Consider the following 125863-nt stretch of genomic DNA (forward strand, 5'->3'; position numbering starts at 1 on the left):
TCCACATGCTTCACATAACTAAGATAACACTGTAACAACTTTGAAACTAAAGAAGAGGGACAGAGTTAAGCTTTCAAATCTTGAAACTGAGAAGCCTTTAAAGAGTGTGGGAGGGTTCCAGAAGACAAAGCTCTGTAATCATTGAAAAAGTGGGGCCAAAAAGAACTAGGATAAATGAAGACAGACTCAGCTGATCATCTTGAACTCCAGGAATTAATGGCCTGTGCTCTGGGCATCTGGCTGGAGCCGTGCTACACACCAGTTGTACAAATTATTTCACTTTAACTTTTGTAAAACCCTCCAGCTGTCACAACTGCTTTAAGAAAAATGTTCTGAAACAGTCTGAAGCAAGAGCTAGCACTAAAGTCGCAAAACAGGAACTGAAAGAAAGTCTGGTTGTGTCAAATGAGGGGAAGTGTTGATTATTTTGACTCCCTCAGTGACTCATGTTACTGGTTACCATTTGACCCAAGTTTTTAAGGTGTTAAACTAAGGAATATTGCCACAGAAATAGCTTCACATCACAACAGAGCAATGGGAGCAATAGTATTTGCACAGCAGGACTTGACCCTGACCACTATTTGGGCTCTCATGTCCTGTGCTACATTCTCCCTCCACACCTGTTTGGGAGTTCATTTGTACAAAACAGCTTTCTTTGTAATGAGAAAAAACTGCCATCTTCTGGTAGTTAGGCTGCAGAAAAAGAGGGGCTGCCAAACAGAAATGCACAAAACCTGAAGGGGGAAAAGCGCAGAATCCTGTTTGCATGATTAGCATTTGGTCCTCAGGGCTTAAAACCAATATGCAAACCTCATATTTGCACATTTCCATGGTGATTCTGCTCCCTTTCAAGGTAGCTGAAAATAAAGACAGGATAGGGCTTCTGAAATTGACTTGCTTATTCTCACCTCCTTTTTGGGAGGAAAGGGGAAAGGTACTGAAAGGTTAGTACCAACAACCTTATGGAAACTTAACTTTGGGTGTTAATTCTTCTAGCTCCTTTACTCACAAGGTTGAGTGAGATAGGGAGATACAATAACTGTTGTAGTGAACCCTCTTACCCCCAAGTTATACCAACATTTGGTGACTAAAAGAAATCGGGATGGGGATTATGATTTTTGTATTTAAATATACTGTTGCACTTTTGAACTACTCCAAAGTACAACAGTAATACATGTAATTAAAAGCCCGGGACTTCCCTGCTGGTCCAGTGGTGAAGACTCTGTGCTTCCAATGCAGGGGGTGCGGGTTTGATCCCTGCAGGGAACTAAGATCCCACATGCCATGCGGTGTGGCCAAAAAAATATTAAAAAAAAAAGCCCAACAGCTCTAATTTGAATGAAAGAAGAGGTTATTCTGAATGGAACTGACCTTTGCTCTAAGGCAAATCAGCTTTATGGGGCTTTTGCTGGTTAATTCACCTATACTTGTTTGCTCAGCTGACTTCCCTCAGATGCTTGCCTAAGACGGGGAAGGAAAACAGGCATTGATTAGAAAACACCCGTACCACACCTTGCATTTGAATAAAAGATTTATTATTTTCGTCTCAGGAAAAACAGGAAGTTAGGGAAACACACTACATTTTACAGCCCACATTAGTTTGTAGTTGGTCCTAACCCTTCCTGGCACAGATGTCAACAGCATTAGCTGTTTTAACCAGAACCAAGGTGTTCACCCCCAACAGAATGTACACAGACGACACTAGAGGACTGCAGGGTTTTCCCTGAGAGAAGCATCAGACAGACAGAAGTTGCTGAGAGAGCCATCTTTCCAAGCAGCCCCTCCCTTTCCACTTTGGAGGATTTGCCTGAACTATGCAGCTCGTCAGCACTTAAAACATGTGCCTCTTCTCCCTACAGAATCACCCACCCTGCCCCAAAGCACTTGGGCTCCCTAAGCCCTCACAGCCTCTGACCCAAAATAGCAACTGAAGATTCTCATCTACATTTCAGCAGTCACACCTAGTAAATTGGGAAGTGGGGCCCCTAAACTCCATCAATCTACAGCTCTGTGCTTATTTCCACAACTGGCTATGGGGAGACAGGCCTTTTTAGTCACCTTAACTAGATCTTAAGATTAATTAACTATATAAAGTGCTTTTAGGTCCTTAGAGATAGACATGATATAAATAAGTGGTTTATGATCAAGAATGATAAATACACAGATAAAAATAGCTCTAGCTAGATGACCTTAAGGCTTGGAGATGGGCGGGCAGGGCAATTGTTCCCTTATTACATTCTTAGTCATTTTATTCATGCCTATTTTTGTCTGGAGTCTACATACTAAAGGTCACGTTCAGAAGCTGAAGGTTTCAAAATGACCCTGGTTCCACTATAGAAGTTTTCTTCAGTTTACTAGTAGCTTTTATATAACTCTGAGGTTTAACAGCCCATCAATTTCTATAATTTTCAGTGAGCATATTCAAATGCAAAAGAACCTAGAGAAAGTCACCTATCATCCCCTCCTCTGAAAACCCCTAAGGGGATTTTGAAAATTTCTCCCCAAAGACAGGATTAAGCAACAACCAATAAGATACTAGTCCAAGGAAAAGGGACTCTTCTCACCTCATCACTGTTACTGTCGGCACCCATTGTACTGCCACCTCCTAAGGATAAAATTCAAGAAGGATGAAGGTCTGTGGACTCCTTGGGTGGTCACTTAGGTTCCTAGTGCCAAAAACTAAAAGGGCTAGTAGGAGTTCAGGGATGGCAAGGTAAATCTGTAGGAACTATAAATACCTGTAGAGGGAGCCGAACAAGCAGCAAATATTTCAAGGAAGGATGGGAAATAAACGGTAAGTTTGATAAAACATCAAGTCTGAAGTCCATAGAGATGCCAATGCAAAAATTTGAAACAAAGTTTGAGAATCATTAATAGAAAAGAAATAAGTATTCGTTTTATTAACTCACTAGGCTTAGACCTGCGTTTAACAAGCAAGCCTAGTAATAGCACCATGGTTAGACTATAGCCTGCTTTTCCAAGCCATCATTGTACAATTTATTAAGCAAACAAGGGATCAAATGTCTCTCATCCACCCAATGTGATCTTTTTATACATACTCCTAATAAGTCCCATTTGGAACAGCTGAAAATCTTTTAGCAAAAGCTTTGAAGATGAGCTCATGAACTCAGTTAAAATTTCACCAGTTAAATTAAGTCAAATGGAAGGAACTCAAATGAGTAGTTGCCCAATCAGAGCCCATTATTTGTAAGTCATCAGCCCGTGTGCCCTGCCCCCCCAATAAATCCTTAAAACCTTGACTCAATTATTGAAAACCCACATGTAACAAAGTGAAAGGATTAATTTCCATTCCTCAATTTCTCAGCCCCGGGTTAAAAAAAAAAAAACAAAACAAAACCCAAACAGCTATTTAAGAAATACTTACCAAAATCAGATAGGAAAATTAAAGCCTGCATAGTTATGAATCAGAATTGTTGTACTACAACCAGGTTGCATACAATTACATCAGTTGGTTCTGTATACAATCTAGAACTGACTAGCACAAAATTTAGAATAGAAAAAGCTATAAGAAACAGGTTCCTAACTACAGAAGTTGTAAATTTCAAAAGGGTATGAAAAAACTAATGTAATTTCAGACTTTTCTCCCTTTACATTTCAAACAGATGTTCTGTAAAAATATATACAATTTTTACAGACGATTACAAGTTTTTGTCTTAAAAACAACATATTCCAGATTTGTAATTGAGCCTTAAGTCAAGTATTCTTGGCAATGACACTAGGCTAATAAACTAGGAATCACTCAAACCAAACCAGAGTAGAACAGGTATAAACATCCTGAGCATTGGACTTTCTATTCAAGAAGCACATCTAGGAAAGCTAATTATAGAGGATAAAGCTTCCCTTCACACTCTGTTGTACAGTGTTGAGGCTTCTAGTCATAGGTTCTATTACTTATAGCTTAAATCCATTTTACACATGCCGCTGGCGTTGTTAGTGCTTCTATTTTAACACTAGAAGTTAATGGATTCAGTGGGCATATTTAATGAACTCTATGACTAGCCTGGCTACTGGCCACTTTCCTGTTCTAGGCAAAGTAATTAAAGTCTCTCCACCCTACCGTCTTCACTAAATCTAAAAGTCCTCCTCCGTGGCCTCCCAAAGTTTGCCTGTTGCTGAAACTGAACTCCGCTTCTTTCACTTCTTTCAGACAGTGACTCTTCAAGAGGGACTACTTTTCCCATGTATTTATTCCTGTTAGCCATAAGCCTCCTGCCGCTCGCTTTTCTCCGTTGCTAGACTAGAACTCCTGGAGGTTATGGCCTGCACAGCTTTAAGTCCAACTTCATAAATACATCTGATTTCACAGCAGGCGTATGTGGTTTTGGTGGCTGGAGTTGGTTAAGAGTCAATTATTGCACTTAAAAGGCTATCTTATTAGATACGCCAAACCAGCTCCTACTCCGGCAACACCTGCAAAAGCCAGCAGCACATTTCTGATGCCGCCTTCTAGGTCCTCTACATGGAAGAAGTCCACAAACCCATCCTAGAAAACAAACAAAAAGCAGTTTCAAGTATGGGCTTCCAGTGGCTTAAAAACACTATTTACAAAGAAAACATGAATTAAAATACCTAAGGTTTCCCCCCCAAACGCAATGACGAACCAATTATTATTTACCTCCAGACTGCAAAGGAGACACATTATGCAATTAAAAGGGAGGTGGGGCACGCTCAAAAATGTATTTGCTATCACGCCCAGGTGATTCTTATTTCTTAACCAGTAAAACAGCCTACAGAAAACCAGGATTTTTGATACAACAATTCAAGACAGTCATACCACCATCTCTAAGGACCAACTACTTAAATCAACATCAAGCAACCAGAGGTCCATAAGTTAGGGCGTTGAAAACCGAGTTGTGCATCTTAAAAACCTTTAGCTATTCCCTCTTTCTCTATAAAATCTTCCATTTCATTTTCACTCCAAGACCCCTCCTCAACCTTAAAACAAACTTACCCAGCCTCTTTGTTTGACTAGCCAGTCTCGTTTTGTCCTTACGAGAACATCTGTGATGCTTTCTGCTAATGGTTCGATGCAGCTTTCTTGGTTTATACTCTTCAAGTGTTTGGCCACAAAGGCACCAAAAGAAATGAGAGTCACAATCCTGCCCCAGTTTGTTACTCCGTCACTGAAAACATGGACCATCACTCGAGACAAAGATTTGACATCGTCTTCGTTTTTGATGTCCAGTTTCCGAAGCATGCCTGAGAGAAAGAAAAGCATGCAGGTTCTCACAGCCTCTTTTGTCTCAACCAGGGCACGATTCGCCTGCCCACCCACGGCGGGGGAAATCGCTATTCGGGCTCTATAGAACTCAGGCTGATCCCACTTGAAAATTGACATCCCACCCTTTCCGGGCTTTGAGCAGAGCTGCCATTTCCAAAAGAATCAAGTGGGTGGAAACAATGACTCACGGCCAGAATATTCTGGTTTCTGAAATAGGATGAGAGTCATTTCAACACTGACTCGTTTCGGTTTCCACCCACCAAAGGTGGGTGAGTCCAGAGAGCTGAAAAAAGGCAGCGCGGCCTTCGCGAATAACCCCCTTACCTTGGAAGGCCGTCTCGTGGTTCCGTTGCACACCGTCCCCGACCCGTCGCAGGGTCTCTAACGCCTTCCGGCTGGCGGCCCCAGACCTGCCCAGTGGCTTCGCGTCCTTGGTGCCGGTTGCCTGCTCCCGGAGGTATCGAGAGATAATCTCCAGGGACTGCCGGTACAACTCGTCCTCCTCCTCCTCTGCTGGGGGCGGCGTCGAGGGGAGTGAGCCGTCCTTGCCGGGGCTGTTACTGGCCTCGCCGACCAACTCCAGCAAAGGCAGGACGGCCGGCCGCTTCCCTAGAGGCTCCGGCTCGCACCCGTCCAGCTCCTCCTCGGGCGACATGATGGCGTCGGAGGCCGAGGATTCCATCTCTTCGGGCGGCGAGGCGCGGCGGGTGGGCGCGAAGAACAGCAGCCTAGCGGGGGTCGCGGTGACGTCGGGGCCCTCGGCGCCAATGGGCGAGGGCCGCGCGACCCTCCGGGCGTCGGGCGCGAGAGTGGCCGGGGGGCTCGGGCCGGCGCTTCCGCCAATCACCTCGCCGGTTTCCCCTCCCCCTACCTCTCGCCCGGCCGTGGCCTCCTTTCCCGCAGCCAAAAGCCGCCTTCCTGGAGCGGAGGCGCCGCTGCCGCTATCCGGTCCCAATCCGGCCCCCCCACAGTAGAGGTTGAGTCCGATTACTGCGTTTCTCTTGAGGCCGAACATCTCAAACCGCCGCCGCTGCCTACTGAGAAAAATGGGCCAGCCCCCGACCCCTCTCTTGAAGAGCGGAAGTAACAACTGAGAGAGGCGCTCCTAGATCACGGTTTTAGGGCCAGTCCTACGCAATGGCGTCAGCAACTCTTAAAAAAAAATTGTATCCTAAAATGGTGAAAAGGGCGGAATCTTCCGGAGGGTTGCGCACGACACCTAAGCGGCGGGTTAGGGCAGGGGCGGGGCCTGGGGCCGGGCGGGGCTTCCGGCTCTCCGGAACCTCTCGCGGCCGGTTACGTAACGGCGGCTCAGGCGCTTGGGCTGGTGGGCTCGCTCTCTTGCCCCGCGCTCACCTGGGCCTGCTAATGATGGCTCTCTCTGGGCTTCCCTGAACCCTGATTTGCGAGCCCCTGCTGTTGTTTTTGTGCCAGAGGTTTTTTTCCCACACCAAAGCCTTAACCAACGAGTCGCTCAGACTTTGAGAAAAGGGAATGAGTAAATTCTAACACGGATGGGGAAACAACAGTCTTAGATAACATGGATAAATAAGAGGGCACTGTTGGGGACCTGTCGTTATTTTGTACATCTTCAGCTCTTTGGAAATGGGGACGCTCCATGGACTGCCCTATAGAATCATTTTATGTAAGTTGACAAAACGAAATTGTTCTGCTCCACCTAAATTTTATTCCTGTCTCCCTGTTTGCTTTCTCCCATTCCCCATCTCTACCCTCTGGTGCTATTTACATACAAGCCTTGCTCTGTCAGCACCTCTTCTGAGACATTTGACGCTAGCGGTCAACCCCTTGAGGACAAGGATCCTGGTATATACCGTATGTATGAATTAACATTAATTGAAGCAACCTCTTTTTGTTAAAAGCCCTGTAAAAATAATAATAGCTAAAATTCAAGAGCAAAATATTTGAGGGACATAAGCAGGAAAGGTGAGCAAGGTTCCTATTCCCGAAAATATCAGTTTAGTAAGGAAATAGGGCATCCATACCACACAATTATATATTTGGGCAAGACCTAGAACCATGGAGATTTATATGTGGCAGAGAGGATGGAGAGAAACATCTTGTGGCTGTAGTGAATAAGAAACGGTTTCTCTATTTAAGGAACTTTCAGTCTTGCACAGCAACTAACCATAATGTGAGATAGAATTTATGCTCTATAGGAGGCATCAACAACTTAATATTGGAGTTGAGAGGTTGGAAAATTCACTTTGGGCTAGGAGAGCTAGAGGAAGAAGACTTTATGGAAGAGGTAGCTTTTTCTGCTTTGCTTTCTAGAATGCGATTTTATAAAGGGGAGAGAGGTTGAGCAAATTGGCGTGCAAAAGCATTTTCTTCTTCAGAGGCTGAAAAAGGAAATGCATTGCAGGTTTCACCTTAATTACAGCCAGAAATCTCAAGTGCTCAGTAATCCTATTGCATTTCCTTAATCAACTCACTCTCCTGTGATCCAAGGTGACTGTTGCACATCATCTCTTCTATCCTTAAGCCTCCATAATTCCCTCCTCCATTCCTCACTCTCAGCTGTTGACTTACTTCACTGAGAAAATGGAAGCAATCAGAAGAGAAAAACTTCATTTCTCACCACCAAATCTACTAATTTACTCCTTCTGTTTCCATTCTTTCCGCCATTCCTGCGGTTAAAATGATTGAACCTTCTCTGCTATCTCAGATCAACCTCTTGTGCACTGGATCCCATCTTCTTTGCCTACTCAAGTACTTGCAGTTATCCCTTGCATCATCACTTTCTCTCTCCCTATGGAATCATTTCATCAATCAGCATACAAACTTGATATTCTCTCTCACATGTTTAGAAAGCCTTCCCTAGAACCTAAATTATTTTTTTTCTTTTTGGCCGCACTGCACGGCATGCGGGACCTTAGTTCCCTAACCAGGGATCGAACCTGTGCCCCCTGCAGTGGAAGCGCAGATTCTTAACCACTGGACCTCCAGGAAAGTCCCTAGAACCTAAATTCTTTTTTTTGAACCTAAATTCTTGATGTTCCCCTTTGTAGCAAAAATCTTCAGCCTCCTTACTTTCTTTTCTCTCTTGAACCCACTCCAATCAAGCTTTCATTCCCCCCCACTCCACTGAAACCATTCTTGTCAGTGTCAGCAATGACCTCCACATGACCAAACTCCAGTGGTTAATTTGCAGTCCTCATTTTACTTGACCTCTCAGCAGTATTTAGCATGTATTTAATCATTCCCTTCTTGAAACACTTTCTTCATGTGCTTTTTAGGGAACAATACTCTCCTGGTTTTCCTTCTTCCACGCGGGCTACTCTTCAGTTTTATTCTTTTCCACTGGCTGTCCACTTGATGAGGACACTTACCGTGTTTCCCTTTGTAACTCTAGCTATGCCTGACCCATGGCAAACACTCCATTGTTGAATGGCTAAATCTGAATGTTTACTAATATGGGATATACAAAAGCTAGAAAAGCGGGATGGGGTCATATTATTGAGGGCTTTGAAAGCCAGTTGAAGAGCGTAGAACTTTTCTAGACAGTTGGGAACCTCTGAGAACTAGAGTGCCATGATATATGCTCTAATTTAGGTTCATTACTCTAGTTGTTGGTTTTAGAATGGATCGAGAGAGAAAGGATTGGAAGTAAAATTAGGAGGCTACTGCAATATGATAGGCAAGAATTAGGGACTTCCCTGGTGGCACAGTGGATAAGACTCCACTCCCAATGCAGGGGACCTCGGTTCATCCCTGGTCAGAGAACTAGATCCCACATGCATGCTGCAACTAAGAGTTAGCATGCCACAACTAAGGAGCCCGCCTGCTGCAACTAAGATCCGGCGCAACCAAATAAATAAATAAATATTAAAAAAAAAAAGGGGCTTCCCTGGTGGCGCAGTGGTTGAGAATCTGCCTGCTAATGCAGGGGACACGAGTTCGAGCCCTGGTCTGGGAAGATCCCACATGCCGCGGAGCAGCTGGGCCCGTGAGCCACAACTACTGAGCCTGCGCGTCTGGAGCCTGTGCTCTGCAACAAGAGAGGCCGCGATAGTGAGAGGCCCGCGCACAGCGATGAAGAGTGGCTCCCACTTGCCACAACTAGAGAAAGCCCTCGCACAGAAACGAAGACCCAACATAGCCATAAATTAAAAATAAATAAATAAATAAATAAATAAATAATTTAAATTAAAAAAAAAAAGAATTAGTGGTGACCTGAACTCAGGTGGTGGTAGTGGAAATGGAAAAAATAACATGACACTGTGGAGGCAGAGTCTACAGGGCTTGATGACTAAGAGGATGAAAGAACGGAGTGTGACATCATAAAACAGGCATCCATATTATACACGATCAACAGGTAGACCACCTTTCAGACTACTATGGGCTACCCTAGAAAGCCACTACTCTCACCAGTGGGGGAAAGGATCTATGCAGCTTAGAGGCAAGGAGTCAGCATGTTTCCAGGATGTCTGGGAGGTCCTGTCCTCAGGGAATTTTACTTCACTTAGAGGGTCTTCTGATCCCTAGCATTATTCAGAGTCACAGGAGCCTCTGGATTTGTACACACTCCATATCAAGAATGGCTCTTGTTCTTAGGATAACTATATTGGCCACAGTCCTGAACCGGAAAAGAAAGCATTGTTGACATCTTGATTATGTCATTCTTTCTTGTAGGCATGAATGCTTTGAAATGTCCCCAAATTGTGAGCACATTTCCTCCTTAAAATGTGCCTTTGTTTCAGAGAATTCATTTGCATAATTTCTTTCAAAATAGACAAAGAAAAGGTCTTAATATAGGATCTAAGAGGTACTCCAGTAGTCTTTTTTTTTTTTTTTTTTGCCACACCATGAGGTATGTGGGATCGATTATTTATTTATTTATTTATTTATGTATGTATTTTTGGCTGCGTTGGGTATTAGTTGCTGCATGTGGGCTCTCTCTAATTGTGGCAAGTGGGGGGCTACTCTTTGTTGCGGTGCACGGGCTTCTCATTGCAGTGGCTTCTCTTGTTACGGAGCACGGGCTTAGTTGCTCCGCGGCATGTGGGATCTTCCCGGACCAGGAATCCAACCCATGTCCCCTGCATTGGCAGGTGGATTCTTAACCACTGTGCCACCAGGGAAGTCCTGGCATATGGGATCTTAGTTCTCCAACCAAGGATCAAACCTGCCCCCTGCAGTGGAAGCATGGAGTCTTAACCACTGGACAGCCAGGGAAGTCCACTCTAATAGTCTTGTTCTCCACTCTTTGGGGCCTGAAATTGGGCATACTTAATATCTCATGTTGCCTTCCCTCCTAATTAAAAATCTCTTGCTCTTGGGCTTCCCTGGTGGTGCAGTGGTTAAGAATCTGCCTGCCAATGCAGGGCACACGGGTTCGAGCCCTGGTCCCAGAAGATCCCACATGCCACGGAGCAACTAAGCCCGCGAGCCACAACTACTGAGCCCATGTGCCACAACTAGTGAAGCCCACGCGCTTAGAGCCTGTGCTTTGCAATAAGAGAAGCCGCTGCAATGAGAAGCCTGTGCACCTCAACGAAGAGTAGCTCCCGCTCACTGCAGCTAGAGAAAGCCCATGCCTGGGCACAAAGACCCAATGCAGCCAAAAATAAATAATAATAAATAAAATAAATATAAAAAAATCTTTAAAAAAAATCTCTTGCTCTATCCTTACCGTCTCTCTTAATTACTCAACCCTTTTATTCCTCAGCCTAATAAAGCAGCGTTTTTCTTTTTGTCTTGTTTTGTTTTGAGGCCCTATATGTAACTCAAGTTTGGGGAGACTCTCTACTCGACTGATAGAAATTTCCAGAACTACTGGAGCACCTTGTTCTCTTTCTCTAAATTGAGGCTAATCTTTTGCTTATAAACTATTTCTAAGGCTTCTTCATACCATACTCAATCACATTATCCTCTAATTTTTTTTTTTTTTTAAAGGGACTGGTGGGGTGGGGCGGGAAGGCTCCAACTTTTTACTTATTTATTTATTTATTTATGGCTGTGTTGGGTCTTTGTTTCTGTGCGAGGGCTTTCTCTAGTTGTGGCGAGCGGGAGCCACTCTTCATCGCGGTGCGTGGGCCTCTCACTATCGCGGCCTCTCTTGCTGCGGAGCACAGGCTCTAGAGCGCAGGCTCAGTAGTTGTGGCTCACGGGCCTAGTTGCTCCGCGGCATGTGGGATCTTCCCAGACCAGGGCTCGAACCCGTGTCCCCTGCATTAGCAGGCAGATTCTCAACCACTGTGCCACCAGGGAAGCCCCCTCTAATTTTTGAGGGTTGTAAAACTCCTGGGTGCTAATCAAATAAAATAACATTCACCAAGGTAATCTAGTGACCCTCAGGTGGACTTATTTGAAAATGCTCTAACATGATATTAAAAGATCATGTAGTCATCTTTTTGCCTTATTTCTAAAATGTAGGTAATTTTTCCCAAACATTCCCCCCTGTGACCATAAATAATTTCTAAAGATTATTCTTGATCACACACTAAAAAGTTGATCTCGTGTTTTTATGTCAAAATCATTAATTGAACTTCTTGCTTAGTTGGACATTTCTTACACTTCTTACTGAATACCATACTCTTTCATACTGTGCCTTCAGTATCAGTATCTTCCTACCTTGCCATCACAACACTGTAATCTATCATCTTTGCCTATAAGATTATAATTTCGGGCCCTAGTCTCCACAGGTAACACTAGCATAGAACTAGGGTTCAGTAGCCTTTCATAAGGTGTGACAGACATTGCTAGTTGCTTTATCCAATATTCATTCTTATTCCTTTCTGACAAACCCAGAGTTGGCATAGTAGTTCCATAATGATCGGGAACTCATATTCCTTCTATTGTGTTCTTCTGCTATGCTCATACATACTTTTCTACCTCATGGTCCAAGACAGCTAGCCTTACCCATCTTATCTGCATTCCAACCAGCGGGAAATACAATAGAAAAGGGAAAGCAAAGGGTATCTAGCTTTCTTTATTGACACTTCCCTGAAGTTGCATACCTTTTTTTGTTAATATCCTGTTAGCTAGAAATTAGTTACATCATCTCCTACCTGCAAGGGAGTCTTTATTCTAAGAATACAGTCATTATTGTGAGTGTCTGTGTGCCCAGCTAAAAATTGAGGATTCTGTACTATAGAAGGAAGGAAGCATAACCAGCAGTCTCTACCACTATGTGTAAAACTATATGGAGAATGTTATAAAATTCTATTGAAATACATTAAGCAAAACCCAATAGAGACACAAACCATATTCACATATAGGAAGACTCATAATTGTAAAAATGTCAGTTCTCCTTCAAACTGATGTATAGACTAAATGCAGTTCCAGATAAGGAAATTGATAAGTTGATCCTAAAACTTACATGTAAGACCAAAGGGCCAAGACTAGCCAAGAGGCTCTTGAAAGAAAATAAAAAAAAAAAAAAGGAACAACAATGAGGGGACTAACCATGAAAGGGGTAGTAAACTTGGTTTACTACTCAATTTTAATTTTTCTCCTCTTGGCCTGGGATATGTAACTCAGACTTCTCCTCTGTGAAGTCTGACAGTGGAGCCTGCAATTGTTCAATTGGATTTTCTGTGAAACATTGTAATAGCAAAACACTGGAAACAATCTATATGTCCAACAACAGAATGGTTAGATAAACTGTGATACATTCATACTATGGGATCCTTACTATAGCAGCTACAAAGAGTGAGATAGCTTTATATGTGCGGATATGAAAAGGTCTCTGAATCATGTTAAGTGAAAAAAGAAGACGTAGAATAACACAAACCATCTGATACCATTTATGTTTTAAAAATCCTGTACAACTACATATTTTTACATGTAACTGTATATCCATGTAAATACATAGAAAAAAGTCTGGAAGGATACATAACTAGAGGACCAGGATTTGGGTTAATGATCAAGGAAGACTTTGCCTTTGTCTGTAGTTTTTTTGAATGAAGATTTTAATCTCTATTATTTACAAGTTTTATAAAGTAATTGTATTCATATATTATTTATAAAATCAAAACAACCCTATCTCATCCCTAAAATTACATCTCTAGGTTTTAGTTAGTTTTAATGAGTCAGTAGTGTGATAGGGTTAGTACTGAAGAAAATCTAAGGGGACCTAAGGCTCTCTCACAGTCCAAGTCTACAACCAGGAGGTGATGATTTATTTCTGCTTGATTCAGGTCACATCTGGACCAGACTTAGAGAGGTACATTGACACAATTTGAGCTCATCTAGAAAATAGTCAGGGAGATGCCAGGAGTCCATACCATGTCAAGGAGCAATAACTGAAGGAAGGGAGAATGTTTAGACTAGTGAAATGAGATGTAGAGAGAAGTGGTCCTCAAATGAAGAGTGTTTTTTTTTTTTTGGGCGGGGGGGCTTTCTCTAGTTGCTGCTGCTCTCTAATGGGGGCTACTCTTCGTTGCAGTGCGTGGGCTTCTCATTGCGGTGGCTTCTCGTTGCAGAGCATGGGCTCTAGTCGCACAGGCCTCAGTAGTTGCAGCACATGGGCCCTAGAGCGTGCGGGCTTCAGTAGTTGTGGCGTGCAGGCTCAGTAGTTGTGGCTCACGGGCTCTAGAGCGCAGGCTCAGTAGTTGTGGCACACGGGCTTAGATGCTCCGCAGCATGTGGGATCTTCCTGGACCAGGGCTCGAACCCGTGTGCCCTGCATTGGCAGGCGGATTCTTAACCACTGCGCCACCAGGGAAGTCCCTGTTTTGTTTTTTATAATGAGGGTCGATTGATGTATTATTTTATTTTATTTTTAAAAATTATTTATTTGGCTGTGCTGGGTCTTAGTTGCGGCATGTGGGATCTTCGTTGTGGCATGTGGGGTCTAGTTCGCTGACCAAGGATGGAACCTCGGCCCCCTGCATTGGGAGCGCAGAGCCTTAGCCACTGGACCACCAGGGAAGTCCCTCGAAGCGTTTTAATGAGGGTGAGGATAGTAGTAAATTCTAAGACACTGGAGTTATTCAAGAAAAAACTAAATGATCACTTGTCAGGGATGCTCTGGAAAATATTAATTCAGGAGGAATTAGAACTAGATGATCTTCAAGGTTCCAACTAACTCTAAGAGTCTACTTTAAATTCCCTTGGTCTCAGCCAGATTTACCAAACCCCAAATCCCTAAACATCCCTTCTTTTGAGTTGTTTTATGGTGGAGAGGATCTTAGCCTTTCAAAGGCTCTTTGGACTACAAACTGGAAGGAATAATCTCATTCCATGCGTGCCAGTTAAATGCCTCAGAGAATATAAAGATGATAGTTGGAATGTTTAACAAGTACCAACTGAAGGGATGTAGTAAAAATTAAAGTTTAATTTTGTCTCCTGCCACTGAAAAATTTATTTCAGTAGGAGATGTTTCCCTCTGATCTGGATGAAAATTCCAGCATCCCCCCCCCAACATTTCTTCACCTTTGGGTGACAGTCTTGCGATCACTTTAAGTAGCAGAACAGAGTCTTCACCCCACAGCTAGGATCGGTGTAGCCTGCAAGCTTGCCTTTGTGGAAGAGTGGTCGTTGGCTTCTCCTTCACTTCCTAGATGCTGACACTGACACCTCCGAGAACGGGGCAGAAGGAAGAGGGAGGAATATTCTTGGTGGCTTCATGCTCTCCTCATGCTGGTGTTGAAAGCTGACTGTCTCATGGGCATTTGTGTGGATCCATCAGAGGCTTCCCTGCTGGGCCTTTCAATGGCAATATCAGCTTCCCTTAAGTGAGATGATGCATTGTATTTCTATGGCCACCACTACCCCCTCATCTTTCTGTTTTCCAGAGGTCCATTCTACACGGAACCTTTTGTAAAGAGTCCCACTATGTGTCCAGGAAGTTCTCTTGAGCAGGATTTACACTGGCTTCATACTTGGTTCCCAGGATTCATGTATATTTGACCCTTTGTCAGAAGGAAGTGCAGTTGCTTCCAAGATGCAGCTGTCCCGTAAGGCCCCTCCTTCTAGGCTTGAGAAGAGGGGAGTACTCCCCACACCCTCTCCTCCAGATTGGATGTGGATCACAACACAGTAGTAGCTCTCTCCAAAGAAATCTCATTTGTAAACCCTATCCCCACTTTTTATACTCTTGAAATGAGGATTCAAGACTTGTGGAACTGGTCCTTGTTAATTTCCTTTAAACCTTTGCATTTCTGTCTGGTGTCTCCCTTTGGAATTTCATATCTATTATATCTTGGTACCCCAGCTGAAACATCCAGTTAAAATCTTAAGTGTAACACATAATCTCCTTTATCAACCTGCTTTACATCCTTACCCATTCCCTACCTTCGAATCTATGTGATTTAGTCATACTTCACAGGCCAAGTCACAGGGTAGTCATCAAGTTGGTCAGACATGGTTTGGTTATGCCTCCCTTTAGTGATAAAAAAGCCAAGCTAATGTCTAGGGCCCAGTACAATGACCCCACCGCCCATGAGAGGGAACGCTCAGGACTCCCTCTTGGCTCCAAACCTGGTTCTCCATGAGGGTGTACCTAGGACATTGTTGTCTGGGGGGAGAGCCATGGACCCTGGAGTCTGTCAATTACCAAATGACCTTAGATAAATTACCTTTTCTGAGCTTCATTAAACATCTGTAAAATAGTCTTACCTTCTAATTCAAAATTTAATTTTAATCACATAATTAATGCATAAATACTCTCATAAAAAAAGCAAAACATTAAGATGAGACTAACTTTCCTTTGGTTATCACCTTCAATCCCATTCCCCTAACTCCCTTCCAGGTGTAACCACAATTCTTAGTTTAGAAATTATCTTTCCTTTTTCAATCAAATCTGTTTTAACCTGTAAAAATAGGATAGTAATATCTATTCTGTGAAATAGGACAGAGGTGAAAATGCAAGGTGCATAATGTTTTCTTCTATTTTCTCAGTGTGTTGGGAGGAACTGAGACCTCCTGCAGGAACATAGCTGTACACTAAATTCAAGCTGAAGAAGAGAAATCTTACCTATTTTCAGGGTTGGAAATACCTGCCCTTTATCTGATATTAGAAAGTTCCAGGTTTTTTTGTTTATTTTTTTTTCGAAAAAAATTCAGTAGACATCATGCACAGAATCTACAGTAGGAATAAGCCCCAGCCTGTTACACCAGCACAGGCAGCCTGCTCTTGGATAGGGGTCTGCTGGAGAAGGGTAGCCAGAGCCAAAGGCCCAGAGAGCACTATGCCTCCATTATACTCTTCCATTTCAGCCAGGCAGTGATTTTATGTATTGTGTCTTTTCTTTCCTGTGGCTTTCATTTCAAACTACAGAAAGGAAGAGATCATATACCCAGATTTTCCTTCCCAAAACAGCTTTCCAGCTGAGTACAACAAAGGCAAAAAACAAAGCAATCTTCCCACACAATTCTGTTCTTCCATCATTCTACAGGACAAGGGACACTCCCACAATAGCTTTTTTCTACTATCAGAGAGGACACACAAGCCAAGATTTCCAAAGGCACCTGTGGTTGGTTCCCAGGTGCCCCCGAGCAGGCTTTTATTTTAGCATAAGAACAAATTCCATTTATTGAGCATGTACTTTGCCAGCCATGATACAAGTTTCTTTACATATATCCAATTTAATTCTAGCAAAAGCCATATAAGGTTTTTATTATAATTATCCTCATATTACAGATTAAGGGACTGAAGTTCAAAAAGGTTAAGTAATTCTGTTCTTAAACTGTGACTTCCTGAGGCAAGAGAGATGTTTAAGAACAGTACTGGTTGGTGGGAAGTGTCATCTGGGAGCAGGAATGAGAAGCATGAAAATGTGGGGAGAATAGAAGAGGTAGGACAATAGCAAATTAAGAGAAAGAAAAAATGCATGTCCCAGTGAGAACTGCCATTCATCCCCACTGCTCAGCCTGGGCCGTACCCTAGGGTGTGTTTGTGTGTGTGTGTATAAACCTTCATAGCAACCAGCTGGTTTATGTCTCTCTATGACAACATAGGCTTGCAGTGTCTAAATATGGGCACTGGTGAGGATGAGTGTGGGCTGGGGAGGGGAAGTAGGACCGCTGAGTCAAGGGGAAATTGTGCAGAAAGGGCAGATTCCTTTGGTATGCCCTCATCTCTCCCTCCCAGCCCACCCTCAAGATAGGAAAGGGGCTTAAAGCCCTTCTCTCTCCTTGATTCACAGCAGTTACAGGTAAGAGCTAAGCCTTGCATACACGTTGTCTTATTTTAACCAATTATGTAAATTCCTATCCAGCCAGGGGGATCCCCTTGGTGCAAGAGGGGAAGGGTAGAAACTTTTGCTTCCCATTTTCACCCCAGGTGCCACTTTCAGGGCCACTGAGGGTAGAGAGAGGTCGGAGGATCCCATCTGATGAAGGCATGGTGGCCCCAGAGGGAAAGGTGAGGGCGAGAAACCAGGCACCAGGGTGTAGGAATAAGAATAGGCACTGCTGAGAGGATTAAATAGCCCCAGGCTTGAGTTACAAGAACCTCTTCCTTTAGTCAGCACAGTGGTTCCCAACCACGGGATCCCAGGGAACATGTGGCAAGGTCTGGGGACTTTTTTGATTGTCCTGACTGAGCATCTAGTGGGTAGAGCACAGAGATGCTGTTAACATCCTAAAATACACAGGACAGCTCCCATAACAAAATATCTAGTCCAAAATGTCAATAGTCCCAAGGTTGAAAGTTAGAATATTCTGGTCCTACATGAGTCCTCTCCCCGGTCCATTGCAGGAGCACCAGTGATAGGTCAAATTACTTGAAGGGAATACCATGGGATGCCAGCTTGTTACCCTGGGCCCTGAGTTCCTCTCAAACTTCCAACTCAAGTATTTTGTTTGTTTACTCCTAACAAAAACAAGTTTAAGCTGGAGTCCCAAATTTGCTGTAAAGTCAGCTTCTAGAGAAGAGGGCCTTGGGTATCGGAAAAGCTGCCTGACGGAGGCTGTGCAACTGGACAAAAGGCATGATCTCTTGGCCAGTGTTTCACTGAACTCAATGATCTCAAATGTTCCTTTAGTTCTAAACTCTGTACTTTTGGATAATTCTTGCATGTAGCTGTACACAATTTGGGTCACTGGACAAGGAAATGACTCAGAAATGCAATGGAGGGAAGTCTGAGGGTGATTCAGACTTTCCTAATCATAAAAGGTGCTTCAGACATGGACTTTACCAGTTTTGTTGTTTTTTTAAAATTTATTTTCGGCTGCGTTGGGTCTTCGTTGCTGCACACGGGCTTTCTCTAGTTGCTGGGAGCGGGGGCTACTCTTTGTTGCAGTGCACAGGCCTCTCATTGCAGTGGCTTCTCTTGTTGCAGAGCACAGGCTCTAGGCACGCAGCCTTCAGTAGTTGCAGCATGTGGGCTCAGTAGTTGTGGCTTGCGGGCTCTAGAGCGCATGCTTAGTAGTTGCGGTGCACGGGCTTAGTTGCTCTGCGGCATGTGGGATCTTCCCGGACCAGGGCTCGAACCCGTGTTCCCTGCATTGGCAGGCGGATTCTTAACCACTGCGCCACCGGGGAAGTCCCAGACATGGACTTTAATGTCAAACCAGGACTCATGATCGCTGAATGATTCCAGGTCTTTCCTTTGTATATTTGAGTAGGTGGTATCTACGTGGGGTGATTAAAGGTGCTGGTGAAAGACAGTTCAAGGAATCCACCTGATTCAGACTGGGTAAGAAGATAAAGTTGTCTCTCCCTGCCCCCCACCCCCCCAAAAAATATTTCCCCCATAGGTCTGCTTATGTTCGAATTTCTACCATGAGAGTTTTATATGCAGTTAAAAATATAAATATTTTAGCGTAAGTATCAGTTTGATATTACTAATTGGGTTTGGGACTGTAAGGTAGGTAGGTAGCTGGCACTTGATCAAGAATGATGCTTCTTGATAGGTATGTAGCTCTAGCAGTTAATATGAATAACTTGAGAAAAGTTCTTGTACTGTGTAAATTCTATTCAGTTCAATCTTTTCAATCTAAATATAATAATAAAGATTTAATAACTAGGAGTTCATATTTTGCATTAATCTCTAATATCTACCCATGATAAATATATGTCAGAAGAAGGTTCAAAAAAAGTCCATCTAAAAACACTAAGTGCCTCTGTCACTAAACTTAGGTTTATACCAAAACTTTTCTTTTACCTGAAGAGGCCACTTTACCACAATGTGGTTATCAGTATTTGGTGCTCTCTTCCTGTCATAAGTTAATGTTTTACAGAAAAGCTATGCTTGGTTGACCTTCTGAGCACTCGGCCTTTACCTGTTCTTAGTCATGTGGCTCATCTAGAAGTTTTCCAAAAGAGAGACCCAGCTTTGTGTGGGGAGTACCCTTCCAACATTGTTCTCTCATTTAGAAGTCTCATTTCCCTGCTTATCCACTGCTGCTGCCATTCAGAGACTGTTGAAAGAGGTCAAACTCTTTTTATTGTTTTCTGAATACTTATAGATTAATCTGAACATAAGTTAGTGAACAATTTATTCCTTCAACAAATACTTATTGAACACATATGTGCCAAACACTTGATGCTGGGGATATAGCAATGAACAAGACAAAGCCCTGGTAGGAGTTCAATAAATATTTGATAAAGGTGTGAATGAAGGACCCTCCTCCAGTTGTTCGCTTTAGTCTAGCTTAATTGTTCCTCTTTGTAATCATTGTTCAAGCTACTGTTCCATTCTCTTTCTCCTAGGATGTCTTCTCAGAGATGGAATGCTTAATCTTCCCCTCAGAACCCTGAGAGGGAGGCCTGAGGAGACTGGACTCCATAGCCCTATGGGGCCTTCAGTCAAGACTGGTACCAAACAACTTTTGAACCAAAGTTGGGAACCTTAGGCTAATTCACTGCACAAGTGGTTCCCATCTCTATAATCTTTGGACCCTGCCCCAAGTGCAGATCTCTCCTACTTATACTTTCATCCCTGGTCCCCTCATTTCTTTGATGCCTCACACAGAAACTCCTCTTTAGAGAATTTCCCTCAACCCACTCATTCAAATTACACTGAGGTTATCCCCAAACACAGCTTTATTTGCAGACCTAGAGGGTTTTTCCCTCCTATATCAGAAAGTGGGGTAACAGAGATACTCCTGGTTCCCTCGCGTCATTTTTCAGGCCCTTATTTTTCCAAGATATTTGCATGCTACCTCTCCTGCTTTGGAGTTCATCCCATCAAGCTAAACTCTCCTTCATATTCTCTGCTATTCTTGGTCACTCCTACACCAGGACTGGCAGCTGGCTTCATCTTCTCCCCCCAAGGCTTGCACAATTCTGGATTCATTTAAACACCTTTATTTACTGACCCAACACTCTAAGCCCATAATTCTTTTGTTGTTACTGTTGTCATTTACTAAGCTAGACACTTCCATTTTCCTTTTATAAAAAAAAATACAGGGCTTCCCTGGTGGCGCAGTGGTTGAGAATCTGCCTGCCGATGCAGGGGACACGGGTTCGAGCCCTGGTCTGGGAAGATCCCACATGCCGCGGAGCAAGTAGGCCCGTGAGCCACAACTACTGAGCCTGCGCGTCTGGAGCCTGTGCCCCGCAACGGGAGGGGCCGCGATAGTGAGAGGCCCGCGCACCGCGATGAGGAGTGGCCCCCGCTTGCCTCAACGAGAGAAAGCCCTCGCACGAAACGAAGACCCAACACAGCTAAAAATAAATAAATAAATAAATAAATAAATAAATAGAGTAGCTATAAAAAAAAAAATACAGTTCGGTTTAATAAGAGACAACAGTACAAAATCTCAAACACATGAGCCACCTACCCTGGCAGTTGGATATGGAAACTCCCTTAGTTCTTTAACTCTCCAATGATCTTTACCTTTACTCCACTTAAAACACCCATTCCTATTGCCCTTGTCATTCTATGGAAGAGTTCCAACTCTGAAATCTTAAACTCCAACATCATTCTGCCACCATGTCCTGCGTGGGCTTCAAGTTTTACCACTTTCACTTCTAAATCATCTGCTCTTTGACCTTATCAAGACTTCTCTTGACCAGAGATTAACATACCTTGCCAGTCTGAATTGGGTGGCTTCCATCTTTCACCAGCACCTTCAATCCCCTTGTTCCCTTGTCAATCCTCTTCATCTGTCTACAAATCATGATCCAGGATCTATACAATAATGTGTCTTCTCTGCTCTTGTACCCAGGCAGCTGGGTGTTGCTAGAGAAGACAGCAGAAATATATGGATTGATACCATTCCAATGGATGATGCATTCCAAGGATCACACATTCATGGTTTCTGTTATACCCTCAACATTGTTGCCTAACTCTTAGGTTTTTTTTTTTTAAATTAATGTATTTTATTTTTGGCTGTGTTGTGTCTTCGTTGCTGCACGCAGGCTTTTCTCTGGATGCGGCGAGCGGGGTCTACTCTTCGTGTGGTGCACAGGCTTCTCATTGTCGTGGCTTCTCTTGTTGGGAGCACGGGCTCTAGGTGCACGGGCTTCAGTAGTTGTGGCACACAGGCTCAGTAGTTGTGGCACGTGGGCTTAGTTGCTCCGCGGCATGTGGGATCTTCCCAGACCGGGGCTCGAACCAGTGTCTCCTGCATTGGCAGGCGGATTCTTAACCACTGCACCACCAGGGAAGCCCTACTTAGTATTTTTTATCATCACTCTTTCATCCTCCTCCCTTTCATCCTCTCTCCAACACTATGGCCACTTTTCTTAAGCCCCCTAACTCCCACTTCCCTCTCAAGTATCAACCTCACATCCTATTCCACAAAGAACACGGAAGCTGTCAGACAAGGACTCCCATCAATTACCTACCCCTATTCACAAACAGCTGTGAGTTTACGCTTTGTTACATCTTCACCTTGAGTCTCATGCAGGATGAGGTATATATCCTCCTGCTTCAGACCAATTCCTTACTCAGCTGACTTGCTAACTAGACTAACCTCAGCACCTCACCTTGTACAGTGGCTGGCACATAATAAGTACTCAATAAATGTTTGCTGAACTATTCTTTAATTAACCACATCCACCTGAGCTCTTGCTTGCCCCCCAACTCCCCGTTTCTTTTTGGAACCCTGCTTTTTGGTTATCATCATTCTCTATTGAGCTTCTACTTTTACTTGTTCCTTTCACTTGGTAAATATACATGCCTATCATTCCCATCCTAAAACAACAGCAAACAACAAAACCTTCACACACCACTCAGTTTTACAAGCAAGATTCTACCTTTACCAATCCATTGCAACTGGTTTCAAAAAGGTTACTAACTGGCAAATCAAATGGACACCCTTTAGTTGATTTTTTTGTGTGTGTGTGTGGCTGCGTTGGGTCTTCGTTGCTGCGCGCAGGCTTCTCATTGCGGTGGATTCTCTTGTTGCAGAGCATGGGCTCTAGGTGTGTGGGCTTCAGTAGTTGTGGCACACGGGCTTAGTTGCTCCGTGGCATGTGGGATCCTCCCGGACCAGGGCTCGAACCCGTGTCCCCTGCATTGGCAGGTGGATTCTTAACCACTGCACCACCAGGGAAGCCCCTTTTAGTCCATTAAAAAAGAACATTTTCTGATTTTATTCTTGCTTTTAGAATTAAAATTACCTGTAGTGATCAAATACATGCTCACTGCCAAAATCCTGAAAAGTACAGAAAGTGGACACACACACACATACACACACCTTAAACCATAATCCTGGCAAATAGTTATTCACGATTTTGGCACACTGCTTTCCTGAAATTTGGGGGCACTTTTTATTACATAGGTGAGATAGTCTTGTTTTTAAACTTAACTTCTAATAGCATTTTACACTATTGACTGATTGAGTTTCTCCATTAAACTCTGTCCTTGGGCATGACATCTTCCTGATTCTCCTATTTTGTTGGGCCCTTTTCTCTATTCCCTTCAGATGTTAGCCTTCATCAGGATCAGTTCTTCAGTCTTTCTGCTCTATATATTTTCACGGCCATGGCTTTACTAGTACATCTTGAAGTCTACAGAATCTGTATCTCCTATTCTGACTTTTTCTCCAACCTCTAGACTCATAAATCCAGTAACTTTCTAGTCATCTACTCTCGGATGTTCTATAGGCACCTCATATCAACTCTTCTGCAAAACTGAACTCATTGTCTTCCTTGCTAAACTTGCTCTTCCAGCTGTATTCTCTCTCTGGATTATGGCATCATCATTTACCCAGCAACTCAGGCCGGAAACCTCGGAATTTTTTATTGGAGTCCTGTCTCTTCCCGAGTCCCACCCCCATGAAGTTCTGTTGATTGTACTTCTCATATATCTCTTGAATCTGTTCACTCTTCTTCATCCCCACTATCATTACCTTCTTTATTTCCCAGTCATATCTAACCTACAGTACTGTAGCAACGTAGTCTGTCTCACTCATAACTCAACTAACCCATGGTAACAGTTTACTAAGTGTAGTACAGAATTCTCCACTTAGATGTTTGTTACTTTAAACTTATTATGTCTGAAATTGAATTCATCATCTTCCTCTTCACAATAGCCTTAACCCTTCCCAACTTTTCCATCCCATTAATAATAATTAATAATGGTAATACATCCATTTTACCCTCTCCAATCTCTTCCTGACACTGCAATCAGAAAGATTATTCTAAGGAGCCAATCTGATCATGTCATTTCCTTGCTCAAAATCTTTATTCAGCAGCTTCACATTGCCTCCAGAATAAAGTCTAAAGGGCCCTTTGTGATCTAACCCTTGCTTCCCTCCACCGACATCTGGCCTCATTCCTTGCATGCTATGCTACAGCTACTCTCAGTTATTTTAAGTTTCCAGAATGTAATACCTCTGCATCTTTTCACATACTGTTTCTTCCACCTGGAAGACCTTTCCCAGTCTAATCCCTTTACCTAAGTCCTACTACTCCATCATATTTCAGCTTAGAAGCTACTTTCTGTGAAGGGATTTTCCTGACTGTTCTTCTCCCACCTGCCCAAATTAGGTGTGTATTCTGTGCTTCCAGAGCATTTTGTGCTTATCCCTATCTTAGCGCCGAATCCTTGTATTCTAATAATTGTCAGTCTACCTATCTTTATTATATCCCCCAATAGTCTGTAAGCTCCCTGGGGGCAGGAACCATATCTTAGGCACTGCTGTAGTCCCTGAAGTAAGGGCTTTTCATGCTTTATCTTGTTTAATCGTCACAACAGTCATTTGTGGTGGGTACGACATCATTCCTATTTTACAAAATAAGTAAACTTAAGCAAAGAGAGTTTAAGAAACTTGTCCCAAGTTACCAAAACCAGGAAACCTGACACTAGAACCAGTCCATCACTAAATCTATTACCTTTAAATCCCTTCTCCACACAATTTGGCAGTGACCTATCTAAAACACAGAACTGACAAGATTTCTTCTTTGTAATCCCCTCAGTGGTTCCTATGCCTGCGGGCAGGCCACATCCTTGTCTACCTTCCTGGCCTGGTCTCCAGTCACTCCCCAGGACTCACTTGATACTGCTACTGCAGAATCACCACAGATTCCACACGTTCATCCTTCTCTAAGTGTTGGTCCCTGTACAAAAATGCCCTTTCTCACCTTACCCTTCTGGAGAAATCCTGTTCCTCCTTCAGAATTTGCTCCATGAAACCTTTCCTGATCACTTTTTCTTTAAAAAGATTTATTAATTCATTTATTTATTTTTGGCTGCGTCGGGTCTTTGTTGTGGTGCGTGGGCTCTTCGTTGTGGTGCGAGGGCTTCTAGTTGTGGCATGCGAGCTCAGTGGTTGTGGCACACAGGCTTAGTTGCTCTGCGGCATGTGGGATCTTAGTTCCCTGACCAGGGATCGAACCCACGTCCCCTGCATTGTAAGGCGGATTATTTACCACTGGACCACCAGGGAAGTCCCCAGATCACTCTTTTTTTGTGTTTTTATGGTTGCACTGTGCAGCTTGTGAGATCTTAGTTCCCCGACCAGGGACTGAACCGGCCCGGCATGCTTCCTGATCACTCTTTTCCCCACCCCATTGCAGGCAGTGGAATCCTGCCTCCACTCTCGGAAGCTATGTGACTTGGCCAAGTTACTGATTTAGTTTTCTCATTTGTATAATGGCAAGACTAAGACTACCTACTTTGTAGAATTGTTTTGAGGACTAAATGAGATGATGTAAATTGAGTACTTAGCAATGGGCTAGGTGCAATTACTATTAAATACTTGTTCCTATTCCTCTATGTAGCTGGGCTTCTACTGCTGCAAGTTTAACACTGCAATATGATTTCCTCATGTGTAGTTTCCCCACCAGAGTGGAATCTCCTTGAAAGAAGCACCCACATTATCATTTATATTTTAGCACAATGCCTGGTATATTATAGGCACTTATTAACTGATAATTGAACTAGACAATTTAATACTACCCATCTTTCAAGGCCCAGTTCAATCTCCATTTCTTCCACTAATATTTACCTAATGATTCCAGCCCTTTGAATTTCCCCTTCTCAGAATTCTTTTACCACTGACATGCATTATATGTAGAAGTGTTGTCTCAATGAGGCTTCAAGTTCTTTCAAGGCAGACACCATTTCTTACACTGTTTATCTGCCCAACAACTGCTAATATTTCCAATCGCAAAGTTAGAGTTCAACAATTATTGGGGTTGGCCAAAAAGTTCGTGTGGGTTTTTCCGAAAGAGCTAACGGAAAAACCCGAACGAACTTTTTGGCCAATCCAATACTTGTGAATTAAAACATTGCTGCCCAAGCATGGGCAGCCTCATCTTATCTTTATTAGTAAGTCACCCATCTGTAAGAAAATTCACCTAACAACTCATCTCCTGACCCTCCTTCTCTTAGCTTGTGGGAATTCTGCTTAGAACTACGTTAATTTGGAGACTTCCCTGGAGGTCCAGTGGTTAAGACTCTGCGCTTCCGCTGCAGGGGGCATGGGTTCAATCCTTGGTCAGGGAACTAAGATGCCGCATGCCACGCGGGATCTTATTTATTTATTTATTTGGTTGCACCGGGTCTTAGTTGCTGGAGGCAGGCTCCTTAGTTGTGGCTCGCCGGCTCCTAAGTTGTGGCATGCAAACTCTTAGTTGCGGCATGTGAACTCTTAGTTGCGGCATGCATGTGGGATCTAGTTCCCTGACCAGGGATCGAACCTGGGCCCCCTGCCTTGGGAGCGTGGAGTCTCATCCACTGCGCCACCAGGGAAATTCCCGCCACTCGGGATCTTACATTAATTTGCTTTTATCTGTATGCCACTGTCATGTCTTAGCTTCCAAGGGAACAGATCTTCCCTTTTCCTTGTTAACCTCCCTCAAGGCCCAGTAGAGGGCACTATACACACAAGGGCTGCTAGTGTGGGTGCCACTGGCTGACTGTAGATATCGTCAATGGCAATACTCCGAGCTATTTTTTTTTGCCTGTGTTTTCCATGCTAGGGCCACAACAGCTTAAAATAAATGCTGCTGGACAATAATAATGGTGATTTCATCCCTGCCACCCTGCATATCAGATGGCTCAACTGAGAGGCTTGTCAGCACAATCATCACTCAACCATGTTGGAGGAGTAGAAGAACCCTTGAACCCACTCTTTGGAATAAAGATTTTAGAAGACACCAAACTAAAATAATGGGCAGGAACAGGTATTTGAAGCACTGCAGAATCAGTCTTCCCTGACTGCCTAGCCCTATAGTATGGGAGTGAAGGAAAAGGAATGGCAAGTTTTAAACTGAAACAGAAATGGGAACAAACATTTCTTGGCACCCCAGGATCCCTAATGCTACGCTTAAACCTAAGGGCCAGGGAAGCCAAGAATAATGGAAAAATCATATAAAAGCCTAGATATTAACTCAAGCTCTTCAGTAAACTAGCACTGCCACCTTGTAAGTAACTTATTTCTATATGTCAACTTCCGTTACCTGTATATTAAATGAAACTGCACTAACTAGATGATTCCACATCTTGAGACTTGCTGGCCTCATTCCCCAGCTGTAGCCACCTGGCAAACATAAAACTAGGGACAACATGCTCAAAAAGAAGTCATGGGACTGGTTTAAGGGGAATAAGGATGAGAAGGCTCAGAAACCCCACCACAATAAACATTCATACATCTCCTAGCTTTAAGATATAAAGTTTAGGGAAGTCCCTGGCAGTCCAGTGGTTAAGACTCCGTGTTTCCAATGCAGGGGGCGTGGGTTCGATCCCTGGTCGGGGAACTAAGATCCCATGTGCCGCGTGACCAAAAAAAAAAAAAAAAAAGAAATGAAGAAGTATCTAAAAACAACCCCAAAACGTGGAGACCAGAGAAAAATGGCTCTAATCGCTAAGTAAAAATTTAAAATGTTCTCTGTATTAAAAAAAAAAGATATAAAGTCTATACCTTTTAAAGTATATGAACTTTTTCATATATTTTCTTCCAGTTAGACAATAAACCCCACAAAGGCAGGGAATGCCTTTAATATATTTCTCCAAATCACCTGGCTCACTTAGTGTCTAGCATGCTGTTCAGAAAGGCTGATGGTTAGGAGGCATCACAATCCCCTGGCTAAATCAGGAGAGAGCAAGTCAGTGTAACATCCCGAGTAGCTGAAAACTTATTTGGAAAGTTTCTGATTAAGAAGAGAGAATGAGGGCTTCCCTGGTGGCGCAGTGGTTGAGAACCTGCCTGCTAATGCAGGAGACGCAGGTTCGGGCCCTGGCCTGGGAAGATCCCACGTGCCGCGGAGCGGCTGGGCCCGTGAGCCACAGTTGCTGAGCCTGCGCGTCTGGAGCCTGTGCTCCGCAGCGGGAGAGGCCACGATGGTGAGAGGCCTGCGCAGCGCGATGAAGAGTGGCCCCCACTTGCCACAACTAGAGAAAGCCCTCGCACAGAAACGAAGACCCAGCACAGCCAAAAATAAAAATAAATAAATAAATTAATTAATTAAAAAAAAAAAAAGTAACTGAAGTGAAAAACCAATTGAGGACACAAAACAAGGCAAAAATATAAAAAAAAAAAAAAAAAAGAAGAGAGAATGAGTTAGATACTGAGAACATTCCTTCTCTAGTTTAGAAGTACTCCTCCCCCTCAACATGATAGAGATTTCTCTGGAATATCTTATGTCTCCTGGACCCTGTTTATCTTCCTTGATGCATACTCATTTGAGACGCCAATCACATTTGGGAAAATACCATGATAAATTCTAATCAAACTTGGGCAAATGGGCAAGTTTCAGTCTTCACACATGGTAGATTGGTGTGAGTGTGAGAGGAGACAAGTGAGTTTGTTTCTCCTTGGGTAACATTTCTTTTGTATATTACACTCACAAGTAGTTTTAAACTTTTTTCAGTGGCAGGATTCCAGTGATGGTTAGGACATCATGAGGAAAGAAGTGACTCTGCCCCCTGCCGGCCACTAGCAGAAAGGCTCGAGTTCCTTTTAGCTTACTACTAGAGGTCACATTTCTCCTTCACAGACATGAGAGCTTGTGAAGGAATGGAAGACTGAAAGGGAAAAGGAAGAGCAGGCTTCCTTTTTTGCTTAGCCTGGACTGAGCTTTAGGTGTCAATAAACCATTTAGATCAAATACCGCAAACCCCTTATTCTGTGAGTCAAAACCTGAGGTGGCTGCGTCTTCTGCATTAGCTATAGAAACAGTAGCTTGGACAGGAGTCAGGAAAAGTCCTAGTCTATATGCCAACGTCCCTGCTCCCTCTCCGTAAATTAGGGAAACGGGGAACCCAGACACATCCCACATGAAGGGCCCCTGTTCCTTAGAAACTTAGGTCCCCACATTGGCTTCTCCCCTTGAATGGTGTCTTCAGTCTTGTTTTCTTCCCTTTCCCCAAACCCCAATAAAACACACCAACTGCTTCAGAGTATTTCTGGGTTGGGTTTTTTTTTTGTGGGTCTTCTTTTGTTTTTTATTTCAAACTGAAAAAGTCCCCTGGGCTCTATGGGGCTCCCCACGCTCATAGCCCCCTTCTCCCATGCTCACTGCCCTTCTTCCCACAACAAATCTATTTCAAGGACAGCACTTTTTTTTTTAATGAACAACTGAGTTCTCAGCTTGCTCTGCAGAACCAGAGGAGCTGTCTGCATCTTTCATATTTAGACGGTCAGTTTCTTTTATCTGACACCAGGTCCCCAGCCACATCCAAGCAAACAAGGCATTCTTCTACAGAGCTGAATTAGAGCCTCTCATCTTTTGTCCATTTTACTTCCTCCTCCTCACACCCACCCCACACCAGCCACATGGCTAAGGATAGTCAAGAATGTTTTTATCAACTCCAAGCCCTAATTCATATTCCCCCAAATCTCCCACTCCACCCTCCCAACCCCCCACCCCACCCCCAGGATTTCACTGAGATGTCGCCCAACAATTATTTGGAAAAAAAGGGAAAACAAAAAAGGTTCAAGGTCTTGGTGCTCAGCCCAAGGGGCTCCATGCGCTGGGACACCGACGGGCAGGGGCTTCTGCCTCTCCAGCCCGCGCCCGAGCCACCTCCTGACCCCTGGCTGCAAAAGCAGGGAGGGGCCGGAGCCAGCACAGGACCCAGGGGGGCAGCGTCTCAGGATCTGGCGGAGCCCCGGGCAGCATCATTCAACTTGGCCACTGCGGACGAACACAGAAGAAAAAGAAAACACTGTCAAGCAGTAAGGGAAAGAACCCTAAGTTCCACCCCAGTCTCTACCCCATCACTCTTCCACACTTAACAATCATTAGGGCTACCTGGCACATGTCTCAATCCTATCCAGCGAGTTGTTTAAAAAAAAAAAAAAAAAAAAGAATTTCAGTCTTTTCCTGTTTTCAAAACAAAATGTTCTCTGTCTTTTTGGAGATACCCATGAAAACAAAAACAGAAAAAAAAATTCTTTAGACAAGATCAAAATAACTGGAGGTTTTCAGGGGTCTAAGCTGCCTGGATCAGAGCAGGCTTGCTTTCAGAGGCACGGCCAGAGCCACCTGCAGCAGCGGAGACGGACGGGGGCACACAGCGATGAGACGGTAACTGCACGGAGGTCAGGGCCAGACAACACACATGTTGTTTTGAGTGGACTTAGTAATCTAGGTTTAATCAAAGCAATTTGGATTTGGATTTTGAAATGACCCTTCTTTGCCATGGAAGCTATGTACTTCACGCTGTGGAAACAGGTGGCGTATACAGAACGTAGCTTGCTTCTTTGTTTTCTTAGCCTTGAAGATGACCAGGTGGAGACAGAGACCAACAGTTTTTCTGATTTCCCTATTTGTTCTATTCCTTCCTAAAAACCAGACTCACTGTGGCCTCAGTCTTGAGGAGTCATACTGACCGATAGAGAAAGCAGCTCAGACAGAAAAGAAAAGAATACAAAATTTGAGAAGATCGGAGATGAAGAAAACGTACAAAATTATATATATATTTATATATATAATAACATGACATATCTATGTACAACATGTCTGGGACAGTTGAGGAAACTATACAAGGATGTTCAGCATTTTCCCCTTCCCACATGGACTTTAGACTAAGGAAGACAGCATGAGGAAATGGAGCAAGAAACACAAAAATTATATACAATTACAAGTGACAGCCAAGGAGTTTGGGGGCCAGGGAATCACAGGATCCTGCTCTCCCCATTCCCTCCTCACCAACTTTTTCCTATCCAATCTGAATGATGGCCTGAAAAGTGAATGGCTGGTCAGGAAAGCAGCAGAGACACACCCCAACACCCCCCGCCCCACCACGTGCATTAGCAAGTTCATCAGTCGTTCTCATCAGGCCAGATGTGTGGTACATCAGAACTGGTGAGCTGAGAGGGCAAGAGGATTATAGAATCTTCCCCTCCTGAACAGCTAGTTCTCACCCTGCCCTCTCTGTGATAACTAGCAGGCTGCATTCAGTAACATTCAGGCCAAGCTAGTGATAACTAGATGGACGATGCTGGCCACCTGCAGCCCCTTTCCTCCACCTGGTTCACGATCAGCGTTGCTACTTCTCAGAGCACAGGAGCTGGGTTACTGAGCTCTAGGAAGGCAGAGATTTCTCAGTGCTCCTTCTCTTTCTCCCTAACCACCTTCCCCAGCTTCCTCCAAGGTGATTCATCTCCTGAGAACCTGCTGCTCCAGCCCTGCAGTGGCACTAAGCCCCGGAGGCTCGCTCAGTTCATCCCTTTTCTTCTTGTCTCCCTAACAATACACCTGGCAGCTGATAACATCTGAAATATGGGACTCCAAATGTGCATGACTGAGCATGTTTCTTCAGGCCCACAGCCTGGCTGCCAGAGCAGCTTTTTAGCAGCAAGGGCCCAGATTGTAGGAAAGCAGGTGAGGGCAGAGGCAAGAGCTTTCATGGCTAGCTTCTTAGAATTTTTTTTCTTGACCCTCAAGACCATGATACTTATGAGGCCCTCTTGCCTGAATTTATAACCCCCAAACCTCAACTTCTCTCCCCATGTAGGCTTCAAATAGTTCCCCTCTGTAGGCTCACCTATGGGCCTTCCTCACTTTTGGCTTTACAATGAACAGCACAGTTTTTTTCAGGATTTTAGAATCAGAATCAATCTTATCTATATTCAACTGTTTTACAGATGAGGAAATAGAAATCCAGAGAGGTTAAATGACTTGACCGAGGTTACACGTCAATTCTGCCTAGACTGAGTGGAACTAGAACCCAGATATCTTGACTCTTAACCCAGTGTTCTTTCCACTATCCCATGATACTTTCAAAAAGCAACATGCTGGGAGAGAGAGAGAGAAGGTGCCCATTTTATGTGAATTATATCCTCCAATCTTTACAATATTTAAGAACCAGGGCAAACTGTAAAAGACACTGACTGAGTAAAGGAGGTTAAGTGGGCATTATAGTTTTAGGCAAGCAAATCAGTTTTTCTTTTTGAGGCTTCTCTAAACCTGCCATAATGGAAACATGAAGCAGTAGCAGCCCAAGGGACAAAACACTTAAAGCACAGAAAACAGATCCCATTCAATCTACCTTTCCCAACCATGTCAGGTTAGCCTTGGGATGTTAAACCTGTCATATTATTCCCAAGGCCTAGCCTAACCAATTTTGGGATATTCTCTTCCAAAAGGAAAAGTCACATCTCCCCAGTTTCTTGTACAAAAGAAAAAGAGAGTTTGCAGCATTATCCAATCCTAGTCTCCTATTTCTGAGCCCCTACCTGGGCTACGTGAGGGTGTGGAAATCTCAATTTATCCAAAGAAATGAACTCAGAGCCTCTCTTCAGCCCGCATTACCTTCTCAGCAGCCCCCAGGAGAATCACAGTCATTTCTGGCTAGCAAGCTGAGAAGATATAACTAGGTGCCCATTCCATCCCTGCCTATGATATACAAAAGTCCAGTGGGTGAGGAAGGGGAGCAGAAGGGGGCCCTGGTTACCCCGCAAGCTTGCTGGTGACGAGTGAGGACTTTCTCTGGGGCAGATCCTGTGGGGTGGGGATGTGGTCACCAGTCACCAGGTTCTTGTCTGGTCCTGCACTTGGCAGCTGCTTATTCTTCATCTTGGCTTTGGCCATGTTGTAGTCTCCTGAGTCAAAGTACTTTTGCTAAGAGACAAGAGGGAGGTTTAGGTGAGTGAGGAGCTCTGGTCTTCCTCAAAAACAAGGAGACTCACATCCACTATAAACCTTCATCCACGCTCAGATCTTTCAAGTCTCTTTTGGATTAGTCTCTTGCATACAGAGCTTAGCATTAATTACATTTACTTATGTCTTCTCCCCAGTGTGTTCTGACTTTTTCAGGTATGGAAGCAGTTTCCCAGCTAGGGTGTGTTATTTTTGGAGTTAAGAGGTAGCTCCTACATCCTCTGTACCCATATCTTTTGTAGCCCCATGAGTACAGGATGGTTCAACCAAATTACTGACTTTATTCACTAAGGCTTATGAGGACCTATTAGCCTCCAATGGGCTTGGTGCTGGGGAAACAGAAATGAATAAGATACACAGAAGGGTCGATCTGGGGCTATTAGCAGGAGATCAACCTCAAGCTAACAACCTCAAAATTAAAAATTATTCTCTCAGACTATGAATAGAAACTGGGTTTGTTCATGAGAATAATGTACTTTCCTCTGACTGCAAGCACTCCCACACATGTTCCATGGCTCTGACAGCCTGCCTACGCCTGCCTTGCTTACAGCAAGGTAAACTGCAAATCAGCATCACATCATCATCTGTGACTAAGACTCAGTAACCGGGATTCTCCACAGGGATCTGCTTCCCTCTCCATTTCATCCACATAGAGAAACACATTCCAGGTTAATGACATACAATCCCTCAGTCAGCTTTTGGTACCTCTGAGGACTGAGAAACCTTATCAGGAGCTAGATGGCTATGAAGGTAAGACTCTGCCTTGGGAGGAGGACCACCATTCTGGACAGGAAAAATAAGTCTCTTCAGGGAGCATAGTTAATAGTTGGTGCTAACTTCAAGGGTCTAAAGACATCTACTATTCATTTCAAGTTGAGGAAATCTGTAGGACAGATGGGCTGATCTTTTTCTGAAATGACACACCCCAAAATTTAGCTCTAATCCTAAATGTGCAATCCTAAAACTCCCACCATCCAAACAGGCAAATGTCTGGAGGCTGTCAGCATTCCAGACTCTAACATCCTTCCCTCACTACCCCCAACCCCATGCCCAAATGTCCCTACATTAAGCCTGAATATCCTACGTGGGAAATCAGAAGATAACTGATACCATTTCAGGGATTTACAATATTTGCCTTGCTTTTTACAAGTTTCTAATTTTTCTCTACTACTGCCCCACAACAAAACCTTCATATCGGTGTTCAGTAGAACTTCCACAGAACTCATCCCTAAGGCCCCCTTTGGCTCCGAAATAAGAGGGTAAGAGATTGTGCCCCATACCCCTTTCTGGAGTCTCTTCATGAGGAAGTCGGAGCCTCCAGGCTTTTGTCCTAGGCTTGGATATTTGGCCTTTAGCTTTGCCTCCTCGGCTCTCTCAGGGAGCATACCTTCTTTCTCCTGTGTGTCCTGGAGGAAACAATTGGGCCAACAAAATTAAACACTAAGAAGCAACTGCTTCTAATATCTGATAACTTTTATACTATTACCTTTTCCTGGAGGTCTACCCATTAGTAAACATGCTATTTCCACTCTGTTCTTAAATAAAGCTAGACCTTTGTTCAAATCCCTAAAGCTCAAGATGACTGTATTGTGAGAAGAAAAGATAAGTTGCTTCTCACACGAAACCCAGGGAACCACCCCAGTGACCTGTGAGTGACCTATACCTAAACCTAAACACAATACTTCACTCAAAGAGCAAGTGATATCTCACTCAGAACAGAAGCTAGGAAAGACAGAGAAAAGAGCTAGCAGGGCTTCTGGTGATACAAAATTAGTAGGAAAGCTCCCTAGCTGTCCCTAAAATGCAGTACAGGTCAAGTGGGAAATCAAGGGGGATAACTGCTGAGATGTTCCCTCCTAAGCTAGTGAGCAGATAAGTCTCTCTACGGAGGAGGCTAGCTATGTAGCCGTCTCCAGACGCCTCCACCTTAGTAATGGGACAGCATTGCTTCCATAAACACTGTAGTTGGAAGGTGACAGGTAAACAGAGATTAAAATGACACTTTTTAACCTCAAGAAAATTAAGGTGCAGTAGGTTCACTAGTATTTACCTACCAGCTTTGCCAAAAAATCAACACCTTCCCTAGTGACGGAAGTTTGGGGAACATGCCAAGAGCTCAATTAGCTTGCGGGGGGCTCTTGCTGTTACTCTCTGTTTGCTTTTTGTAGGCCCTGCTGCCCTTTTCTTTACTGACTTTTTAAAAAGGGACATGAAGCCAAGTTGTGGTTCTTTTTAGTGGAATTACATTCCCTTCCCTTGAAAACCTGGCACAGACATAACACCAGGTGTATTTCATGAACCCGAATCCAGTACTAAATGTTATAAGTCAAATACAAACCCCTAAAGAGGGTGGCGTGTTTTCATCACAGAATTGCGGGTTAACTAAGTCCCACTACCTTGGAAGTCTGGGGGGAATATGGTGGCGTCTTTCTTGTCACGACTCTGTCGGCGTCTTTTCTAGGTTTAACCTCCATTATTCTGTTTGGAACTCTAGTCCTCCTCAATTTTGTAAGGTCCTCTTTGAAGGTGGGCAACAGACCATCTCCAGCGGTCAAAACAGCTCTCTTTGAGAAAGTTGCCGCCTTAAACTAGCCATGATAATAATTACTCTTCTCCCTTCCCCCAGTGCTGGTCCTTTTTAAACGTCTTTACCTCGACTTGTATCTTTCTGGGGATTTAGAATGCGAGCCCCAAGCCTAGTTGTTGGGTCATCTTACCCCTACTAACCAATAACACACATCTCGTCCCGGGACCACCAACCCCCTTTCATTCACCCAGTCTTTCTAAACACCCGCCCCGCGCCCAGGCTCGGCCAATTATAGCACAGCTTCAATGAGTTGAGCGGTAGGTCTACTGGCCAATCAAGAAGAGTACCGCACTGATTGACAATCCACCCAACTAACCAGCGCCAAAGCAGCAAGCCGTATTGAAGCTCACCCTGCATGACGCGAGAAGTGGCCAACCCCTGCAGAGCCCGAGACCATGGCGACCAATCCGCGCTGGTGGCAGACCGTCTCCCGCCCCATCACGGTCGCCCCCAGCTCGCCCACCGCACCCCCTCCATTTCACCTGCTTCTCCTCGCCAGTCTCCTCCGCAGGGTTCTCCTCCTCTTGTTTCTGGGACATGGCGGGACCGGGACTGTGGAGTGTAGGGGACCCAGGAAGTCACCCGGAGAAGGGAAGGGGGAGGGGAAACGGGACAACCTGAGCTGCTTCTTCGGCTCCTGTCACTAGGGTTGCTCAGTCAAAATGGCGGCTCTTGCCTGTGACGTTGCGGCCGCCCCTTCCTATGGGAGCCAATGGGAGCGGGGTAGATAGCGCAATGACGTAACGACCTACCAATAGTTGCTGGCTAAATGTGGGTTCTATGGAGAAGACGGGCAAGCTGGAAGGCCAACCTGGAAAGAGAGTGACCCACAAGGACCAATTGGAAGGGCGTGGGGGATGTGAGGGGGTGGTGCTGGTAGCTCTGGCATTTTTGCTCCTTTGATGGGGTCAGACTTCCTTCGGCTCCACCGCCCCGCGACCAGGAGGCTTTGCTGAGCTTCAAATTGGAGAGCGAAATGATGGAAACCTTTTATTTCCAGGTGAAGAGGATTAAGCTTTGCGCAGTGTTAGCAGAAAATTATCAATCACCAGAAAATAATTAAGAGGTCAGAGTGGACTTTAACGTGGTACTCCACACTATTCCAATGTGTCACTTGGGGTGTGGAATGGAGAGACTGAGTCGTCTTGTGGAACACAAATGGCTTACGTTTCATGATTTAACTCCTATGTACAGTTTTTTACTTGTTCACAGTCATCCCATGGAGACTTGAGCTCCTTGAAACAGTACAGGTCTACGTACCTGGTAAACATTTAGTAAATACTTGCTAACGTATCTGAGTCACAGTTCAACAATATTTTTTTGAGCGTCTATTTGAAGACGGTACTGTTTTAGTTTTACAGGGGATACATATGTAGTAAGGCAGTCTCTGCCATAGAAAGTTTAGTGGGCTTGTAAAGTTTAGTGGGCTTGTGGGAGGGTTTTCACAGTGTGCCAGGTGTACCTTAAATCCTCAAGATTAAATAGACACGTCTTCCTAGAGTGTTAGTCAAAAAGCACGACATTTTTATATTAAGACAGTCTAATACTAATAACACTGAAAAATTCATATTAAATTTTAATTTTCCAGGCAGCCTGTTGTGACAGATAGCCTTGGGGCTGTTCATTTTCCTGTATAATTAGGTACACTTCTAATGGAAAAGTTTGAGAAGCATAGAATACACAGATTATCATCACACAAATCTGGTCAGCATTGAAGTAAAAGTATTAATAAAGTGGTATAGGGGTTCAAAGGAAGGTTCATATTCAGTTTAGGGTCCCCCCCACAAAAAAAAGACTTTGTGATGGAAGAGGGTATTTGAAATCAGCTTTAAATAATTTAGGAGTTTGCCAGGTAAAGGTGAAGGAAGGGTATTCTAGGTGATGGGGTCAGCATGAAGGCTAGAAAAATAGAACTGAGTCCAGAACATGGAGGACTCTGAATGCCAGGATAAGGAACTAGTGAATAATTTAGTTATCCAGGGGAGACATTTAAGGGTTTTAGGCCAGAGAGTGGCAGATCAGAACTGTTCATTAGGAAGATTAATCTAGTGGTAATGAATAAAAATCATTCAGAATTCCAAGCAGAAAGATAGTGGGGGTGGACAGTCTAGCCAGGAGTCCACTGCAATACTCTGGGTAGGAGATAATTAGGATTTAAACTAGAAACGTGATAGTTTAGAATGGAAAACAGTGAACCTAATTGAGAGAGTCTGTGGCAATGGAATCTACTAGATTAGCAGCTGATTGAATATAGGGAATGAGGAGACCATGTGCCTCAGGTGACTGTTTGTAGAAACAAATTCAAGAAGAGGAGTCAATTTGGAAATGGAATTGGAAGCAGACAGAAAATGAGGTGTTCAGTTTTGAAATCATTGACTTTTTAAAAGCCAATGAGCCATTTGGTGGAGATATCCAGGCGATGAAGACTTAGGATGAATGTCCTCTGAGATCTCCATAGCTGAGATTTTAGCGTTCTAGGAAATATAGATCTGGAGTTTGGAATAAAAGTAGTAGCCAAATATGAATGAAATTTGGACTTCTTCACATAACTATAAGTAAAGTTGTGGAATTAGATGGGATCAACAAAGGAGAAAGTAGAAAAAAAAAAAGAAGTCCCAAGACAGAAACCTGGGGAAAAGTTGGCAAGGGACACAGAGACAAATGATCAGAGTGGTAAGAAGGGAGAAGTAACAGAGAAGTTAAAGTTGAAGGGGACAAAAGCTAATTGCAAGTGGTTAAAGAGTGAAGAGGTGGTAGCAATATTTAACAATAAAGCAAAGAAAGGAATGAGGACAATGAACTGAAGAGGAAGCAGCAGAGGACTTTTCTTTTTTTGGAGAGTAGGCAAGATTTAAGCAAGTTTTAGAAAAGGGGAAGGGCTAATTGAGAGAAAAACTAAAAATATAATTAACTACTTTAAAGAGGAGATAATTACAGTCTCATAGAAAACAAACTTACGGTTACCAAAGAGGAAAGAGCGGGGAGGGATAAATTAGGAGTTTGGGACTAACATATACACACTACTATGTACAAAATAGATAACCAACAAGGACCTACTGTATAGCACAGGGAACTATACTCAATAGTTTGTAATAACCTATAAGGGAAAAGAATCTGAAAAAGAATACACACACACACACACACACACACACACACACACACATGCATAACTGAATCACTCTGCTGTATACCTGAAACAAACACAACATGGTAAATCAACTATACTTCAATTAAAAAAAAAGTTAAAGTCTCAGAGGAGATCATTAGATCAGGAGGGAGAGAGGCAGACAGGTCGGCTTTGGCCACTGAAAAGGAAGAATGGGAAGGGAAATGTACAGAGAGATTTTGAGGTGGCTAAACATTTAGAGAAGTCATATTGAATGGACTTGCTTTTCTGAGGTTAATCTTTTGAGAATAAAAAGGATGATGGGTGGGATAGAGGATCTAGGAAAAATGGGGTAGAAACTGTGCTATAGAAAATGGCAATGATGCAAAACAGCAAGAAAGATCTACCTGAGATTAGATAAGAGTGAACGTGTAGGGCTTCGCTGGTGGCGCAGTGGTTAAGAATCCGCCTGCCAATGCAGGGAACACGGGTTCGAGCCCTGGTCCGGGAAGATCCCACATGCCGTGGAGCAACTAATCCGTGCGCCACAACTACCGAGCCTGCGTTCTAGAGCCTGTGAGCCACAACTACTGAGCCCGTGCTCCACAACGAGAAGCCACTGCTCGCTGCAACTAGAGAAAGCCCACGCACAGCAATGAAGACCCAATGCAGCCAAAAATAAATAAATATTAAAAAAAAAAGAAAAAAAAAAGAGTGAATGTGTAGTAGTCCTAATCAGCATGGCTTTGTGACTTTGGTCAGTAACTCCTGGCTGCCTTGGGATGGAGAAAACAGACAGCCTGAGTTAATTAACCAGGACAAAGGACTGGTAAAGAAGGAACAGTGGAGGGAGGACAATGAGGAAGTCTAGAATGGTTTGCCAGTTTGTTGAAATAGCTGACTGTGGCATCTAGGCTCTTTAGGAAAGACAGAATGAGATTGATGAACTGGGAGGAGTAGAAAAGAGTTGAAGAACTGGTTATGAGACAGATGAAGCTCAGATTTGGTGGGAATGACTGAGAGGCAGATGAATAGGAAGTTGCAGTGCGAGGGAAATTTCAGTTTGTATCTGGGAAGGTGGAGACATTGTAGGTTATGATGAGCTCTAGCCTATAATAATTATAATTGGTGCCAGATATGGCTATAGTAGTCACTGTTGATACAATCAAGCAAATGTGAAGTCACAAAATTTGAAGTTCCAGAGCATGATAGGGAAGGTGGTTAGGACAGGGTGTCTGCGACCCATATGTTGGAATGAGCTATAGGTCACCAACACGTGTATTTAAGTATATAAGGTACCACACTGTGTGGAAGTAACTATAATATTAGGTAATGTATGACACTTACCAAATGAGTTGTATTTGTAAGTGTTTCAAAGATCATTTCTGGCTGAGCTGGTCAAGGAATGTTTTAGATGTTAGAGAACCTAAACTGGGACTATGACGATGAATAGGAAAGTTGGAGATTAGCAGGAGGGGGGAGGAAAGGAAGACAATTTAGAGGACCACCCTATCTTATAAAAGCTTAGAGGGTGACTGACCCCTGACTGAGGAGAAAGTATCTATAGCAAGAGTTTCTACAGGGAGTGAGATCCTACTAGCCCAGCAAGACTCCTCTTTCATCCAACAAATTTCATTGAGCACTCATTACGTGTTATGTATTGTGCTGGGCATGTTACCAAACAAAACTTGGGTCTGCTGTGCTTGGGATGCACAGCAAAGCCTATATACTGACACTGGGTTGTGATGAAGAAAAGTACAGTGTTTATTGCAGGGCACCACACAGGAGAATGGGTAGTTAGTGTTCAAAGGACCCAAACCTCCCTACCCCCCATGGCTTTCAGAGAAGAGTTTTAATGCCAGTGTGAGGGAGAGGGTCATAGGGTGTGTGATCAGTTCCTACACAATTCTCTAATTGGTGATGGTGAGGTAACAGGGTGATGTTTTGTGAATCTCAGTCATCAACCTTCTGGTTCCAACTGGTCTGGGGTCTGTGTGCTGGTGGTCAGCATGCAGTTAACTTTCTCTGCCTGGTGGGGATTTTAGTATCTGAAAAAGAACTCAAGGATATGGCTCATGATATTATCTACAGCCCTTGAGGAGGAACTAAAGGTCCTTGACTTTATTTTATGGCTAAACTATTATTATTTTGTCTTGCTCGACTGATTTCCTTTGTTTCTGCATTTCTCACTTTTCTTGATTAAATTTGCTCTTTGGAACTTGGGGAAGGCCTAGGAGGCTAAAGCTTTTCTATAAACAAGAGGTGAAGGACACAGTGGGATCTGTCCCTGAGAAGGCCCTGCAAGTTCCTGCTCAATTTCAGGCACCATGGATGGATGCAAAGATAAAGGTCAGTCCCTGCCTTCAAGTTGTTCACAGATGAGTAAGAAGATAAGAGATGAAGACGGTTTACACTGGCGAAGACTATTAAAAGCAGCTTCTTGGAGGAGATGACATTTAAGGAAGTATAGGAATACTCAAGGTAAAAAAAAAGGGAGTGTGGAGAAGCCATTTTCAAGCAGAAGGAGCCTCATGTGAAAAGACATAGAGCCATAAGAAACTCCATGTTCTGGATCCTGGGTTCTCAGACTCGGTTGATTAGACGTTCCCAGGGAACTTCTTAAAAATACGGATTTCCTCAGCCCTCTTTCACCCCAGTTGAATCAGCATCTCTGGGCTGGGGCCTGGAAATCTATACTTTTAAAAAGCTCCCTAAGGAGAGACTGCAAATAAGGCTGATTTGGAACCCCTGTGGAGCAGCAAGACATGACACTGTTCAGGTTGCTAGGGTCCTGGGGAGACTTGTAAGTCATGCTAAAGTGTTGGGGTTTCATGAAGACAAAGGGGGAACCTCTGATTTCAAGCAGGGAAATGGTATTGTTACACTTGGGATTTGGAAAGATATAACTGTGGTAGTGTTGCAGCAAGAAGAGAAATGAGACTTTTCTGATAAACAAAGAAAACAAGAGGGGACTTCCCAGGACTTCCCTGGTGGCACAGTGGTTAAGACTACATACTCCCAATGCAGGGGGCCTGGGTTCAATCCCTGGTCAGGGAACTAGATCCCACATGCATGCTGCAACTAAGAGTTCGCATGCCACAACTAAGGAGCCCACGTGCTGCAACTAAGAAGCCCATGGCCGCAACTAAGGAGCCCACCTGCTGCAACTAAAAAGCCCACGTGCTGCAACTAAGGAACCCTTGAACTGCAACTAGGGAGCCCACCTGCCACAACTAAGGAGCCCACATACCACAACTAAGGAGCTGGTGAGCCACAACTAAGGAGCCTGCCTGCCACAACTAAGACCCAGCACAACCAAATAAATAAATAAATAAATAAAATATTAAAAAAAAAAAAAAAGAGGGGACTTCCCTGGTGGTCCAGTGGTTGAGAATTTGCCTTCCAATGCAGGGGACGCGAGTTCGATCCCTGGCCTGGGAACTAAGATCCCACATGCCATGGAGCAACTAGGCCCGTGTGCCGCAACTACTGAGCCTGCTCGCTCTGGAGCCCGCGTGCTGCAATGAAGAGCCCGTGCGCCGTAACTAAGACCCAATGCAGCCAGATTAATTAATTAATTAATTAATTAAAAAAAAAAGAAAACAAGGGAACAGTGAACAGGCTAGAGAAGAAACAAACTGGCCCAAAAGAGTCAATCACTCCTAGTTTTATTTTAACTGTTACTAATCTATAGTGTCTGTAACTAGATTTGTACTTCATGAAGCTAACCTATCACTCCTTAACACTATGTGAATTACACCCTGCACTCCCCTGTAGCAAATCACCCCTTGTAGCATTTGCATTTCAGAAAGAAGGTTGCAGGCCGATAACCCAGAGACAAACGGACCCAATTACCTGGCTTGCCTGAGCCAGCTGTGACTGTTTTGAACTAACGCAGGAAGAAGAATACAAGAGCTTCATTACTAGAGCCTTATCACCTACCATAGACTATGAGCCCTGGCTATATAACCTCCCTCTCTCTCTCTCTCTCCCTCTCTCTCTCTCTCCCTCTCTCTCTCTCTCTCTCTCTCTCTCTCTCTCTCTCTCTCTCTCTCTCTCTCTCTCTCTCAATTCCCCAGGGAGGGGGGGCACAGTTCTTGAGGCGCTAGCCTGCTCTGTCTTTCCTTTGCATGGCAGAGGAATAAAGCCTTCAAAGCCTTATCCTTCAAAATCTCAGTCTCCGTATTTCTGTTCGGCATCGGTGCACAGAGAGCCAAGGTTTTTTGACAACAGTAGCCATGTGGAGATTGGACTGAAGTGGAGAGGGAGACTCCAGGATTGCAGTAATCCAGGCAAGACTTGAAAGGCCTGATCAAAGGCAGGGCCGTGTGAATGAAGAGAAGCTGAAGAGACAAATGATATTGGATGCAGGGAATGAAGGTGACAGAGAATTAAGGATGAATCCCAAATTCCTGAGTAAACGGTGGTGCCATTTACCAAAAAGCAAATACAGGGAGAAGAGCAGATTGGAGGCGGGAAAGTGAGGAGAGAGGAGGACCTGAACTTCTTGTTTATTCCTAGTCTGTTTGTCTTTTTTCTTGTTTATGTTTGAATTTTTCAGGGGAAGACCTAAATCTTTTCAGAGTATGAGAGATGAGGTATCTTGGAATAACACTGTAAAATTCATCAGTGCTTAAGCAAGATTCTACAGAAGAATGGAATATAAAAAGAATATAAAAAGTGAAACTGGGGACTTCCCTGGTGGTCCACTGGATAAGACTCCGTGCTTCCAATTCAGGGGCACGGGTTCCATCCCTCATCGATCCCTGCGGGGAACTAAGATCCCACATGCCGCACAGCGTGGCCAGAAAACTGCAGAAATATCTGGGTTTAAGACACATGCCATTAGCACTCTCTGACGGGCCAGACTGAGAATACCAGGGAATTAACCAAGCTCAATCCTCTCCTTGTCTCTTTTAGAAATGTATACTCTTAGGGCTGGCCTTAAGTGTAGCCTAAGAAAAGTAGCTAAATGATCAGAATAACACAGTGTTAAAGATAATTTTCAAAAAAGTAAAATCATAACTCATACAAATGAGGGAACCAGTAAGATGTTAAACTGGTTCAAAAGAGAATCTGAAGACAGACGCATATATAGGCAATTAAGAATGCTGAAATTGCTAATAGATATAAAATTGGCCAATATCTACAGGGCATAAAATATTATGTTTGGAGTTATCTTTTTCACAGGGTGGAAATTGTATCTCACTGGCCAAAATTCATTTGTCTCTCTATGTATAAGAATCATTCGCACTGCCATCAGTTTTCTCAATTTACAAATTGTAAAATAGTTCAAAGACAATGAAAGCCATAGATCGATTATGCCAAAGACTCCTCTAGACAATACCCAATAATGTTTTTGCCCATTTCAAAGTTTTTAAAATGATTGTCCCCCTGAGAACAGAAAAGCCTCTCTTCTCATAAATATCTCACCTCTGCCGTACACTGCATTGAAGTGGAAGCAGCAGCAGGACACCAATTAGGAGAGATGACAGTGGTTTGGACTAGGAGGTAGTAGCTACAGAGAAGGTTGAAAATGGCTGGATGTGGAGTTCTGAAGGTACAACCAACAGAATTTGCTGTTATGAATCCAGGATAACTTCAAAGCTTTTGGCCTGAGCAGCTAGGTGAACGATGGCACCGTTTACTAATAGGGGGAAATATGAAAGTAGGAGGTTTAGGAGAAGAAATACAGATTTTGTTTTGGACACATTATATTCTCTAAAGACATCATTTAAAATGTGGTATTTCTTTTTTTTTTAAGAGTTTTTTTTTTAATATCCACATTGCTTTATTTATTTATTTTTTGACACACTGGTGAGGAGAGCACTTTTCTTTTGGAGGCATCACACGGAGTGTGGAACTTCCCCGACCAGGGATTGAACCCGTGCCCCGTGCAGTGGAAGCATGGAGTCTCAACCACTGGACCACCAGGGAAGTCCAAAAATGTGGTATTTCTATACAGTGTAATATTATTTGCCAGTAAAAATAAATGAAGCACTGATACATACTACAACATGGATGAACCTTGAAAACATTATGCTAAGTGAAAGAAGCAGTCACAAAAGAAACATATTGTATGATTCCATTTATATGAAATGTCCAGAATAGGCAAATCTGCAGAGACAGAAAGTACATTAGGACTGAGGGAAATGGGGAATGACTGCTAATGGGTATGTGTTTTTTTCTAGGTTGATGACATGTTCTAAAATTGATTGTGGTGATAGCATGATGCTGTGAATATACTAAAAAACCATCAAATTATTCACTTTAAGTAGGTATGTTATATGGTATGTGCATTTTATATCAATAAAGCTGTTATAAAAATAGTTATCAAAATATGTAGTTATCAAAACATTATGAAGCTATTTTAATAAAGGATTTTAACCTGCTAAAAATAAAAGGAAAATTAAGTGGTCAAGGGTGCTAATCCTTCTCTGTTAACCACAGGAAACCTGCCTATTCAGACTGTCTATGTCAATGCACCATAACCAATGTAGAACAGTTTGCTAATAGCAAGCAAATAGCTTCTTGATTGCTGGGCTCCCATAAAGCAATCATTCTTAATGTGTGTGTGTGTGTGTGTGTGTGTGTGTGTGTGTGCATGTGTGTGTGTGTGTGTGAGTGTGTGAAGGATTGGATTATGTTTAGCTTTAGTATACACAGCCACCAGTTTTCCGAAGTATGGAAAATCTGATCTTTGAGAGTCTAATACAAGCTGTTTCTTCTCTCCTCAAAGTGCATGTATACACACATGCATGCATGCAAAAATATTGTACATATTTTCAGGGTGTACAGAGACCCACTGAAGCCCACCAGAGAAGTTGTTTCCATAAATTAAAGCATTGTCACAGGAATTTACAGTGGCCTTCATTTATTCAGATTTGTGTTCAGCCCAGTTATGTGCCCCAAATTTATGATTTGACAATTTAAAAGCTCTGTAGTATGGTTGGTGGGAGTGTAAATTGGTACAACCATACTTTGGAAAACTGGTGGCACTATATACTAAAGCTAAATGTAGTTCAAACCCTATAGCCCAGCAATTCCACTCCTAGGTACATATATCCAACTGAAATGTATTCTCATGTTCACCAAAACAAGTATTCACAGCAGCTCTATTTATAATTGCTCCAAACTGGAACAACCCAAATGTTCAAAATAAAAGAATCAACCGTCACAAAAAATACATATTGGATGATTTCATTTAAATAACGTTCAAAAGCAAAACCAATCTATTGTATTAAAAGTCAGGATTGTAGTTAGCTTGAAGGAGGGATATAGTGACTGGGAGAGGGCATGAAGGGGGCTTTTGGGGAGCTGGTAATGTTTTGTTTCTTGACTGGGGTGCTGGTTACATAGGAATGCTCACTATTCATTATTGAGTTGTACATTTTTATTTATTTTGATTTAAGCATTTTTCTCTGGTTATGATTCCATAAAAAGTTTTAAAAGGTATCTAATGTGAAGAGTAAGATGGAGGAGAGAAGTGAAAGACTGAATTAAGTCATCTAATTTTTAAAACATGAACATTTTAACATAAAAAGTATTTGTTCAGTCTTTTAAATGTTCATAATGTTAAGAATCTAGTCAACTATTCTGTTACCTTCTCTAGTCTTCCCCTCTTTGATCATAAACATCTCTTCCTCCCTGCTCTCAAATGAAAGGAATCCAATTTAGTTTAATATAAATCAGTTTAAACTAAGTTATCTAAGACCTTTCTGGCCTCCACTTGGGAGTTCAAGAAAGGCTGGGGTGACAGAGCTGGGGGAAAAAGTTTTGTTTTTTTTTAAAAATTAATTAATTAATTAATTTATGGCTGTGTTGGGTCTTTGTTTCTGTGCGAGGGCTTTCTCTAGTTGCGGCAAGCGGGGGCCACTCTTCATCGCGGTGCGCGGGCCTCTCACTATCGTGGCCTCTCTTGTTGCGGAGCACAGGCTCCAGACGCGCAGGCTCAGTAGTTGTGGCTCATGGGCCTAGTTGCTCCGCGGCAGGTGAGATCTTCCCAGACCAGGGCTTGAACCCGTGTCCCCTGCATTGGCAGGCAGATTCTCAACCACTGAGCCAACAGGGAAGCCCAGTTTTGTTAAAATTTGATATCAGGAAACACTCATGCAAGAAGAGAGTAGAGTGAAATATTTAAAGTGTTGGGGACTTCCCTGGTGGTCCAGTGGTTAAGACTCTGCACTCCCAATGCAGGGGGCCTGGGTTTGATCCCTGGTCAGGGAACTAGATCCTGCATGCCACAACTACAGATCCCTCATCTGGCATGCCACAACAAACACCCGGCGCAGCCAAATAAATAAATACATATTTAAAAAAATAAAAAAGTGTTGTAAAACAAAAACAAAAAAACACCCAGCAATCTAGAATTCTATATCCAGTAAAATTACCCTTCAAAAGGGAAGGATAAATACTTTCTCAGATAAAAACTGAGGGAATTTATGTCCAGCACACTTGCCCTGTAAGAAGTGTTAAAAGAAGTTAAGGGAGAAGGAAAATGATATGCCAGAAAAGTTTTATATAAGAAAAGCATCAGAGAAGGAATAAATGAAGGTAAACAAAAACAGATAATTTGCTAGTTTCAAAAACCCTTCTTTAGTCTACAACTTGAATATATTCTCTTAGAACAATCTCTTCTGAGAGATAGAGATATGTGAAAAGCGCACACATTCATGAAATTCTAGCACATAACAAATTACTTTGTACATTCTGTATTTTGTTTCCCTAGCCCAGCATAGCCTTGGCTCTTCCTTTTCAACCTAAGAAGATTCTTCAAGACTGAGCTTAAATGAAGGCAGGAGAGAGTAGTGGTTAAAAGCCTGTGTTTGAACTCAAGCTCTGCACAGTGTCCTTAGGCAAGCCTCACTACCTCTCTGAATTTTCTTTAAAATAATCTTCTATGGTTTTTTTAGTGTTGAGGACTAAATGAGAAAATATATGAAGTGGTTAGTATAGTACCTCACAAGAAAAGTACTCAATATATGAAAGCCACTATAATAAATAACCTCTTCTAAGTCTTTCCTAATGTTCCCAGGAAGAATGCTACTGCTTTGTGCTTCTAAAAATTAAGTTTATACTTCCATATGAGCATTTATCACAAAGTATCTTATTTGCCCACTTAAATGTGAGTTCTCGGGGGCCGGAATTGTGTCCTACACAGTTTTTTATTGTCACACCTAGCAAGTGCCATTTAATTTGTAAGTACTCAATATTTTTTGGATGAATGAATTATAGGCAATAAAATATAAAGCAGTGTTCCCAAATTTTAACGTGTAAGCTTTTAGAGACTGTTTAAAATGCAGCTTCCTAAGCCCCCAACCCCAGAGACTGATTTACTAGGAACCTGTATTTTGGCAAAGTACTCACCCCCACAAAGGTTATTTTGATGCACCACATTTTAAGAAACATTGTTACAAAGGATGACTTATGGGAAAACAATACTTTTTCTGAAATAAAAATAACAAGTATAAACAATCCTAGTAAATACATTTCTTATTGTCCTTTATGCTGTAGACATTATAAAAGAAGTGAAGAACAATAAGCCAATTACAAGCTCAATTATCTTTCTTTTCACACGTTGTTAACTCTGTTATAGTTAGGTATGTTACCTACACTTGGAACCTAAGACTTTCAGCTCTTCAGTAAATTCAGGTGTCATGTGCAAGTAGTTATTAATAGGACAGAATATACTCATTCTCTTCATGGTAATAATGGTGTAATTGGGTAACTTATTTTGCTCAAGATGGAGACACCATTCAGACTTTACCTTAGCTGGTGTTTGGGTTAGACTTAACGTGCCCTGCCCTCCAGTATATATATGTTACAATTATAATATTTGTGTATCCCTAATTTTCCACACAGGATGAAACAGAGGCTGGTATCCTAGTGTAAACGGGGAGTGTTACTGGCCTTGTGTGAAAAGTTCTTATTTCCAGTTAAACTGAAGTTGTAAAACTGCACAGAGATACCAGAGACAATAATTGATCTTTATTATACAGAAATGTGAAGGCCATATGCATTAAATGAAAAGGTGTTTTGCAATGAACATTATGCAGATTCAAACTGAAGACATCGTCATCTTATTGAGATACAATATAAAAATAACACTGACCAAGAGTTGCTAGAAAGAACTCAACTTCTACTCTCCCAATCAAGCTGAAACTTTCCACAGGAAAACCTGGTTTCAATTCATGCCGAACTGTTTTCAAATGGAAAGAAAAAACTAAGTCAGGGAGAGACAACCAGGGACTGGTTTTTATACTTTTAGAGAGCCAGACTGAAGCTCTACTCAGCTTCACATTTAAGAATTTGTTTCACTTTAAAATTTATATCTCTAGTCACCTAAGTGATACCTAAAGTGAAAAAAGAAAGTTAATTGAGTTGGGGAATTTTGTGGAGCTAGACAGGTTTAGGGGAGAAGATGAAAGTTACAATCATTCATTTAATTACTTCTGATCAGGAAGATTTGATATCAGGTCTGGATCATCTGTATTAGCCCTTTGATAGCCGGTTTCTCTGTAGTTGTCAAGAGGCAAGATCCATTAAAAGTATCAGCATAACAAATGCTTGACATTAGCACAGTTTGGTGCCTGTCCTCTTTATATTCCCAAATACTGGACTTTATATCAGGATGCTTTTAAGATCAAGTTGCCCTTCTAAACAGGATTTTTCTTAATAAGCTTCTGTTTGCATTCACTACTGAATTAAAAAATGTTTTAGCGATTTGGTTAGACAGATGGTTGTGTTGAGACAAGACTAATGACTGGAAGGGTATCTGTGGATTAAGTATAGATAAAACTACCTCCAGAACCCTTAAATATAGACAGAATCTATCAATTTATGTAGGAAGCCAAAATAGGGAACAAGATCATCTAGAGTTTAGATACATTGTCTGGACTCAGGATGCTGCTATTGGGCAATTGAAATTTACAACTCCCTAAATTCAATCAGAGTAGGGACATTTAAAGTAGTCTGGAGGAATCAGGATAGTCATGTGCTAAAGAGTGGAAATTCTGATGCCACCTCCCTTTGCAAATTGTATTGCTGACTGCTTGAAGGAGGTGGTTGAGAGAGACATTTTTTTCATTTAGACTTCTGTTCTAATGAATGATGGAGTAGGATAATGCTGAGAGAGAGTAGAGAATATATTTCTGGTTCTAGGACTGTGAGAACCAGGTAATCACATTTGGAATATTCTCATTAGGTTAGAAAAGGAAAAATGAGAAAACCACTAGCGGGAGATGCATTTATATCCCAGAGACCATATGCTCCAAAAATTAGTTTTGTTTCCATTGCCCCTTATTCAAAGAGATGGTTACTTCAACAAGCTACATTACTTAGCAGAGCCTGAGAGACAGACTGAAAACATATATTTAAAATGGAAAATAAAATTTTAAAAATATGATAAATGGTTTGCTCTACATCTCATTCACATCTGTGGCTAGAGAAATCCAAATCTCACTTAGATGTTCCTGCTAATGCAAAAGCACACTAGATGGAAGTAAACCAAGAAATGAGAGAAAATGTTTATTTATTGGGTGTGTGTTGGTTCACCCAGTTTATTCACCTCTGGAGTGGAAGTACAGGGAAAAATTAAGTCTGCTTATAATAGTCAAGGTCTATACAGGAGCCTTGAAGTTGCTCTCCCCAAATAACGAGTTTGATTCAAGAGAAGGAAAAAACATGATGGAAAACATCTCATCACACAAAGCTTGGTGATGGTGTCTCTGACAGTCACTGGCCAGCAAGGGAAAAGGAGAAACCCACCTGCTGGCCTTAGGATTTATTGAAGGCTGCCAGCACAGCCCAGATCATCTCTGTGGCACTGTGCTTTGTCCCCTCTACCTCAGGGTCCAGTTCCACTAGGTCCTTGGCCCGATTCATTGCCACATCATACTTGTCATCTGTCAGAGAGGAGAAGACATTCTCTAGCACGTCAGAGGAGTGGGCTAGCACCAGTAGTGCTAGTGTTCGCTTGTCCATACGCTGAGGGTCATTTACCCACCGCTCTAGGACACTGTCTTGAAGCTTTTTCACTAGTCGCTGCTTCTCTGTTGTATTGGTCACTGGGTGAGTAGTCATGTCAAATAGGAGGAAATTCTGCTTCTCAGTGGTTAGAATACCCTTCTCTACTAGGTTCTTTGCAATTCTCTCTCTTACATTTCTCAGCTGGTACTGTAATTTGAAAGGGTTCCAGGTCTCACCTATGGGAAAAATAAATAGAAGGCTTGAACAACACTATAAACCAACTAGACCTAAGAAAACATCTATAGAATATTCTACCCTATAACAGTAGAATGTACATTCTTCTCAAGTGCACATGAAACATTCTCCAGGATAGACCATATGCTAGGCCATAAAACAAACAAGCCTTAATAAATTTAAAAGGACTGAAAACATACAAAGTATGCTATCCAATCACAATGGAATTAAACTAGAAATTAATAACAGAAGGAAATACGGGAAATTAAAAAATATGTGGAAATTAAACAACACAATCTGAAATAACCAATGAGTCAAAGAAGAAATCACAAGGAAAATTTAAAAAATACTTTTGAGTTGAATGAAAGAAACCCCACAACATACCAAAACTTATGGGATACAGCTTAAAGCAGTACGAAGAGGGAAATTTATGATCCAAATGCTATATTAGAAAAGGAGATGTCAAATCAATAACCTAACATTCTATCTTAAAAAACTAGAAAAAGAAGATCATACTAAACCCAAAGCAAGCAGGAGAAAGGAAATAATAAAGATTAGAGAGGAAACAAAAAAAATCAATAAAATCAAAACTTGGTTCAATGAAAAGATAAAAAAAGGACAAACCTAGAGTGACCAAGGAAAAAAGAGAGAAGACTCAAAATTACTATAATTAGGAATGAAAGAGGAGACATCACTACTGACCTTACAAAAATAAAAAGGATTATAAGGAAATACTATGAAAAACAGGATGCCAACAAATTAGACAACCTAGAAGAATGGACAAATTCTTTGAAATACACAAATTACCTAAACCAACTCAACAAGAAAGAGAGAATTTGAATATATATATAACAAGTAAATAGATTGAATAGTAACTTTAAAACTTCCCACAAAGAAAAGTGTGGTCAAGATGGCTTTACTGGTAATTCTACCAAACATTAATGAAGAATTAATGCCAATCCTTCACAAATGTTTTAAAAAAAAAGAAGAGGAAGAGGAGGGAACACTTCCTTAGTCTACACAGTAAGTATTACTCTGATAGTAAAAGGAGACAAAGACTTCACAAGAAAACTATAGACCAATATCCCTTATGAATATAGGTACAAAAATGCTCAACAAAATACTAGCAAACAAATCTAGCAACATATAATAAACACTATGTAGGGGATTTCCTGGTGGCCCAGTGGTTAGGACTCTGCTTTCACTGCCAAGGGTATGGGTTCAATCCCTGGTCAGGGAACTAAGATCCTGAAAGCTGCATGGCGAGGCTGAAGGAAAAAACAAACAAAAAACAAAAAAAAATGGGACTTCCCTGGTGGCGCAGTGGTTAAGAATCCGCCTGCCAATGCAGGGGACACAGGTTCGCACCCTGGTATGGGAAGATCCCACATGCTGTGGAGCAACTAAGCCCGTGTGCCACAACTACTGAGCCTGCACTCTAGAGCCCATGAGCCACAACTACTGAGCCCGCGTGCCACAACTACTGAAGCCTGTGCTCCTAGAGCCCATGCTCTGCAACAAGAGAATCCACCACAATGAGAAGCCCGCGCACTGCAACGAAGAGTAGCCCCTGCTCGCCACAACTAGAGAAAGCCCACATGCAGCAATGAAGACCCAATGCAGCCAAAAATAAATAAATAAATAAAAGAAAAGAAACAAAAAACCCTCCCAAACTATGTAATATGATCGGGGGGACTTAAACCAGAAATGCAAGGTTGCTTTAAAATATAAAAATCAAGTAATATGTCATGTCAATAGAGTAAAAAGCAAAAACGAAGTGATCATCTCAATAGACACAAAAAAAAGCATTTGATAAAATCCAACACCCTTACATGATAAAAACACTCCACAAGCTAGGAATAGACAGAAACTTTCTCAACTTGATAGAGGGAATTTGTGAAAAACGTACAGCTAGCATAATACTTAATGTGGAAAGACTGAATGTTGTCCTTCTAAGATCAGGGATAAGACAAGGAAGTCATTCTCATCATTCCTATTCAGCACTGTACTGAAGGTTCTAGCCAGGGTAATTAGGTAAGAAAAAAAAATAAAAGGCATCCAGATTAGACAAGAACAAGTTAAACTATTTTTATTTTCAGATGACATGATCTTGTATACAGAAAAATCTAAGAAATCTGCTTTAAAAGTATTACAGCTAATAAGTACAGCAAGGTTTCAGGATACAAGATTAATACTCAAAAATGAACTTAATTTCTATATATTAACAATGAACAACCTGAAAAAGAAATTAAGAAAAGAACTACATTTACAAGAGCATCAAAAAGAAAATACTTAGGAATAAATTTAACAAAAGAAGTATAAGACATGTATACTGAAAATTACAAAATATTGTTGAAATTAAAGAAGATCTAAATAAATGAAAAGCTATCCCATGTTCATGCATTGGAAGACTTAATATTATTAAGATATCACTCACTATTCCCCAAATTGATTTACAGATTCAACACAATCGCTATCAAAATCCTAGCTTGCTTTATTGCAGAAATTGACAAGCTGATCCCAAAATTCATATGGAAATGCAAAGGACCCAGAATGGCCAAAATAATCCTGAAAAAGAACAAAGTTGGAAGACTCACACTTCCTGATTTCAAAATTACTACAAAGCTACAACAATCGAGAAGTGTGGTACTGGCATAATGACAGACATATAGATCAGTGGAAGAGTCCAGAAATAAATCCATACATTTATGGTCAAATGATTTCTGACAATGGTACCATGACAGTTCATGGGGGAAACAGTCTTTTTAACAATAGCGGTAGGACAACTGTATATATATCCTCATGCAAAAGAATGACATTAGAGCCCTACCTCACATCATATACAACAATTAATCTCAAAAAGGATAATAGACACAAATGAAAGAGCTAAAGCTATATAACTCCTAGAAGAAAATATGGGAATAAATTTTTATGATGTTGGGTTAGGCAATGGTTTCTTAGATATTATAACAAAATTACAAGCAACAAAAGAAAAAAAAGATTAGTTGAAATGTATCAAAATCAAAAACTTTTATGCTTCAAAGGACACAATCAAGAAACTGAAAAGACAACCCACAAAATGGGAGAAAAATTTTGCAAATCATGTATCTGAAAAGATTTGTATTTAGAACACATTTTAACAGTACAACTCAATAGTAAAAAGCAAATCCAATTTAAAAATGGGCAAAGGATCTGAATAGACAATTCTCCAAAGAAGATATACAAATGGCCAATAAGCACATATAAACATGCTCAACATCATTAGTCATTAGGGGATTGCAAATAAAAATCACAATGCCATACCACTATATACTCACTAGGATGGCTAAAATAAAATTACAAAGACAGAGAATAACAAGTATTGACGAGGATGTGGAGGAATTGAAACTCTCACACACTGGTGGTGGGAATGTAAAACAGTATAGCCACTTTGAAAAACAGTCCCTATTTCTGTCCTCAAGAAATTTACAATCTAGAATGAGGTGAAAGTGGGGACACAAAAATAATATTTGAAGTGGGCCCTAAAGAAAAACTGGGTATAGTTGATAAGGGTTTTTTAAAATAATTAATTAATTAATTAATTAATTAATTAATGCCTGAGTTGGGTCTTTGTTGCTGTGCCCAGGCTTCCTCTAGTTGCGGCAAGCGGGGGCTACTCTTTGTTGCGGTGCATGGGCTTCTCATTGCAGTGGCTTCTCTTGCTGTGGAGCACGGGCTCTAGGTGTGCGGGCTTAAGTAGTTGTGGCACATGGGCTCAGTAGTTATGGCTGGCAGGCTCTAGAGCTCAGGCTCAGTACTTGTGGCTCATGGGCTTAGTTTCTCCGCGGCATGTGGGATCTTCCCAGACCAGGGCTCAAACCCGTGTCCCCTGCATTGGCAGGTGGATTCTTAACCATGGCTCCACCAGGGAAGCCCGATAAGGGTCTTTAAAATGTTAATCACTGAGATATTACATCTGGGACAATGGCAGAGTAACAAACACCAGAAACTCATCTCTCCACCTAGACAATAATTATACTAGTAGAATCTACCTGAAACAACTATTTTTGGAACTCTGGAGTTTCTGTGAACACTTGTAGGTTCCAGGGAAAGGCTAGGCTGGCAAATTGTGGTTAATATCAGTCAATTTCAGCCTTTAGTGCAGTAGTGACTACTCAGCCCCCAGCCCTACGATAGGCAGCTGTGGGGAGAGCAATCTGTTGTTTTGGTGTAGCTTGCTTGAGTCAGGGTGGGCAATAAGGACCTTGTCTCTGAAATATCAGGATCAGTGTTCTGATTATGGATTGCAGCTTCTGATGGCTGACATGCAGCTAAAGGCTGCTATTGTCCCAATTCCCACCAGCTGAAGCAGCTTCCAGGGGATTTAAAAAAGAAGCTTTTTTTTTTTTTACATTCAAAAACAACTACATGTACACAGTATTTTAGAAAGCCACTGTGCTTGCTCAAGAAAAGGTGTAACCTCAGGAAAAAACAAAAACAAAAACAGCAAAGCCTGGGGGATGGGGAAAATCTGTTTTCCAGAGGTACCACATTATAAGATTAAATGTCCAGTTTTCAACAACAACAACAAAAATCACAAGGCATATAGAGAAGGAGAAAGGTATGGCCCATTAAAAGGAAAAAAAGAAAATGACATAATTTGCACTTGAGGAAGTCCAGGTGTCAAGTTTACTAGACAAAGACTTGAAAACAACTGACTTAGAGTTGTTCCTTTATGATGCTTCCTTTAGCAAATAGCTAAAGGAAGACATGGACAAAGACAGGAAAATGATGTATGAACAAAATTAGAATACCAATAAAGAGATAGAAATTATAAAAAGGAACCAAAAAGAAAGTCTGGAGCTTAAATACAATAACTAAAATGAAGAATACACTATATGGGTTCAAAAACAGATTTAAGCAGGCAGAAGAAAGAATTAGCAAATTTGAAGATAGGACAACTGAAGTAATAAAGTCTGGGGAACAACAGCAAAAAAAGTGAATGGAGGGCTTCCCTGGTGGCGCAGTGGTTGGGAATCTGCCTGCCAATGCAGGGGACACGGGTTCGAGCCCTGGTCTGGGAAGATCCCACATGCCGCGGAGCAACTGGGCCCATGCGCCACAGCTACTGAGCCTGCGCGTCTGGAGCCTGTGCTCCGCAACAAGAGAGGCCGCGACAGTGAGAGGCCCGCACACCGCGATGAAGAGTGGCCCCCGCTTGCCACAACTAGAGAAAGCCCTCGCACAGAAATGAAGACCCACCACAGCCATAAATAAATAAAGTAATTAAAAAAAAAAAAGAGCCTCTTATTAAAAAAAAAAAAAAAAAGTGAATGGAGCCCTAAGGGACCTCTGAGACACCACCAAATGGACAAATATTTTCATTGTAGGAATCCCAGAGGAGAAGAGAGAGAAAAAAGGGCAGAAAAAATATTTGAAAAACTAATGGCTGAAAACGTTCCAAATTTCATGAAAGACACGAATCTACAAATCTAAGATGCTTAATGAGCTCAATGTTGACTAAAACATCCATCTGAGACACATCATAATCAAACTATTGAAAGCCAAAGATAAATAATCTTTTTTTTAACCATTTTTTAAATTGAAGTATAGTTAATTTACAATGTTGTGTTTGTTTCAGGTATAGAGCACAGTGATTCAGTTACATGTATATACCTATATTCTTTTTTCAGATTCTTTTCCATTATAGGTTATTATGATATATTGAATATAGTTCCCTGTGCTATACAGTAGGTTCTTGTTGTTTATCTATTTTATATATAATGGTGTGTATATGTTAATCCCAAACTCCTAATTTATCTCCCCCACACCCTGCCTCTGCTATCCACTTTGGTAACCATAAGTTTGTTTTCTATGTGTGAGTCTATTTCTGTTTTATAAATAGTTCATTTGTATCATTTTTTTTTTAGATTCTACACATAAGTGATATCATATGATATTTGTCTTTCTCTGTCTGAGTTACTTCACTTAATATGATAATCTCTAGGTCCATCCATGTTGATGCAGATGGCATTATGTCATTCTTTTTTATGGCTGAGTAATGTTCCATTGTGTATATATACCACATCTTCTTTATCCATTCATCAGCTGTTGATGGACATTTAGGTTGCTTCCATGTCTTGGCTATTGTAAATAGTGCTGCTATGAACATTGGGGTGCATGTATGTTTTTGAATTAGAGTTTTCTCAGATATATGCCCAGGAATGTGATTGATGGATTGTATGGTAACTCTATTTTTAGTTTTTTAAGGAAACGCCATACTGTTCTCCATAGTGGCTGCACCAATTTGCAATCCTACCAACAGTGTAGGAGGGTTCCTTTTTCTCCACACCCTCACCAGCATTATATGTAGTTTACAAAGATAAAGAATCTTGAAAGCAGGAAGAAAGAAGTGAGTTGTCACACACAAGGTGTCTTCAATAAGATTATCACCAGACTTCTCATCAGAAACTTTGGAGGCTAGAAGACAGTGGGCTGATATATTCAAAGAGCTGAAAGAAAAAAAATCTGTCACCTGAGAATTCTATATCCAGAAAAAGTGTCCTTCAAAAGTGAAAATAAGACTTTCTCAGATAAACAAAAACTGAGGAAGTTTGTTACCACTAGACTTGCCCTACAAGAAATGCTAAAAAGGAGTGCTGCAGGTTGAAATGAAGGGAAGCTAGAAGTAACTTGAATCAGTATGAAGAAATAAAGATATCCAATAAAGGCTAAATACAGGGACAACCATAAAAGCTAATTTTGTTTCATAACTCCATTTTTTTATTTTCTATATACTTTAAAAGACAAATGCATTAAAAAACAATTATTAATCTATATTATTGGTCACACAATTTATAAAGGTATAATCTGTGACATCAAAACAGACAGAGTGGAACGAAGCTATATAGGAACAGTTTTTGTGTTATTGAAGTTAAGTTGGTATAAATTCAGATTAGGTTGTCATTAACTTTAGGATGTTAAATGTAATCCCCATAGTACAATAAAGAAAATGTCTATAGAATATACACAAAAGAAAATGAGAGGGGAATCAAAATGTTTCACTACAAAAAATCAACCAAACATAAAGCAAGACAGTAATGCGGGAAATGAGGACAAAAATCTATAGGCCATATAGTAATGGAAAACAAATAGCTGGGGCTTCCCTAGTGATGCAGTGGTTAAGAATCAGCCTGCCAATGCAGGGGACACGGGTTCAAGTCCTGGTTCGGGAAGATCCCACATGCCGTGGAGCAACTAAGCCCGTGTGCCACAACTACTGAGCCTGCACTCTAGAGCCTGCGAGCCACAACTACTGAGTCTGTGTGCCACAACTACTGAAGCCTATGGGCCTAGAGCCCATGCTCCACAACAAGAGAAGCCACTGCAATGAGAAGCTCGCGTGCCACAACGAAGAGTAGCCCCCACTCGCCACAACTAAAGAAAGCCTGTGTGCAGCAATGAAGACCAAATGCAGCCAAAAATAAAATAAATAAAAAAAATTAATTAAAAAAAATTTTTTTATTAAAAAAAGAAAACAAATAGCAAAATGGCAGAATTAACTGTCTCCTTATCAGTAATTACTTTAAATGTAAATGGATTAAACTATTTAATAATAACAAAAAAAATGGCAGAATGGATTAAAAAACATGATCCAATTATATGCTATGAGAGATTCACTTTAGATCAAAGGACACAGATAGGCTGAAAGTGAATGGATGGAAAAAGATATTCCATTCAAATAGTAACCAAAAGACAGCAGGGGTGGCTATACTAATTTTGGACAAAATAGATTTAAAATCATATAAGGTAAAAGAGACAGAGAAAGACATGATATATTAATAAAAGGTTCAGTACAACAAGAAGATATAACAAGCATAAATATTTACACTCCTAAGAACAGACTCAAAATATATGAAGCAAAATGGACAGAACAGTCAGAAGTAGACAGTTTTATAACACCCCACTTTCAATGAGGCTTAGATCAAGTAGACAGAAAATAATTTAAAAATAGAAGATTTCAACAACATAATAAACTCACTAAGCCTAACAGACATATACAGAACACTCCACCTAACAGCAGAATACACATTCTTCTCAAGTGTACATGGCACATTCTCCAGGACAGACCACTTGTTAGGCCATAAAATAAATCTCAATAGATTTCAAAAGATACATACAAAGTATCTTCTCTGACCACAATGGGATGAAATTAGAAATCAGTAAAAGAAGGAAAATGAAAATTTGCCTATATGTGTAAATTAAACAAGCTTAAACAACCAATGGGTCAAAGAAGAAATTACAGGGAAATTAGAAAATACTTAGAAATGGATGAAAACACAATGCACTAAAATGTATGGGATATAGTGAAAGCAGTGCTCAGAGGGAAATTTATAACTGTAAATGCCTAAATTAAAAAAGTAAGTCTCAAATCAATCACCTAACTTTACACTTTAATGAACTAGAAAAAGAAGAGCAAAGTAAACCCAAAGCTAACAGAAGGAACGAAATAAAGATTAGAAAAGAGATGAACAAAAAGAGAGATCAGAAAAACAACAAAGAAGACCAAAGAAACAAAGAGTTGGTTTTTTGAAAAGATCAACAAAATTCACAAACCTTTAGGTAGACTGCCAAAGAAAAAGAGAAAAGATACAAACAACTAAAATGAGAAATTAAAGTGGGGACATTACAACTGACCTTGCAGAGATTAAGAAAAGGATTATAAGAGAATACTATGAATAATGGTAAGCCAACAAATTACATAACCTAGAAGAAATGGACAAATTTCTTCAGCGAAATGGACAAATTCCCTGAAACACTCAAATTATCTAAACTGACTGATGATGAAATAGAAAATTTCAACAGATTTATAGCAAGTAAAAAGATGAAATCAGTAATCAAAAACCTCCCCAAAAAGAAAAGTCCTGGACCAGATGGCTTCATCAGTGAATTCTACCTAACATTTAAACAAGAATTAACACAAATCCTTCTCGAAGTCTTCCAAAAAACTGAAGAGGGAACACCTCCTAACTCATTCTGTGAGGCAAGGATTATCCTGATACTAGAGCCAGATAAAGACATCACAAGAGGACTTCACTGGTGGCACAGTGGTTAAGAATCTGCCTGTCAATGCAGGGGACACGTGTTCGAGCCCTGGTCCGGGAAGATCCCACGTGCCGTGGAGCAACTAAGCCCAGTTCATAAGCCACAACTACCGAGTCCGTGTGCCACAACTACTGAAGCCTGTGTGCCTAGAGCCTGTGCTCCACAACAAGAGAAGCCACCACAATGAGAAGCCTGTGAATTGCTACGAAGAGTAGCCCCCACTCAATGTAACTAGAGAAAGCCCGTGCACAGCAGCAAAGACCCAATGCAGCCAAAAATAAATAATAAATTAATAAATTTTTAAAAAAATCACAAGAAAAGAAAGTTACAGACCAATAAGTCTTATGAATATACATGCAAAATTCTTAATAAAATATTAGCAAATTGAATCCAACAGCATAATAAAATGATTATTCACCTTGATCAAGTAAAATTTATCCCAGGAATGTAACAGAAAATCAAATGGACTGAGGATCTGAATAGACATTTTTCTAAAGAAGACATATAAATGGCCAAAAGACACATGAAAACGCGCTCAACATCACTAATCATCAAGGAAATGCAAATCAAAACCATAGTGCGATAACACTACACATTTGTTAAGATGGCTAATATTAAAAAGACCAAAAATAACAACTGTTGGTGAGGATATAGAGAAAAGGGAACCCTTGTGCACTGTTAGTGAACATGTAAATTGGCCCAGTCACTACAGAAAACAGTATAGGACTTCCCTGGTGGTGCAGTGGTTGAGAATCTGCCTGCCAATGCAGGGGACATGGGTTTAATCCCTGGTCTGGGAAGATCCCACATGTCACAGAGCACCTAAGCCCGTGTGCCACAACTACTGAGCCTGTGCTCTACAGCGCGTGAGCCACAATTACTGAGCCCACATGCCACAACTACTGAAGCCCGCATGCCTAGAGCCCGTGCTCCGCAACAAGAGAAGCCACTGCAATGAGAAGTCCATGCACTGCAACGAAAAGTAGCCCCCACTCACCGCAACTAGAGAAAGCCCACGTGCAGCAATGAAGACCCAATGTAGCCAAAAAAATAAATAAAATAAAATAAATTTTTTTTCGGGGCTTCCCTGGTGGCGCAGTGGTTGAGAGTCTGCCTGCTAATGCAGGGGACACGGGTTCGAGCCCTGGTCTGGGAAGATCCCACATGCCGCGGAGCAGCTGGGCCCGTGAGCCACAATTGCTGAGCCTGCGCGTCTGGAGCCTGTGCCCCGCAACGGGAGGGGCCGCGATAGAGAAAGGCCCGCGCACCGTGATGAAGAGCGGTCCCCGCACCGCGATGAAGAGTGGCCCCCGCTTGCCGCAACTGGAGAAAGCCCTCGCACGAACCGAAGACCCAACACAGCCAAAAATAAATAAATAAATAAATAAATAAATAAAAATTAAAAAAAAAAATAATAATTTTTTTTAATTAAAAAAAAGAAAACAGTATAAAGGTTTCTCAAAAAATTAAAATTACAACTACCATATAATCTAGTAATTCTACTTCTGAGTAGAATTGAAAAGATATATGCACCCCATGTTCACTGCAGCATTATTTATAATAGCCAAGACATGGAAGCAACTTAAATATCAATTATGGATGAATGGATAAAGAAAATGTGGTATATGTATATACACACACCACACACATACATATATGCACACATATACATACAATAGAATATTATTCAACCATAAAAAACAGGAAATCTTGCCATTCATAACAACCTGGATGGACCTTGAGGGCATTATGCTAAGTGAAGTAAGTCAGACAGAGGGACTTCCCTGGTGGTAGTGGTGAAGACTCCGTGCTCCCAACGCAGGGGGCCTGGGTTCAATCCCTGGTCAGGGAACTAGATCCCACATGCATGCCACAACTCAGAGTTACATGCTGCAACTAAGGAGCCCTCGAACCGCAACTAAGGAGCCTGCGAGCTGCAACTAAGGAGCCTGCCTGTTGCAACAAAGACCCGGCATAACCAAATAAATAAATATTTTTTTAAAAATAAAATAAAATAAATAAGTGAGGCTGAATGCCTGCATAAATCTATAAAAAAAAAAAGTCAGACAGAGAAAGACAAATACTATATGATCTCACTTATATGTGGAATCTAAAACAAAAACAAAAAATTCCAAAATCATAGATACAGAGAACAGATTGGTAGTTGCTAGGGGCAGGGAGGGGGAGAATGCCAGAATGGGTGAAGGAGATCAAAAGATACAAAATTCTAGTTAGAAAATAAATAAATCCTGGGGATGTAATGTACAGCATGGTGACTATAGTTAATAACACTGTATTATATATTTGAAAGTTCTAAGAAAACAGATCTTAAAAGTTCTCAGGACTTCCCTGGTGGTCCAGTGGTTAAGACTCCATGCTCCCAATGCAGGGGGCCTGGGTTAGATCCCTGGTCGGAGAACTAGATCCCGCATGCCACAACTAAGAGCTCACATGCCACAACTAAAGATCCTACTTGCCACAACTAAAAGGTCCCATATGCCGCAACGAAGATCCTGCATGCAGCAATGAAGATCCCACGTGCTGCAACTAAGACCCGGTGCAGCCAAATAAATACATAAATAAATAAATAAAATTTTTTTTTTAAAGTTCTCACACAAGAAAAAAAAAACTATGAGTGATGATGGATGTTAACTAGACTTACTGTGGTGATCATTTCATAATATGTACAAATATCGAATCAATATGATGTACACCTGAAATTAATATAATGTTTATGCCAATTATATCTCAATAAAAAGTCAAACAATGTAATACATCATTTAATAGAATGGAAAAAAACCCCACATGATCGTCTCACTTGACTCAGAAAAGCAACTTGAGAAAAACAAACACCATTTCAGGATAAAAACTTCTAGGAAACTAGGAATAAAAGAAAAATTCCTCAACATGATAAAGAGTATTTATGAAAACCTCACAGCTAATAATATATTCAATGGTAAAAGGCTGAAAGATCCCCCAAAGGTCAAGGAACAAGAAAGACAAGGATGCCTGCTTTCACCACTGCTATTCAACAATTTACTGGAAGTTCTGGCCAGAGCTAGTAGACAAGAAAGAAAAAATTAAAGGCATCTAAATTGTAAAGGAAAAACTAAAACTATCTCTGTTTGCAGATGACATAACCCTATACATAGAAAATCCCCCGAAGTATGCAAAAAGCTACTAGAGCTAATAAACTCAGCTAAGTTGCAGGGTACAAGATGAACACACAAAAAATCATTTGTTTCTATATATCAGAAATGAATAATCTGAAAATGAAATTAAGAAAGCAATCTCATTTATAGCAGTGTTGAAGAAAATTAAATATTTAGGAATAAGTCTAACCAGGGAGGTGGAAGATTTGTACTATGAAAACTATAAAACACTGCTGAAAGAAATTAAAGAAGACATAAATAATGGAAAGACAGCCTGAGCTTCTTTTAATGGACAGGAAGACTTAACACTGTTAAAATGGCAATACCACCCAAAGAGATCTACAGGTTCAACACAATCCCTATCAAATTCTAACAGTCTTTTCCACAAAAGTGGAAAAGCTGATCCTCAAATTCATATGGAATTGCAAGGGACCCAGAACAGCCAAAATAACTTGAAAAAGAAGAATAAAGTTAGTGGACTCACAGTTTCCCAACTTCAAAACTTACTACAAAGCTACAGTAAGTAAAACAGTATGGTACTGGCATAAGGACAAACATACAGATTAATGCAATAGAATAGAGAGCCCAGAAATAAACCCTCACAGATATGGTCAACTGATTTTTCAACAAGGCTGCCAACACCATTCAAGGGGGAAAGAATAGTATTTTTAACAAATGGTTCTGAGAAACTGCATATCCACATGCAAAAGAATGAAGCTGAACCTTTACCTTACATCATATACAAAAATTAAGTCAAAATGGATCAAAGAACCAAATTTAAGAACTAAAACTATAAAACTTTTAGAAGAAAGCACTGGGGAAAATCTTTATGACATTAGATTTGGCAAAGATTTCATGGATATGACACCAAAAGTACAGGCAACAAGTAGATAAGTTGGACTTCATCAAAATTAAGAACTTTTGTACATCAAGAGTTATTATCAATAAAGTGAAGAGATAACTTACAGAATGAGAGAAAATATTTGCAAATCATATATCTGATAAGGGATTACTATCTAGAATATAGAAAGAGCTTCTAAAACTCAACAACAACAACAGAAGCCAATTCAAAAATGGGCAAAGGACTTGAATAGACATTTCTCCAAAGAAGATATATAAATGGTCCATGAAAAGATGCTCAACATCATTAATCATTAGGGAAATGCAAATCAAAACCACAGTGAGATACCACTTCACACCTACTAGGATGGCTATAATTAAAAACAAAACAAAACAAAAATTAGAATATTAAAAAGTGCTGATGAGGATGTGGAGAAACTGCAACCTTCACACTTGGCTGGTAAGAAAGTAAGAGTGCAGCCTCTGTAGAAAACAGTTTGGTGGTTTCTCAAAACATTGAACTATCACATACCCAGTAATTCTACTCCAAGATATACATCCAAAAGAATGGAAAGCAGTGACTTGAACAGATATATGTACAAAAATGTTCACAGCAGCATTATCCACAATAGCCAAAATATGGAAACACCCAAGTGTCCATCAACAGATGAAATGAACAAAATGTGGTATACACATACAGTAGAATATTATTCAACCATAAAAAGGAATGAGATTTTGATGTATGCTACAAAATGAATGGACCTTGAAAACATGCTTAGTGAAATAAGCCAGACATAGAAGGAGAAATATTATATGATTCCACTTATATGAGTTACTTAGTACAGGCAAATTCATAGAGACAGAAAGTAGATGGAATGAGGGGAGGGAGGAAGAGGGGTGTTTGCGATGATGTGAAAGCTTTGAGTGTAGAGAGAAGTGATGGTTATATAACACTGTGCCTGTATTTAATGTCACTGAATTGTACACTTATGATTAAGATAATAAATACGTATATTTTACCACAATAAAAAGTTAACTATATACACCCCCAAAGTTAAAACATGTCCACACAAAAACTTGTCTATGAATGTTCATAGCAGCACTATTCATAATAGCCCCAAAGTGGAAATAACTCAAATGTCCATCAACTGATGAATAAGTAATTAAAGTTGTATAACCATACAATGAAATATTATTTGGCAATAAAAAGGAGTCAAATTAAAACTGGGGAAATTCTTGGGACTTCCCTGGTGGTCCAGTGGTTAAGACTCTGCACTTCCATTGCAGGGGGCACAAGCTTGATCCTTGGTTGGGGAACTAAGATTCTGCATGCTATGCAGTGTGGCCAAAAAAAAAAAAAAAAAATAGGGGAAATTCTAATAAGATTGGTGGATTGTATCAATTTCAGTATCCTGGTTGTCATATATTAAAATTTTGAGAAATGTTACCAGTGGCGGATTCTGGACAAAGCATATAAAGGGATCTTTCTGTATTATTTCTTACAACTGCATGTGAATATACAAATGTCTCAATAAAAACTTCAGTTAAAAAAATTGTTCCAGAAGGTGACACTGGCTGTGATCTCAAAGTGTCCTGTGGAATATTCTCCTAAAATATTATGCCTCAGGCTTGATTATTCATATTAAAGTTTTTGAACTTGCCCTTGAGAAAAAAAGGAATGAAGTGCTAATACATGCCACAACATGGATGAACCTTGAAAATATTATCCTCGGAAGTTAGTCACAAAAAACCATAAGTTGTATGATTTCGTTTATATGGAATATCCAGAATAGGCAAATCTACAGAGATAGAATGTAGATTAGTGGCTGCCTGTAGCTGGGCAGGAGGGTTGGGGAAATGTGGGGAAAACTGCTAATGAGTATGGGGTTTATTTTGGGGACGATAAAAATGTTCTAAACTTAGGTTGTGATGATGGTTGCACAATTGTGTGAATATACTAAAATCCATTTAATTGTATACTTTAAATGGGTCAACTGTATGGTATGTGAATTATACATCAACATGGTTGTTAAAAAATATCTTGTGAGCTTATGAGGTGGACAGAGGTAACATGAAGCTTTGGAAAACTTTATGTACTGATTAATCGTGTCTTTTTTGTCCCTCATTAGTACAGTTAAACAGTGAACCATATATATCTTATGCAGCACGCTGACCTTCTATACTTCTTCTCCCAACCTTAACAGTAGGATAAAAATTATAAAATGTGGGATTTTTAAATCATTCTGAGTCATCTTACCAGTGAGTAGCTCTATCCATGTTTGGACAGTTTCTGTGGGTTCAGTTGCTTTGATGTGTTTGAGAGTTTCATCCAGTAGAACATCACCCGTTGGGCTGTCTGACTTTAGTAGTACCTTTCAGAAAAGAAGAAACAAGAGACCCTGGTTGATATACTTCATTCAAATTAAAGTTATTCAATATGCTATACATATATTATTGGTTAAGTCATAGGAAATGCAAAGCAGCATAACATATTTTCTCTGTCCTCAGGAATTTAAAATCTAGTATGGGGTGATAATAGGGAGATAAAAAAAAAAATTTGAAGTGGGCCCCAATGACAAACTGGATATAAATGATAATGGAGAAAAGATTCAATAATAACTCTTTGAGCCTGGAAAACCAACTTGTGAAACAATTAATAAGGATAGGAAAGTCAGGAAAAGTTGATGAAGTTTGGTTTTAACTGATACGGGATAGCCAAGTTGAAATGTCTGGACAATACTTAACTATGTTCCTGGGGGTGTTAAAAGAAGACAGACCTAGAAATTTGGGAGTTAATATATCATGGGGGTGATAGATGAAGCTGTAAAAGTAAATGATATCTCCAAAAGTTATACAAAGTGATACAAACTGAGACTTAGATGTTAAGGAATGGAAAAGTAAAGGAAATAGGGTACAGCCAGAGAAGCAAGAGGATGTAATATAACAAAGGTCAAGAACAGATAGGACTTTGTTGGTGGTCCAGTGGTTAAGAATCCACCTTCCAATGCAGGGGATGCAGGTTTGATCCCTGGTCGTGGAACTAAGATCCCACATGCTGTGGGGCAATTAAGCCTGTGTGCTGCAACTACTGAGCCCACGTGCCACAACTAGAGAGAAGCCTATGCACCACAATTAGAGAAGCCCGCACGCTGCCAAGAGGATCCCGCATGCCGCAACTAAGACACGACGCAGCCAAATAAATAAATAAAAATAAATAAATATTTTTTAAAAAGAACAGAAAGTTTCAAGTAAGAGGTAGTCAAAAGTGTTGAACACCACATATAGGTTAAAAGAGAAAAATAAATTGAAGACTGAAAACTAGCTGGTGACACCTAAGAATGTAGTTTCAGTAGAGTGCTGAGTATGACAGTGAAGTTGTGAGTGGAAAAAATGAGTAGTAAGAAAATGGAGAGAGCGGTATACCTCATAAGCTAGAGAGAACTTGCAAAATACTTGGAAGGAGGGAAATTGAATGGTTATCTGAGGATGACCAGAGTTAAGTAAAGACAGCACCTGACCCACATGTTTGCCTCTTCATACACAATACTCTATTTCATAATATTATAGGTACAGATATAGAGAGAAAAATAATCAACACCACCCTAAATGTGATTTTTCTGCATAAAAATGGAAGACAAAATCATGAATTTCTTATAACTCTTTTGACCATGGATACTTGGATTTCTTTCTCTGCTACAGGATAATTAAACCTGCTAGACAATGGGACAACTGAATAAGTGATATTTATATTGTCTCACTACTCAAATCTTCCTATTCATCCGAAATGGACTGTTGGTATCTGCCCTTTCATAAGAGGATGTTCGCAGAGGACGCTCTACCTTTCTGTCTAGTAGTCGCTTCTTACGCATGGTGGGGGGTTCTAGATAGATTCGACCTCGCATGGCCAGCTCTATCAGGATGCCCCCTCGCAGGCCAGATGATATGCAGTCATTCCAGAAAGATGTGTAACCCTAGGAAAGGGGAAAAGAGAAGAGAAAGAATGTTCTGAAAGGGATATGGACTTGCAGCAAGCACCCAAAGAATGGTCCACTTTGTTGTGTGATTCATTTCACTTCACATTACATGAACTCAAGGCAACGTATAAAATAAATGAAAAAAATCTCTTTAAGTCCCTTAATCTAACCCTCCTGCCCCAAAGTATGACTTTCTGTCTAACTTCAAGGTCTTTGTGAATTCCTATGGTTTGGCTGTTAGTTAACAACTGGCATGTCAAATTTTAATTTTTGAGAAGACTTTTGTCTTCTTTGAAATCTGTTTCCATGACACTCTAAATTTCAGAGTGGGATACAAATAAGTCAGGTAGAAAAATGTATAAATCATTTGAGCCTTTTACGCCTCCAAGATATGTATTATTTGCAAGCTATTTTGATGGGTGGTGTAGTCAGCTCTGCCACTGACTAGTTAAGTGCCTTGGGTATGTTACTTAGCCTTTCTCAAGTGCAATGTCCTCATCTGTAAAATGGGGGCACTGATATCTATCTTTATAAGTTTGTTGTGAGGAATAAGTGAGATATAGATAAGAAACCATTTAGTATAGTAGCTGGCATATCATAGGCACTTAAATGTTAGTTTCTCTTCCCTAGGAACTATAGGGAATACAAAGGTATATAGTTAATAGCCACTGTCTTAAGGAGCTGAAAATGTAGCTGGAAAGACCATGCAAACTCCAGGAAAATTTTCTGTGATAATATAAAATTTAAATAAAAGCTCAACTGAAAATGGAGTAGAAGAGACAGGCATAAATCACTATAGGAAGTTTGGCTTGTTTATTTGTTTATTTTTAATTAACCAATCTATTTATTTATTTATTTATTGGTTGCATTGGGTCTTCGTTGCTGTGCGCAGGCTTTCTCTAGTTGTGGAGAGCGGGGGCTGCCCTTCGTTGTGGTACGTGGGCTTCATTGCAGTGGCTTCTCTTGTTGGGAAGCACGGGCTCTAGACATGTGGGCTTCAGTAGTTGTGGCACGCAGGCTCAGTAGTTGTGGCTTGCGGGCTCTAGAGTGCAGACTCAGTAGTTGTGGCGCACAGGTTTAGTTGCTCCGAAGCATGTGGGATCTTCCCTGACCAGGGCTCGAACCCGTGTCCCCTGCACTGGCAGGTGGATTCTTAACCGCTGCACCACCAGGGAAGTCCCGGAAGTTTGGTTTAGATGATAGCTTTTCAAATTATAAATCACTTTTGGGCTAGAGTAGTCAGAAACTCTTACGGGACTTGAGTTGGGGTTTGAAGAATAGGTTGAATTTAGCAGAGAGGGTGGATTTTCCAGATGAAGGAAGTCATCCAAATTTTACCTCTTCTTCAAAAGGGCGTTCCAAGCAAAAGTGTCAAGGAAGGAGACCTCAAATATGTTTAAAGATTTAACTCAAGAATTTAAAGAGAACTCATGAGATCAAGTTGGTTGGGCTAGGCTGTGGAAAGCCTTGATGCTCTGAACTTTTTATTGAAAGGCAATATTAAATTCTGAACGTTCTGAACAAGGAGTTATGATTAACACAAGGAAGACCCATCGGTGTTATCAGAACTGTTTAACACTCTTTAGCTATCTTTGTGTGCAGCATTCCCTCTCACTGGAGAGAAGGTGGGTGTGATGTTGGCAGATTCTAGCATGGCTTTAAAGCATCACCAAGACTAAGTCACTAGTAATAACAGTAATGTCTAATATTTTTTGAACACTTATTATGCAGTAGATTTGTGCTAAGCTTTTTTGCATGCACTATATGATTACATCTTCACAACAATCTTATAAGGGAGGTATTACTATTATCCACATTTTAAAGATGAGGAAATTAAGGCTTATGGAGGTTATGTAATATGATAGAGGTCACAAAGCTAAGTGGTGGCAAAGAATTAAAAAACATCTTTTAAAAATTCCAGTTTTCCTCTTTATTGATTTGGAAGTTATACATTCACTTTTCTTTAGGAAGTTATCTTTGAAATTTTAACATGCATGATCATTTAAAATTCATACAAGATCTAATTTATTTTTAAAACAAATCAATATATTTATCACTCTCCTAGTTTGCCAATATTTTATCTTTTTTTTAACCTCACAAATTAGACATCATTATTAGCATCATCATTATTTTATATAGGTAGCCCTTGTCTAGATTTACTCAGTTGCTTACCAAATTCTTTGCTCACCATTCCTTCTTGCATCTCAGACCTCCTTTCTGGTACCATTTTCCTTCCTCCTAAAGTAGAATTTCCTTAAATGAAAGTCTGTTGGAGGCAAACTCTATTTTGTTTATGTGAAATATCTTTATTTTACCATTGTTTTTAAAATACTGCTTCTCTGGACATAAAATTCTAGGTTGATAGTTTTCTCTTTATCACATTGAAGATATTATGCCCTCCTAACTTCCACTGTTGCAGTGAGAAATCTATCACTCTTATTGATTGTGGTAGGCGATTTGTCTTTTTTCTTTTAGGTTCTTTAAGGTCTTCTCTCTTGGTGTTTTGCAGTTTGACTACAACATGACTGTGTGTGAACTTACGCATCCTGTTTGGTAATATGCTTCCTGTGTCTGTACGTTCATTTTTTACTTCTCAAAAATTCTCAATTCTTATCTCTAAGAATTTTGGCTTTCCTTCATTTCCTTTTTTCTTTCTTTCAATCTTTCTTATTCTAACCTCCATGTCTTTTAATCTCTCCTTTATATTTTCCATTTTCCTTTGTCTCTATATTGATTTCACAAGAGTTAGTTCATATCTGGCTTCCAATGTACTCTCTCCATTTATATTTAATATGTTAAACTATCCCTGAGATTTTGATTTCAACTATTTTTCATCTCTAAAAGTTTTATTTAGTTATTTTTCACATTTGCCTGGTCATTTGTGATCATTTCTTCTTTTTTTTTTTTTTAAATATAAGCAACTTTTTTTTTTTTTTTTTTTTTTTTTTAAGATTTCTTTATTGACTGATTGATTGCTATGTTGGGTCTTCGTTTTTGTGCTATGGCTTTCTCCAGTTGTGGCAAGTGGGGGCCACTCTTCATCGCGGTGCGCGGGCCTCTCACTATTGTGGCCTCTCTTGTTGCGGAGCACAGGCTCCAGACGCGCAGGCTCAGTAGTTGTGGCTCACGGGCCTAGTTGCTCCGCGGCATGTGGGATCTTCCCAGACCAGGGCTCGAACCCGTGTTTCCTGCATTAGCAGGCAGATTCTCAACCACTGCGCCACCAGGGAAGCCCTGTGATCATTTCTTCTTGTTCATTTTGTGATTCTTATATTTCTTTAAAAATATCATAGATACTTCATATTGGTTGATCATTTTAATATCTAAGGTCTTTGAATGACCTGTTATTTGTTATTTCTGCTGATTCTTTCTCACGTGTATTTTTCTTTGTATGTTTGATGATATTTGATTAAGAGGTCCATATTTAATTTTTTTTGAATCTATGAGATTCTGGAGGCCTAAATTGAGGATATCTTCCTCTAGAGAGGAAGATCTGCACTTGCTTCTGCTGAGAGTAAGGCATGGTGGGACTGGGAGACTGCCACACAACAGGGACCACATTTAAACCTAGCTTCTCCATTTTATTTCAACCCAAAAGTTTACTGCTGACCACCTAATTCCTGAATCTCTGGACTGATCTGGTAATTTGCCCCAGAGCAATCTGGTTTTCATGTTTGTTTTTCGCTCAAGTCTAGGATTTTAATTTTGGTGTTTGTTTGGGGGCCCTGAAGATTTCCTTTCCATTCCAAAGGAAAAATTAAGTCTTACCACTATACTGCCAGAAGTAGAGGTCTTCTAATTCCATTTTTCCCACAGCCAGGATGATCTTTAAGCTCAAAGCTAATCATATAACTCCCTTCCCTTCTGCTTAAAAATATTTCAAATGCTCCTCCCAGTCAAATCCAAATTTTTTAGTAATAGCACTTAAATCAGGAGGCTGCTTACTAGTCTCTCTCTGGCTTCTTTCCCCTAGAACACTATGCCCCAGCTTTCTGGAACCATGTTAAGTACTCTTAATGCATCGTTTTTGCCTACTGGCCTTTGCACACACAGTTCACTCTGTCTAGAAGAACCAATACTCTTCTTTACTCAACTCCTCCTTGTTCTTAAGGATTGAGTACAAGGGTCACATCTTCCATGTCACCTTCTCCAATATTATCTTTCCCTCCACTCCATCCTCTGGGTTAGATTCCTCACCTGGGTGTGTGTGTGTGTGTCTACTTCTCCCCTATCATTTATTATATCACATTGCAACCAACTGCTTGTCCTCAGTAGACTATAAATTCCTTAGGGAGAGAGTGATATACAGTATTTATCAATAAATGTTTTTTGAAAGCATAAATTTATGATTCAGAGTAAATATGTTAACCTGGCAAAAGGTCAGCTTGAATCATAAGCATCCCTAGACATATCCAAATTTCCTGAGGGCCTGATCTTAGACTAAAAGCTGGGATTAATTCTCTCCACTGCCTGCCTTGTGGCTACTTCAGGAGTAATACTTGTAACTCCTCTTTAAGGAGGCAGTAAGCCTTTTTTTTCCCCATTAATACTTGGTTTATACAAGTTAGCTGCCTCATTAAGGTTAAACTATAACTTTATTTTACAATATATAATATACTTAGGCATAACTTTTATATAATCCTGGTGACTTTATGAATCTCAACAGGTGTGCAAACATTTCAGCCAGTATTAAAGCAATTAGAGGAAAGTTTTTCTTGTTTTTTCATTTCTGCCTGACCATATAACTTCTGTTTCAGTAACGATGTCAGACTGTCGACAGAACTATAAATGAGAATCACTGCAAATAAAGAAGCAATGGATGCTTCCCTGGTGGCGCAGTGGTTAAGAATCTGCCTGCCAATGCAGGGGGCATGGGTTCGAGCCCTGGTCCGGGAAGATCCCAAATGCTGTGGAGCAACTAAGCCCGTGTGCCACAACTACTGAGCCTGCGTTCTAGAGCTCGTGAGCCACAACTACTGAGCCCACGTGCCACAACTACTGAAGCCCCCACGCCTAGAGCAACAAGAGAAGCCACCACAATGAGAAGCTGGTGCACCGCTAGGAAGAGTAGCCCCCACTTGCCGCAACTAGAGAAAGCCCGCGTGCAGCAATGAAGACCCAAGGCAGCCAAAAATGAATTAAAAAAAAAAAAAAGAAAAGAAGCAATGGAGACCAGGATGTATAAACTCTATGTTTTTCAATATCACCCTTCCCCATCATAGTATATCATATTATATAAAACTCTTCAAATGTTTTTTAACTTTCTTTTTATTGAATCATATGCCATAATAGAAAAAAGTATAAAAATACACATGAATATAAAAATGATTATAACTGTAAGTCCATTTTGCTCTAAATGATTATAACTGTAAGTCCATTTTGCTCTAAATATATGGAGCTGTCTTGGTAAATTCTCAAACCATCTATAATAAAGATGCTGTGTTAAAGGGCCACTGCTTTAGTATGCAGGATGATCTAGCACATGTATACTGAAATTCAGCATTCAGTCATTAAATTTAATTACCAAAGGCTATATACATGAGGGAAAAGAGAAAAAGAAAAATTTTAGGATCTACTAAAAATACCAAAATTGCACACTACTTCATGACCAATAGAGACTATTGGAGAATTGGCAGAATGAGATCTTTGGATAGTAGATTTTTTTTTGTCTTGATTATAAACGTAATAGATGATTGTCAAAAAAAAAAAAAGATCATATTTTAGAAATGTATAATTTTGAAAGTAAAAGTCTCCTATAATCTTATCACCTCCACATAACAGTTTAGTGGACATTTTCTAGATTTTACATACATAGTCTATTATATATTTGTTAATATTACATATAGAAATAAGATCATATTGAGTGGCAACTTTTCCACTTAGCTATTATTTTGGATATCTGTCCACATCACTAAACACAGAGCTACCTCAATCATTGTTACCACTGCATAGTACTGCATTTTAGATGCACTATAGTTTTTTGTTTTTGTTAGTAAATTTATTTATTTATTTTTGACTGCGTTGGGTCTTCGTTGCTGCGTATGGGCTTTCTCTAGTTGCGGTGAGCGGGGGCTACTCTTCGTTGCGGTGCACGGGCTTCTCATTGCAGTGGCTTCTCCTGTTGCGGAGCACGGGCTCAAGGCACACGGGCTTCAGCAGTTGTGGCGCGCAGGCTCAGCAGTTGTGGTGCACGGGCTTGGTTGCTCCATGGCATGTGGGATCTTCCTGGACCATGGCTCGAACCTGTGTTCCCTGCATTGGCAGGCAGATTCTCAAAAACTGCGCCACGAGGGAAGCCCCTAAATGCACTATAGTTTATCTACCCAAGTCCTTACTGATGTATGTATCAGTTGCTTACAAATTTTTGCCATTATAAAAAAAAATGCTATAAAGAAATATTCATTTGTATGTGTATTTCTGTTGAATAAATTCCCAGAAGAAATTTTTGAGTCAAAGATTATACATATAGAAATTTTTGATAATGCTATTTTATTCTTGTAAAAGGCTGGACAATAAGATTTCAATAAATTCAGACAGTCAACACTTTGCACTGAATTTCTGCCTAGTGAAGTATTCATTATTCAAACCTTTTTAAAGACACACTTTATAACAACAATGAAGGTTAAAGATTTTAAAGTTGCCTGCTTGGGGTAAAAAGAGGAAAGAAAGCAAAGAAACTTAAAGCATCATTAAAAGGAGTTTTAAAAAATATGGTTTGAAAATCCTTATGATAAATTTGAATGAAAAACAGGCAAATACATAATTGTATATTCAGGATTATCACAATTATGTAAAATACTGTCTACAAACCAACCAAAAAGTGGTTTTCTAATTTTTCCAAATTATCTACACTGAAAAAAAAATGTTTCTCCCCGACCAAATCTGAAGATTCAACATAAAAATTGCTTCACTTTCCATGAGAGAAAGAATTTTACTGTTTCTTCTTGAAGCCTTTTCTATATGCCCAGTTCCAAATCCCAATGTCTGCATGATGATCTCCAGGGTTATCAAAAATTATACAAGAAAAAAGAAGTTTTACAAGCAAAACAAATTTTAATTCATTTTTTTCCTCTAAAAAATTACTTTAAGAAGAGTTAATTTACTATTTTCCTTTGAAGTGCTCTATAAAAAGAGTGGCTTCCAGGATTTGATCTAAATTCCTCTTTTATAAATTAATGTGATTCATTCTAACTCCAATTAATATTTCTATGTCCACAGAGCCAAAAGAGACATTTTATTTATTTATTTTTATTGGAGTATAGTTGCTTTACAATATTGTGTTAGCTTATACTGTACAGCAAAGTGAATCAGCTATACGTATACATATATCCCCTCTTTTTTGGATTTCCTTCTCATTTAGGTCACCACAGAGCACTGAGTAGAGTTCCCTGTGCTATACTATATGTCAGTCCCAATCTCCCAATTCATTCCCCCACCTTCCACCTTGGTATCCATACGTTTGTTCTCTAGGTCTGTGTCTCTATTTCTGCTTTGTAAATAAGATCATCTATACCAATTTTTTCAGATTCCAAATATATGCATTAATATATGATATTTGTTTTCCTCTTTCTGACTTACTTCCCTGTGTATGACAGTCACTAGGTCCATCCAAGTCAAAAGAGACATTTTAGAAAAGAGATTAAGCATTAATAAAAGCTCACTCTGCTTAATCATAATGGGGAATAAGGAACTGTGACCTGGATGTTATTCTGGTTTAACAGATGATTTCAGCATGATTGTGAAGAATGGATTATAAACCTAGACAAATGGATACAATTTCTCAAGCCGTGAAAGCCAGGAATCCTAATCACTAGGCCACCAGGGAACTCCCCCGGTGCCCTTTTTAAAATAAAAACCACTATCAAAAGTTCAGAAAATAAAAACAACATGGAAATGCCTTGTCAGTGAAAAGGAAATCCAAAATAAAGGAAAGCAACTGGTAATCTTTGAATATTCCTACATAAGCTTTAAATCTCATTTTGGCCAGTAAAAATGTCCTCAATTTTTTATTCTAAAAAATTTTTAAATGATTGTAGCACCAAAAACAGTAACAGTAACTTACATGCCTTTCTTTTCCCACAATCTGTTACTTATGAGAAAATGGAATTTTCATTGCTACACACCATCCAAACAAAGTTGAAAAGGGGGAGTAAAAAATCTGAAAATGTGTCTAAGGCACTAAATCTACTTCCCTACAACTCCTCAAATGATTTAAAATAGATTTAGAAACACATAAAGGCATTTATGGTATGTTCAAACCTCAGAAGAGCCAAACTAGGTAAATGCAGATATATCTTTTGTCTTCAAATAGATCTTTTCTCCCTGATTAAAAAGTAATATACATATATTTTAGAAAATATGGAAAGAAAAAATAATCATAAAAAATAAAATAAAAATTGCTCATAAATTCTATCATCTTATCATAATTTTGGTGTATGTAAAACCAGATTTTTCTTTATATATGCAATACACATATCTTCTCTCATACCCACCAATTTTCCCATCTGCTTCTCCCCCCACCCCAGTTGTGGGGCTTCCTTTCATAGAACAGCTTTGTGTAAATTATGGAACAGAACATATACACTATAAATTTTCATAAAATACTGGGGAGTAGAAGTAAAAGAAACTGTGAGAGAGGTAATTTCTTAATCTTTCATAACAGGGAGTCAATAGGATATTGCCTAAATTAGAATCATGTGGTTTAAGAAAACATGACCCCAACACCATTTTCTAAACACATTTTTGGTTTAACATTTCTAAACATACACAAACTATAGAGATTATTAACCTCTATGTATCCATCATCTAGCTTCAATAGCTACCAGTACAATCTTTCATCTATACCTCTCACCCCAACTCCAGATTATTTCAGTGCAAATCCCAGCTGCTGAAACATATCATCCATAAAATATTACAATAATCTCTCCAAGAGATGAAGGAAAAAAAATGCAATACTTCACACCTAAAAAAATTAATAATTCCTTAATACTATCAAATATTCAGTAAGCGTTCAAATTCCATCAATTGTTTAATGCATTTTTAGAATACCTGGTTTGTTTGAATTAGGAGCCAAACAAGGTCCACACATAGTCTTATTTTTTTCATAAGCTCTTTTTTTACCTTAGTGGGGCCTTTTAGTAAATGATATCTTGTGATGAAGAAAAGCAATATTCAGTTTAACCTCAATTTCCCTTTTATGTCAAATTCAAGTAACATTACACTCAACATTTTAAAAAAATGGAGTAAATCATACTACATGTGCTATTTTTAAAGTAAAATGTAATAAATATAATTTTACTTAAATTTAACATAAAAAGAAAATGAACTGAAACTGAAGGAATTACTGAACTTCAAACATTTCCTTATTACAAGAGATTTTCCTAAAAGACTCATTTCTAAGGTTAAGAAAATAGATTAAGAGGTTGAGTTTTTTGTTTAAAGTAAATGTTTCAATATTAGACAACATCTAATTGACTTCTTACTATAAAAAATAAGTTAATATTTCTCCTATGCTTTCTCCCATCTTTATCCCTTTACTTCCCAATTTTTTAATTATAAATTTATATGGCTATTATTTTTTATTGATATAATTGACATATAACTTTATATTAGTTTCAGGTGTACAACATGATTCTATATATGTATATATTGTGAAATGATCCTCACAATAAATCTACTTAACATTCATCATCAAACATAGTTAATTACAAATTTTTTCTTGTGATGAGAACTTTTAATATCTACTCTCAGCAACTTTAATATATACAATACAGTATTATTAACTATAGCTACCATGCCAAAGATTACATCTCCAGGACTTATTTTATAACTGGAAGTTTGTACCTTTTTGATTACCTTCACTCATTTCACCTACCCACCCCCAATTCCTACCTCTGGCAACCATCAATCTGTTCTATGTGTCTATGAGTTTTGTTTTTTTTTTAATTCTTCATATAGGTGAGATCATACAGTATCTTTTGTCTGACTTATTTCGGTTCACTTTGTTTATTATTTATTGAGTATTTATATGTGTCAGGTTGATTTAAACATTTTATAGAAGTAATTTAATTCTTACAATAGCACTATGAAGTCAATATTATTATCTCTATAAAATGAGTATAAGGAAATAATGTGGAAACCGAGGCCAAGTCAAATATTTAGTAAGTGGTAGACTTTGCATTTTAATGTAGCTATGTCTGCTTCCAAAGCCTGTGTTTTTTTTTTTTTTTAATAAATTTATTTATTTATTTTTGGCCACACTGGGTCTTTGTTGCTGCATGCAGGCTTTCTCTAGTTGCAGCGAGTGGGGGCTACTACTCTTTGTTGCGGTGCATGGGCTTCTCATTGCAGTGGCTTCTCTTGTTGCAGAGCACGGGCTCCAGGCATGTGGGCTCAGTAGTTGTGGTGCACGGGCTCAGTAGTTGTGGCTCGTGGGCTCTAGAGCACAGGCTCAGTAGTTGTAGCGCACGGGCTTAGTTGTCCCGCGGCATGTGGGATCTTCCCGGACCAGGGCTCGAACCCATGTCCCCTGCACTGGCAGGCAGATTCCTAACCACTGCACCACCAGGGAAGCCCCCAAAGCCTGTGTCTTTAAACACTGCCCATAAGAAAATTAGAAAATGCAGTAACTAATCACATTGAGATGTATGATAAACGCAAGGGAATTTAGAGAATGGAAAGATCACTGTTTGATTTGTGATAGGCTTTGAAAGGAAATGTAGAATTTAAATTAAAACAAACTGTGGGGATGGTAACATGGTAGGAATATATAAAAAACAAATGTGGGGATTCTGGGAAGTTGCAGAGTAGGAAGCACCAGAAATTTGTCTTCCCACCTAGACAACAACTGTATCAGTAGAATCTGTCTGACATAACTATTTTGGAACTCTGGAGGCTACTGAAGGCTTGCAACTTCCAGGGGAAGATGTGAATCATAAATTACAGTTAATTCCAGTCAATTTCAAATCTTAGTTTAGCAGAGGCTACCCATCTCCCATCCCCTCACCCCATGGCAGGCAGCTATGCATATGTTCTTAGAGCAGCTTACATGCCCCTACTAGGACCTAGGGTGGGCAATAAGGACTCTGTCCTCCAAATATCAGATATCAGGGATCTGCATTCTGATCATGGAAGTGCAGACACAGAGGCCATTATTGTAACCTCCCTGGTTTGCTGCAAGCCCTTCCCCTTCTGGTGACTTCCAGGTGATTTAAAGGGCTTATGCTTTTTCCCTCCTCTTCATTTTCCTTTCCCCTCTTTTTGGAGCCAGATACCAGAGACTAGGACATTCAAAAGTAACTACATACACAGGGGAAATTAGAAGGTTATTGTAAATGCCCAAGGAAAGGCACAGGCTCAGAAAAGACTTGAGAAGACCTTAATTTTACATTTACACTTTAGGCTGATCCTCAGCACAAAAATAGCCTACAACAATTAAAAAAAAAAAAAAAAGCATTACACCATACACAAAAATCAACTCAAAACGGATTAGACTTGACCGTAACTCCTGAAACAGTAAAACTACAAGAAGAAAACAGAGGGTAAGCTCCTTGACATTGGTCTTGGCAATGTTTTTTTTGGACTTGACACCAAAAGTACAAGCAACAAAAGCAAAAAAATCAACAAGCAGGACTACATCAAGCTAAAAAGCTTCTGCACAGCAAAGGAAACCATCAATAAAATGAAAAAGCAACACATGGAATGGGAGAAAATATTTACAAACCACATATCCAATAAGAGATTAATATCTAAAATACACAAGGAACACACATATTAATAACTCAACAGCAAAAAACCAAATAACCCAATTTAAAAATGGGCAAAGGACCGGAACAGACATTTTTCCAAAGAAAACATATAAGTGACCGAAAGGTATAGGAAAAGGTGCTCAACATCATTAATCATCAGGGAAATACAAATCAAAACCACAATGAGATAATGCTTCATACCTGTTAGGATGGTATTATCAAAAAGATAAGAGATAACAAATGCTAGCAAGAATGTGGATAAAAGGGAAACTTTGTACACTGTTGGTGGGAACGTAAACTGGTACAGTCACTATGGAAAACAGTATGGAGGTTTCTCAAGAAATTAAAAATAGAACTACCATATGATCTAACAACCCCATTTCTGGGTGTACATCCAAAGGAAAAAAAATCATTATTTCAGAGATATCTGTATTGTCATGTTTATTGCAGCATTTTTCACAGTAGCCAAAGTACAGAAACAATCTAAGTATCCATCAATGGATAAATGGATCAAGGAAAAAAAATGTTACTCAGTCTTAAAAAAGACAGAAATCCTGACATTTGTGACAACATGGAAGAATCTGGAGGGCATTATGCCCTGGAGATATTTCACCTGGAGGTGAAATAAGCCAGAGAGAAAGACAAACATTGCATAGTATCACTTACATGTAAAATCTAAAAAATCTGAGCTCCTAGAAACAGAAAGTAGAAAAATGTTTGCCAGGGACTGGGGGGTGGGGGGAAATAGGGAGAGGTTGGTAAAAGGGTACAAACTTTCAGTTACATGATGAATAAGGTTTGAGGGTCTAATGTACAATGTGGTGACTATAGTTGATAACACTGTATTGCTATCTACTTTTTCTTTTTTTAAGTAGAGTTGACTTACAATATTGTGTTAGTTGCAGGTATACAACAAAGTGATTCAGTTAGATAGATAGATTGATATAGATATAGATAGATAGATAGATATAGATAGATATATTCTTTTTTTCTGATTCTTTTCTATTATAGGTTATTACAGATGCTGAATATAGTTCCCTGCGCTGTTACAGTAAATACTTGTTTATTTTATATATGGTGATGTGTATCTGATAACACTGTATTGTACAACTGAAATCTGCTAAGAGAATAGATCATAATTGTTCCCTCTCACACACACACAAAGGTAAATATATGTTAGGTGATGGATGTGTTAATTAACATGATGGGGGGAATCTTATCGCAATGTATACATATATCAAATCATCACGTTATATATTTTAAATAATTTACAATTTTGTCAGTTATACCTAAATAAATCTGAAAAAAAATAAAGAGAAAACAAAACAAAAACCAGGAAACTCTGGGTAAGGGGCATAATCTGATTTCCAGAGTTACCATATCATTAGATTCAAATGTCTAATTTTCAGTCAAAAAAATCATAAGACATATAAAGAAGCAGTTCAGTGTGCCGACTCAAAGGAAAAAAAAAATGACAGAAACTGTCCCAGAAAGACCAGATGGCAGACCTAGTAGACAAAGACTTTAAAACAACTATTTTAAAGATTTGCAAAGAACTAAAGGAAGATGTGGAGAAAGTCAGGAAAATGATGTATGAACAAAATGGAAATACCAGTAAAGAGGCAGAAAGCCTAAAAAGAAACCAAAAAGGAATTCTAGAGCTGAAAGTATAATAACTGAAATTAAAAAATTTACTAGAGGGATTCAAAGGAAGATTTGAGCAGACAAAAGAATTAACAAACTTGGAGACAGGACAAACTGAAATTATTGAGTCTGAGGAACAGAAAGAAAAAAGATTGAAGAATAATGAACAGATCCTAGGGAACTGTGGGATATCAACAAAAGTAAACCAACGTACACATTTTGGGCCTTCCAGAAGAGAGAGCAAAAGGGGCAGAGAGATTATTTGAAGAAATAATGGCCAAAAACTTCCCAAGTTTGATGAAAGATATACATATAAATATCCAAAAGCTAAATGAACTCCAAATAGGATGAACTTAAAGAGATGCACACTGAGTCACATTAAAATCAAACTGTTGAAAGTCAAAGACAAAGAGAGATCTTGAAAGCAACAGAAGATAAGCCACTTGTCCCATACAAGAGATGCTCAATAAGATTATCAACAAATTTCTCATCAGAAACTTTGGAGGCCAGAAGGCAATGAGCTGATATATTCAAAATGCTAAAAGAGAAAAAAACCCAACAAACCTGTCAACCAAGAATTCTATATCTGGCAAAACTATCTTTCGAAAGTGAAGGAGAAATTAAGACATTCCCAGATAAACAAAAGCTCAGGGAGTCTTTACCACTAGGCCTGCCCTGCAAGAAATGCTAAAGAGAGTCCTATAGGTAGGAAAGAAAGGACACTGGACAGTAACCCAAAGCAGTATGAAGAAATAAAGATGTCAGTAAAGGTAAACATATGGGCAATTACAAAAGCTAGTATTATAGTAAAAATGGTTTGTAACTCCATTTTTTGTTTTCTACATGATTTAAGAGACTAATACACTTTATTATTTTTTTTCCCAATGAGGTATATACTTTCTTTTTTTTGAGACTAATACACTTTAAAACATTAGTCTAAAAACGATAAAGTTAGTATAACTTTGGTTTGTTACTCTACATTCTGTTTTGTACATAATTTAAGAGACTAATGCATCATAATTAGTTTAACTTTCGGGGCACAAATGTATAAAGATCTAATTCTGTAACATCAAGAACTAAAAGGGGTGGGATAGAGCTATACAGAGGCAGAGTTTTCCTATTTTATTCAAGTTAAGTTGGTATAAATTCAAATTAAAGTGTTATAACTTTAGGATGTTAAATGTAATCCCCATGGTAACAACAAAGAAAATAGTTACAGAATATACAGAAAACGAAATGAGAAGAGAATGAAAACATTTTAGTATACTTACGTTTGGTTTGAACATAAATTCCACAATTTATTGGCCAGTTTAACTTTGACTCCCATAAAGAGAGGATAATATTTGCCTTGCAGGATCAAGCAAGAGAAAGTGCAAAATGTTTTGAAAACTCTATGTTATACTAATAAAATATGAAGAGGGAGACAAAAGAGATGAAATGGCTCCCATCAAGTTTACAGAGTCAGTGGTTACTGCCAAAAGTCCAAATTTAAGCAAGACAGGATTTTGTCTTAATATCAATACCAGATATTTTAGAAGACAACAGTGTGCAACTGGTGGTTGGGGGAGCATACAGAGAGGCAGGCTCTCAATGAAACAGCTTAAACTATATTTTCCTACTGTTAAAATAGGACATTGGTCTCCCAGTTTATTTCCTTTTGTACCAATAGTAAATAATTCTTTGCGGTTATATGACTAGATATAATTTTAAAAAAGCAAAACAAAAGTTTTTCTTTTTTAATATCAGCCTGTGTTAATAAAAACCACAAAACCTGACAAACGAGTCTTTCTGATACACTTGCCCTATTCACAATGGCAATACTAGTGACAAGAGATTTATTGTTCATTTTGTGCTATCAGGAAACTAAAAGACCAGGTTGTGACCTAAATTATAAATTACACTTTTAATCTTTTGATTTTAATAAAATGTTTTAGAACTCAGCAACTTTCAAAGAGGAGCAATTTTCTCCATCTATAGCCATTCATCCACAAGTTGTGTACTGACTTATTGTGACTGATTTTTTTTTAACTTACTGATTGTTCACTGAGATTTTTTTTACCAGCTTTAAAAATGTTTGCACTTCCAATCTCCCATCGCTAATAAATTACAATGAGTAAATTATAACTGATGAAGGATCATTAGTAAGCTTGAAAAGCATAGCATTAACATATTTTATATTTATAATTTAAAATGAAAGTTTTATTCAGTTTGATTTATCATTTTTATATATGTACGGTGACATTGTTTGAAAGAACATAATTGGTAAGTACAAGAATATTGTTAGCAGCACTATTCATAACGGACTCCTGAATATCCATCTACCAGTAGAATGAATGGTCATATATTCATATAATGAAATACTATATTGCAATAAACTGAATTAAATCATATGCAACAACATGGATGAATTTCAAACATATTGGACAAAAGAATACATGACAGTATTAATCCTAAAACATAAAGTTTAAAAACAGGCAAAACTAAAATATATTGTTTAGGGATATATACACATGTTAAAACTACAGGGAGGTAGGACAGCATGTGATTAGGGAAGGGCACAAGATGATGCCTCCAGGATTCTGACAATGTTCTATTGATGGTGGTTACATGAATGTTTGCTTTAAATTTTACATATGTGTTTTATACACTTTTTTGGATGTGCTATATTTCACAATTTTTGAAAAGTTAAACAATAAAACACACAACTGGATGTCCAGCTCTGGTACTTGTTTCAAAACATCTGAGTTCATTTAAAGGAGATGGGATGCTTTCAAATATTTGTGATTTTTCCAGCTGCAAATCACTGAAATTATTACAAACATCCAGCTCATGTTCTTTTTTCCTAGAAACTGTCTCTCTTCACAGACTAACTCTGCTTATCTTCAGAATTCAGGTTAAGAGTTATCCCCTCCCAGAAGTCTTTCCCAGTATCTCTTCTCCTTCCCTCTCCCACCTACTACTTTCCACACCCATCCAAGTTAGGTGTCTTTCTTTGTTCCCTCAGTACTCAGAACATAGTTATGCATATATCGCACTGTACTACAACAGTCCGCTGACTTTCCTGACCCTCTCCTAACTTCTCCAGCCATCCCCAGGCCACTAGACTATAAATAATCTCAAAAGCAGGGACTATTGTTTTTGTTCTCTTCTAATATTCAGCACTTGACATATATGAGACATTCAATAAATTTTTGGTGACTAAACAAATGAATGAAAATATATTTCCCTAATACCAATGAACAACACTTCTTGTCGATTTTTACTCCAGTGACATGAGAAATATGGTGAAAAGCTTTTATGTCACAGTGCTTAGTAAGCACTCAATAAATGGCATTATTAAGCAAGAGCTTTGCAAGGAAGGGAAGAGGGTTAAAAAACACTACCCAGATTTAAAAGATTATGGCCAAAAGTCAAAAGCATTAGTAGGTTCACTCCTCTTACAGGTAACTTAATTATAAAGATTTTCATAAAGAACAAGTTTTAAATATATTAGCAATTTAATTAAAGCATTAACTGTCCATGAATCAATACAAATATCTATATCAAAACTCTTAACAAAGGCAATAATGACAAATAAACAGGATCTTGATTTCAACAGGAAATAAATCTATTTTATTTTGGTCAGGCTGGTGCTCAAGTTTAATTTTCTCAGTTGAGGTCAGTGTTATTGAACTGAGGTAACATATAATTTTAAACGTATTTGAAAGGTTAGACTCTTCAACATAAAAATTTCTTGATTATTTCACAAGACAATGAAGCTTAATATTTTAAACCAGTCTGTGGCAGCTACTACTCAGAAGACTCTTAAGAAAGGATGACAGTAATATTTCACAAGCAATCTGACTATATGACCTGCTGTCATTTTTTTCTAGGCCTACAATTCTTGAAATATTAGTGTCATTATGTTATTTTCTACGTATAGGCTTTTTAAAACATAATTTAAAAAATTATAGCATTAGGTTCTATACTGAAAACTTTATGAAACTCTTCAGCAAAAGTTAACTTTGAGACATTGGGATGCAAAGTTTAACATTGGCTTTTTTTTTTTTTGACATGTCACAAATAAACCATGAAAAAACAAGAAATTACATACATACCAAAACATATATTCACAAAGAACATAGAGCAAAAATATTCTTCAATTGGATACAAAAATGAAATGGACATTGCTGTTTTCATCAGGCTGATCCCCTTTTACTTAAAGGAAAGAGTCTAAGTCTCGCCTGGCACTTAAAATCATTCCTACTCTGATCTGAGTCTAATTTGTCAATTCTGAATCTCACGGTTTTCTAAGAACACCATCTACTTCAGTCATACTGGTACTCAATTATCTCCCAAATTCATCAAGCTTATGAAACCTTTGCTCACTCATCCAGAATGTGTTCCCTTCCCTTCTTCCATTTATGTAAATCCTATCCGTTCTTACAGGCCCAGCTGGTTTTACTGCCTTCTGTTCTTCCCCAGATTATTCCCACTTATGATGATCTCTCCTCCCTCCAACTTCCTCTGCTCTTACTGTTCTAACTTGGTAACACTTGCTGTTTTTTAGTTGTCATTTACTTCTTTAAAAATCTTTTGAATTGTGAAATATAATGCACACACAGAAGAGTACACAAAAGTGAAAAGCTCAATGATTTATCCCTAAGTGCATATCCATGAAACTTTCCCCAAGTAGAGAAACAGAAAACTGTTAGCACCCAGAAACCCCTTCATGCTCTTGTCTAATCACTAAAACTCCCCTCCTCCCCTGCTCGTCACTACTCTAACAACTATGGTAATCCCCTTCTTGCTTTTCTGTATGTTTTACCACCTAAATATGCAATCCCAGATACCATAGTTTAGTTTTTTGAATTTTATATACACATAATCATACAATATGTATTCTTTTGTGTCTGGCTTCCTTTATTGAACATATATGAGAATCATACATGTTTTGTAACAATGTTCATTTCCATTCTATATAGAAAATATATTTATACTCATTTAAATAAATGAATGATTCATTTTTATCCACTCTTCTGTTGATGGAGCTTTGGGTTACTTAATTTTTAAAAAGACGTATTATTTGTTTCCCCAGCTAGAATGCAAGTTTCTGGAGGACAGGGACAATATATTATACTATTTTATATTTACCTTAGTATTTGTATAATGCTAAACACATTAAACATTGATTAAATAAATCAACAAGTGGTTTGAGAGATAAGAAGAAAATAAGTTGAGCTGGAAATCAATGTAGTATTTTTTAGAGAAAGTTATGTAACTGGCATTTTGGAGCAACTATTACTACTTTAATAAATCAGAAGGTTTGACCTCTCCTATTTATGTACGCCTAAGGATTTATCATTTCTCATTCTTTCTGAGCCAACTGAAAGCTAAAAACTTAATTTATCAGCTATCTCCAAAAATAAAATTCAAACAATTCAAAAGGTGGATATTATCTGCCCATCTTTATACAGTATTTCACCAATATGTTGAATACGTACTATGATCATAGCTCTAAACAAGCTCCTTTTTTTATCCTATTTCCTTAAGTTTATATTAACTATTATAAATTTAGAAACACACAAAGAGAAGTCCAAAGGCAGTTTCGCTACAGAACAGAAGCAAAAATTCTAGTACCTAGGTTCAGCAGGAAATTAATCATTCCTATTCAAAACTAAAACAAACAAAACAGCTTTTTAGATCTAATATGCTCTTCTGTTTTAGTGAGTGAATGTTTCCTAGGCACCGTGTAAACATCTCAAAATAGTATTTATACCACCTAATCTTCAGACCTACTCTGACTTTCTCTTAGAGAGTCAGTTTTGCTTTTTCATTTATTTGACTTTTATAAAACTAGAGCCTCACCAACTTTCTCAGCAAACAGGAAAATATACTTCCGGGCAAGATTTTATGATATATTTGCATCTTGGCCAAGTACACATGGGCATGTCTCTAATGTTAGTTTTAATAATACACAGGCTATAACAAGTCTTGTAATTTCTGTTCAAGTTGGTAATTTGACATGACAAAAATCAGAGAAGGGAAAAGTGGTAAAGAAAAACTAAACTAAACTAAAATAAAATAAGGGTATTCTCAAGTTGAGGAGTCAATGTAGAAAAGAAGAGATATTACTAGATGTATGTAACCAATTCATTTCTAAGAACGATGATAAAAGCCACATTTAGTATTTTTTAATATAAAGTAACATTTTAATTTGATATGTTTTCAAAACTGAGGCCAATAATAAATATGCCTCTTTTTGTACTCACCAAAGTCTTCTTAAAAAGGAAGTAGATTGTTTAAAATATTATTTGTATATCCTTTTTTTTTTTTTTGGCTGCACTGCACAGTATGTGGGATCCTAGTTCCCCAACCAGGGATCAAACCCTCGCCCCCTACTTTGGAAGCATGGAGTCTTAACCACTGGACCACCAGGGAAGCCCCTATTTGTATATTTTTATAACCTCTTCATTAGCGAAGAAAGTGATGGGAAAACACAATAAAAAGTTAAATGACAAGTGAAGGATAATGTATACTACTAGTAGAAAAGCCAAGAAAATATTTGGTTGTATCACAAGATTTGCTATCTCCACTAATTTCATTATAAAATAGATGTTCTGTTAATAAGGGAAAAATTAGAAAAAAAGGGAAAGCTGTAATTAATTTTAAAACATTTTCTAAAATAATCCTCATCAATTGTTGATATTTAACTTCTAAAAATCCACAGAATAGAGGGACTTCCCTGGTGGTCCAGTGGTTAAGACTCCTCGCTCCCAGTGCAAGGGGCCCAGGTTCCTGGTCAGGGAACTAGATCCCACAGGCCACAACTTAGGTTTTCATGCTGCAATTAAAGATCCCACGTGCCCTCAACTAAAGATCCGGCACGCGGCAACGAAAACCTGCACGTGGCAACAAAGATCCCACATGCTGCAACTAAGACCCGGCACAGCCAAATAAATAAATAAATATTTTTTTAAAAAATAGCTGTTCTGCTTGTCCAAAACCACTAATAAAAATAAAAATAAAGACAGACAGTATAGAATAAAAGTTATTCTTACTGTATTATAAGAAACCAACCCCTGTTTATTTTTGTAAGACAGCTAATCATACATGTTCCTTGTCTTCTCATTTAAAAGACTTTTCTCCCCAAAGCTCAAGAAGACTTCAATGTGTGAGCCCTCTTTCTTTTTTTTTTTTTTTAAATTTATTTATTTATTTATTTATTTTTGGCTGTGTTGGGTCTTCGTTTCCACGCGAGGGCTTTCTCTAGTTGCGGCAAGCGGGGGCCAGTCCTCATCGCGGTGCGCGGGCCTCTATCGCGGCCTCTCTTTTTGCAGAGCACAGGCTCCGGACGCGCAGGCTCAGTAGTTGTGGCTCACGGGCCTAGTTGCTCCGCGGCATGTGGGATCTTCCCAGACCAGGGCTCGAACCCGTGTCCCGTGCATTGGCAGGCAGATTCTCAACCACTGCACCACCAGGGAAGCTCCCTCTTTCTTAGTTTAATAAGAGGTTATTTCACCATCAATCTCACTTGGGAAACTACAAGTACAAACACTTTACACTGTGTTATATCTTCTAAAATTCTGGAGTAATTTTGTAATTAAATTATACTTCAAGTAATTATACTTCTGGATTTTACCCTCCAAGTATCAACCACACTCCCAAACTCCCCCATCCCCCAGATGGCTGAAGCACAATTCTAAGGCCAATTTAGTATTAATGAAAATATTTTATCAGATTACTTCCTAAAAACATTCCAGTATTTAAGTCTTTGAGACAGTCTAGCAAATCCAATTGCATTACCTCTTTATCTTTTAGTCCCAGGAGCAATACTTCTTCCATAAGCGTGAGGCGGATATCCTTAGAGTCTTCAGTGTCCTCATTGTCTTGACTTCTGTCTTGATTAGCGTCTTCCTCACTTTCCACCTTCTTTTCAGAGTTCTTCCCTACTTCTGTACGACGGGCCCGGTGAGTTAAAGTGGTCATTCTTACCTGTCTCTGGAGGGGGTGATGAAAAAATATCTATATGTGTGCTTATGTAAATAAACATCTAGATATTCATACATGCATACTAAAAATGTATACAGGTAAGAAATATTTACAAACTTAAATAAAGGAAAGAGTAATGACCAGAGAAAATTACATGGATAACAATATCTTTTCCAAAGTACAATAGGTTGAACTCCACTGGAGGCATTGACAAGAAATCAAATCATTAATTCTAAAGACCAGTAGAAAGGACCGACTTTTAAGCCTGCTGATTTCTTGTGCATAACCTAATCACATAATCATTGTGATCCTTTCACAAAATGGATTCTCCCCAAGTTAAATAATATGGAACAGCAAAAAATTGTGAGCATCCAGCTCCAAAGAGCATACAGTAATTTATGTGCAATTTCTATAAATATTCAAGTTCATTATAAAACATACAAAAAAAAGTAAAAAAAATTAAGAAAAACTAAATAGAAATATATGTTCCAATATTTCCTTCCCAAACCCTAATGACTCATTTCATGCATTCACTTTGGAGATTACCAGTCTAGAGAATAACACTCAGAAGATCGTGTGTAGTAATTCCATATAGCTAGAAAACTTTCATCTCTATCCCTAGGCTAGCCACCTTGCAAATACACAAACAGCTGGCAACAAAAAGCACTGGCAAGAGAATGTTAAAAGATTAGCAGATTCTTTCTCAAGTACAAAAAAAATCAGAGCACAAGCCCTTTTATACCATGCACTATAGTTGTTTTAAAAATCTACAGTCAAGAGAAATTGCACTACCATGTGTGATAAAGTTTAAAGTTAGCATACTTTAGATAAATCTAAATGTCATTTTTAAAGATGAAATATAATAAATATTTTAAATCAGCAATTATTGAAAATAGCTTTTTCAAGATCAAAAGAATGCATTCAAGAGCCTCTGTGACTGGATCCCATTCTATCTTCTAGCAACATCTTCCATTACTCCCAATTATGTACTGTTAAACCATTTCTCAAACATGTCCATGCCTTCCACCTCTCTCCTTTGTACAGGCTGGATTTCTCTCCCTTTTCCCTTCCTTTCTAAATTCTACACATTCTTCAAAGTCCTATTGAGGACTCACTGTAAAGCCTTCAGTGAATCTGCTTCTCCATTACCCCTATGTCCCATAGCCAGAATAGGTCTCTCCTCAGCTGTACTTTCACACAACTTTATTTATACTTACTTCCTTTAAAGTATTTATTATAGTCTTTCTTTTGGTATGGCTGCCTCTCAACTGTAAACTTCTTGAGGGCAGGGATATTGTCTTCTTGGGTTTTTATATTCTCCATAGCAACTAGCACAATGTCTTTAACGTTGTAACTGCTCGATAAATATATACCGATTAAAATGAATACTCAGAAATGCATGTAAACATTTAAAAAAGAAATACAAATGAAGTGACTTACAAAAGATTCTTTGTACAAGGCTATATTTCAAATAATTCTTGGCGGGAGGTGGGAAGAAGAGTGAAAGAGGAAGAGAAGCATGAAATAAATGCTTAAGGGCACTAACCCTATCTGGCACGGTGAATAGAGCTTATATCCTAATCCAGTCCAAGAAACTAAATCTTCAGGGCAAAAAAATAATGGGGCATTTTCTTTGAAAAATTAATCGCCCTTGGACATTTACTAAAGACCCTATTTGAAAAAAAACTCCCAAGGGTCCCAAAATTAAATAAATAAAAACCTCCCTCTCCCCACAAAACGAAAAATTTGGAGGTTTTTTTTTTTTCGACGTTAGAAAATGTATTGATATTTTCCCCCGTTGCTTACCTGACGTTACTTCCTGGGTTACGGCCAAACTCAGGCTGCAGCTTGCGCTCTATTTCAGGGGGACACCTGTCCCCACCCCCACCCCCCACCCCCGTCCGAGTAGGTGAAAAACTTCTCAGCCACGCAGAGAGAACAAACTTCCTGATCCTTCGATGCAGAGAAGGAATAACACATCAGCTTCCTCAGGATCACTAGGCAACCTACCTTGGTGTTTCTTCATTGGACCAATCAGAAACCTCCAAGGTTGAGTTCAGCCAATCGGAGCTTACGAGGGGAGGCTCTCCCCCCGCCCGGCTATTGCGTTGCGATCCAGACAAACACCACCAAAAGGAGGCAGGTTTGGGCTCAACCTGACAGCTGGTCAATCCAATGAAGGAACCTTGGTAGAGAAAGGAAAGAGGGCTGCGCTCCCCACCCCCATTAAACCGGCCAATCAAAGCGTTCAGTGAGCTATCACCAGCTGCCGATCTACAAAGATTTCTGTTGGTCAACCTCAGTGTAGCAGGTGTGTTACTGTAGCAGTGTATACTGTGACAATTAGGTGAGACGGGTTGGGATCCAATAGAGCTAAGAATACATAAACATTTAAAAATTGGTTGTTTTCGACAATTAGCTTATCCCTAACTTTCCTGTTCCAGAAAAACCCGATCTGGGTCAGTTTGTGGACGTTTACTTGGTTTACATTAAACAGGATAGGCACATTTCTACCATAGCATTCATTCTAACATTCTCTATTAGTGCTTGTTACTGGCAAGCCCATGGATAATGTATGTTTTTAGAACATGGCTGCTGAAAATGCAAGAGGCAAACAGACCAAGTTTTAAGCTTTCCTTTTCTAGAGCACAGAAAACAGTCAAGTGTGGAACTGGGTCCCAGGTTTCTCACTAAAAGCACAGTATCTTTCACTACCACTCAGAAGTTCTAGAAAGTGTGCTCAACTCTTGCAAAGTAACATCTACTGAAATGATCTCAAAATTAGTGCCTAAAAATTTTCTGCTATTTAAATAAAAATTGGAAGCCATGAAAGAGTCTAGATGCTGAACAATATTTTATTTATGCTGCCAAAAATGCCAGACTTTAAAATCATTTTGTCTTGTAGTAAAAAATGTTAAAAAAGTTAAAGCACCACTTTTTAATTGTACATTATATATTATGTTAATACACTATATCAAAGTACTGAAGAACATTGTTTTAATAACATGACAGACATAGCCAGTTAAATTGTATAGTTTTAACATAAGTAAAAAGTGAATTACTATCAAAAGTTAATACCAAAATAAACATTATTTACTTCAAAAAATGGCTTTAGAGGACCTTAAACATTAATATATGTTAAAAGGAAGTGTCCACCAAAATGGAAGATAGATCAATATTGAGTAGATAATTCACAGAATAAATTATGACACTGGTACTTTTTACTCAAAAGTTCTCCTGAGTTTGTCTCAGATAAGATTAAGGATCACAATATGATAGTCAGCTAAGGATTAATTTTAGTGTACTAACTGCTTAAGACTACATGTAAGTTTTCAGAGGTAGGGCAAACACACCTTAAAACAGTAATATAATGTCCTTTAAATGTTGTGAAGAACTTTGCAAACATGCAGAAAAAAAATTTTTTATGTATTTTTCTTTGGTTCACTAAACTTTCTTCTTTTTGGCACTGACTCTTGGCTAGAAGAATCAAAGTGATGAAGGACCTGTCAAAAGAAAACAACTACTAAGAATAGATACTTTCCAGTTTAAATGTCTTTAAATTTCGAGCTTTTTCATGTCTCTGAGGGCCCTCCCTTGCTTCCTTCTTTCCTTTCTTCTTTTAAAAAATTGTAACTAACATACCATTTCCTAAGATACGCTAGCTGGGTTCTCTAAAAGTAGGTAAATTTTATTATTGACATATTTATATATCCTGATGGCTGCTGAAAGTATAGCCTTACAAAGTATAAGATTTTCATTAGGGATGTTGGAGTAGTTAGAAAGATAGATTTGACATTATGTTCTCAAAATAGTAAAATATTTTGAGGGGAATGAGGGGGGAAAGATTAAAAAATGAGCAGCAAATAGAGAAACATTCCACTTTGGCATTATGTAAGATTTAAATCATGTTTTGTTTTTGTATATGGTGCTTAGCAGTGCCTGATAGATTTTAGAAATTCAATGCACCCTTGAATGAATGGGAGGGTGAATTAGGAAAATTGCTAACAAGATTCTGAGTTATCAAAGTTTTATTTTTCTGGTAAAACTCACTAATGATACAAATTGGATTATGATTTTGCAGAAAAAAATCAAGGCTTAATATACTGGGGAAAAAATTAAAGAACCTAATATATCAGGTTATTCCATTCCCTTCTTAAGATATATAAATTGAAAACAGTATTAACCAACTAGTATATTTTTGAGATTACCCCTTTAACACTTGATTTCTAAAAATAATCTTAAGTTTTCAGTTATCTAATTTTAACCTACTACTAATAATAAAAATTCTGGTTGAAAAAATATAAATATTTATCTCAGAAATGACAAATACATTATCTGATTTGGTAAAATAAGGTTCCAAATATAAGACAACTGTTACAAGATTTAGGTCAAGAAAATTTTCTTTCTTCTAAGGTACTAGGAGGAGATGCTATATTATTAGAGAACATGTGGATTTGGTAACTTATCTTGTTTCTACTTTCTCTAGAAAGCTCAGGTCAAATCTGTGGCCCAATTTTAATTCTATATAAATAAAATGGCCTGAATATTCTTGTACTCTCATTTTCTCATTCTATTCATATTTTTCCTGACATAGATCTTTTAAATTTTTATTTTATTTTATTTAGCATTTTTAATACTTAGTTATTATTAATGATACTCCATTTTTAAAAATATTAATTAATTAATTTATTTAGGCTGTGTTGGGTCTTCGTTTCTGTGCGAGGGCTTTCTCTAGTTGCGGCAAATGGGGGCCACTCTTCATCGCGGTGCGCGGGCCTCTCACTATCGCGGCCTCTCTTGTTGCGGAGAACAGGCTCCAGATGCGCAGGCTCAGTAATTGTGGCTCACGGGCCTAGCCACTCCGCGGCATGTGGGACCTTCCCAGACCAGGGCTCGAACCCGTGTCCCCTGCATTGGCAGGCAGATTCTCAACCACTGCGCCACCAGGGAAGCCCTAAAATTTTATTTTATTTATTCTTGGCTGCATTGGGTCTTTGTTGCTGCGCGTGGGCTTTCTCTAGTTGCGGTGTGCGGGCTTCTCATTGCAGTGGCTTCTCTTGTTGCGGAGCACAGGCTCTAGGCGTGCGGGCTTCAGTAGTTGTGGCACGCGGGCTCTAGAGTGCAGGCTCAGTAGTTGTGGCACATGGACCTAGTTGGTCTGCAGCATGTGGGATCTTCCCGGACCAGGGATCAAACCTGTGTCCCCTGAATTGGCAGGCGGATTCTTAACCACTGCGCCACCAGGGAAGTCCCCTGACATTGATTTTTATTTTATAAATTCCTCCAACTATTTCAAATCATTCATGGAATAAGATAGTAAATGTTTACATGGGAAAATTAATAAACCACATAGCATATTTTATTTTTAAATCACCCCATTTTTTAGAATCAAATATATTTAAACAAGATTTGGGTACCAGAGCTCTGAGATATATCCAGGAATATAATCATATTTATCATTAAATTTAATCTATAGTAATGATATTCTGATACTTGCTATTTTATTCAGCCTATATATTATTATAAGACTTACTGTTTTCGCAGATTCAAGCTGACTTCTCTTCCGATTTTCCTTAGAAGATTTTACTTGTTGATTTCCATTAGCCTCCACAAAGATAGAATAATTACTAATTGGTTTTTTTCTCAAAGAACAACCAACATGCTTTTTCAACCGCAGGCAGCTATATGCGGTTTTTAAAAAAACAACTTTACTGCGATATAATTCAGATACCATACAATTCATCCATTTAAAAGTGTACAAAATTCAGTGATTTTAAGTATATTCACAGAGTTGTGCAACCATCACCACAGTCAATTTTACAGCACTTTCATCCTCCAAAAAGAAATCCTGTACCCTTATAGCTATCACTCCCCTATTCCCCCATCCTCCCGCCAGCATTAAGACCTTCTGTTTCTATACAAATCCCTATTCTGGACTTTCATATAAATGGAACCATATAATATATATATATATATAGAGAGAGAGAGAGAGAGAGAGAGAGAGAGAGTGTGTATGTGTGTGTGTGTGTGTGTGTGTGTGACTGGGTTCTTTCACTTAACATAATGATTTTAAGGTTCATCCAAGTTGTAGCACGTACAGGTACTTCATTCCTTTTTATGGCTGAATAATAATAGTCTACTGTATAAATACCATATTTTGTTTATCCATTCATCTGTTACAAACATTTAGGTTTTTTTCCCCACCTTTTGGCTATTGTGAATAATGCTACATATGCAGTTTTTAAAACGAATATTAGATGGTGACAAATTATTAGCTGTCATAGTATTATTCTCTAAAAGTACATACTTATTTTCTGATGCTTGAAACGCACTTTTCAATGATAACTTCCTTAGTATATATATTATTAAATATTTTCATTTCCTGCCCTTTTCTAACCATAATTCAGTCATTATTCTCAAATACAGGAGTACTTTGGTGGAGTAAAGGATAGTAAAGGATACTCATCCTAAAGAAGCTGCCTAGGAAGAACATTTTGCTGCTAGAGGTAGTAATTTTTGAAATTCTTTTATCTCTTGCTTTGCTCAGCACACTAATTTGAATGCTGCCTTCTACCAGTTCTAACTTCCCATCGAGAATGTGGAAAAAAAGGATACCTAGGGGCTTCCCTGGTGGCGCAGTGGTTAAGAATCTGCCTGCCAATGCAGGGGACACGGTTTCAAGCCCTGGCCCAGGAAGATCCCACATACTGCAGAGCCACTAAGCCTGTGCGCCACAACTACTGAGCGTGCGCTCTAGAGCCCGCAAGCCACAAGTACTGAGCCCACGTGCCACAACTACTGAAGCCTGCACGCCTAGAGCCCGTGCTCCGCAACAGGAGAAGCCACGACAATGAGAAGCCCGCACACAGCAATGAAGATCCAACACAGCCAAAAATAAATAAATAAATTTAAAAAAAAAGGATACCTAAAAATGGCACTATCATCAGTGGTGTTCTGGTAAATGTTTAACAAGCATTCTTTCTCTGGGAGAAAGAAATCCTGAGTTGAGGCATTTGCTGATTTCCATGCTATGAATACTCTCATCATGTCCAGTTTCAAGCTGTCAACATGATGTCACTGAATAAAGAGTTGGAAACAAATGCTCCAGTATACCACTGTTAGAGTGTGCTATTTGTTTCCTTACATTTTACAGAATGCTTTTTCTTCACCTCTGAACCTTTGAGAGTAACTTAAGGGTCTAAATAAAATACAAATTTCTATTCAGTACAACTCATACCAAAAACTAAAATAAAGCAGTGGGGGTTTTTTTCTTAAAAAATAAGAGATTCACTTTATGTAAGATATACATAAAACAGTCATTTTTAAAGTCTTATTAACAAGATACTCCATTTACAAGATAGAACATGGGAACAGTTTGGTGTTCTAGGAAATTTCCTTGGGAGTCTGGATGATAGCATCACTTTTCAAAGCCTTTCCTGGATTCCCCTTTCTATTTTTTAAAAAAATAAATTTATTTATTTTTGGCTGTGTTGGGTCTTCATTGCTGCACGTGGGCTTTCTCTAGTTGGGGCAAGTGGGGGCTACTCTTCGTTGCGGCACGCGGGCTTTCCATTAGGGTGGCTTTTCTTGTTGCAGAGCATGGGTTCTAGGCACGCGGGCTTCAGTAGTTGTGGCACGTGGGCTCTGTAGTTGTGGCTCGCGGGCTTTAGAGCGTAGGCTCAGTAGTTGTGGTGCACGGGCTTAGTTGCTCTGGGGCATGTGGGATCTTCCTGGACCAGGGCTCGAACCTGTGTCCCATGCATTGGCAGGCGGATTCTTAGCCACTGCGCCACCAGGGAAGTCCCTCCGCTCTCTATTGTACCTTCAGTAAAATTAACCATTCTTTCCTTTGTGCCTCTATGTAGCCTATTCAGACTGCTATTATGGCCCTGTATCACTGCTTGTTGACCTCCAATTACTAGACTTTCATCTAAGAGCAAGTTACACCTCCAGCACCTAGTAAAGTACCTGACACATAGTATGTGCTTACCAAACGTTGGTCCAATAAATGAAGTATTAAAAGCAAAATAAACTCAAATATGGGGGGAAATTACAAGGTTAGAATGAAAAACAAATCTAAAGAGATGCTTTTACCATTTTATTCTGAAAGATTTTTCCACTTCTTGTTTTGCTTTCAGACACATCAAGTTCAGATGTTTTACTGACTAACTGCTCAACCTAGAAAAGAAAATAATTACACAAAACCACATAAAATAATATAATAAAAGTTTTTCATAACAATAATGGGGGTCAAAAATTCAATCACATAAAATTTAGGGTCTTGCTATGTTGAGTTAATGAAAACCAATAATTTTGTGTTGGTTCTTACTGTCATAAAAAGTGCAAAGGTAAAGATAGTGAAACTGACACTGTACACAATTGACCATTCACTGAATTCAGAAAGTCCCAAATTATCACTAGGCACCACTCTTCCAGAAGATAAGAACTTCAGCCCACCCCCATTGGAGAAGGGCTGCGCAAAGGAAGGCAGACAACCATCAGTCCCATTATTTTCATGTTGATTTTATCTAAATGTTATTTCAGTATTTTACTGTATGTAGAAAACAAAATTAAACATGTTCTGCTCCAAGGCAACAAAAATGTATTATATAGTCCATTTGTAAATACAAAGGGTGGTGGAGTTAATAATTGCTTAAGATTTTATTTAGCCTGAAATTCTGAGATTCTCTGAACAGTATTTACATTCATTAATAAACAAATCAACCAATAATATACTCAAAACTTTTCAACGTATAATTCTCGAATTTTATTAATAAGCATTCTTAATACCTAATTTTCTTCTAAAAGACCTAGAATATAAGAAAATCTGAGAAATAACTAAATAAGCATATAAGCACCTGTCTTTTGAAAAAAATCAAATTAGAAGTGAGATAGAACTGTCAAATTTATACCTGAGAATGAGAAATTGAAAGATCTGGACTTTCTTTAGACCTCATAGTTTCATCTTCTTCACAAACTACACCTGGTTCTGTTAAAAAAAAAAAAAAGTTAAAATGGTATAAAATTGAATTGGAAGTGAATTAATTTACATTTTCATTAACTCCTCACCTCCAAGTTCAGAAGATCCAGGGTTTTTTTTCTGCTCTTCCCTTTTAGTTTCAATGTCAAAATCACCCTACATAATTACATGAAGGAGAAAATGGACACATTTCAAAAAGAAACTAAAACAACTGGGTAGAATATTTATGAACAAATTTGTTTTATGTGAAGGTTAAATATAACATAACACTACAACGACCTTACACTTGCTAGAAATAAAGTGGCCCTGTAATTACTATAATAAGGCAACTTATTTATCCAAAGTATAAAATCCTATTTTTTTTACTTTGCAGGGTTGCTTTAAGGCAGATGATAAAAATATACAACTTTCTCAAAAATGTATGATGGTTCTAAGAACACTTAGATCTTACTATTGTTTGAGAGCACTGAATTAGACATGGTCACACAACAAGCTACCACTTCTGTAGCTCTGGAATTTCTGTATAGATATTAGCATAAACTCTGAATATGACCCAACCCTCTTCAGGGAGTTGGGGAAGGATAAGCACAGTTATGGTATGGTAGAAATAGCAAAGGTTTAATGTCTATAATTATTATTCCCTTTGTGACACTTGTCAAAGAGCTTTAAATATTTTAAAGAACACTTCATAAATCCCAGCCATATTTGTTTATAAGGCAAGACTGGGATTTAGGTTTTAGGAAGAAGATTCCTTCTTCTTTGACTGAATTTGTTAAAAACTGAATTTTCTACTTGTAAGGATGTGGCCACAGAGCCTAAATCAGAGTAGTCAGTCTCTATACATAAGAACTGTGGTCATAATTTAGAATAAAGTGAGACAAGAGAAAACAACAAAGATGAGATTAAAGAACAATTGTATTAATGATGAAAGATTTTCTGGGAGTGAGGCTATAACAAAAAAAGCTTTTTTTATACTTCAATTCATCCATTCATTCAACCAATACGGAGAATGCATTCCGTAAATCTAAGCGTTAGGACAGATGCTTAACGTTATTGAGTGATAGCAATGCCCAAACTCATCTGTGATCAAACACTATGAAAGTATCCTCCTAAGGATAAATTTATTACAAATAAGAAGTGAAAATTCAATTATGGAGATAATTTCAGTTTCAGCTCTGATATGCAAAAAGCTTGGAAGTTGTCACTGTATCTGGTCCTTACAAAATAATGCTGTACAAAATGAAAATCAATGACTTTTCTCAGACACGATTAATGAAACATGTAACTACGAAAGAATTTTAAAACTGTAAAAAAAAAAAAAAATCTAAGCGTTAGGGACAGGAGGATTAAAAAGATGAATAAGACACTTTTCCTGCCTTCCAGGAACTTCCAGGCTGCTTCAGGACACTGACCTTCCAGGCCCTGAAGAAATTCAAGCATGAGCACTTAACAGGGGTGTTGTATGGTAGAAAAGATTCCAGCATTAGTTGGGGGATTGGAGTAGTTCAGTGGTCTTCTTTTCTTTTTTTTTTTGGCCACGCCACGGGATCTTAGTTCCCCAGCCAGGGACTGAAACCAGGCCCTGGCAGTGAAAGCACTGAGTCCTAAACACTGGACCACCAGGGAATTCCGTGGTTTTCAAATTACGCTCCAGACCAAGGGGTTTCCTCAGAGTCCAGCATGAGGGTAGGTGAGGTGGTGAGTGGCTGGGCCTCCAGGACCATTCCTTACTTCATTTACAATAGTTGTGTTTTAAATTTCTGAGAATAATGTTGTTTGCATCCAGGTAAAAAGCTTTAAAACCACAAACCTTAACCTTCTTTAAGGTCCCTTCCAAACTTGAGTTTATGATTGTAATAAATATTTATAGCTATTAAAGTCCTCAGAATTGAATCAAACATTCATTACTATTGTTCTTCATAACTCTTTGAATATACTTACACTTATGTAATGCTCCTGTTCATCTTCGAAATCATCTTTGTCCATGAGAATTTTTTGAAGTGGTGTTTTTAATTGTTTTAGTGACAATATAGCTGAATCAATATTTTCCATTCGTTCTTTCTCAGTGGTCACTTTTACTTTGAAGGTGTGAAAAGGTGTTGGGACTTCTCCCACATTTAAGTACATAGGCTCCCCTTCAAATATCACTCCATCACAATCACCATCCTTAAAACCAGGAGGTTGGTAATCTGGGGGTGTAACTGCAGAAAAGTAAGTATAAACTGTGCTGTTCATGAAATTGAAGAAAATACATTAATTTTTATTATTATAAAATATATGCAGATTAAAGAAATTTCAAATAGTATAGAAAGACATATAATAAAAAGTAAAAATCACTCTCCTACTATCTCCAAGTTCCTATTTTATTCCTTAAAGGTAAACTTTTTTCCCTACACTTGACTGACTATGTGACCTTGAGGAAACTACTTGTCATCCTTGATTTGGTTTTCTCATCTGTCAAGTGGGGTAAATACTAGTACCTACCTCATAGGGTCACTGTGGTATTAAAGTCTGTAAAATGCTCAGAACAGAACTGGCACAGAGTAAGTATTCAATAAATGTTAGTTATTATTGTTGATGCTTTATGTTCTTCTAGAAGATACGATGCATGTAAAGTATATAATATGTTATATATTTATATAATAAATATATAATAAATATTTACATTATATAATTAATACATGTATATCTCCTTAAAAAACACAAACAAGGTCATACTCTTCTGTACCTAGCTGTTTTTAACATCACTTTTTAAAAAAAATTTATTTAATTTATTTTTATTTTTGGCTGCGTTGGGCCTTCGTTGCGGTGCGTGGGCTTCTCATTGCAGTGGCTTCTCTTATTGCGGAGCACGGCGCGCGGGCTTCAGTAGTTGTGGCGCACGGGCTTAGTTGCTCCGTGGCATGTGGGATCTGCCCGGGCCAGGGCTCGAACCTGTGTCCCCTGCATTGGCAGGCAGATTCTTAACCACTGCGCCACCAGGGAAGCCCTTTAACATCACTTTTTAATCTGTTTTTAATATTTTTTGGATAACAATTTATCAGCACATTCTTTTAAATAGCTTGCACAGCACTACTATATAGATGCACCATAATTTATTTACTCAGTCCTCCAATAAACAACTCAAGGTTGTTTTCAGTTTGTTCCTAGTTTAACCAATACATTATGAATATCCTCATAAACATATAACCTTGCAAGTTTGTCTAAGTATATTCCTAAGATACTCTTCTAGCTAAAGAATTTCTGGATTAAAGAGAATGTGCCAAATTTTGATACTGCCAAACTGTCCTCTTAAAATGTTACATGGCACCTATATACATTCCCTCAAGAGTATACAAAAGTACCTGCTTACCCCCACACCCTTGCCAACAATGATTTTACAAGTTTTACTGATCCGATAACTGAAAAATGGTATCTCATTGCTTCACTTCCTTAGTTATGAATGAGGTTGAACTTCAAGTGGACATGTTCAGACCACTGGAGAAGTTGTGTATATTTTTTCAAATACTGATATTAAATGTAAATTTTATAATTTCAAAAATATATATAACAATTTAGGTGCTTACAAACATTTGGGATGGAAACTGTTTCAATGACAAGAAAATATACAGATACCAACTGAAACAGGATGAACTGGAAATAGTACCTTCATCGTAGTAAAAAAGTTTCATGGTCAAACAAACATCATTAGGTAAAGGTCCCAGATTTTGCATTAGAACATAAATCTTGCGAATGAGAAGAATACTTGCTTTCTTGGTGTCAGCAGATGACACACTAGATTCACTGATTTGGTTTTTACTGGAAGAGAATCACATTAATTTCTTTTATAGCACCCATGGCTTCTAATAACATAACTTCACATTTTACTACTTGAGATTCTTATTCCCATTAAAGCATTAAGTTGTTAAGTTAAAAATTGTGATATAATGTGTTTTAATGCCACTATTATAAAAATTAATATCACTGTTAATATTATTATTATAAACTAATTTACATATATTAAATTAATATGCATTTTATACAAGATGTTTAAAGGAAACAAATGATGGACTTTTATTGTATTTCTTTTTTTTTAATTTTTAAAAATTTATTTTATTTTTGGCTGCACTGGGTCTTCATTGCTGCGTGCGGGCTTTCTCTAGTTGCGGCGAGCGGGGGCTACTCTTCGTTGTGGTGCATGGGCTTCTCATTGCAGTGGATTCTCTTGTGGAACACAGGCTCTAGGCATGCAGGCTTCAGCAGTTGTGGCACGCGGGCTCAGCAGTTGTGGCCCACGGGCTCTAGAACACAGGCTCAGTAGTTGTGGCGCACGGGCTTAGTTGCTCCACGGCATGTGGGATCTTTGTGGACCAGGGATCGAACCTGTGTCCCCTGCATTGTCAGGCGGATTCTTAACCACTGCGCCACCAGGGAAGCCCTTTATTGTATTTCTAATCACTTAAGCATACAGTCGCTTTCCTACTCTTTGGCTCTGTTTCACAATCAAAACAGTATATAATTAGCCACAGAATTCTGGCTTGCAGCCACTCCAAGGATATTTTGTATCCTTGATGGTTAATTGGGGATGTTTGAGAAGTTTCAGAATTATTCCTGAAGTTTAGGTATATAGTATTAATATGAATAAGTGGTAATCTGTAATACAAAAAGAAAACTATAGAACAATACCTTATGAAGTCCATGATTGGTCCATTACTGGTGTACTTGAATTTAAACTGGTAACATTCTGAAATTGTCTTAAATAGAAAATACTGCAGTTATGAATCTGATATACAGTACCTGTGGCCAAGTAGCTATATATAGCTTTTGTATGACTCACCATTTATTTAATAATTTTTTCTGCATGTTAATCCCTATTCGTCCATTGAAACTTTCCAGTCCTAATAGTCAATTCCCAGGGTCTGGGATTTGGGGCTTCAGTGTTGGAGAGATAGTTATTCCCCCAGTCATTGCAATGTATGTTTTATATACCAGAGAGAAGGAACTCAGCAGGCACGTGAGGGAGGCAGCACATCTCTTCCTCTAACAGAATGGCTAAGCACAGGGCTTCAATCCTTGGTAACCACAAGCAAGTCATTTAAGCCTCCTAAGTCTCAGTTTCCCCAGCTAATAAAAGGGGTTGAAAATAGTACCTATCTCATTGGTGCCTATGAATATTTATCAAATGGGATAATTTATATACAGCCCTTAATAAAGTATCTGGCACACTAAGCATTCAATAAATATTAGTGCATCAGCAATGTTGCTCTTTTACTGAAAGAAAAAATGTGCAACTATAAAACATCTTCACATGTACATTTTCTGTACATTTTCTGAACAGTTAGTTTCTGAGCAATCAAATAATTCATAGCCTTTGCCCATATGATTTTGTCACCATGGGCATATATTAAGCATTAATTGTAGGCTTAATTTGTAGTATCAAAGAAAAGACATTCCTAGCTCTCTTGAAGCTCTAATACTTTTATTGCTTTCTTTATATTCCATTGCTCACTTAGGGATGGGGTTAGCTTTCTCTTTCTTTTTTAAAAATCTGCTTCTCCATGACTGAATGAAACACTATATTGTAACAGCTATAGTGTAATGGGTAAGCACTCAGATCATGAACTGGTCTTCTTAGGTCCAAATTCTGGTTCTGCCACTATGACCTTACACAGGAAACCTTGTATCTAGGTTTCCTCATCTATAAAGTGGATATGATAATGATATATTACCTCATGATGGTTATAATGAATAAATGAGATAATGCACATGAAACCCCAAAGAACAGAGCCTAGGAATAGTAAGCACTCAGTAGATCTTTCCCCTTTGTTTCTTGTCCTCTGGTTTTCCCTTTCATTTATTATAACCCTTTCTTTCCTTTAATTGTCAGATGAACAGGTAGATGTGACTGGATTGGGGTGAATATTCAAAGATTAAGGATGAGTATCTTATTTTTCTCAAACTCAAACATTTTATAATTCTAAAAAAAGAATATAATTAAAAAATATTGCAAAGAACCAGAAGTCAGGAGATTTAGGTTATTTCTAATGGTTTGTCTTTGTGGCCTAGGCTCAGTCACGTAATCTCTCTTGTAGTAAGTGTATTAATCTGTTTAAAGATAACAATACAAGCCCTGTCTTACCTCAAAAAAGTCTTTATGAGGTTCAAATTTTGAAAATATATGTGAAAGTGCATTGATAAAAGCACAGTTAAAAGCACTGGATATTATTATATTATATTTTTATGTTACTTATAGATATTAGAGGCATTATGGGTTTTTTTTTTGGCATTATGTTTTTTTACTAACTTAAGCATACTTACCTGAGGGTCTTCTGGATTAGTGTATACCTATTTAAAAATAATTTACAATTTAGTAAATTGTAGAGGCTAAGTATTCAAGGAGAACTAAATTGGATATTTAGACTAAAATAGTAAATGAATTTAGTAAAACAAAATACAAAATGACCCCCTCAAAATATTCGCTACTTTTCCATTGAATAGATCAGTAGTTTGTATCAAGTGACATGATCAATAGGTGGTTTTAATGTTATTTAATTAAGCAAGGCTGAATTTGACAGTCTTTAAAAAAGAATATACAATTTAAAAATACTTACAGCTAGAACAACCATCCTTAGCTGAAACATAACAAAGAACAAAAATCTTATTATTTTTTAAAATTAATTAAATTTTTATTATCATAGTTTAAATATTATGTTTCAGGTGTACAACATAGTGACTCACAATTTTTAAAGGTTATACTCCATTTATAGTTATTATAAAATATTGGCTATATTCCCTGTGCTATACAATATATCCTTACAGCTTATTTATTTTATACATAGTAGTTTATAAAAATCTTATTTTTATTCTATAAAATATTTTTGCATGATGGACCATAAGAATTCTTTGTCCTATTTCAAATTTATTCCTAATAAAAATAATCTTGCATTAAATAGACTTCATATGATGCAGGTAAAGCAATACCTCAGATATCTTTCTCTATTCCCCAAAATATCTATTTCTAGTTGACTTACTGAAGGCTGAAATTCATATCACTAACTTAAGCAAACAGGGGCATTACTGCCAGTTACAAGGAAAATATATATTGTGAAATAACACATTAAATATTACCAGTATGAGAACTGATTTTGAAAAGAGAAAAAAGAGAGTTCAGGGCCCTGCTCATTTAGTAAAGGGAAGAGGCTTTGGAGACTATAGGAAAAGAGAATCACAGGAAATCATTCACTCAAGTAATCTGCCAAAATCTGAGTCATCCTTGATTTGGATCTTTTCCTTATACTCCAGAACCAATCGTCAACAAGTCCAGTCAGTTCTGCCAGATATATCCTGAATCTTCTCATTTTTCTCCTTTGCCATCCTGGTCTAAGCCACCATTATTTTTTATCAGTACTGTAGTAATGGATTAAGTGCCATTCTCCTTAATTCCAATCTTATTCTCCTTCTACAGTACATTCTCTAAATAGTAGTTCACAGTGATTTTTCTTTTAATTTAGAATATAAATCAAATGATGTTACAGTTCTACTCAAAACCTTCAAATGGCCTTTATTTACACCTAAAATAAAATCCAAACTCTTTTTTTTTAAATACTTTTTTTTTTTTGATGTGGACCATTTTTAAACTCTTTATTGAATTTGTTACAATATTGCTTCTGTTTTATGTTTTGGTTTTTTGGCCCTGAGGCATGTGAGATCTTAGCTCCCTGATCAGGGATTGAACCCGCTGCATTGGAAAGCAAAGTCTTAACCACTGGACCTCCAGGGAAGTCCCAAAATCCGAACTCTTTACCTACACAGTTCTGAATGCTCTGGCCCTGTCCATCTACACAGGTTCATCTCCTGCCGCTCTCTTGCGCTGCTCATCACACTCTAATCATTCTGGCCTTCTGTTTGTTCCTTGAACTCTCCAAACCCCCCTCCAACTCTTTGCATTTGCTGCTCTGTCAGGAATATTCTCCCAAAATCAGTGCCTAGCTGGTTTCTTCTAATTCAAGTCTCAGCTTAAATATCACCCCCTCAGAGAAGCTCCTCAGACTACCCTATCTAAAGTTACCCCATCTCTCCATTTGCCACATACTTTTTCTTAAAATGTTAATGGCAGTTAACACTATTGGATGTTATCTAATTTCCTTGTTTTATTGACTATTTTCCCATTATAGAAGGGACACTCTTTGTCTTGTTGACCATTGTTAGCTTACCCAGATCCTACCTAGAATACGTGCCTAGCACAGAGCAGGCACTCAATATTTAATGAATATTAAATACATAATGTCTTAATGAGGGAGGTTGGTGACCATGGATAAAATTTTATCTTTTTCATAATTTTTTTTAGAGTTGGACTTCTTTGTATATGTTGATACAAACATAAGGTAAGTAAGTATACAAAAAGGCTTGTCACAATTTAACCTAGACTACATGTAAATTTATTTCTGAACTCTCATGAAGAAATAATTTATTAAATTATTAGTATAAACATGATTATAGAAGGCATGTGAAACTAATGAATAAACTATTTTAAAAGACTTTTTAATTCATTAAGTTTTTGTAAGTTAATATGTGTTATTAATACAAATGAGTGTTAACAACCAAAACTTGGCAAAATTTGTAAAGTATTAATTCTGTTTGCTTTAAATGAGTTGAAAATCAGTCTTTAAAATATTCAAATTTTCAGCTTTGGACTGGCTTATGCCCAAGTTAGTTTAAGTTAATCTTTTACTACATGTAACGGCTGTTACATTTGTAGAATATAAACTGTAGAAAAAAAGGATAAAGAGATACCGACTTACATATTTTTTCTGTAAAGCATCATAGCATCCTAACATCCTAAAAAATAATCAAGGATTCATTTTTAGACTGAATGCACTTCCAGAAAATAGTTCTTTTAATAAGTCTCCATATTATCTCATTACTAAATAATACACAGTTTTATTATTAAAGCTTCCTTCTTATTAACTAGCTTAAAAAAATAAAACAATGTGGCAGAAATATAAAATGTCAATAGGGGATGGAAGGAAAGGAAGATAGAAAATATCTGGCAGCTATTTGTGAGGAACAATAATAGGAAAGTGAAGCCTGCTCACATGGAGCATGAAATAAAGTAAAATTTTAATGCAAAAATCCAAAGACCTGCAAAAATGGTATCCAGAATTAAAGAGGGAATCACTAAAACTGGGTTAAACACTTAAAGGTATCCAAGGCACAAAAAAATGTGATTTAAGAAAAAATAATTTTCTTTCATTAGGTATTTCACTTACCACTTCACTAACTGTGTAGATCCTGGACAATTCTTATCTTCTTTCAGAATTTTGACATACAGATCTAAATGCAAAAATAATGATATAAATATAGAGCTACTTAAGATTAGCAAACAACTAGAAATTTAAATGAAGATTATTTTCTTCAGCTGTGTATTACAGGTTTATTATTAATGGCAATTAACTTCCAGATGATTGATGTTAATATAATTAAAGGAAGAAAGTTTACGTGGAAACAAATAATCTTTTTATCCTTATTATAAAATGGCATCATAATGATTAGGATGCAAGTTGATGGGTAGAAAAATGTTTCCATTTTAATGGTCTGGGAAGATCCCACATGCCGCGGAGCGACTAGGCCCGTGAGCCACAATTACTGAGCCTGCATGTCTGGAGCCTGTGCTCCGCAACAAGAGAGGCCGCGATAGTGAAGAGGCCCGCGCACCGCGATGAAGAGTGGCCTCTGCTTGCCGCAACTAGAGAAAGCCCTCGCATAGAAACGAAGACCCAACACAGCCATAAATAAATAAATAAATAAATAAATTTTTAAAAAAATAAAAAATAAATAAAAACTATAGAAACTTAGATATAACACTTTCATGCCATTGTTATCCAAGAGTCTTAGCATATTTGCTATGGACTCTTATCCCAGTAAAATACTTGTAAAAGGCCAAGAAGTTAACAGGCTATCAGAGCCCTGTAAGGAAGCAACAAGTAATATAGAGGAAAGGACGAGATCTCTCAGTCTCAGGTTCCTTATCAGAAAAATAGGAATAATATCTAACTCATAGGTCTGTAATGTGAACTAACAAGATATCATACATAACATGGTGCTTAACATATTGCCCACAGAGTTGGTGTACAATGTTAGGTATACATTATGTGCTAGGCAATAAGTTATTATTATAGTATAAACTGGCTCCATTACTTTTACTTCTTTAAAATAACACAAGAACATACACTACCACTGTAGGAGGTTATAAATAGGATGTTTTTACTATTTACTTCATCATTATAAGAACAATGTCAGGTGATATTATACTTGAGAGATTAAGGGAAATTTTTATGTTAAGTGCTTTCAAAGGTATTGAATATACTTTTTAAAAAAATCACTTAGATGTCCACACAAAAACTTGTACAGGAATGTGGCATTATTTATAATAGCCAAAAAGTGGAAACAACCCAATGTTCATCAATTGATGAGTGGATAAATAAAATGTGGTATATTCATATAATGGAATATTATTCAGCCATAAAAAAATGAAGTACTAATCCATGCTACAAAATGGATGAACCTTAAAAACATTATGCCAAGTGAAAGAAGCCAGTCACAAAGGACCACATATTGTATGATTTCATTTATTTGAAATGGCTAGAATAGGCAAATCCATAAAGACAGAAAGCAGATCGGTGGTTGCCTAGGACTGGGAAGTGGGGGAAGTGGAGAGTGACTTAATGGGTATGGGGTTTCCTTTTAAGGTGATGAAATGTTCTAAAACTGACTGTGGTGAATATACCCAAAATCAATGAATTGTGCACTTTAAATGAGTGAATTGTTAAATATGCGAATCATATCTCAATAAAGCTGTTATTATAAAAACAAAATCCCTAAGTCAAAAATTATCATTTTAGAGCAAGCCAAAATAAAAATGACATCTTTAGGGCTTCCCTGGTGGCGCAGTGGTTGAGAGTCTGCCTGCCAATGCAGGGGACACGGGTTCGAGCCCTGGTCTGGGAAGATCCCACATGCCGCGGAGCAACTAGGCCCGTGAGCCGCAACTGCTGAGCCTGCGCGTCTGGAGCCTGTGCTCCGCAGCAGGAGAGACCGCGACGGTGAGAGGCCCGCGCAGCGCGATGAAGAGTGGCCCCCCTTGCCGCAGCTAGAGAAAGCCCTCGCACAGAAGCAAAGACCCAACACAGCCAAATAAATAAATAAATAAATAAATAAATAAATAATAATTAAAGTGCTAATAAAAAAAAATGACATCTTTAAAGAAAGTCTTTAAATAAACATTATATTACCATCTAGGTATCTTGTTCCATAAGCACATTCTGGGAATATTCCTCTCAAATACGTGATGCAGGATATTGAAACTGCTAGAAGCCTCTTCACTAACATTAAAGACTGCTGCTCAGTTGATATCTTACTGGGAAATGCCAACGCACTCTAAATTCAAGGGAAATTAAAACATTTTATTTAGATTTACTAAAAATACAGTGTTCCTGAACTTAAAAGTAGATCTAGGGCTTCCCTGGTGGCGCAGTGGTTGAGAATCTGCCTGCCAATGCAGGGGACACGGGTTCGAGCCCTGGTCTGGGAAGATCCCACATGCCGCGGAGCAACTAGGCCCGTGAGCCACAACTACTGAGCCTGCGCGTCTGGAGCCTGTGCTCCGCAACAGGAGGGGCCGCGATAGTGAGAGGCCCGCGCACAGTGATGAAGAGTGGCCCCCGCTTGCCGCAACTGGAGAAAGCCCTCTCATAGAAACGAAGACCCAACACACCCAAAAATAAATAACTAAAATAAAGAATTATAAAGTAGCATAATTATATGTTACAAAAATGATATTCATTAAAAAAAAAAAGTAGATCTAATTTTTTGCATAAGCATGGTACTTTCCCAAAGAATTTTTAACCATAGCAGTTAGTAGTCCCCCCAAAATCAGAGTGGCTTCTAAAATGTGAGGGTGTTTGCAGGGTAGCAGCCTAAAGGTAACATGCAAAAAATGCTTAAGAATCGTGTTAGAAATCCCTTGCAGGTTAACTGTCTGTAACTGCATAATACATGGATAGATAACACTGATTTTCTCTTTAGTCACTGACTGGGTTTAACACAGGTAACTGTAATGCAAGATCTGTGAAGGGAAGACAATTTTATGTTTGTCTGTGGGGCATAAAAATTCATTTTCTAGGAGCGGACTGCATGAGTGATAATTTCATCAAAGGAACCTAATAGCATTCATTGATACCTAATGTGAACTGAATTTGAACCAGCAATTTAATACAATGCATCAAGCATCCAATAGAATTCTCCATTAATTCAACTTAGTTTAGCAAATATCTTCATTTCTTAAAACATTGAGTTTACTGATATCATTAAGCCCTCAAAGAGTTGACTCTAACTTTCAAACATAAAAATAGTTGAGACTTCAAGAAACAATAAAATTAGCTAAATTAAAATATAGTACAATACAAGATTATTAAAAAAATACAAGAAATCATACCATGGAGATTCTCTGCAACTGTGCAGTGGCCATCCTCTGATAAAGTATTTTCTTTAATTCAACCTTGTGACACAAATACAAGCTTTAACTTCAGATCTTATTTTTATCACTAATTTGGTTTACTATATGTAAAGTCAGAAAGAATTTTATGTGACTAAATGACAGGATGTTTTTTAACTTAAAATGGAATCTTTGAAAACAGATTCATTTTGCTATAGAACTCTTTTGAGTAAAGTGCTAATTTTAAACCCTTTGACTAGCAACCCTCACATAAAAGGGTTATTAAGAAAGCTCTTTAAAAGACCTTTTTAAAAAAGCAAAATCTTCTATTTTTCTTCACAGTATTCAAACATTGACAACATTGCACAAGTAGGTAATGAAAAACTACCCCTGCCAAATCCTTTAAAATAATCTTTTAATTTTTGTTTTAAATTTGTAGTTTCAAAATGACCAAATCAGGTTAACTTTCCTCCCCGGAACTTGAGCATGGCTCTGGATATAACACATTGTCTTATTCTGTGGAACAACAATAAAAGAACAACAGAAAATATTCTAGATATTTTGGACTGATTTTGATTTCTCAATTCTTTGATATTTTGAAATAAGTTTCGATATTTTTGGTTCCAATTTTATCTTTCTTAACCAGACAATTCATCTAGAAGACTTCACAGAAGAGTCTATTTACTGTAAACATTTAAATTTATCCTGATAATTCTGGACCAGAGGCCAGAACTCACCTATTCTCAAGAACCTCTGTGAAAAATAAGTAGGTACACATTTTCCCCCTCCCCCGAATGTTTCGCCGTTAAGACGTTAAGAAACTTAAAAGTAGGTGGGAGGTAACAGGAAAAGACATTAAAAAGCAAAAGAATAAAAGAAAAGGGAAAGAAAGGAAATAAAGAAAACAAACATGTATTACGTAACGTCTGAGGGTCCGGCGGCAGCGACCAGGAGAGAGGCACGACGTGGCTCGTGCTTTGCCCAATGCGCTTGCGCCTTCCTTCAACGGTAGCCAGCGGAGGCGAGACAGTAGCCTTTTGACCTTTGGTCGGGGTCACCTTTCCCGCCAAGAGCAGCGCAAGGTGCGCTGGGAACCCCAAGAGCCTGGAGGACTCGTCTCAGCCAGAAAAGCCGCATATCAGCGGGGGAAGGTTAATTGCATGTGCTAAGCATTCCCGATATACATAGCCGTCTTACAGTGACCAAAGTGTTCTCAATGGCCATTTAATTAGTCAAATTAATTTCTGATTATTTTCTAACTTTTGATTTTGTTATTGGATCTACCACATACTGCATTCACGCTTCACAGTTCCTGTGTCTTCAGGAAACCAGCTGCCCTAGCAGTCTCCTACCTAGACGTTTCCACTGTGCTATGTCTGTGGGGACAGTGTTAGCTTTACTGTAATTAATGTCTCATTTAGAAGCAAAATAATAAACTCAGAGCTGGTAGGTAGTTGGAGATTGTCTAGTAATACAAACTTCTGAGTTTGCAGATTGTTATATATGCAAATAAGTTGTGTTAGTAGTGTAGACATATATTAATTACTCATAAACTTTGGTATGTCTGCATTACCAGTTAGAAAACAGCCACCCCAGATATGAAAAGATTTTCCCAGAGTCAATTAGGAGAGGAATGAAGACCAGAACCCTGTTTTCAGGGTCAAAAATAGTGAAAATCCCCTGGTCTATTTATTTTGCTTCATATTTCCCTTACACTTAAAGTTTTGTAAATAATTAAACAGAAACCTCAATTAAATAGAGTTGGGAGATCAGAATGGGGAGTTCTCATGCCCTGAGAGGGAGCAGAGTCCAATAGGAAGGACTCCAAAGAGTACTTCCCAGGACTTCTGCTGCCAGTGTCCTTGTCCCCACGGTGAGCCACAGCCGCCCTCTGCCTCTGCAGGAGACCCCCCAACACTAGGAGGTAGGTCTGGTTCAGTCTCCTATGGGGTCACTGCTCCTTCCCTTGGATCCCAATGCACACACTACTTTGTGTGTGCCCTCCAAGAGTGGAGTCTCTGTTTCCCCCAGTCCTGTCAAAGTCCTGCAGTCAAATCCCACTAGGCTTCAAAGTCTGATTCTCTAGGAATTCCTCCTCCCGTTGCCGGACCCGCAGGTTGGGAAGCCTGACGTGGGGCTCAGAACCTTCACTCCAGTGGGTGGACTTCTGTGGTATAATTGTTCTCCAGTTTGTGAGTCACCCACCCAGTGGTTATGGGATTTGATTTTATTGTGATTGCGTCCCTCCTACCGTTTCATTGCGGCTTCTCCTTTGTCTTTGGATGTGGGGTATCTTTTTTGGTGAGTTCCAGTGTCTTCCTGTGGATGACTGTTCACCAGTTAGTTGTGATTCTGGTGTTCTCGCAAGAGGGAGTATCTTATATGTTGGGGTTTTTTTTAATTTAATTTAATTTATTTTTTTATACAACAGGGTTTAAAAAATTTTTTTTTAATTTAATTTTATTTATTTTTTGTACAGCAGGTCCTTATTAGTCATCAATTTTATACACATCAGTGTATACATGTCAATCCCAATCTCCCAATTCATCACACCACCCCCCACTACCACCCCCCACGGCTTTCCCCCCTTGGTGTCCATACATTTGTTCTCTACATCTGTGTCTCAATTTCTGCCCTGCAAACCGGTTCATCTGTACCATTTTTCTAGGTTCCACATATATGTGTTAATATATGATATTTGTTTTTCTCTTTCTGATTTACTTCACTCTGCATGGCAGTCTCTACAAATGACCCAATTTCATTCCTTTTTATGGCTGAGTAATATTCTATTGTATATATGTACCACATCTTCTTTATCCATTCACCTGTTGATGGGCATTTAGGTTGCTTCCATGACCTGGCTATTGTAAATAGTGCTGCAATGAACATTGGGGTGCATGTGTCTTTTTGAATTATGGTTTTCTCTGGGTATATGCCCAGTAGTGGGATTGCTGGATCATATGGTAGTTCTATTTTTAGTTTTTTAAGGAACCTCCATACTGTTCTCCATAGTGGCTGTATCACTTTACATTCCTACCAACAGTGTAGGAGGATTACCTTTTCTCCACGCCCTCTCCAGCATTTGTTGTTTGTAGATTTTCTGATGATGCCCATTCTAACTGGTGTGAGGTGATACCTCATTGTAGTTTTGATTTGCATTTCTCTAATAATTAGTGATGTTGAGCAGTTTTTCATGTGCTTATTGGACATCTGTATGTCTTCTTTGGAGAAATGTCTATTTAGCTCTTCTGCCCACTTTTGGATTGGGTTGTCTGTTTTTTTAATATTGAGCTGCACGAACTGTTTATATATTTTGGAGATTAATCCTTTGTTGATTCATTTGCAAATATTTTCTCCCATTCTGAGGGTTGTCTTTTCATCTTGTTTGTAGTTTCCTTTGCTTTGCAAAAGCTTTGAAGTTTCATTAGGTCCCATTTGTTTATTTTTGTTTTTATTTCCATTATTCTAAGAGGTGGATCAAAAAAGATCTTGCTGTGATTTATGTCAAAGAGTGTTCTTCCTATGTTTTCCTCTAAGAGTTTTATAGTGTGCAGTCTTACATCTACGTCTTAATCCATTTTGAGTTTATTTTTGTTTATGGTGTTAGGGAGTGTCCTAATTTCATTCTTTTACATGTAGTTGTCCAGTTTTCCCAGCACCACTTATTGAAGAGACTGTCTTTTCTCCATTGTATATTCTTGCCGCCTTTGTCATAGATTAGTTGACCATAGGTGCATGGGTTTATCTCTGGGCTTTCTATCCTGTTCCATTGATCTATATTTCTGTTTTTGTGCCAGTACCATATTGTCTTAGTTACTGTAGCTTTGTAGTATAGGGTGAAGTCAGGGAGTCTGATTCCTCCAGCTCCATTTTCTTCCCTCAAGACTGCTTTGGCTATTCGGGGTCCGAATAGCCCCAAAGAGTCTTATATGTTTTTAATGGCATTGTCCAGTGGACTCCTAGTTCTGGAATGTTTAAGTCCTCTTGTTTCTTTACCTTTTTTTTATCCAGTTAAAAGTTTTGTCAACTTCTATGGTGTCTCCCAGATTTGCTCTTTGTTTTTGATTTGTTTGTAAATTTTTTCCTTTTTTTCACAGTTACAAAATTTGTCCAGGGTTTTAGCACCACACATATACTTGCTGTAATACCTTCAAGCTAGTATTCTTCTTTTTATTTTCTTCAAATCATCCTATATAGTTTCCAGAGTAAGACTTTTTTAAAATTTCTTTTTTGATTTAACATTTTTATTTTATTTTATTTTTTGTATAAACTATTTTATTTTTTAAAAAAGGATTTTATTTCTGTAAGTTTGAAATTACTTATGGCTAAAAATTTCTCCTTATGTTAGACATACAATAAAGATTTTTGTTAAATATTTCATTATTCTACTTACTAGTTCAGAGTTTCTTCACCTGGGATCCACGGATTCCTAAAGGATCCATGGATATAATTCAGAAAATCTGTGGATTTTTATGGGGAAAACAATAACATCTTTATTTTCATTAACCTCTAACTGAAAGCATTTCCTTCAATTCTGAACATAGTTCATAAACCACAGTAATATTAGCAATACTTATAATTCTATCACCCAAAGAAAACTCAGATATTTTTGTATCACATTATAGTTTTTTCAGGTATCTTCAAATATCATTTATACTTGTCACTATTTCAAATTTAAGATAGTTATTAACTCTTGTTATTTAATGCATTTTTAAAGAAGCATGTTTATGATGAACTTCCCAGGATCCTTCTCAGTGATGTAAGTTGCTGAGCCAAGTGTTATTTTAGCCATGGTTGTGCCTCCAGTTTATGTAAAACATACACACGTCACTTAACCCTGTTTGTGGATGAAATGTCTATATCTTGAGTATATCAAGAAAAATAAAGGTGAAAGCATTCTTGAAAAAAAAAGAAACATGTTTATTACTATAACACAAAGTTATATTTAAAAATTTTATTAACTGTGTTTCAATATAATCAGCATCCTTTGTAATTCTATGCGTTTTATTTTATGGATTTAAAAACATTATTCTGAGAAGGTGTCCATAGGCTTAATGAGACTGACAAAGGTTAAGAACCTATGTTTTTGTTCCATTTACAGTGCTTGAAAAATTGTGGGCGAAATAAAAATTAAAGAATAATCAACTAAATACTTTTTATTTTAATTTAATTTAATTAATTAATTTATTTTGTCTGCATTGGGTCTTCGCTGTGGTGCACGGGCTTTCTCTAGTTGTGGCTAGCGGGGGCTACTCTTCGTTGTGGTGTGTGGGCTTCTCATTGCAGTGGCTTCTCTTGTTGCGGGGCATGGGCTGTAGGTGCACGAGCTTCAGTAGTTGTGGCATGTGGGCTCAGTAGTTGTGGCACACGGGCTTGGTTGCTCCACGGCGTGTGGGATCTTACCAGACCAGGGATTGAACCCATGTGCTCTGCGTTGGCAGGCAGATTCTTAACCACTGTGCCACCAGGGAAGTCCAACTAAATACTTTTTAACTACAATGTTTCTCTACACTTTTGATGATATTCATATATTATTACCATGTTTTTATAGTGAGCAATTCTTGTTCTTTAAAATGTACTTTGTGGAAAGGGAACCAAAGATAGTAAAATTAGTTTAAGTTCAGTTTAAGATATATTAATGACATCATCCCATATATTTTTCATGTCATAGACATGAACTTATAAAATTTAAAATTCCTGCTACCTCTTCAGAACCTGTCCACTAATCTAGAGCAGTTGTGAGGAATATCAATCTGAATTACTCATAAAAATATGAGTAATGGAATATTTTTAAAGAAATGCAGTTTGGTTATTTTTTCAGGTTGACTAATAATTTGTCCCCAGAAGGTACTGGCCAATTGCTAATGACTAGGTAAAAATAATTTGAATTAGTATAATTATTGTTGATCATTAAAATAATTATTACAAAGTGCTTGAAAACAGATTGTCTCTTTAGCATGTGTCTACTTTGACATCATTTATTTAAAAACATTTACTGAATCCTTTTATGTGAAAAGATACAATCTCAGGACATGAATAACCTAATAGTTTCTTCCATTAAACTTGCCATAGCATGCAGTGGTTAAGAATCCACCTGCCAATGCAGGGGACATGGGTTCAAGCCCTGGGACGGGAAGATCCCACGTGTCGTGGAGCAACTAAGCCCGTGCGCCACAACTACTGAGCCTGTGTGCCTACAGCCCATGCTCCATAACAAAGAGAAGCCACCGCAATGGGAAGCCCACGCACCACAACGAAAGAGTAGCCCCCGCTTGCTGCAACTAGAGAAAGCCTGCGTGCAGCAACGAAGACCCAATGCAGTCAAAAATAAATAAATAAATAAATGTATTAAGAAAAAACGTTGCCATAGCATGTGATGTATCACATTGATTGATTTGTGTATATTGAAGAATCCTTGCATCCCTGGGATAAATCCCACTTGATCATGGTATATGATCCTTTTAATATGTTCTTGGATTCTGTTTGCTAGTATTTTGTTCAGGATTTTTGCATCTGTGTTCATCAGTTATATTGGTCTATAATTTTCTTTTTTTGTGATGTCTTTTTCTGGTTTTGGTATCAGGGTGATGGTGGCTTTATAGAATGACTTTGGGAGTGTTTCTCCCTCTGCAATTTTTTGGAAGAGTTTGAGAAGGATCAATGTTAGCTCTTCTCTAAATTTTTGATAGAATTCACCTGTGAAGCCGTCTGGTCCTGGAATTTTGTTTGTTGGAAGATGTTTAATCACAGTTTCAATTTCATTACTTGTGATAGGTCTGTTTATATATATACATTTTTAAGATATATATATATATATATTTTTTTAATGCTTTTCTTTTTTTTTTAATTTATTTTATTTATTTATTTATTTTTTTGGCTGCGTTGGCTCTTTGTTGTTGCATGCGGGCCCTCCCCAGTTGCGGCGAGCGGGGGCCATTCCTCCCTGCGGTGGGTGGGGCCCCCATTACAATGGCCTCCCCTGTTGTGGAGCACAGGCTCCAGGCACGTGGGCCTCAGTAGTTGTGTCACGCAGGCTCAGTAGTTGTGGCGCACAGGCCTAGCCACTCCGCGGCATGTGGGATCTTCCCGGACCAGGGCTCAAACCTGTGTCCCCTGCATTAGCAGGAGGACTCTTAACTACTGCGCCACCAGGGAAGCCCTGTTTATATTTTCTAATTCTTCCTGGTTCAGTCTTGGAAAACTGTACCTTTCCGAGAATTTGTCCATTTCTTCATGGTTGTCCATTTTATTGGCATATAGTTGTTTGTAGTAGTCTCTTATAATCCTTTGTATTTCTGCAGTGTCAGTTGTGATTTCTTCTTTTTCATTTCTAATTTTATTGATTTGCATCCTCTCCCTTTTTTTTCTTGAAGATTCTGGCTAAGGGTTTATCAATTTTGTTTATCTTCTCAAAGAAGCAGCTTTTAGTTGTATTGATCTTTGCTATTGTTTTCTTCGTTTCTATTTCATTTATTTATTCTCTGATCTTTATGATTTCTTTCCTTCTACTGACTTTGGGTTTTCTTTGTTCTTCTTTCTCTAGTTGTTTTAAGTGTAGGGTTAGATAGTTTATTTGAGATTTTTCTTGTTTCTTGAGGTGAGATTGAATTGCTGTAAACTTCCCTGTTAGAACTGCTTTTGCTGCATCCCATAGATTTTGGGTCATTGTGTTTTCATTGTTATTTGTTTCTATGTATTTTTTTATTTCTTCTTTGATTCCTTCAGTGATCTCTTGGTTATGTAGTAGTGCACTGTTTGGCCTCCATGTATTTGTGTTTTTTACAGTTTTTTTCCTGTAATTGATTTCCAATCTCATAGCATTGTGGTCAGAAAAGATGCTTGATACAACTTCAATTTTCTTAAATTTTCCGAGGCTTGATTTGTGACACAAGATGTGATCTATACTGGAGAATGTTCCATGTGCACTTGAGAAGAAAGTGTATTCTGCCACTTCGGGTGGAATGTTCTATAAATACCAGTTAAATCTATCTGGTCTATTGTGTCATTTAAAGCTTGTGTTTCCTTATTTATTTTCTGTTTGGATGATCTGTCCATTGGTGTAATGGGTCCCCTACTATTATTGTGTTACTATCGATTTCTCCTTTCATGGTTGTTAACATTTGCCTTATGTATTGAGGTGCTCCTATGTTGGGTGCATAAACATTTATAATTGTTATATCTTCTTCTTGGATTGATCCCTTGATCATTATGTAGTGTCCCTCCTTATCCATTGTAACAGTCTTTATTTTAAAGTTTCTTTTATCTGATATGAGTATTGCTACTCAGCTTTCTTTTGATTTCCATTTGCATGGAATATCTTTTTCCATCCCTTCACTTTCAGTCTGTATGTGTCCCTAGGTCTGAAGTGGGTCTCTTGTAGACAGCATATATATGGGTCTTGTTTTTGTATCCATTCAGCCAGTCTGTGTCTTTTGGTTGGGGCATTTAATCCATTTACATTCAAGGTTATTATCGATATGTATGTTCCTATTACCATTTTCTTAGTTGTTTTGGGTTTGTTTTTGTGGGTCTTTTTCATCTCTTGTGTTTCCAGACTAGAGAAGTTTCTTTAGCATTTGTGGTAAAGCTCATTTGGTGGTGCTGAATTCTCTTAGTTTTTGCTTGTCTGAAAAACTTTTGATTTCTCCATCGAATCTGAATGAGATCCTTGCTGGGTAGAGTAATCTTGGTTGTAGGTTTTTCTCTTTCATCACTTTAAGTATATCCTGCCACTCCCTTCTGACCTGCAGAGTTTCTGCTGAAATATCGGCTGATAACGTTATGGAGATTCCTTTGTATGTTACTTTTTGTTTTATCCTTGCTGCTTTTAATATTTTTTCTTTGAATTTAATTTTTATTAGTTTGATTAATATGTGTCTTGGTGTGTTTTTCCTAGGGTTTATCCTGTATGGGATTCTCTGTGCTTCCTGGACTTGGGTAACTATTTCCTTTCCCAGGTTAGGGAAGTTTTCACCTATAATCTCTTGAAATATTTTTCAGACCCTTTCTTTTTCTCTTCTTCTTCTGGGACCCCTATAATTCGAATGTTGGTGCGTTTAGTGTTGTCCCAGAGGTCTCTGAGATTGTCTTTAATTCTTTTCATTATTTTTTCTTTATTCTGCTCCTCAGCAGTTATTTCCACCATTTTGTCTTCCAGCTCACTTATTCATTCTTCTGCCTCAGTTATTCTGTTATTGATTGCTTCTAGTGTATCTTCGTTTCAGTTATTGTGTTGTTCGTCTCAGTTTGTTTGTTCTTTAGTTCTTCTAGATGTTTGTTAAACATTTCTTGTATTTTCTCAATCTGTGCCTCCATTTTATTTCTGAGATTGTGGGTCATCTTTACTATCATTACTCTGAATTGTTTTTCAGGTAGATTGCCTATTACCTCTTCATTTATTTGGTCTTGTAGGTATTTACCTTACTCCTTCATCTGTAACATATTTTTTTTTCCATCTCATTTTTCTTTCTTTCTTTCTTTTTTCTTTTATGAGTGGGATTGTGTTCCTCTCTTCCTGGTTGTTTGGCCTGAGGCTTCCAACACTGGAGTTTGTAAGCTGTTGGGAAGAGCTGGGTCTTGGTGCAGAGATGAGGACCTCCTTGAGACCTCACTCTGATGAATAGTCCCTGGGATCTGAAGTTCTCTGTTAGTCCAGTGTTTCGGACACAGAGCTCCCACCACAGGAGCTTCAGCCCCACCCCCAGCTCATGAACCAAGATCCTGCAAGCTGTGTGGGGCAGCAAAAAAAAAAAGAGAACGATACCAAAGTAAAAAATAAAATTAGACTAGGAAACTAACAGATATGTTAGAAACAATATAAAAATAAAAATATAGATGAATCAAAAACCAGGAGGTAAAACAGTACCACAACAGTAAAAAAGAGGAAGAGGGAAAAAAAAGGGGGGGGGGGGGGAAAGGCTTGGCTGTGGAGGGCAGGGCCTAAGCAAGGGTGAGGTTTGGGTGGTGGGCGGGGCCTATGCTTAGGATCCACAAGGCTGGAAAAGGGGCTAGGGGCTGTGGGGGGGGTGGGGCATAGGCTCAACAGGAACAGAAGGGGCCCAGGTGTATCCCCCACCCCTGGTCTCAGAGGGTGGGGGACCTCACCTGGGAGCCCAGCAGGCTTCTTGGGTTCGAGTGGGCGGGGCAAACACCCTCCACTCCTCTCCTGCTCCTCCCAGAGGGCCCCTTCTGCCTGCCTCTCCTGATCTCCTCAGCCTCCCTCTTATGCCCCTAGGACCCACGTGGCCTGGAGGAGGCTTTGGAGGGAAGACTGATATCACTGATGAATATAGATGCAAAAATCCTCAACAAAATACTAACAAACAGAATCCAACAACACATTAAAAGGATCATTCACCATGATCAAGTGGGATTTATCCCAGGGATGCAAGGATTCTTCAATATATGTAAATCAGTCAATGTGATACACCACACTAACAAATTAAGGAATAGAAACCATATGATCATCTCAATAGATGCAGAAAAAGCTTTTGACAAAATTCAACATGCATTTATGATAAAAACTCTCCAGAAAATGGGCATAGAGGGAACCTACCTCAACATAATAAAGGCCATATATGACAAACCCACAGCAAGCATCATACTCAATGGTGAAAAACTGAAAGCATTTCCACTAAGATCAGGAACAAGACAAGGATGTCAGCTCTCGCCACTCTTATTCAGCATAGTTTTGGAAGTCCTATCCACAGCAATCAGAGAAGAAAAAGAAATAAAAGGAATACAAATTGGAAAAGAAATAAAACTGTCACTGTTTGCAGATGACATGATACTATACATAGAAAATCCTAAAGATGCCACCAGAAAACTACTAGAGCTAATCAATGAATTTGGTAAGGTTTCAGGATACACAATTAATGCACAGAAATCTCTTGCATTCCTATACACTAATGATGAAAAATATGAAAGAGAAATTAAGGAAACAATCCCATTTACCATTGCAACAAAAAGAATAAAATACCTAGGAATAAACCCACCTAAGGAAGTGAAAGACTTGTACTCAGAAAACTATAAAACACTGATGAAAGAAATCAAAGATGACATAAACAGATGGAGAAATATACCATGTTCTTGGAATGGAAGAGTCAGTATTGTGAAAATGACTATACTACCCAATGCAATCCCTATCAAACTATGGCATTCTTCACAGAATTCTTTGGTATTCTTCAGAGAATTAGAACAAAAAATTTTACAATTCGTATGGAAACACAAAAGACCCGAATAGCCAAAGCAATCTTGAGAAAGAAAAACGGAATTGGAGGAATCAGGCTCCCCAACTTCAAACTAGACCACAAAGCTACAGTAATCAAGACAGTATGGTACTGGCACAGAAATAGAAATATAGATCAATGGTATAGGTTAGAATGCCCAGAGATAAACCCATGCACATATGGTCACCTAATTTATGAAAAAGGAGGCATGAACATACAATGGAGAAAAGACAGCCTCTTCAATAAGTGGTGCTGGGAAACCTGGACGGCTACATGTAAAAGAATGAAATTAGAACACTTCCTAACACCATACACAAAAATAAACTCAAAATGGATTAAAGACCTAAATGTAAGACTGGACACTATAAAACTCTTAGAGGAAAACATAGGAAAAACACTCTTTGACATAAATCACAGCAAGATCTTTTTTGACCCACCTCCTAGAGTAATGGAAATAAAAACAAAAAATAAACAAATGGGACCTCATGAAACTTAAAAGCTTTTGCACAGCAAAGGAAACCATAAACAAGACAAAAGACAACCCTCAGAGTGGGAGAAAATATTTGCACATGAAACAACAGACAAAGGATTAATCTCCAAAATATATAAACAGCTCATTCAGCTCAATATTAAAGAAACAAACACCCAATCCAAAAATGGGCAGAAGACCTAAATAAACATTTCTCCAAAGAAGACATACAGACGGCCATGAATCACATGAAAAGATGCTCAACATCACTATTAGAGAAATGCAAATCAAAACTACAGTGAGGTATCACCTCACACCAGTTAGAATGGGCATCATCAGAAAATCTACAAACAACAAATGCTGGAGAGGGTGTGGAGAAAAGGGAACCCTCTTGCACTGTTGGTGGGAATGTAAATTGATACAGCCACTATGGAGAACAATATGGAGGTTCCTTAAAAAACTAAAAATAGAATTACCATGTGACCCAGCAATCCCACTACTGGGCATATACCCAGAGAAAACCGTAATTCAAAAAGACACATGCGGGCTTCCCTGGTGGCGCAGTGGTTGGGAATCCGCCTGCCAGTGCAGGGGACAAGGGTTCGAGCCCTGGTCTGGGAAGATCCCACATGCCGCGGAGCAACTAAGCCCGTGCGCCACAACGCAGCCAAAAAAAAAAAAAAAAAAAGACACATGCACCCGAATGTTCATTGCAGCACTATTTACAATAGCCAGGTCATGGAAGCAACCTAAATACCCATCAACGGACGAATGGATAAAGAAGATGTGGTACATATATACAATGGAATATTACTCAGCCATAAAAAGGAACGAAATTGAGTCATTTGTTGAGACGTGGATGGATCTAGAGACTGTCATACAGAGTGAAGTAAGTCAGAAAGAGAAAAACAAATATCGTATATTAACGCATGTATGTGGAACCTAGAAAAATGGTACAGATGAGCCGGTTTGCAGGGCAGAAGTTGAGACACAGATGTAGAGAACAGACATATGGACACCAAGGGGGGAAAACTGCGGTGGGGTGGGGATGGTGGTGTGCTGAATTGGGCGATTGGGATTGACATGTATACACTGATGTGTATGAAATTGATGACTAATAAGAACCTGCAGTATAAAAAAACAAACATACAAAACAACTAAACTTTCATTGGGTTATTTGTATGGAAATATGTTAATATAAATGTTTCAGACATTACATGAAATTTCTAAAAATCTTATATGTTCTGGTATAATGTTATAAGTCATAATCCTAGTTATTACTTTAAAATGTATATCTCAGAAATAACTAATTTTCTTGTCAACTGCATTATTATGAACTTTCATCAAATCTTTAACCGTGGTCATTTTTAAGTCTTTTGTCATTTACAGACAGTTCTGGGTGTACTCTGATGCTTTTGCAAATATGTTCCTATAAAAGGGTTTCATCTTCAAGAAATTCAAGGAAAAGACTCTGACAAGTACAGGTTTCTGGTAACTGACTGTACTGCTGAACTGAATGAATAAGCATTTTCAGAACTCTAATGAAAAACTGATGAAGTCATAAAAGTGCTAACAAAAGATCAAGATAAAAAAAATATTAATTACATGGGACTGAATGAACTGATGAGGATGAGTATAATTTTTGTGACTTTCTGTTTGAATTAAAAAAAAAATCCCACAAGGACTCAGAGGCAAAGAATATACAAAACAATTTTCACTGCAAAGTAAAGGAGCTGTTACAGTGGAGGATTACTGGACTGAATGTCAATATTATGACATAGTATGAGTGTGTTTCTTGTTTGGTAATTGCAATCATTGTTCCTTTTGTTGTGGTCATCCATGTACAATGCTTGGTGTCAGTCTATTTATCTCTTGTAAAAATAAAATACAGTGTGTGTGTGTGAAAAAAAAAAAAAAGAAATTAGAACACTTCCTAACACCATACACAAAAATAAACTCAAAATGGATTAAAGACCTAAATGTAAGACTGGACACTATAAAACTCTTAGAGGAAAACATAGGAAAAACACTCTTTGACATAAATCACAGCAAGATCTTTTTTGACCCACCTCCTAGAGTAATGGAAATAAAAACAAAAAATAAACAAATGGGACCTCATGAAACTTAAAAGCTTTTGCACAGCAAAGGAAACCATAAACAAGACAAAAGACAACCCTCAGAGTGGGAGAAAATATTTGCAAATGAAGCAACAGACAAAGGATTAATCTCCAAAATATACAAACAGCTCATGGAGCTCAATATCAAAAAAACAAACAATCCAATTAAAAAATGGGTGGAAGAAGTAAATAGACATTTCTCCAAGGAAGACATACAGATGGCCAAGAGGCACATGAAAAGATGCTCAGCATCACTAATTATTAGAGAAATGCAATTCAAAACTACAATGAGGTATCACCTAACGCTGGTCAGGTGGCCATTATCAAAAAATCTAGAAACAATAAATGCTGGAAAGGTTGTGGTGAAAAGGGAATCTTCCTGCACTGTTGGTGAGAATGTAAATTGATACAACCGCTATGGAAAACAGTATGGAGCTTCCTTTAAAAACTAAAAATAGAACTACCATATGACCCAGCAATCCCACTACTGGGCATATTATACCCTGAGAAAACCATAATTCAAAAAGATACATGCACCCCAATGTTCATTGCAGCACTATTTACAGTAGCCAGGACATGGAACCAACCTAAATGTCCATCGACAGATGAATGGATAAAGAGGGTGTGGCACATATATTCAATGGAATATTACTCAGCCATAAAAATAAATGAAATTGAGTTATTTGTAGTGAGGTGGTTGGACCTAGAGTCTGTCATACAGCGTGAAGTAAGTCAGAAAGAGAAAAACAAATACCATATGCTAATGCATATATATGGAATATAAAAAAAATGGTACTGATGAACCTAGTTGCAGGGCAGGAATAAAGATGTAGACATAGATAATGGACTTGAGGACATGTGGTGGGAGGGGGAAGCTGGGGCGAAGTGAGAATAGCATCGACATATATGCACTACCAAATATAAAGTAGTTAGCTAGTGGGAAGAAGCAGCATAGCACAGGGAGATCAGCTCAGTGCTTTGCGATGTCCTAGAGGGGTGGGATAGGGAGGGTGGGAGGGAGGTTCAAGAGAGTGGGAATATGGGGACATATGTATGCATATGGCTGATTCATTTTGGTGTACAACAGAAACTAACACAGTATTGTGAAGCAATTATACTCTGTTAAAGATCTATTAAAAAAAAGTTGCCATAGCATATCACCAGCATACTACAATTTAGATTTTCATGATAGATTATAATAGTTACCTAAGAATAAGGAAAGAACGGTATGTGGTTGATCTCGGGTGGCCTCGGCCTGCAACGGCTTGAAGCAGGGTTTTGGTTCCCGGCCAGTGATTGAGGTCGGGTCGCAGCGGTGAGAGCACCGAATCTTAGGCACTGTCAGTGAAAGGCCCGGGCCCTGCGGCTTTGCAGAAAAAGTATTCCCGCAAAGATGGAAAGTGGTGAAACAAGTATTAATTTGGAGAAAAAAGTACAGTACTTGTGGATAGACACACGAGCGGGCGCAGAAAGAGTCGCACCCTGGTGGCAGTTTAAATCACTTATATGTGGCATTTTTTCCAGGTTTCCTTTGGCAAATCATTTTGATTTGCCTGATTCAAAGTCTGAATTTGGTATAGCTCAGGATTTTCCCATGTGTGCATGCACATCTCTTAGCCAAGATGGATTCTACC

General features: G+C 38.8%; 4 protein-coding genes and 1 long non-coding RNA gene across 6 annotated transcripts; 1 reads left to right on the forward strand and 4 right to left on the reverse strand.

Annotated features, from left to right (window-relative positions):
* Nucleotides 1-1513: 1513 nt before the first annotated feature.
* MCL1 (MCL1 apoptosis regulator, BCL2 family member) lies at nt 1514-6336 on the reverse strand. The gene is made up of 3 exons (XM_007177996.3): nt 5567-6336; nt 4973-5220; nt 1514-4504 (listed from the first exon to the last, which is right to left on the reverse strand). Exons 1-3 carry the CDS (start codon nt 6255-6257, stop codon nt 4388-4390), a joined length of 1056 nt encoding a protein of 351 aa, XP_007178058.1. The 5' UTR covers nt 6258-6336; the 3' UTR covers nt 1514-4387.
* A 469-nt stretch (nt 6337-6805) lies between these two features.
* LOC130706008 (uncharacterized) lies at nt 6806-20481 on the forward strand. The gene is made up of 3 exons (XR_009006419.1): nt 6806-6887; nt 18779-18849; nt 19866-20481. It is a non-coding gene; the product is annotated as an uncharacterized LOC130706008 (long non-coding RNA).
* An 8469-nt stretch (nt 20482-28950) lies between these two features.
* Nucleotides 28951-35927, reverse strand: ENSA (endosulfine alpha). Its single transcript, XM_007177998.3, has 4 exons — nt 35727-35927; nt 33938-34063; nt 32452-32618; nt 28951-29687 (listed from the first exon to the last, which is right to left on the reverse strand). The coding sequence occupies exons 1-4, from the start codon at nt 35781-35783 to the stop codon at nt 29672-29674; spliced, it is 366 nt and encodes a 121-aa protein (XP_007178060.1). The 5' UTR covers nt 35784-35927; the 3' UTR covers nt 28951-29671.
* A 13936-nt stretch (nt 35928-49863) lies between these two features.
* On the reverse strand, nt 49864-90875 carry GOLPH3L (golgi phosphoprotein 3 like). Of its 2 annotated transcripts, XM_007177999.2 has the most exons (5): nt 90770-90875; nt 88778-88972; nt 67467-67598; nt 65885-65999; nt 49864-50553 (listed from the first exon to the last, which is right to left on the reverse strand). In XM_007177999.2, exons 2-5 carry the CDS (start codon nt 88958-88960, stop codon nt 50126-50128), a joined length of 858 nt encoding a protein of 285 aa, XP_007178061.1. In that variant the 5' UTR covers nt 88961-88972; nt 90770-90875; the 3' UTR covers nt 49864-50125. The 2 variants fall into 2 exon arrangements, with proteins under 2 accessions (XP_007178061.1, XP_007178062.1); XM_007178000.2 differs by lacking the exon at nt 67467-67598.
* Nucleotides 90876-92061: 1186 nt separating this feature from the next.
* On the reverse strand, nt 92062-111385 carry HORMAD1 (HORMA domain containing 1). Its single transcript, XM_057557341.1, has 15 exons — nt 111335-111385; nt 110416-110478; nt 109214-109358; nt 107192-107255; nt 106724-106760; nt 104534-104554; nt 104241-104267; nt 102609-102676; nt 101590-101741; nt 99885-100144; nt 98033-98099; nt 97876-97952; nt 97058-97141; nt 94497-94568; nt 92062-92466 (listed from the first exon to the last, which is right to left on the reverse strand). Exons 2-15 carry the CDS (start codon nt 110446-110448, stop codon nt 92386-92388), a joined length of 1188 nt encoding a protein of 395 aa, XP_057413324.1. The 5' UTR covers nt 110449-110478; nt 111335-111385; the 3' UTR covers nt 92062-92385.
* Between the last annotated feature and the right edge of the window lie 14478 nt (nt 111386-125863).

The sequence above is a fragment of the Balaenoptera acutorostrata genome, chromosome 1, assembly GCF_949987535.1.
Source record: "Balaenoptera acutorostrata chromosome 1, mBalAcu1.1, whole genome shotgun sequence".
Taxonomy (NCBI): domain Eukaryota; kingdom Metazoa; phylum Chordata; class Mammalia; order Artiodactyla; family Balaenopteridae; genus Balaenoptera; species Balaenoptera acutorostrata.

Coding starts and splice junctions, on each gene's coding strand:
- MCL1 (XM_007177996.3), bottom strand. CDS start 6,257: ATGTTCGGCCTCAAGAGAAACGCAGTAATCGGACTCAACCTCTACTGT. Junction 5,221..5,566: donor CCACGAGACGGCCTTCCAAG/GTAAGGGGGTTA, acceptor TCTTTCTCTCAG/GCATGCTTCGGAAACTGGAC. Junction 4,505..4,972: donor TAGTCAAACAAAGAGGCTGG/GTAAGTTTGTTT, acceptor TTTGTTTTCTAG/GATGGGTTTGTGGACTTCTT.
- ENSA (XM_007177998.3), bottom strand. CDS start 35,783: ATGTCCCAGAAACAAGAGGAGGAGAACCCTGCGGAGGAGACTGGCGAG. Junction 34,064..35,726: donor AGACTGGCGAGGAGAAGCAG/GTGAAATGGAGG, acceptor TGTTTCCTCCAG/GACACACAGGAGAAAGAAGG. Junction 32,619..33,937: donor TGAAGAGACTCCAGAAAGGG/GTATGGGGCACA, acceptor CTTGTCTCTTAG/CAAAAGTACTTTGACTCAGG.
- GOLPH3L (XM_007177999.2), bottom strand. CDS start 88,960: ATGACCACTTTAACTCACCGGGCCCGTCGTACAGAAGTAGGGAAGAAC. Junction 67,599..88,777: donor TGGGACTAAAAGATAAAGAG/GTAATGCAATTG, acceptor CCCCTTTCCTAG/GGTTACACATCTTTCTGGAA. Junction 66,000..67,466: donor AGCGACTACTAGACAGAAAG/GTAGAGCGTCCT, acceptor CTTTTCTGAAAG/GTACTACTAAAGTCAGACAG.
- HORMAD1 (XM_057557341.1), bottom strand. CDS start 110,448: ATGGCCACTGCACAGTTGCAGAGAATCTCCATG. Junction 109,359..110,415: donor AGTTGCAGAGAATCTCCATG/GTATGATTTCTT, acceptor CCTTGAATTTAG/AGTGCGTTGGCATTTCCCAG. Junction 107,256..109,213: donor TGGAACAAGATACCTAGATG/GTAATATAATGT, acceptor TTTTGCATTTAG/ATCTGTATGTCAAAATTCTG.